This window comes from Salvelinus alpinus, chromosome 2 (genome assembly GCF_045679555.1).
Source record: "Salvelinus alpinus chromosome 2, SLU_Salpinus.1, whole genome shotgun sequence".
NCBI classification, from domain to species: Eukaryota; Metazoa; Chordata; class Actinopteri; order Salmoniformes; family Salmonidae; genus Salvelinus; species Salvelinus alpinus.
The window spans coordinates 14,442,814-14,586,992 of record NC_092087.1 but is presented as its reverse complement, the minus strand read 5'-3'; the positions used below and the strand labels follow the sequence as shown (position 1 = coordinate 14,586,992).

General features: G+C 42.5%; 5 protein-coding genes and 1 long non-coding RNA gene across 15 annotated transcripts; 3 read left to right on the top strand and 3 right to left on the bottom strand.

The window, feature by feature from the left end:
- Positions 1–2,816: 2,816 nt before the first annotated feature.
- Positions 2,817–6,835, bottom strand: LOC139554547 (adenosine receptor A3-like). Its single transcript, XM_071367436.1, has 3 exons — positions 6,618–6,835; positions 4,043–4,609; positions 2,817–3,957 (listed from the first exon to the last, which is right to left on the bottom strand). Exons 2-3 carry the CDS (start codon positions 4,369–4,371, stop codon positions 3,252–3,254), a joined length of 1,035 nt encoding a protein of 344 aa, XP_071223537.1. The 5' UTR covers positions 4,372–4,609; positions 6,618–6,835; the 3' UTR covers positions 2,817–3,251.
- Positions 6,836–15,228: 8,393 nt separating this feature from the next.
- Positions 15,229–24,274, bottom strand: LOC139554536 (adenosine receptor A3-like). 2 transcript variants are annotated; one of them, XM_071367414.1, is made up of 4 exons: positions 24,140–24,274; positions 16,952–17,018; positions 16,452–16,781; positions 15,229–16,365 (listed from the first exon to the last, which is right to left on the bottom strand). In XM_071367414.1, the coding sequence occupies exons 3-4, from the start codon at positions 16,778–16,780 to the stop codon at positions 15,660–15,662; spliced, it is 1,035 nt and encodes a 344-aa protein (XP_071223515.1). In that variant the 5' UTR covers position 16,781; positions 16,952–17,018; positions 24,140–24,274; the 3' UTR covers positions 15,229–15,659. The 2 variants fall into 2 exon arrangements, with proteins under 2 accessions (XP_071223515.1, XP_071223505.1); XM_071367404.1 differs by having other exon boundaries at positions 16,452–17,018.
- LOC139554526 (adenosine receptor A1-like) lies at positions 24,033–27,590 on the top strand. Its single transcript, XM_071367390.1, has 2 exons — positions 24,033–24,567; positions 26,506–27,590. Exons 1-2 carry the CDS (start codon positions 24,095–24,097, stop codon positions 27,131–27,133), a joined length of 1,101 nt encoding a protein of 366 aa, XP_071223491.1. The 5' UTR covers positions 24,033–24,094; the 3' UTR covers positions 27,134–27,590.
- A 795-nt stretch (positions 27,591–28,385) lies between these two features.
- On the bottom strand, positions 28,386–33,472 carry LOC139554543 (uncharacterized). Its single transcript, XR_011670857.1, has 2 exons — positions 32,733–33,472; positions 28,386–29,805 (listed from the first exon to the last, which is right to left on the bottom strand). It is a non-coding gene; the product is annotated as an uncharacterized lncRNA (long non-coding RNA).
- A 28,787-nt stretch (positions 33,473–62,259) lies between these two features.
- On the top strand, positions 62,260–73,728 carry LOC139554520 (tubby-related protein 1-like). Its single transcript, XM_071367377.1, has 13 exons — positions 62,260–62,418; positions 66,273–66,396; positions 66,671–66,808; positions 66,915–67,037; positions 67,303–67,416; positions 67,669–67,851; positions 67,960–68,033; positions 68,838–69,005; positions 69,193–69,305; positions 69,428–69,536; positions 70,909–71,007; positions 72,010–72,181; positions 72,441–73,728. The coding sequence occupies exons 1-13, from the start codon at positions 62,404–62,406 to the stop codon at positions 72,572–72,574; spliced, it is 1,566 nt and encodes a 521-aa protein (XP_071223478.1). The 5' UTR covers positions 62,260–62,403; the 3' UTR covers positions 72,575–73,728.
- Positions 73,729–75,109: 1,381 nt separating this feature from the next.
- LOC139554479 (transcriptional enhancer factor TEF-5-like) lies at positions 75,110–142,436 on the top strand. Of its 9 annotated transcripts, none has more exons than XM_071367304.1 (15): positions 75,110–75,280; positions 75,592–75,736; positions 105,277–105,526; positions 122,085–122,149; positions 125,388–125,450; positions 130,542–130,553; positions 132,546–132,674; positions 132,901–132,944; positions 133,099–133,155; positions 133,904–133,968; positions 134,361–134,497; positions 134,722–134,895; positions 139,170–139,313; positions 139,504–139,656; positions 139,892–142,436. In XM_071367304.1, the coding sequence occupies exons 3-15, from the start codon at positions 105,403–105,405 to the stop codon at positions 140,003–140,005; spliced, it is 1,281 nt and encodes a 426-aa protein (XP_071223405.1). In that variant the 5' UTR covers positions 75,110–75,280; positions 75,592–75,736; positions 105,277–105,402; the 3' UTR covers positions 140,006–142,436. The 9 variants fall into 9 exon arrangements, with proteins under 9 accessions (XP_071223405.1, XP_071223398.1, XP_071223423.1 ...); XM_071367297.1 differs by lacking the exon at positions 125,388–125,450 and adding an exon at positions 125,181–125,243; XM_071367322.1 differs by lacking the exon at positions 130,542–130,553.
- Positions 142,437–144,179: the final 1,743 nt, after the last annotated feature.

Below are 144,179 nucleotides of genomic sequence, written 5' to 3'. Positions count from 1 at the left end.
GCCCTAGCCCCCCGACACAAACTACTGCAGCATAAATACTGGAGGCTGAGACAGGAGGGGTCAGGAGACACTGTGGCCCCATCCGATGATACCCCCGGACAGGGCCAAACAGGAAGGATATAACCCCACCCACTTTGCCAAAGCACAGCCCCCGCACCACTAGAGGGATACCTTCAACCACCAATTTACAATCCTGAGACAAGGCCGAGTATAGCCCACAAAGATCTCCACCACAGCACAAACCAAGGGGGGGCGCCAACCCAGACAGGAAGATCACGTCAGTAACTCAACCCACTCAAGTGACGCACCCCTCCTAGGGACGGCATGAAAGAGCACCAGTAAGCCAGTGACTCAGCCCCTGTAATAGGGTTAGAGGTAGAGAATCCCAGTGGAGGGGAACCGGCCAGGCAGAGACAGCAAGGGCGGTTCGTTGCTCCAGAGCGTTTCCGTTCACCTTCACACTCCTGGGCCAGACTACACTCAATCATATGACCTACTGAGGAGATAAGTCTTCAGTAAAGACTTAAAGGTTGAGACCGAGTCTGCGTCTCTCACATGGGTAGGCAGACCATTCCATAAAAATGGAGATCTATAGGAGAAAGCCTCTTTCTCCAGCTGTTTGCTTAGAAATTCTAGGGACAATTAGGAGGCCTGCGTCTTGTGACCGTAGCGTACGTGTCGGTATGTACGGCAGGACCAACTCGGAAAGATAGGTAGGAGCAAGCCCATGTAACGCTTTATAGGTTAACAGTAAAACCTTGAAATCAGCCCTTGCCTTAACAGGAAGCCAGTGTAGGGAAGCTAGCACTGGAGTAATATGATCAAATTTCTTGGTTCTAGTCAGGATTCTAGCAGCCGTATTTAGCACTAACTGAAGTTTATTTAGTGCTTTATCCGGGTAGCCGGAAAGTAGAGCATTGCAGTAGTCTAACCTAGAAGTAACAAATGCATGGATTAATTTCGCCCCTCCAGCTAGGATGGAGTCCGTCACTCCTCAGCAGGTCAGGCTTGGTCCTGTTTGTGGGTGAGTCCCAGAAAGAGGGCCAATTATCTACAAATTCTATCTTTTGGGAGGGGCAGAAAACAGTTTTCAACCAGCGATTGAGTTGTGAGACTCTGCTGTAGAGCTCGTCACTCCCCCTAACTGGGAGGGGGCCAGAGACAATTACTCGATGCCGACACATCTTTCTAGCTGATTTACACGCTGAAGCTATGTTGCGCTTGGTGACCTCTGACTGTTTCATCCTAACATCGTTGGTGCCGACGTGGATAACAATATCTCTATACTCTCTACACTCGCCAGTTTTAGCTTTAGCCAGCACCATCTTCAGATTAGCCTTAACGTCGGTAGCCCTGCCCCCTGGTAAACAGTGTATGATCGCTGGGTGATTCGTTTTAAGTCTAATACTGCGGGTAATGGAGTCGCCAATGACTAGGGTTTTCAATTTGTCAGAGCTAATGGTGGGAGCCTTCGGGCGTCTCAGACCCCGTAACGGGAGGAGTAGAGACAAGAGAAAACTCGGCCTCAGACTCCGACTCGCTACTTAATGGGGAAAACCGGTTGAAAGTTTCTGTCGGCTGAATGAGCGACACCAGTTGAGCATTCCTACAGCATTTCCCTCCAGAAGCCATGAGAAAGTTGTCCGGCTGCGGGGACTGTGCGGGGGGATTTATACTAACGTTAGTATCTGTACTTACTGGTGGCACAGACGCTGTTTCTTCCTTTCCTACACTGAAATTACCCTTGCCTAACGATTGCGTCTGAAGCTGGGCTTGTAGCAAGGCGATCGTTCTCCTGTATATTATGAGTACAGCGACTGCAATTAAAAGACATCATGTTAATGTGAGGATGTTGAGGATGGTGAGGTGAGGATGTTCTCCACATCCTCACCAAACTTCCTATTGGAGATGAAGGATGCCTCCAACAACCATTAGCACTTAATACAGCTCTAAAGCTACATTACACAATGCTAGCTATCCTATTATGACTGCTGTAATGCACATCGATACAGAGAAGAGGGTCGTAGACTGGGTGAATGTGTTCCAATGGTAAAATGTAAAAACAGTGAGTTAACATATATAATATTGTATTTTTGTTCTGAGGGAGTCAGCAATAAAACAATGGCATTGAAAACGTAATACCAGTAGGATTTCAGAAGACTAGAAGCAGCACGAACTCTACTGCATTATCATCCACACAACTTCTGTGGAAGATTCTATTGTTTTCGCGTCATAGCTTTATAAGGGGCCTATGTTTTGACACAACGATCCCTTTAACTTAACATCTACTGTATGTCACGCCCTGACCTTAGTTCCTTTTTTATGTCTCTATTTTGGTTTGGTCAGGGCGTGAGTTGGGGTGGGCATTCTATGTTTTTGTTCTATGTTTTGTATTTCTATGTGTTTGGCCTGGTATGGTTCCCAATCAGAGGCAGCAGTCTATCGTTGTTTCTGATTGAGAACCATACTTAGGTAGCCTTTTCCCACCTGTGGTTTGTGGGTAGTTGTTTTCTGTTGTGTGTCTGCACCAGCCAGAACTGTTTCGGTTGTTCTCTTTGTTATTTCAGTTATTTTAGTGTTCATTAAATAAATATGGACACGTACCACGCTGCACCGTGGTGCTCTCCTTCCAACAGCCGTTACAATCTATTTTTTTTGCTTCTTCTCTTTTTAAAGAATGAAAAATCCTGCTTTAGTCACAATGAAAAAACCTGCTTTAGTCCCATTTAGTCCCATGGGGTTTACAGATTATTTTATTATATTTTTGACTAATTTAGCAGACACTCTTATCATTTATTGCTGAAGCAGACAAATCATTGAATGAGATTGCAATTTTTATTTCCTTGTTTCATATGCCCAATCCACATTCACATTTACGTTTTCAGATTAGACATCTACATATTTATTGGAAACTGCCAAATAAATCATGTTATTACCATTTCAGGCCAACTTGATCATACAGAAAAAAACATTTAAAATTCAGTACATTCAAGAAACGAGAGTCTTTATTAAACAGGAAATCGATAAGAGTAAAAAGAAACCTGCAAGAGCCCACCTACTTGACTTCCTTGCAACTTCCTCTGTCTATTTTTATCCCTCAGTTTTTTTCAACAAATGCCAAATATTAAAATCTGCCAATGTATAACACCCTGGCAGTAGTTTTCCCTTTTTATACAGGTTCTAAGGTCTTGATGCACTTTGCCAAAGAAAAAAAGCTAAGCGACTATCACTTATATTGTCTTTCTACACTATTAACATGCTATACCTTCAACTGTGTCAATTTTCATAACACTGATAGCATTTCCATCAATATTTCTATCCGCACTGTTAGGGTTGCTGCTGATAATGTTTTCAGTGGTCTGGTTGGTCTGAGAGCCCTGACTGTCACCTCGACACACAAAGACCTTCCTCCAGATCTTCGGGTACGCTTCCTGGATCTTGCGGATCTTGAAGGCATAAACGATCGGGTTGACAGCTGAATTGCCATGGGAGAGGAGGATGCCCACATAGAAGGCCTGTTGGGGTATGTTTGATGTGTTACCAAAGTAGGCAACACAGTTCATGATGTCCAGAGGGAGCCAGCAAAAGGCGAAGAGCACCAGGACCAGAGTCAGGGATCGGGCCAGGCTCCTCTCCTTCCTGAAGTAGGTGTGGGACTTGGTACTGCTCCCTACCCTCTCTCTCAGGTTCTTTTGTATGATACAGAATATGTAGCAGTACAGGACAGCCATGACAAGCAATGGAGTGAAGGTGCAGAGGAAGAAGAAAAAGTAAACCAAGTATGACATGGGAATCACAGCCAGGAAATGGCAGATGATGGTGGTTGAGTTCCCTGAGTGAGACAAGGTGTCATGGTTGTACCACCCAAACGTGGGTGGGAAGCTCAACATGAAGGCAACAAACCAACATATTGCTACCACCACCCAAGATCTCCTCTTTGTCACTGTCCTCTTGTACCTGTTGAAGCAGAGAATCTGTTCATATGACACGACAACCATTTTTTTAAACTGTGTGTATGTACTGTATATGCATGCACGCTCACCTGAGAGGGATGAAGACGCGTAGGAATCTGTCCACAGAGATGGCTAGCAGAGACATGACCGAAGTCATTGCCAACATGATGACCACACAGCTAATGAAGAGACATACATTGAACGAGGTGCACACTCGTCCATCCACCAGCACAGCCAGCGGCACAGCTACAGAACCTACAAGGAAGTCAGCTGTAGCCAGAGAGACCACAAAGCAGAAGGTGGGCTGCCGGAGGTTGCTGCTTGACCACACTGCCCAGATCACCAGCACATTTCCCAGACAGCAGGCAACAGCGATCAGCACCTCCAGCACTGTGTAGACAACATCTCCTCCAGACATCCTGTCAACCGTCCAATGGAAGTTTAATATTGGCAATTGCTGTACTTAACACTAAGTGTGCTCTATTCTATACCGCTGGAGATTTGCCAGCACGTTTCTTGTTCCTGTAGGATCGAGGATGTTCACTTGGTTATTGAAAAGGTTTATTGAAATGTCAAAGCCCCCACTTGCCTGCTATAGGTTGGTGATAGGTGGAGTTGTGGTATCTCACTTCACATACACTGCTAGTAGGAGGAGACTGTGAATAAAAGAGTTTCAATATACCATAAATAGACTTGTAGTAAATCTGAAAATGCTACCACAGCTAAAACATTTATGTTCCTCTCAGATGAAACCTTATCTTGCATAAGCATTTGGTAATACGAGGCAAGGTTTTTCCATCTTCAAATCTGAGAGATGGTACAGGACTTTTTTATGTTGGCTGCAGAAACATGTTCAGATGTGGTCGTGTTAAGGTGTGGTCGTGTTAGCTGTGGTCGTGATGTACACATTTCCTGTAGCTTTAAAGGAAGGATGCTCAAAAATACACTTGCTTCTGTGAATGGTATACATGTCACAATGTGGAAAGTGACAGGTGTTATGTCTGGGATGAGCAGGCACAGTGACGGCAGAGGCAGACAACAAAAAGGTCAGTTTCAACATGTATTTTAAGGCATGGTTTTCAATCCTCATCGTTCTCCATAAAGTACAATCTTTATCCCCATGTGCAGTTGCAAACCATAGCCTGGCTTTTTTATGGCGGTTTTGGAGCAGTGGCTACTTCCTTGCTGAGCGGCCTTTCAGGTTATGTCGATACAGGACTCGTTTTACTGTGGATATAGATACTTTTGTTTCCTCCAGCATCTTCGCAAGGTCCTTTGCTGTTGTTCAGGGATTGATTTGCACTTTTCTCACCAAAGTACATTCATCTCCAGGAGACAGTTCGCGTCTCCTTCCTGAGCGGTGTGACGGCTGCGTGGTCCCATGGTGTTTATACTTGCGAACTACTGTTTGTACAGATGAACATGGTACCTTCAGGCATTTGGAAATTGCTCCCAAGGATGATCCAGACTTGTGGAGGTCTACATTTTTCTTCTGAGGTCTTGGCTGATTTCTTTTGATTGTCCCATGATATCAAGCAAAGACGCACTGAGTTTGAAGGTAGGCCTTGAAATACATCCACAGGTACACCTCCAATTGACTCAAATGATGTCAATTAGCCTATCAGAAGCTTCTAAAGCCATGACATACTTTTCTGGAATTTTCCAAGCTGTTTAAAGGCACAGTCAACTTAGTGTATGTAAACTTCTGACCCACTTGAATTGTTAAACAGTGAATTGTAAGTGAAATAATCAGTCTGTAAACAATTGTTGGAATAATTACTTGTGTCATGCACAAAGTAGATGTCCTACCCGACTTGCCAAACAAGAAATTTGTTAACAAGACATTTGTGGAGTGGTTGAAAAACAACTTTTAATGATTCCAACCTAAGTGTATTGTCACGATCGTGTGGAGGATTGACGGACCAAAACGCAGCATTAGGAAAATAAGCCATCTTCCTTTTTATTATGAAGAAGGAGAACCAAAAACAAAACACTATTACAAAACAAACAAACGTGAAGCTATGAACGTAATGCACATACAGGCTACAAACGTATAACATAGACAATTACCCACATCAAACGAAAGCCTATGGCTACCCTAAATATGGCTCCCAATCAGAGACAACAGAAATCAGCTGTCTCTAATTGGGAACCCATTCAGGCAACCATAGACTCTCCTAGACAACTACACCAACATAGACACAGCTAGACACATACACTCAACACAAACCCATACACTACACCCAACACCCCCTTTACCATATAACCACCCAAAACCGATAAAACACAAACATTCCCCATGTCACACCCTGACCTAACTAAAATAATAAAGAAAACAAAGAATACTAAGGCCAGGGTGTGACATGTATGTAAACTTCCGACTTCAACTGTATATGTATAGAAATAAAGGATACACAAAGATGCCATTTGTTTTAATAAAAATTACAGAAAAGTATTACATTTTAGATTTGTTTATATTTACATGATTTTATTAGAATTTTTCAAAGTAGATTATTTTAGGATGCAGGACAATTTAAAATGTGGTTTATATTAATGATTTGTCAATGTGCATATCGTTTAAACCTTTTGCATTTGTTGAAAAGGAAACGGAAGCTAAGCATGAAGTTGCAGGGGGTAACATTTTCAGTGAGCAAATGTACTTACTCGACAGTCTGGTCCAAGAAACATTGCTGTAAAATCCTCAGGATTATAGTTCAGTGGAATACAGTAGAATATTACACTTCCATCGGAATGGCTGACAGGATGTCTGGAGGAGAGGTGGCCTACACAGTGCTGGAGGTGCTGATCGCTGTTGCCTGCTGTCTGGGCAATGTGCTAGTGATCTCGGCAGTGTGGTTGAGCAGCTCTCTACGGCAGCCCACCTTCTGCTTTATGGTTTCTCTGGCTGTGGCAGACTTCCATGTAGGTTCTGTGGCTGTGCCAGCGGCTATACTGGTAGATGGAAGAGTGCAGATCTCATTCAATGTCTGTCTCTTCATAAGCTGTGTGGAAATGTTGTTGACATTGGCCTCTGTACTGTTTCTACTAGCCATCTCTGTGGACCGATATCTACGAGTCTTCATCCCTCTCAGGTGAGCTGTCTTCTGACCTAAATACTGTAAATAGTCTGTAATTATTGGGACAGTGAAGCATTTTTTCTTCTTTTGTTTGAAATCAAACAATAACTACGAGGTCAAAGTGCAGACTGTCAGCATTCATTTGAGGGTAGTTTCATGAACAGTCTAGAAATTACATCCCTTTTGTACATAGTCCCCCATTTTAGGGAACCAAAAGTATTGGGACAAATTCACTTATAAAGTGGGGAGAACAAGTATTTGATACACTGCCGATTTTGCAGGTTTTCCTACATACAAAGCATGTTGAGGTCTGTAATTTTTATCATAGGCACACATCAACTGTGAGAGACGGAATCTAAAACAAAAATTCCAGAAAATCACATTGTATGATTTTTAAGTAATTCATTTGCATTTTATTGCATGACATAAGTATTTGATCACCTACCAACCAGTAAGAATTCCGGCTCTCACAGACCTGTTAGTTTTTCTTTAAGAAGCCCCCCTGTTCTCCACTCATTACCTGTATTAACTGCACCTGTTTGAACTCGTTACCTGTATAAAAGACACCTGTCCACACACTCAATCAAACAGACTCCAACCTCTCCACAATGGCAAAGACCAGAGAGCTGTGTAAGGACATCAGGGATAAAATTGTAGACCTGCACAAGGCTGGGATGGGCTACAGGACAATAGGCAAGCAGCTTGGTGAGAAGGCAACAACTGTTGGCGCAATTATTAGAAAATGGAAAAAGTTCAAGATGATGGTCAATCACCCTCGGTCTGGGGCTCCATGCAAGATCTCACCTCGTGGGGCATCAATGATCATGAGGAAGGTGAGGGATCAGCCCAGAACTACACGGTAGGACCTGGTCAATGACCTGAAGAGAGCTGGGACCACAGTCTCAAAGAAAACCATTAGTAACACACTACGCCGTCATGGATTAAAATCCTGCAGCGCACGCAAGGTCCCCCTGCTCAAGCCAGCGCATGTCCAGGCCCATCTGAAGTTTGCCAATGACCATCTGGATGATCCAGAGGAGGAATGGGAGAAGGTCATGTGGTCTGATGAGACAAAAATAGAGCTTTTTGGTCTAAACTCCACTCGCCATGTTTGGAGTAAGAAGAAGGATGAGTACAACCCCAAGAACACCATCCCAACCGTGAAGCATGGAGGTGGAAACATCATTCTTTGGGGATGCTTTTCTGCAAAAGGGACAGGACGACTGCACCATATTGAGGGGAGGATGGATGGGGCCATGTATCGCGAGATCTTGGCCAACAACCTCCTTCCCTCAGTAAGAGCATTGAAGATGGGTCGTGGCTGGGTCTTCCAGCATGACAACGACCTGAAACACATAGCCAGGGCAACTAAGGAGTGGCTCCGTAAGAAGCATCTCAAGGTCCTGGAGTGGCCTAGCCAGTCTCCAAACCTGAACCCAATAGAAAATCTTTGGAGGGAGCTGAAAGTCCGTATTGCCCAGCGACAGCCCCGAAACCTGAAGGATCTGGAGAAGGTCTGTATGGAGGAGTGGGCCAAAATCCCTGCTGTAGTGTGTGCAAACCTGGTCAAGAACTACAGGAAACGTATGATCTCTGTAATTCCAAACAAAGGTTTCTGTACCAAATATTAAGTTCTGCTTTTCTGATGTATCAAATACTTATGTCATGCAATAAAATGCTAATTAATTACTTAAAAATCATACAATGTGATTTTCTGGATTTTTGTTTTAGATTCCATCTCTCAAAGTTGAAGTGTACCTATGATAAAACAGACCTCTACATGCTTTGTAAGTAGGAAAACCTGCAAAATTGGCAGTGTATTAAATACTTGTTCTCCCCACTGTATGTGTAAAAAAGTAGTACAAATTTGTTGGATGCATTTTCTGTTTTGGTTGTGGTTGTGTTTCAGATTATTTTGTGCCCAATAGAAATGAATGGTAGATAATGTATTGTGTCATTTTCGAGTCACTTTTATTGTAAATAAGAATAGAATATGTTTCTAAGTACTTTTACATTAATGTGGACACTACCATGATTACAATAAACCTGAATAAATCGTGAATAATGTTGAGTGAGAAAGTTACAGAAGCACAAATATCATACACCCAGGGTATTCTAACCTCTCACACAGTTGCAATTTTAGCAGGTAAATCTTGGTGGGGGAAAACATTTATAAAAGTGGGATGCATGCCAGCAAAGCCACGACACAACACTAAACAACAAATTAATTGTACGTTAACAGTGACAAACTGTGCCCACAAACTGTTAGGGCCTATATAAAGCTGTCCCAACAGCAGTCCCAATATTTTACCACTGCTTCACCTGGCTATCAGCAGAGCCTTGTCTGTCAGTGAAACAGTTCATTCGGCCTCATTTTGCATTCTTTAAAAAAAACATAGCTGATATGGCTGACAAATGTGGTTTCTAATGACTATTGAGATGTGCAGACTATGGCATAAGGGGACAACAAGCGGATAAGCGGCAATCCATAATTTTGGATTAATGCTCTGTAACTTTCTCGAATATCATTATTCACAATTCATTCAGGATTATCTGTGATCATGGTTGCATTCACACCCTAACCCCTAGCCAAACAAAACAAGGGGCATAGGAAGTGGCAGGCGTTCATTTGCTCTAAATCTCCATTGTAACAGAACTGTATAGAATGACGAGGTGCTCATGTCTCAACCCTAACAATTGGAGTCTTTGTCCTAAAGCCGGGAAGGCAGACGACAAGGTCCAAAATAAGCCCATAGAAACGCATTGGGCTTATTTTGGACAGATAAAAGCTCTCGCTTCGCCTCTTCCTCTCTGATTGTTACTCAAACAAATCTCCATCAGCCATGTGGGCTCACCAATGCCATTACATGCTCTGGCAAACTTGGGATCCACCATGATTCCGGATTGCATTCGCTTCCTGTGGGCTGTCAGCATAGCCGCGAGAAGTAGGGGTGCTGAGGGTGCTGCTGCACCCCCTGAAAAATCAGGATAAAAAAATATAAATATAAATATATATATACCTATACTAGTCCTATATTAGAGGACCGTTATAGCCATCTGTAGATTTACCCTGTAAGCAGTCTATAGACAAGGTATGCCAGCAATCCATGTTTTGCTTTCGTTTACCTGGGGTGTGTTCATTTTGCTTGACAATTTGTTCTGAACAACACTTTTCTCCAAAATGGTCCACACTGTCCTTCGATAGCCTTTGAGGTACGTTTGCTCCGATTTGGTGGGTGTGGCCTGACCAATATGGGTGTAACCATTTGAAATCGCAAAACTCGTGCAGCACATCATACGGTAATCGCCCTCTGGGCAATCATAATCACAGCATTTTTCAACTGGAAGTTCATTACAGTACAATTTCTGTTGAATTGAACATTGCACACCGTTCTGTCACACTGACCACACCCCAGGCCACTGTTTCCAAATGCTAACTTTGGCACCGATAGTATAATTTTTTGAGCTTCATGTCCAAATCATACTAAAGTATCTAAAATGTATTGTGTACCTCAATAAAATTACTTATAGATCATTTGGACATGAAGCACCAAAAATGCTAATATTGGAATTTTGGTGAACTATCCCTATAACCTAACACTTGTTCCAAAACCTAATCTCACACAAATGGACCGGTCCATCGTATTCTAGCCTACAGCTCTCTGGATATAAGATTGTAGTCCTCTATTCTTCATTACCCTCTCTAGATTGACCTGGCATAGCCAATACAGGGACTAAATCATTCTAATGTGGTAGAAAGTTTTATTGTAATATACTGTATAAAGAAGAGCTATTGCCATTGTATTTCAGCAAAGGTTTTCTTAACCACATTGGCATTATTGTAGCATTTTGCATGTTGAGAATGAAGCTGAAAGTGAACATGATGAGGAGTAGGACAATGATGCAGGAAAGAAGAGTATTTAAAGGAATAGTTAACCTAAATTGGTTTCCTTACCCTGTAAGCAATCTATGGACAAGGTAAGACAGCAATCCATGCTTTGGTATTGTCTAGCTGTCCACTGTCTTCAAACGCTACGTTTTTATCATTTGTGTCCAAAAACCACTGCAAGTCAATATCCCCGAAATTAACATTTTGTGGATTTATATCCAGATCATCCTAAAGTGTCTAAAAGTTACTTTAACATGATTTTGACATGAAATGTGAAAAATGCTAACTATCCAATTCTATGGAATATTACCAAAGTAAATCATAAAATTAAAAACATCTACTGAGCTGCGAGTTCCTATTTTAATAGGAGGGCAAAAGGACAGGTGCTCGGGCGATGGTTGAGCCCTATCTGTCCGCCAGAGTTTTGACTTCTGGGTACGTTTTGCAACAGAAACCCACTGGCCAGTGAATACACCTCTGAGACTGTAACCAACCCTATGAATAGCAGTAATGAATTAGTACAGTACCATGCAGAGGTTCGCCAGGTCATGTTCCTCAGGGGATTATGTGGCTGTGGTGAAGAGATCCCATTACCGGTAACCAACTGAGTGTAATGTTTATTTTTTTATTTTTTTATTTATTTAATATTTTATATAGCCCTTCGTACATCAGCTAATATCTCGAAGTGCTGTACAGAAACCCAGCCTAAAACCCCAAACAGCAAGCAATGCAGGTGTAGAAGCACGGTGGCTAGGAAAAACTCCCTAGAAAGGCCAAAACCTAGGAAGAAACCTAAAGAGGAACCAGGCTATGAGGGGTGGCCAGTCCTCTTCTGGCTGTGCCGGGTGGAGATTATAACAGAGCATGGCCAAGATGTTCAAAATGTTCATAAATGACAAGCATGGTCAAATAATAATCAGGAATAAATGTCAGTTGGCTTTTCATAGCCGATAATTAAGAGTTGAAAACAGCAGGTCTGGGACAGGTAGGGGTTCCATAACCGCAGGCAGAACAGTTGAAACTGGGACAGCAGCAAGGCCAGGTGGACTGGGGACAGCAAGGAGTCATCATGCCCGGTAGTCCTGACGTATGGTCCTAGGGCTCAGTTCCTCCGAGAGAGAGAAAGAAAGAGAGAAGGAGAGAATTAGAGAGAGCCAAGATGTTCAAAATGTTCATAAATGACAAGCATGGTCAAATAATAATCAGGAATAAATGTCAGTTGGCTTTTCATAGCCGATCATTAAGAGTTGAAAACAGCAGGTCTGGGACAGGTAGGGGTTCCATAACTGCAGGCAGAACAGTTGAAACTGGAACAGCAGCAAGGCCAGGTGGACTGGGGACAGCAAGGAGTCATCATGCCCAGTAGTCCTGACGTATGGTCCTAGGGCTCAGGTCCTCCGAGAGAGAGAAAGAAGGAGAGAATTAGAGAGAGCATACTTAAATTCACACAGGACACTGGATAAGACAGGAGAAGTACTCCAGATATAACCAACTGGCCCTAGCCCCCCGACACAAACTACTGCAGCATAAATACTGGAGGCTGAGACAGGAGGGGTCAGGAGACACTGTGGCCCCATCCGATGATACCCCCGGACAGTGCCAAACAGGAAGGATATAACCCCACCCACTTTGCCAAAGCACAGCCCCCGCACCACTAGAGGGATACCTTCAACCACCAACTTACAATCCTGAGACAAGGCCGAGTATAGCCCACAAAGATCTCCACCACAGCACAAACCAAGGGGGGGCACCAACCCAGACAGGAAGATCACGTCAGTAACTCAACCCACTCAAGTGACGCACCCCTCCTAGGGACGGCATGAAAGAGCACCAGTAAGCCAGTGACTCAGCCCCTGTAATAGGGTTAGAGGTAGAGAATCCCAGTGGAGGGGAACCGGCCAGGCAGAGACAGCAAGGGCGGTTCGTTGCTCCAGAGCCTTTCCGTTCACCTTCACACTCCTGGGCCAGACTACACTCAATCATATGACCTACTGAAGAGATAAGTCTTCAGTAAAGACTTAAAGGTTGAGACCGAGTCTGCGTCTCTCACATGGGTAGGCAGACCATTCCATAAAAATGGAGATCTATAGGAGAAAGCCCTGCCTCCAGCTGTTTGCTTAGAAATTCTAGGGACAATTAGGAGGCCTGCGTCTTGTGACCGTAGCGTACGTGTCGGTATGTACGGCAGGACCAACTCGGAAAGATAGGTAGGAGCAAGCCCATGTAACGCTTTATAGGTTAACAGTAAAACCTTGAAATCAGCCCTTGCCTTAACAGGAAGCCAGTGTAGGGAAGCTAGCACTGGAGTAATATGATCAAATTTCTTGGTTCTAGTCAGGATTCTAGCAGCCGTATTTAGCACTAACTGAAGTTTATTTAGTGCTTTATCCGGGTAGCCGGAAAGTAGAGCATTGCAGTAGTCTAACCTAGAAGTAACAAATGCATGGATTAATTTCGCCCCTCCAGCCAGGATGGAGTCCGTCACTCCTCAGCAGGTCAGGCTTGGTCCTGTTTGTGGGTGAGTCCCAGAAAGAGGGCCAATTATCTACAAATTCTATCTTTTGGGAGGGGCAGAAAACAGTTTTCAACCAGCGATTGAGTTGTGAGACTCTGCTGTAGAGCTCGTCACTCCCCCTAACTGGGAGGGGGCCAGAGACAATTACTCGATGCCGACACATCTTTCTAGCTGATTTACACGCTGAAGCTATGTTGCGCTTGGTGACCTCTGACTGTTTCATCCTAACATCGTTGGTGCCGACGTGGATAACAATATCTCTATACTCTCTACACTCGCCAGTTTTAGCTTTAGCCAGCACCATCTTCAGATTAGCCTTAACGTCGGTAGCCCTGCCCCCTGGTAAACAGTGTATGATCGCTGGGTGATTTGTTTTAAGTCTAATACTGCGGGTAATGGAGTCGCCAATGACTAGGGTTTTCAATTTGTCAGAGCTAATGGTGGGAGCCTTCGGCGTCTCAGACCCCGTAACGGGAGGAGTAGAGACAAGAGAAAACTCGGCCTCAGACTCCGACTCGCTACTTAATGGGGAAAACCGGTTGAAAGTTTCTGTCGGCTGAATGAGCGACACCAGTTGAGCATTCCTACAGCATTTCCCTCCAGAAGCCATGAGAAAGTTGTCCGGCTGCGGGGACTGTGCGGGGGGATTTATACTAACGTTAGTATCTGTACTTACTGGTGGCACAGACGCTGTTTCTTCCTTTCCTACACTGAAATTACCCTTGCCTAACGATTGCGTCTGAAGCTGGGCTTGTAGCAAGGCGATCGTTCTCCTGTATATTATGAGTACAGCGACTGCAATTAAAAGACATCATATTAATGTGAGGATGTTGAGGATGGTGAGGTGAGGATGTTCTCCACATCCTCACCAAACTTCCTATTGGAGATGAAGGATGCCTCCAACAACCATTAGCACTTAATACAGCTCTAAAGCTACAGTACACAATGCTAGCTATCCTATTATGACTGCTGTAATGCACATCGATACAGAGAAGAGGGTCGTAGACTGGGTGAATGTGTTCCAATGGTAAAATGTAAAAACAGTGAGTTAACATATATAATATTGTATTTTTGTTCTGAGGGAGTCAGCAATAAAACAATGGCATTGAAAACGTAATACCAGTAGGATTTCAGAAGACTAGAAGCAGCACGAACTCTACTGCATTATCATCCACACAACTTCTGTGGAAGATTCTATTGTTTTCGCATCATATCTTTATAAGGGGCCTATGTTTTGACACAACGATCCCTTTAACTTAACATCTACTGTATGTCACGCCCTGACCTTAGTTCCTTTTTTATGTCTCTATTTTGGTTTGGTCAGGGCGTGAGTTGGGGTGGGCATTCTATGTTTTTGTTCTATGTTTTGTATTTCTATGTGTTTGGCCTGGTATGGTTCCCAATCAGAGGCAGCAGTCTATCGTTGTTTCTGATTGAGAACCATACTTAGGTAGCCTTTTCCCACCTGTGGTTTGTGGGTAGTTGTTTTCTGTTGTGTGTCTGCACTAGCCAGAACTGTTTCGGTTGTTCTCTTTGTTATTTCAGTTATTTTAGTGTTCATTAAATAAATATGGACACGTACCACGCTGCACCGTGGTGCTCTCCTTCCAACAGCCGTTACAATCTATTTTTTTTGCTTCTTCTCTTTTTAAAGAATGAAAAATCCTGCTTTAGTCACAATGAAAAAACCTGCTTTAGTCCCATTTAGTCCCATGGGGTTTACAGATTATTTTATTATATTTTTGACTAATTTAGCAGACACTCTTATCATTTATTGCTGAAGCAGACAAATCATTGAATGAGATTGCAATTTTTATTTCCTTGTTTCATATGCCCAATCCACATTCACATTTACGTTTTCAGATTAGACATCTACATATTTATTGGAAACTGCCAAATAAATCATGTTATTACCATTTCAGGCCAACTTGATCATACAGAAAAAACATTTAAAATTCAGTACATTCAAGAAACGAGAGTCTTTAAACAGGAAATCGATAAGAGTAAAAAGAAACCTGCAAGAGCCCACTTACTTGACTTCCTTGCAACTTCCCCTGTCTATTTTTATCCCTCAGTTTTTTTCAACAAATGCCAAATATTAAAATATGCCAATGTATAACACCCTGGCAGTAGTTTTCCCTTTTTATACAGGTTCTAAGGTCTTGATGCACTTTGCCAAAGAAAAAAAGCTAAGCGACTATCACTTATATTGTCTTTCTACACTATTAACATGCTGTACCTTCAACTGTGTCAATTTTCATAACACTGATAGCATTTCCATCAATATTTCTATCCGCACTGTTAGGGTTGCTGCTGATAATGTTTTCAGTGGTCTGGTTGGTCTGAGAGCCCTGACTGTCACCTCGACACACAAAGACCTTCCTCCAGATCCTCAGGTACGCTTCCTGGATCTTGCGGATCTTGAAGGTATAAACGATCGGGTTGACAGCTGAATTGCCATGGGAGAGGAGGATGCCCACATAGAAGGCCTGTTGGGGTATGTTTGATGTGTTACCAAAGTAGGCAACACAGTTCATGATGTCCAGAGGGAGCCAGCAAAAGGCGAAGAGCACCAGGACCAGAGTCAGGGATCGGGCCAGGCTCCTCTCCTTCCTGAAGTAGGTGTGGGACTTGGTACTGCTCCCCACCCTCCCTCTCAGGTTCTTTTGTATGATACAGAAGATGTAGCAGTACAGGACAGCCTTGACAAGCAACGGAGTGAGGGTGCAGAGGAAGAATGCAAAGTAAACCAAGTATGACATGGGAATCACAGCCAGGAAATGGCAGATGATGGTGGTTGAGTTCCCTGAGTGAGACAAGGTGTCATGGTTGTACCACCCAAACGTGGGTGGGAAGCTCAACATGAAGGCAACAAACCAACATATTGCTACCACCACCCAAGATCTGCTCTTTGTCACTGTCCTCTTGTACCTGTTGAAGCAGAGAATCTGTTCATATGACACGACAACCATTTTTTTTAAACTGTGTGTATGTACTGTATATGCATGCACGCTCACCTGAGAGGGATGAAGACGCGTAGGAATCTGTCCACAGAGATGGCTAGCAGAGACATGACCGAAGTCATTGCCAACATGATGACCACACAGCTTATGAAGAGACATACATTGAACGAGGTGCACACCCGTCCATCCACCAGCACAGCCAGCGGCACAGCTACAGAACCTACAAGGAAGTCAGCTGTAGCCAGAGAGACCAAAAAACAGAAGGTGGGCTGCCGGAGGTTGCTGCTCGACCACACTGCCCAGATCACCAGCACATTTCCCAGACAGCAGGCAACAGCGATCAGCACCTCCAGCACTGTGTAGACAACATCTCCTCCAGACATCCTGTCAACCATTCAATGGAAGTTTAATATTGGCAATTGCTGTACTTAACACTAAGGGTGCTCTATTCTATACCGCTGGAGATTTGCCAGCACGTTTCTTGTTCCTGTAGGATCGAGGATGTTCACTTGGTTATTGAAAAGGTTTATTGAAATGTCAAAGCCCCCACTTGCCTGCTATAGGTTGGTGATAGGTGGAGTTGTGGTATCTCACTTCACCTACACTGCTAGTAGGAGGAGACTGTGAATAAAAGAGTTTCAATATACCATAAATAGACTTATAGTAAATCTGAAAATGCTACCACAGCTAAAACATTTATGTTCCTCTCAGATGAAACATTGTCTTACATAAGCATTTGGTAATACGAGGCAAGGTTTTTCCATCTTCAAATCTGAGAGATGGTACAGGACTTTTTTATGTTGGCTGCAGAAACATGTTCAGATGTGGTCGTGTTTAGCTGTGGTCGTGTTGTACACATTTCCTGTAGCTTTAGAGGAAGGATGCTCAAAAATACACTTGCTTCTGTGAATGGTATACATGTCACAATGTGGAAAGTGACAGGTGTTATGTCTGGGATGAGCAGGCACAGTAAAGGCAGAGGCAGACAACAAAAAGGCCAGTTTCAACATGTATTTTAAGGCATGGTTTTCAATCATCATCGTTTCAGTAATCAAGTTCAATCACCATTTTTAACACTGTCCCACAATTCAGTTCAAATGTTTCACTTCCATAATATTTTCTTTTTGCTTTTAACTTAGAAAACCATGCTACTTCAAAATCCAGCCTGGTCTCATAGACTAGACGTAACATAGTAAATGTAAATCCGGGACACCCAAATTACTATGATATATTAGGTTTGGTATGGTTACATAAGACAGAAGGTTACTTAAGGCTAAAACTAAATGAGGGTGGTTGGTCGGGTTGGGCGTGTAACGCGAACATCTAGCAAGCCAAAAGTTGCTTGTTTGAATCTCATCACAGACAACTTTAGCATTTTAGCTAACCCTTACCCTAAACCTTTTAACTAACCCTTCCCCTAACCTTAACCCTTTAATCTAACTCCTAACCTTAACCAGTGGCGACCCGTCATTCAGGGCAGGTTTTGCCTCTATTTTTTTTCTGTTTTGCATGATATTTTGGCATTAATATGTGTCACATATCCGTTTGCAAACAATGTAAAACATTTTTTTGACTTAATTAAGCTGCATACAAACATGGTCTCTTTTTTGCTGTCTTTTATAAGGCAGCTCCAAAATGTAGGTGTTTCAGTCTAGCTGTGCTTTCTATGGTTGTGGGGCAGCCAGCAGAAAATACGGAGCTTAGGGGTTAGTAATGTTCTCTGGTTGTGCCGTGATTGGCTCAGTGTTCTGTCACTCATGGGGACACTACGTCACCACAAAAATGACAGGTAGAGCTCGAAAATTCAAGCCCCTTGGGTGCAGCCATAGATTTACATTAGAAGTGCCCATCCAAGAAGCCTCAAGGTTATTGGCCACAGATAAAATGACGTCAAATCACATTATATTAACTGGAGATTTGATTGGACAGAGCATGTCAACATCATACTTTCAAAATCTTAGCTAGCAAGCAGTCATCATCATGAATCAAGTTGACAATCTACTGGCAAATCCTTTTCAATCCTTGTCATATGAAGAGAAATTATAGATAAAATGTATCGGTGCTCTTCGGCCATTGGACATAAACATTACACAACAAGTTGGATATCGCAAATTCAACAATGAGTGGTTTGGAAGGAATCAGTGGCTAACTGCAAGTTTTGCAAAGCAATCACTAGCCTGCTGGTCAGTGGAGTGGGTGTGTGGTCCAAGTCTGGGTTTAAGGGTCTCTTTTCCAAGCTTAAAAGGATAAACATTCACTCGCAACCCACCATGGGCCAGAAAAGGTTGAATACATTGGCCCTGATATCAATCCAGCATGACTTCAGTGAGTTCAAGACAACTGGCAACTCGGGATAAAACTAGCTCAGCCTGGGAAAATACGTTTTGAACGGTCATCCAACATGGAATTCTAAGTCGGGAACTCTGGCCTCTTTCTAGACCTGAAGATCACTGACGTCATGAATCTACCTTGTTTTTTTTTACTTGTTCCCAGTTGTCATGAAAGCACCATAAATCCAGAGAATGCCAGACTTTGATGACAAAGTTTGATGACAAAATGTTCCCAGGAGAAACGCTGCGCCACCTTACTGTTCAAGTGAGCACAGTACAACAAGGTGAGTCCAAAAATGTATTTTATGCTGCTGCATAAATTCTGTAATATAACAGGAAGATAGGTATACTGTAGCTAAGAAAGAAATACTAAGTGTATGTTGTGTAGTAAGCCGTTAGTAGCCCATGTGCCTTCATAACTTAGCCTACTGTTCTGACTTGGTGGTGCACATGTAGCCTATCGTTTTAGAGAAATTTAATGATCAAATATTGTAAGCGCTTTCATTGGCTGCTTATGTGCCCCCTTTATTTATCCTACGGTTCTGACTTGGTGTACAGGGAGAATACTGTAAGAACGGCCCATGTTCTGAATTCCGTCGCTGTATATTTCAAAAGTGCTGAACAAATAGTTATATTGACAACGTCCGTCCTAGCTCGCTCATTAATGTCTTAAGCGAAATTAGTGATTGCCTCTCATGCGCTCGTCGTCCCCTTATGCCATTGTTTGTACATCTCAATTGTCAGTAGAAACCACAATTGTTTAAGCAAGTCAGCCACATCAGCTATATTTAAAAAAAAAAAAAGGCAGTATATGAGGCTGAATGAACTGTTTCGCTGCCAGACAGTGTAGGAGTAAATGAGACACATAGATAACACATATACGTATAGGACAGCTGAACATTAAAAACAGACCACACGAAGAGAAGGCGACACATAGGCGCCTAGGACAACTGGACACACTAAGGATAGAGGAGACACATAGTCTGCTGATCCTAATAAGGGCACATATACCAGAGAACACACTGAGACACTGAGCTAAATACAGGGCCAAGACATAGGCCTATAGGATAGATGGACATATATTATTTTTAGGACAAGCAAGGGTCTTGCCACCATTATAATCTAAACTGAAAGCAGATATGGGCGTTATTGGGCGTGAACAAGCAGGAAGCCTGAACTAAAAGATAATGGTGGCAGGAGAACTAGGGGAATAATGGTTATTTGCATATGGGTTGGACCCATATGCTATATGTGGATAAATACGGGAACCAGGCTCTGGAAAGCGGTGTGTGTTCCGAGGACCATTCCAGGCTGCGCAATACTCTGTATTAAAAGCCTAATTGATTTCACAAGTTCTTGTAAGCGTTATATTTGAACCGATTTGCCACGACAACAGCCAAACTGCTTCGCTGATAGCCAGGTGTAGAGGTGGAAAGGATTCACTCCATGGTGCTGAAAAGAAAGCTATTGGGACAGCTTTATGTAGACCCTAACAGTTTATGGGCAATGTTTGTCACCGTTATAGTACAATTAATGTATTGTTTAGTGTTGTGTTGTGTAGTGGTTTTGCTGGCATGCATTAAACCAAAAAAATGTGGAGTTTGCCCCACCAAGATTTACATGCTAAAATCGCCACTGACCTTAACCCCTAAACCTAACCCCTAGCCAAACAAAACAGGGGGCATAGGAAGTGGCATGTGTCCATTTTCTCTAAATCTCCATTGTAACCGTTCTGTATATAATGACGAGGTGCTCATGTCTCAACCCTAACAATTGGAGTCTTTGTCCTAAAGCCAGGAAGGCAGGCTACAAGCTTAGGTCCAAAATAAGCCCATAGAAACACATTGGGCTTATTTTGGACAGATAAAAGCTCTCGCTTCGCCTCTTCCTCTCTGATTGTAACTTAAACAAATCTCCATCAGCCATGTGGGCTCACCAATGCCATTACATCATATGCTTGAGCAAACTTGGGCTCAACCATAATTACGGATTGCATTCGCTTCCTGTGGGCGGCCAGCAAAGCCACAAGAAGTAGGGGTGCTGCAGGTGCTCCAGCATCCCTGAAAAATCGGAATAAATGTTTTTAATAAAACAAATATATACAGTTGAAGTCGGAAGTTTATTTACACCTTAGGCAAAAACATTTAAACTCAGTTTTTCACAATTCCTGACATTTAATCCAAGTAAAAATTCCCTGTTTTAGTTCAGTTGGGATCACCATTTTATTTTAAGAATGTTAAATGTCAGAATAATAGTAGAGAGAATGATTTATTTCATCACATTCCCAGTGGATCAGAAGTTTACATACACCCAATTAGTATTTGGCAGCATTGCCTTTAAATTGTTTAACTTGGGTCAAACGTGATGGGTAGCCTTCCACAAGCCACAACAAGTTGGGTGAATTTTGTCCCATTCCTCCTTACAAAGCTGGTGTAAATGAGTGAGGTTTGTAGGCCTCCTTGTCCGCACACGCTTTTTCAGTTCTGCCCACACATTTTCTATGCGATTGAGGTCAAGGCTTTGTGATGGCCACTCCAATACCTTGACTTTGTTGTCCTTAAGCCGTTTTGCAACAACTTTGTAAGTATACTTGGGGTCATTGTTCATTTGGAAGACCCATTTGCAACCAAGCTTTAACTTCCTGACTGATGTCTTGAACAGGGCTCCGGGCTCCGGGCAGCCGAGCGGAAATGGAGGAAAACTCACCTCCCTGCGGACCTGGCATCCTTTCACTCCCTCCTCTCTACATTCTCCTCTTCTGTCTCTGCTGCTAAAGCCACTTTCTACCACTCTAAATTCCAAGCATCTGCCTCTAACCCTAGGAAGCTCTTTGCCAGCTTCTCCTCCCTTCTGAATCCTTCTCCCCCTCCCCTCCCCCCTCCCTCTCTGCGGATGACTTCGTCAACCATTTTGGAAAGAAGGTCGACGACATCCGATCCTCGTTTGCTAAGTCAAACGACACTGCTGGTTCTGCTCACACTGCCCTACCCTGTGCTTTGACCTCTTTCTCCCCTCTCTCTCCAGATGAAATCTCGCGTTTTGTCACGGCCGGCCGCCCAACAACCTGCCCGCTTGACCCTATCCCCTCCTCTCTTCTCCAGACCATTTCCGGAGACCTTCTCCCTTACCTCACCTCGCTCATCAACTCATCCTTGACCGCTGGCTACGTCCCTTCCGTCTTCAAGAGAGCGAGAGTTGCACCCCTTCTGAAAAAACCTACACTCGATCCCTCCGATGTCAACAACTACAGACCAGTATCCCTTCTTTCTTTTCTCTCCAAAACTCTTGAACGTGCCGTCCTTGGCCAGGTCTCCTGCAATCTCTCTCAGAATGACCTTCTTGATCCAAATCAGTCAGGTTTCAAGACTAGTCATTCAACTGAGACTGCTCTTCTCTGTGTCACGGAGGCGCTCCGCGCTGCTAAAGCTAACTCTCTCTCCTCTGCTCTCATCCTTCTAGACCTATCGGCTGCCTTTGATACTGTGAACCATCCGATCCTCCTCTCCACCCTCTCCGAGTTGGGCATCTCCGGCGCGGCCCACGCTTGGATTGCGTCCTACCTGACAGGTCGCTCCTACCAGGTGGCGTGGCGAGAATCTGTCTCCGCACCACGTGCTCTCACCACTGGTGTCCCCCAGGGCTCTGTTCTAGGCCCTCTCCTATTCTCGCTATACACCAAGTCACTTGGCTCTGTCATATCCTCACATGGTCTCTCCTATCATTGCTATGCAGACGACACACAATTATTCTTCTCCTTTCCCCCTTCTGATAACCAGGTGGCGAATCGCATCTCTGCATGTCTGGCAGACATATCAGTGTGGATGACGGATCACCACCTCAAGCTGAACCTCGGCAAGACGGAGCTGCTCTTCCTCCCGGGGAAGGACTGCCCGTTCCATGATCTCGCCATCACGGTTGACAACTCCATTGTGTACTCCTCCCAGAGTGCTAAGAACCTTGGCGTGATCCTGGACAACACCCTGTCGTTCTCAACTAACATCAAGGCGGTGACCCGTTCCTGTAGGTTCATGCTCTACAACATTCGCAGAGTACGACCCTGCCTCACACAGGAAGCAGCACAGGTCCTAATCCAGGCACTTGTCATCTCCCGTCTGGATTACTGCAACTCGCTGTTGGCTGGGCTCCCTGCCTGTGCCATTAAACCCCTACAACTCATCCAGAACGCCGCAGCCCGTCTGGTGTTCAACCTTCCCAAGTTCTCTCACGTCACCCCGCTCCTCCGCTCTCTCCACTGGCTTCCAGTTGAAGCTCGCATCCGCTACAAGACCATGGTGCTTGCCTACGGAGCTGTGAGGGGAACGGCACCTCCTCCGACATTTCTCCAATAAGTACGATCTTTGTCCCCATGTGCAGTTGCAAACCATAGTCTGGCTTTTTTATGGCGGTTTTGGAGCTTCCTTGATGAGCGGCCTTTCAGGTTATGTCGATATAGGACTCGTTTTACTGTGGATATAGATACTTTTGTACCTGTTTCTTCCAGCAGCTTCGCAAGGTCCTTTGCCGTTGTTCTGGGATTGATTTGCACTTTTCGCACCAAAGTACATTCATCTCCAGGAGACAGTTCGCGTCTCCTTCCTGAGCGGTATGATGGCTGCGTGGTCCCATGGTGTTTATACTTGCGAACTATTGTTTGTACAGATGAATGTGGTACCTTCAGGCGTTTGGAAATTGCTCCCAAGGATGAACCAGACTTATGGAGGTCTTGGCTGATTTCTTTTGATTGTCCCATGATGTCAAGCAAAGACGCACTGAATTTGAAGGTAGGCCTTGAAATACATCCACAGGTACACCTCCAGTTGACTCAAATTATGTCAATTAGCCTATCAGAAGCTTCTAAAGCCATGACATACTTTTCTGGAATTTTCCAAGCGGTTTAAAGGCACAGTCAACTTAGTGTATGTAAACTTCTGACCCACTTGAATTGTTAAACAGTGAATTGTAAGTGAAATAATCAGTCTGTAAACAATTGTTGGAATAATTACTTGTGTCATGCACAAAGTAGATGTCCTACCCGACTTGCCAAACAAGAAATATGTTAACAAGAAATTTGTGGAGTGGTTGAAAAACAACTTTTAATGATTCCAACCTAAGTGTATGTAAACTTCCGACTTCAACTGTATATGTATAGAAATAAAGGATACACAAAGATGCCATTTGTTTTAATAAAAATTACAGAAAAGTATTACATTTTAGATTTGTTTATATTTACATGATTTTATTAGAATTTTTCAAAGTAGATTATTTTAGGATGCAGGACAATTTAAAATGTGGTTTATATTAATGATTTGTCAATGTGCATATCGTTTAAACCTTTTGCATTTGTTGAAAAGGAAACGGAAGCTAAGCATGAAGTTGCAGGGGGTAACATTTTCAGTGAGCAAATGTACTTACTCGACAGTCTGGTCCAAGAAACATTGCTGTAAAATCCTCAGGATTATAGTTCAGTGGAATACAGTAGAATATTACACTTCCATCGGAATGGCTGACAGGATGTCTGGAGGAGAGGTGGCCTACACAGTGCTGGAGGTGCTGATCGCTGTTGCCTGCTGTCTGGGCAATGTGCTAGTGATCTCGGCAGTGTGGTTGAGCAGCTCTCTACGGCAGCCCACCTTCTGCTTTATGGTTTCTCTGGCTGTGGCAGACTTCCTTGTAGGTTCTGTGGCTGTGCCAGCGGCTATACTGGTAGATGGAAGAGTGCAGATTTCATTCAATGTCTGTCTCTTCATAAGCTGTGTGGAAATTTTGTTGACATTGGCCTCTGTACTGTTTCTACTAGCCATCTCTGTGGACCGATATCTACGAGTCTTCATCCCTCTCAGGTGAGCTGTCTTCTGACCTAAATATTGTAAATAGTCTGTAATTATTGGGACAGTGAAGCATTTTTTCTTCTTTTGTTTGAAATCAAACAATAACTACGAGGTCAAAGTGCAGACTGTCAGCATTCATTTGAGGGTAGTTTCATGAACAGTCTAGAAATTACATCCCTTTTGTACATAGTCCCCCATTTTAGGGAACCAAAAGTATTGGGACAAATTCACTTATATGTGTAATAAAGTAGTACAAATTTGTTGGATGCATTTGCTGTTTTGGTTGTGGTTGTGTTTCAGATTATTTTGTGCCCAATAGAAATGAATGGTAGATAATGTATTGTGTCATTTTCGAGTTACTTTTATTGTAAATAAGAATAGAATATGTTTCTAAGTACTTTTACATTAATGTGGACACTACCATGATTACAATAATCCTAAATAAATTGTGAATAATGTTGAGTGAGAAAGTTACAGACGCACAAATATCATACACCCAGGGTATTCTAACCTCTCACACAGTTGCAATTTTAGCAGGTAAATCTTGGTGGGGGAAAACTTTTATAAAAGTGGGATGCATGCCAGCAAAGCCACTACACAACACAACACTAAACAACAAATGAATTGCACGTTAACAGTGACAAACTGTGCCCACAAACTGTGCCCACAAACTGTTAGGGCCTACATAAAGCTGTCCCAACAGCAGTCCCAATATTTTACCACTGCTTCACCTGGCTATCAGCAGAGCCTTGTCTGTCAGTGAAACAGTTCATTCGGCCTCATTTTGCATTCTTTAAAAAAAAACATAGCTGATATGGCTGACAAATGTGGTTTCTAATGACTATTGAGATGTGCAGACTATGGCATAAGGGGACAACAAGCGGATAAGCTGCAATCCATAATTTCGATTAATAATTTCGATTCTCGCTCATCATTATTCACAATTCATTCAGGATTATCTGTGATCATGGTTGCATTCACATTAACATAGAACTGTTTAGAAACATATTCTATTCTTAATTACAATGAAAGTGACTCCAAAATGACACAATACATTGTAAGGGAATTTTTATGTTTGTGCCTTTCTGATAACTAATTTCTGTGTTCTATTCATGTACTGTTCTGTGTTCATGCAAGTGACTGATTTCACGAATCCTCATCAGTATCTGCAATTTGGCAGTTCGCCCAGACCTTGTTTTGAGAACAAATTAAAGATATCTCAGTTTCAAGGTCTCAGCTTAGAGAGAAGAAGCCTCGTGAGGTATTGGTCTGTCACATGTTAGGAACCAGTATTGGTCGGTCACATGAATGAAACAAAACGGTAATGATGAATTAATTATGCTAAATCATGCAAATATAACTTGTCTGTGTATAGCCGTATATAAGACACTTGCTGGGACTGCCCCAGTAGAGCTCCTGATTGACGAGTGTACTATGGTGCATTGAGTTGGTTGAAACCTCTCCAGCGCACTGACAAATAAAGGATGATTCATTTAAGATTGACTTTGAGTGTCCTTGTGTAAAAAAATTCCACGACAACAGCATTTACCATTAATTTCTATTGGGCACAAAATAATCTGAAATACAAAACAGAACAAACAGCAAATGCATCCAACAAATGTGTAAAGTCACAAACTTGATGCAGTCACTGCGTTCTATGAATATGGATGAAAATACTTTAAAATTAAAGCTGATAATCTGCACTTTAACCGCATAGTTATTGCTTGATTTTAAATCCAAACTTTTGGAGTATAGAGCCGAAATAAGAAAATAATATTTACTGTCCCAATAATTACGGATGGCACAACATTTATCACCTAGCACATTTTCTCAAAGGATGTCCCCTTTGTAATTATTATTATGAATGTGTCACAAAATAGGTGGGTGCGTGCATACAAAGGAAAGCATCAAGGTTGTCATGTCAGATGAACAGATTCTCTGCTTCAACAGGTACAAGAGGACAGTAACAGAGAGGAGATCTTGGGTGATGGTAGCAATATGTTGGTTTGTTGCCTTCATGTTGAGCTTCCCACCCATGTTTGGGTGGTACAACCATGACACCTTGTCTCACTCAGGGAACTCAACCACCATCATTTGCCGTTTCCTGGCTGTGATTCCCATGTCATACATCGTATACTTCAATTTCTTCCTCTGCACCCTCACACCGTTGCTTATCATGGCTGTCCTGTACTGCTACATATTCTGTACGATCCGGAAGAACCTGAAGGGGAGGACGGGTAGCGGTGCCCAGTCCCACATCTACTTCAGGAAGGAGAGGAGCCTGGCCCGATCCCTGTCTCTGGTCCTGGTGCTCTTCGCATTTTGCTGGCTCCCTCTGCACTTCATGAACTGTGTTGCCTACTTTGGTAACCCATCAGACATACCCCAACAGGCCTTCTATGTGGGCATCCTCCTCTCCCATGGCAATTCAGCTGTCAACCCGATCGTGTATGCCTTCAAGATCCGCAAGATCCAGGAAGCATACCTGAGGATATGGAGGAAGTTTGTGTACCGAGGTGACAACCAGACCACTGAGAAGAACACCAGCAGTAACCCTAGGGTAGCCAGGAATGACTGATGCAGGGGAGTTCATCATTGAGTGAGTGAGGGACAGTTAGTGGCATGTATAGAGTGTGGTAAGAAGTTATAGTTCCAGGGTTTTATTCTCGGATACTTTGAAAAGGGTCATTGTAGGGATGCAAAGCAATTTAGAATGTGGTCTATATCTCAAATGTGTCTTTATGCATTGTGTTATCAGTATAATATAAGCATGTGTAGATCAGGTAGAGCTAATGTCAAAGTATTTTACTTTAGCATTGCTCAACGGAGTTGTCATATCACAGCAAATTGCATTTGTTGCGAATGAAACTGATGGTGAAAATAGAAAGCGTAGTGGGTGTTTAATTTCATTGATACATTTCCTTTGTCTAAATGCCACTTCCTCAATCCAAAAGTTTGTCGTTTTTATAATTGTTACCTTCTGTATGTATACAGTGCTTTCCCAGAATTGGAAATAAGATCTCAATGAAGAGGCACTTCTCTAATGACTTTTTTTATGATCATGGTTATTTTCAACACAACCATACACAACGTTCTAACACAACTTTTCCCACAAGATTATGTTTCATGTATTTTGTGGCGGTAATGTCTTTATACCATCAGGTGACACAGAAAGTATAGAAATAGGTCTCCATCAAATTCTTTCTTTATCAAAATATACATTTTCTGAGATGAGGAAATCCTCTCTGAAGTTAAGTTTTTATTTCAAAATGGTTTGTAAAATACATACTATTACATTTGTTGTAATATACAATTGTTGAAGCTAATGATTACATTGTGTCTATTGATTCATGTATATTAACTGGCAGTACATCTACAGTTCCCCTGGTCTTGTCTAAGTACACTAGATGGCAGTACGCAGTGGGATATGTATTACATTATTGCAATATGGCATATTGCAATAGATGAACGCATTGTGTTCCTACCAGAGTGATACAATGGCTGGCTTCACTCTATCACACCTCCACTGACCTTTGTAACCATCGTGTATTTTTCCATTAGAGTTACATACTTTCAGTGTTGTTCACATATTGTAAACTAGGTCATGCTTTAGTGTTCAAGTCATTGTGATACTAGTAGCATCGCTGCGGAAGATGTAGTTTCGTCCATGGTTGTGGTATGTCTATGCAAAACATTATAATCCACATGACATTATATACAAGAGAAAGGTAATTTATGTACAAGCTAAAGAGTAGAATCCCTAAAAATAGGAGTAATCTGAGGTCTTGAATTGAATTCCTTCAAAATTCAGAGTAAAAGATAGAGGCCAGTTTCATAGCTTTATTTAACCTTTATTCGTTCATAGAACCTTGAATAATGTTGACTTGTAACAGTACTACAAGACTGAAAAAACGTATTCAGGGCTTGATTTAGGTCTCGAGAACCAACCCTTATAGTTTAGATTATGTCAAACTCATGCATTCTCTATTAAGGTAATTTCATATTCTTTACTTCCTGCTCTGAGTCGTGAACCTATGAGCAGAGGTGTAAAGTAACTCATTACAACTACTCTCGTTACTGTAATTTAGTATCTTTTCTGAGTACTTTTTGTTGTTGTTGTATTTTCATTAAAGTAACAGTACTTCTACTTGAGTAATATATTCCAGTACTCTTTCCACCCCTGGTGTGTGAGGGAAAATATAGTTTGTGAGTGGGAGTGAGTGAGTGGGCGAGGGAAAGAGTGTGAATGGGTGAGTGAGTGAATGTCAGCCGGTCCCATGGATAAGTAAGATGTAACAGACGGGTGAATGATGGATTGAAAGGGTGAAAGAATGAGACATGTTTATTTCTGGAACATGAAGTATATTGAAGTCTGCCAACTTTATTCTTTATGTACTTTATTTTGCATTGCTTAAAGTAACAGTACTCCTACTTGAGTAAGATATTTCAATTGTCTTTCCACCCCTGCCTACGGGAACCTTCAGGTCGAATGTCTCTTGAGTCCTGCTGCTCCTTGGCCACTAGGTGACGCTAGCAAACTATAATAAACACACCATTGCTCCCTCTGTTGCTTTACCACAGTAAGATTGCATCCAATGCACAGAGGAATTCAACAAGCAGTTTTCTGTAGAGTTCCTCGTCGCTGCAGACGGTCATTGTGCCTCTCAAGGAAGGCAATAGACTGTATAGTTATCACCTGAATAGGATTCTATCCCTTCAAAAACTATACAACCTACTACCTCACCTCGCCAGGACACACTCACCCTAAAGACTGACGGATGAGGGGGGAATGTCATTCAAACACACACAGCGAGAGGCGACAACAACACACTCACCCTAAAGCACACTTTCACTCAAACACAATAGGGCCATATCACAATAGGCCCCAATCGCTGTAAACCAAATAAAGAATTGGGTGGTCTAACAGAGGAAATGTTGCACATCCTCATGTTATCCTGGAACATTCAGTGAATGGATGTGATATGCTAATTGTTAACTTCCACACAGAACACAGACAGGCTGCAGGCAGGTGTCCAGGCTGGGGAGATGGATGGGACAGCCAGGGGAAAATGGTCTGGCTTCAGGGGTATTGACGATTGGTCTGTCTCCTTAGGAAAGACAGTAGATTGTATAGTTATGTCAGAGGGAGGACATATACCCCACAACTATTCAATCTACTACCTCAGTCTCAAGGACAGGTGCTCAATTTATCATCAACCCGGAGAGGAGGTCAGGACTTCTACTGGGAATCTGGGAGAGAAAGAGAAAGAGAAAGAGAGAAGGAGAGAAGGAGAGAGAGAGAGAGTGCATTTGTATGTTTAGTGGTTGATCATTACTGTACATAATAAACACATACACACACCTTTGCACATTTGCATTCAAACAAATGGTCACACATAGAGACACACACATTCAGACACACCACAGGACAGTAGATTTAACCAACTTGAATAATCAGTCATAAACATAAACTCGGCACAGGTCCAGATTATTCAAATGACATCCCCCACTACGGACTGAAGAGTTAGTCTGGTAACAGTTTTATAGGGAATTACCTCCAAGGAGCAATTTCCTCTTTGGTTTTGGCTCTGATGTTTAAACCTGGGCCTGGTTCAACTGCTTTGCTTTGTGTGAGCTGTGGAGCTGAACCCGAGGATTCATCAGTTCATATTAAGGCAACGACAGGTGTGTGTCTGTGTCACTGTGACAGTTATAGAGAAAAGCAGGCATGTGATCTGATCGCTACGGAATCGCTAAAGGTAGCTTAGGCCAAAAGATGAACGAAATAATAACAAAAGAATGCAGTTGCTACGGAAAGTGTGTTAATTTGTGCGAGTCTAAAGCGTAACTCACTGGCATTCAGAGAAGTTGGCATGTAATAAAGGAGAGCTGTGCCAGGAATTAGTGCCCATTTTCTTTAGAAACTTGGCTCTTTCCAGCCCTACAACCTTACGGTAGCTTGCTGTTTAACAGGCAGAAGTAAAAAGCTGAATTCTAACCCCCAGTTGCCTCCTCCTAGCGTGTACAGAGCTGTGTGGATAGCCTGAACAGAGCTGTGTGGATAGCCTGAACAGAGCTGTGTGGATAGCCTGAACAGAGCTGTGTGGATAGCGTGTACAGAGCTGTGTGGATAGCATGAACAGAGCTGTGCTGATAGCCTGAACAGAGCTGTGTGGATAGCGTGAAAAGAGCTGTGTGGATATCGTGAACAGAACTGTGTGGATAGCGTGAACAGAGTTGTGTGGATAGCGTGAAAAGAGCTGTGTGGATATCGTGAACAGAACTGTGTGGATAGCCTGAACAGAGCTGTGTGGATAGCGTGAAAAGAGCTGTGTGGATATCGTGAACAGAACTGTGTGGATAGCCTGAACAGAGCTGTGTGGATAGCGTGAAAAGAGCTGTGTGGATATCGTGAACAGAACTGTGTGGATAGCCTGCAAGCAATGCAAAGGAAGGAAGGGAACAGGATGAAAACAAAATAATAGCGCTTTGGCCATTTTAGGGAGTTGCTTGGCACTCTTAAGTGACAACATCTGTGGGGCAGAAACCTGTGAAACTCTCACACCGCTTCTTTCAATTCATTGGATTGGATCTCAGCTGGGTCTGACTGTTTTACTTGTAAAAGGTGACACTATTATGCCCATCTGAGTGGATAAGCTCAATGACATTTACCACTTTGCAGCGTCCATAATTTCGAAGAGATGAAGGTGAATGAAAACTGATCAAATTCCATTGTTTTTATGCTGACATGGTATTTGATAGTGAGCTATAAAGATGTTTCTATCATTTCTACCATAACAAGAGAGTCTCAAATGTCCCCCTAAAACTATGTGGTTGTTTTTCTCAGTGTGGAAGCCATTTCCAGCTCTTTGAAAAAGAGCTCAGTGTTAGCTGTGCCAACTAGAGTTTGAAGTACCAGCTGGGTAGAGCAGCCCGCGCCCCCCAGGGCCATGCTTCGGCTGGGTGGGTTGGGCCAGCTCAGGCAGTGTTACGGTAGATGATGGTCAAACCATGAAGAGGCCCCGCCGCTTTGCATAAATTAGCATGTGAACCATAGCCTCTGAAAGGCACCAGGGCAGTTCATTAACATTCTGAATTCCTATTTGGCCTAATTAAGGCAGACAGTGATTGAAATGTTTTGGCAGGCTGTGAGGCAGTGTGTAGGAGTGCCAGGGACTGCTATGTGGGGGAGAATGAGAAGGCAGTGGGGCAGGGATGGAGTGGAGGTCTTAATTGAGATGTTGAATTAATTATACGGCAAATAAGAGCCTCTTCTGACTGGTCAGTGTACATAGACGAGACAGACCGAGGGGGACTGATTTCTATTGACAAAAATAAGTGATTAAAGGCTTAGGGCTGAATCCTAACTTGTGAATCCTAACTTGTGAATCCTAACTTGATACATGAATGTGTTATGAAGTTTACCTTAGTTTGAGGTATTTCGATCTTCAAGTTAGAGAAAAATAATTCAATTTCCAGGCTGTGAGTATACAATTATTTAGATGTCTTAATAAGGTCAAATAAGAAATGCGTTTTGAAATACGTTTTCAGTTGGATTTTGTTGGAGTAACTCCACATTTCTTCGTTGATGATTTTCTGGTTGTTTATGAATAATTAACAACACAGCCCGCAGACCGGAAGTTTAACAAAGGAAATAACTTAAATGTAAATGTAAATGTAAGATAGTGGTCAATTTCAAAATGGTAAAATATCTTAAGAAAACAAGCGTAGCACATTGGTAACACTTGATCAAAGATAAGTTTTCAGTAATCACTTGTATAGTTTTGGTAGCAAGTTTAGTACGAAGAAGCTACACAACCTTTTGCATACCATTTTTCTATATGAAACCCACCCTTCTGTTTGAAGTGCTGGTAGGCAGTAACTACCCACCGAACAGTGCTTCATGAGGATGATGGGCCTCATAGTTCTGGGAGAGGTTTTTGTCAAGCCTGAAGACTGGATACATGACAACAGATGATGGGATTGACGGTGAGAATCCATAATATGATATATTTGGTGTTTTACCTGTATGACTATATGTCCTAATTATATAAATACAGATCTGCAGGCTTGGTAGATGTCAATATCATACAAGACAGTGAGTCATATTTGTGCACATAATATATAACCTACACGAAAACAGGCACATTTAAACTTGGAGAAGAGATAATACTTACAAACATTAAAAAGTTTAAGTCAGCAAAAAGCTGGATCCTTATAATCAACTGTTCAAATCCCAGGCTTCTCACTCACTGACTTCATTGGACAAAAGAAAATGGCTGCCGTGGTAAGTAAGAGAGAGGAGCTGTCTTCCTGTCACCTCTCCTGTACACTTTTTCTGACAAAGACATCATCAGAAAATGCTGTTTCTGTGTTTCACCTTATAGAAAGATGCCCGGACAGAGTAAAACAACCGTCGCAATAACAAACTTGTTTCTAATGTTCCATACTGTGGATTAGCTGGATTACGAATCACTCGCGATTAGTATTTTGCCACGAGCACAATACGAAAAATATCTAACATGAGTTGGCGATGGTCCACGGGGATCGGTAAAACACTGGGCATGACCGAGAGGGAAAAGACTGGGGTAGAATCTTGTACGCTTCTCCCTTCAATATCCTGTGCCAAGAAATGGGCATTGTCTGTGTGCCAGGCTGAATCTCAATGAACCAAAAAGCAGTTGATGTAGTGGAGGGAGCATGGCGATGCTCGCCACTGACAGGGGAGGGGGAGGGGAATATTGGCACTGAAGCAATGGGAGTCTGCCATGTAAAAAAACAAAGATGTGCATGTAACAATATCATAACTACTATGGCATCGAACCAGACTTACACCATCGCAACATCAGCTAGATCCTGTGCTCAAGTTTTCAATTCTGAGAAATGTCCAGAGAGAGGGGTAGAGCTAATGCAGTAATAGACTGATCCTGTCTGTGTGCTCCATCCGTTGAGACTATTTGTAACACATCCTGTTTATTTTCCCTCTCTCTCTCCATTTGCCAGGAATTTACAATGATCTTCTGCCTAATTAATGTAAACAGTTTTTTCCGCTTTACAATTAGAAACACTTTGTTCGCCTGCCACTTCAGTATGGTAATGATTGAAAAGGAAGTGGCTATTATCACGTTGAGTTCGCCCGTTTGCAAGCATCTGCCTCTGTTAATGTTTTGAGCCCATTTTGTTTAGAACAATACGTTATTTAGTGTCTGTTTCAATACATATCCAATCAATTATGAACAATGTTTTCAAGCATGAAATCAATGGTGAAAAAAGCACGTTACTCATTTAGTATTCACATATATTTAACATGGATTTAGAAGAGATCAGTTGATCAATTCACCAGTAGACAAACAGTGTATGACAGAGTTGATCTGACAATACTGCTTTCAAAATATGTTTTGCTTTAAATCAGTCAGCATTATTAAGCCAGTGTACTGTTTGAGTCAATCAGCATTTACTTCCAATCTTAAGTATGCATGTACATAACCAACCTCTGCAACAACAACAAACATTCCACCATATTGTTCTGTACAGTACTATGGACGTGGTGTGCCTCTCCTTTCCCATAGCCAAGTAGTCAACGTTCAGTGTCTTCCTCGTGTGCATGTTCCAACTCTCCAGCCTACCCTTTCTGCCAGACTCAGGCTCCACATCTTTTCTTCTCACTTCAATTCTCTATTGAGCCTAGTACAGGTGAGTTGTAAAATCCTCCAGCATAGATACACTATATATCATATTGAGCCTAGTACAGGTGAGTTGTAAAATCCTCCAGCATAGATACACTATATATCATATTGAGCCTAGTATAGGAGAGTTGTAAAATCCTCCAGCATAGATACACTATATATCATATTGAGCCTAGTATAGGAGAGTTGTAAAATCCTCCAGCATAGATACACTATATATCATATTGAGCCTAGTATGGTACCTAAACACTATATGTCTAGACTAAAGCAAGTACACTTTTGTATAGTACAGTAGCCTACTTCTGTTCCCTACATTGACAACGACAGAAATTATTCATCATGTAAATCGGCTCGATCCTAGGATAATGTCCTGGTTGCAAAAATAGCGGGCCCCAAACAGGAAGTATATCTGGCGTTGACCTTGTTTGACTCCATCCTGTGGTCTCTGGAGGCCTCCGCGTAGCGTGGCATAGCAATCCCTATTTGTTGTAGCACTAATAACATGCAGCAACTAACTGCACTAAATCATGAACAGACCTAGATGATTGATTAACATTTAATGGATACATCTTTCACTTTGTTCAATATTCATCCCCATAGATTTGTTTAAAAGAAAACAAATAATTTAATTTCATACAGGCCTTATGAATATTGATACCAAATTTGACAATTACGGTCTTATACTGAATTCAAGTTTGTAAGCTGTTAGGGCTAAAAGGCTCCATAACAGCTTCTACCCCCAAGCTATAAGACTGCTGAACAATTAATCAACTGGCCACCAGACTATTTACATTGACCCCCCCCCCCCCCCCCATTTGTTTTGTACACTGCTGCTACTCGCTGTTTATTATCTATACATAGTCACTTCACCCCTACCTACATGTACAAATTACCTCTAACCTGTACCCCTGCACACTGACTCTGTACCAGTGCCCCCTGTATATAGCCTCGTTATTGTTATGTTATTGTGTTACTTTTTATATATTTTTTCTTAACTCTTCTTGAACTGCACTGTTGGTAAGCATTTCACGGTAAGGTCTACACATTTTGTATTCGGCTCATATGACAAATAAAGTTTGATTTAATTTGTTAGGATAACACCTATTGTTATTTTTCAGAGCCATGTTATATGGTCTACTACTATAAAATATGTTCACTTAAATCCAGAACTTTTCCCTCGATTTTGTAGCAGTTGGATACATCAGAGTTAAACATTACTTTCAATATTGTTATTTTTTTACTTCTCATTGGCCTTCAAGTACTTTCAAATTGGATTGTTTGAGTATGCTTATAGTTCCTGATGAAGGCAATGAGACTTTGTTCCTGGTAACCAGTGGGTCACTGTAACCGGGGGGGAGGAGACACAAATAACAGGGGATATGAATGGCCTGGCTTCCAAAAGAACACATCATCAAGTAACATGACAAGTTCATCTGAGGAGAACGCAACGAACAAGGGGAGGAGGAGCTGGTTTTCGGTCTCTTCCTCACCTTCCCTGCCCCCACCACTTTTTTATATTTCTCTCTTACTGTAGATTTGGCTTTCTGTATGACGTGCTCTCTCTCTTTCTCACACACACAAACATGCACATACACACCATCACACACACACAAACACACACATACACACCATCACACACAAACACACTCGCACACTCGCACACTAAGCAAATAATAGAGTGTAGGTAATATTCTAAAACTGGAGAAAAGAGTGTAGGCCTTGGCTACATGAGCAATTTATTAATGCTGTGCATTGTAGTAAGTGTACGTGTACTGACAAAATGTCGACTTGACGTCCCTTTGTTGAAAGTAGAGCCTCTGTTAATAATCACGAGCCACTTCAACATCAATCCAGACCTTTTCTTCTTCTTCTATTAACGTGATCGTTTCTGCACGATCTTAATTGCCGCATGCCAACAATAAATAACAATAACAACAATAACATCCAAAATTCTGAACTACCCTAGAGAAGTTAAAGCTACATTGTGAGCGCAGAAATGCTGAAATTGAGACCCTAAAATCATACTATACTCTACGAACCCCTTCATGCATAGAAAATTACTTGCATCAGAATGATCTGGTTCATACTGGTTTCTGGACAGGTCTGTAGGAACCAGCAGTAACTAACAGACCGTTAGTTACCAAAGAAGTAGTCCCCCCCATTCCTTATCAGCTCATTTAACGTTGTAATTTAGTTTGACATCTCTTTTTAACACATGTGGTAGAGAGAGCTTTTGTGTTACACAGCCACCAGGGCTTTCTAAATAGTTGTATTTTTTAGATGTGACTGTATTATGACTTGAACTGTCATAATAGTTAATGCAAAAACCTTAAGATCAGGGTCTCAATTTTTTTATATTTCAAATCATCCAAAACATCAGCACATCATAACTGTTTGTGTGTGCAGACATACAGTAAATATGTTACAGACACATTGTAAGTGACTTTGAATTTCTGAATATAATCAAAATAACAAAACTGTCCATATTCATATTGTGGCCGCTAATACTAGAGCCTACCTGTTGACTTTATTATGTTCACTATAGAGCTGCTCTATTTTTGTGAGAGTCTTCTTTTGATCATACCAATTGTATAGTGTTTGTATAGTATTGTATGGTATACCAATTAGATAGTGTTTGTATAGTATTGTATAGTATACCAATTGTATAGTGTTTGTATAGTATTGTATGGTATACCAATTGTATAGTGTTTGTATAGTATTGTATGGTATACCAATTGTATAGTGTTTGTATAGTATTGTATGGTATACCAATTGTATAGTGTTTGTATAGTATTGTATGGTATACCAATTGTATAGTGTTTGTATAGTATTGTATGGTATACCAATTGTATAGTGTTTGTATAGTATTGTATAGTATACCAATTGTATAGTGTTTGTATAGTATTGTATGGTATACCAATTGTATAGTGTTTGTATAGTATTGTATGGTATACCAATTGTATAGTGTTTGTATAGTATTGTATAGTATACCAATTGTATAGTGTTTGTATAGTATTGTATAGTATACCAATTGTATAGTGTTTGTATAGTGTTTCCTCCACAACAGACAATGCAGGAGAATGGATGCTGATTTCTCACTATGTTTTAAACCTTATGGAATTGAATTCTGCGAGAAAGGTAAACCGCACTGTAAATATGCAAAAGTCCTTTTATCTAAAAACACTTCCCTTTTAAACCTTTGAGAGGCGGCGCTGGTGCAGTTTGTTTCTTTTTAGGGCTGTAGGATTTATGGCATAGTAGTGTGATTAGGCTTTCTTTGCCTCATAGCGATGCATTAAATGTTATTGTTCACTAAAAGCCTGAAAGGCCAGAGCCAGCCATGAGACCACTAAGAGGCATGTGTCTTTATCCTCGGGTGACTGTTCTACCTAAAACGTCCTACACAAACAAAGCTGTCCATCACATTCAATATAAAAGAATGCATCTCGTCCTGAGCGGCTGCCTCATGCGCTAAACGTTTGACCCTGAAGTGAATAGCTATCACTGTAGCAAGCTTCACTGGGTTAACAAAGTGCATAATATGCTCGTCGTCTAATTCTCTTTACCTCTTCATACAAAAATCTGCTTAATTTATACCGTTCAGTAATGGCAGAGACTAGGCGGCGGGGGCGAGGCAGACACGTGTACAGGAGGAAGATGATGGTGGAAAAGAGGAAAAGATAAAAGATAGAAGTAAAGAAGAGGTAAATGGAAAAAATAGAGTCGCAGGGCGCTGGCTAAGAAGCAGTATTAAACATGGAAATACCTGGAGGTAGATTTTGTAAAGGACAGAGCAGGGATCTCGGCAGACATGACCCGAGGGGAACAGGCCATGTTGGTGGAGAAAAAAGGGTGAGAAGAAAAGAGAGGAGAGCGCGTTTCCACATCCCTCTCTTCCCCCTGCAGAATGAGGGAAAGGCTGAGCGGCGTGCTGGCGAGCAACCCCACTGAGCAGTCCATGCCATGCCCTCCTCTCTCCCTGCCCTCCTCTCTCCCTGCTCTCCTCTCTCCCTGCCCTTCTCTCTCCCCGCCCTTCTCTCTCCCCGCCCTTCTCTCTCCCCGCCCTCTTCTCTCGCTGCCTGTCTGCCCTCCTAAATTGAGCTCTTGAACTTTGAAATCCTCTCTAAAATAGTGGCTGTAAGGAACAATGAAACAAAGTCACCCCACAAGGCCCTTAAACCCAGAGACTGACAGTATATCATCATCAACACACCTCACAGTAACACACTGAGGCAGAGGGAGCAGGAAAAAAACACGAACGCGGAGATAGGTATCAGAATTAAATACTCACATCGGTTCTTGCACCCCAAAAAGCTTTGCCGGACTTATTATATCAAAACAAGTCAATGCTGGAGATCTCCGCTGCATTTGGGGAGAAGAAGAGGAGGAGTTAAAGACTGCAGAGCGTGCAGTGAAGCCTTTTGTCAGCAGTTGGCATCAGTCCCAGGTAGTACATGCCTCACAATTCCCATTTTCGGTAGTCATTACAGACGTCTGTAGCTGTTCTGCACCTGCCTGTGTCTTTGTTTTGAATTGAAGCAACACTGAGGGTGAGGAAAACTTCTGGGAACAGACGGCAGTAGTAAAATAAATACAATGACAGAGTTCCATGGGACTCCATGCCAAGGAAAATTTAAGTCACCAAAATAATCCAGTGTCACTGTGCCAAAAAGTGTCTCCCCCCCTTCCTCCTCTGTATGTCCACCAGAGAGAGACATAGACACATACAGTATGTCAGATAAACAAGTGCTGCAGGCAAGAACTGTCATCATGTTCTTCTTTTCTCAGGCATTATCCCGGGCAGCTCTCTCTGTGACGTCATCATGCTCTACTTTTCTCAGGCATTATCCCGGGCTGCTCTCTGTGATGTCATCATGCTCTACTTTTCTCAAGCATGATCCCGGGCATCTCTCTCTGTGACGTCATCAAGCTCTTCTTTTCTCAGGCATTATCCCGGGCTGCTCTCTGTGATGTCATCATGCTCTTCTTTTCGCAGGCATTATCCCGGGCAGCTCTCTCTTTGACATCGTCTGCTCTTTTGTTATTTTCCCATTTATTTCTGTCCTTCAATGTATCTCAATCTTCATAGACATTCCTCCCAATGTGTTTTCTTGTATAGATTCCCCTTTTAATAAACCCTAACAATTATCTAGAAAGAAATAAGGTTGCCAAAACTTCAGGAGCGAGCGCAGAGAGGAACTGGAGAATACTCCCTTTACAAATCTTTCTCTGTGTCTCTCTCTTCCTGCTCACCAGCAGTGAGCTTGTAAAAGTTTCAGCTGCAATGGCCTGGGCCAGCCTCCGTTGGCAGCGGTTCAAAGGAGTACTGCCTGCTTCTAAGTCTCTGTTAGGCAGCTCGGGCTGGCTCCCTGCTCTCTCTCTCACTCCACCCTCAATTGGGAAAGCTTCAGGGGCAGTGGCCACACTCAGGCATCCCTCTTATGGCATTGCCAGTTCAGGCAGTGCACAGTAACCAGCCATCTTTTTCAGTTTTATTAGGGCAAGGGTCAAAATCTCTCCAAGACTCTGACGATCACATACTGAACAGTAACAATAGGACTGTGTGCTCTGGTCTCTCATGTGTATGTATGCCCAGCAGAGAGTGAGAGAGAAAATGCAGGCTGTTCTCTAATGTAGCGCTACTTCCTGGATCCCTTGTCCTCCATTTCAGATGTGTGCCAGGCAAGGCAGGCAGACAGGAAGGCAAGGCAGGCAGACAGGAAGGCAAGGCAGGCAGACAGGAAGGCAAGGCAGGTAGGAAGGCAAGGCAGGCAGACAGTAAGGCAAGGCAGGTAGGAAGGCAAGGCAGGCAGGAAGGCAAGGCAGGTAGGAAGGCAAGGCAGGCAGACAGGAAGTTGAGGCAGGTAGGAAGGCAAGGCAGGTAGGAAGGCAAGGCAAGGCAGGCAGACAGGAAGGCAAGGCAGGTAGGAAGGCAAGGCAGGCAGGCAGTAAGGCAAGGCAGGTAGGAAGGCAAGGCAGGCAGGAAGGCAAGGTAGGTAGGAAGGCAAGGCAAGGCAGGCAGACAGGAAGTCGAGGCAGGTAGGAAGGCAAGGCAGGTAGGAAGGCAAGGCAGGCAGACAGGAAGGCAAGGCAGGTAGGAAGGCAAGGCAGGCAGGCAGGCAAGCTGACAAGTAGGCAAGATGACAAGCAGGGAATCAGACAAGCAGGCAAGGTATTTAAGGCAGGTAGGACAGAGCAGGCAGACAGGCAGGCAGGACAGGCTCTCGTGAGGTTCATGGCTGTTTGCTCTAGAGTTCACAGCAGGTTCTGAATGCCTCACCCGAATTACTGTATACAACTCTGGACTTGGCTAGTCCTGGGAGCCTCTGTCTGTCACGCCCTGACCATAGTTCGCTTTGTATGTTTATATGTTTTGTTTGGTCAGGGTGTGATCTGAGTGGGCATTCTATGTTGTATGTCTAGTTTGTCTGTTTCTGTGTTTGGTCTGATATGGTTCTCAATCAGAGGCAGGTGTTAGTCATTGTCTCTGATTGGGAACCATATTTAGGTAGCCTGTTTTGTCATTGTGGGTTGTGGGTGATTGTCTATGTAAGTTGATGTTGCATGTCTGCACTCGGTTTCATTAGCGTCACGGTCGTTTGTTATTTTGTTTAGTTTGTATAGTTTGTTTAAGTGTTCTTCGTTTAATAAATAGAAGAATGGATTCACATCACGCTGCGTTTTGGTCCTCCTCTCTTTCTCCCAAAGAAGATTGTGACACTGTCAAATATGTTCTTTCCTTTCATGTGAAGGATTTTAGTTATGATACTTCTGTTGATTTGAATATAATTAATAGATTATATTTGTCAATACAATCTTTTTAGAAATGTGTACAGCAATGTAAATGTTATTTTCAAAGGTTGAATAAAAATACAATAAAAAAATCTCCACTTGATATCGAGAATCTTTCATTGGTATAAAATGGGTAGTATAAGTTGATGGTTTATGATCAGAAAACAGTAACCCAACCACCCACCAACTACTGCACATAGGTCTCCTGTTCCACCGAGACACTCAGGTGCTATGACGGCCTGACCATTACAGTCTGTTTGCACAACTGTGCCTCTCCCACAGCCAGAGTCAGAGCAGGACACTGTCCTCAAGGCAAGATGTCACCCCAGGGCAGGGAAAGGCTGTGTTGTATCATGGTTAAATTGAGAGTGACTGACTGATCTACAGATAATAATAAGTAGTTATTTATGATGCAAGGTGATTTGTAGATCGGTCAGTCTTGACTCGCCTTTAAAGCCGGCTGCAATCTGGAACACGCCGAAAGTCTCTCTGTGCCAGGCCCAGTACGGCCTGCTCTTCATTTCAGGAAGGTGTTTCCTCCACTACCCTTAAAAGATCTGATCGGACTGGATTTGTTAAAGCAACATGGCAGAAACTGGGTGGTGAAGCTATTGCTTAAACCTACCAAGTTGTCTCAGATTTATAAAAGGGGAGTAAAGGAGGACATAGGAGATTGAACTTCTTGGAATGAAATGCAGCCTGGTGGCTCTGCAAACAGCCTCAACCCTAGCCCAGTTATCAGGAAACACGTTGACCCTTAACACAGCTAGCTGTCTGGCAAATGGAAGGTCAGATGTATTTCACATCTCTATGTAGGCTAGTGTTGTTACAAGAGGAAGGGGCAGCAGTAACATACTGTACCCTGTTTGTGTACATTTGAAGGAGTGTGCTGGGGAAGAGAGAGATATGAGTCAACCCAGGGATTAAAACAAATGTGTCTGGATACGTAAAATCAGTCAAATCTAAAATGTCATCTATTCACCTACTGTCACTGAACAGAACTTTGTAAGTCTACAAAAATTCATGGCAACTCTGAAAACTTCTTGTGATCCAATAAAAACCCATGTGTGCTGTGACTACTAAATGTATAGCTGTTAATAAAACATTTTTTTGCATACAATGTACTTTGCAAATTGGTCCTAATCATTTGATAATCCCTTGCAAACCACACTGTTTTCTAATCATAGGTGGTCCATATGCCTTAATGATGCTAAACCACTGTACACGTGAATATACAGTACAGTGCTGTGTGTGTGTGTGTGTGTGTAGAAGTTGATGTGGAATCTATGAACTTAATGGTCTCTGTAGCCCCAGAACACACACTCTCCACTGGGACCCTCCATTAGCTGCAGGTTTACCCACGCACGCACGCACACACACGCACAGACACACAACCCTTGCTGGTGGTGAAATCCTCCTCTGGCATACGTTAGAGTTGCCCTCCCTCTTCGGGGAATCCTGGCTTTCCTCTCTCTTTTACTTGTACCAAGTATTTTTCAGACAAGGGTTTAGCAGTTTAAGGCAAAAGCAAAGTGTAACATTATCCAGTTTTTCTTATTTGGATATTTTTAGTGTGTGGATTGGAAATACTTGAGAGGCTGATGAGAAATGTAAAAAGGCCCTTGATTTTTTTCTTTATTAGATTTCACACAACACTGGATCGGCATCGGCCTGCTCTAGTAAACTTTTCCTAATGTCACCATTTGACTGTTGTGCCTTGTCTTTTTGCTGTGTGGAGTTTCCATGGTAACACCTGAGGGAGAACACTGGGGTTCCAACGAAGACAGATGCGAGGCCGCTGTTAAGGAGAACTATTGAAATGTGATTCTCAGGAAAATGTGACGTCCTGGAGTTAAGTCTAACCGTTTTGTATCGTATCTACAATTAGATGTCTCGACTGATAAACACGTGGTTGTTTATTTCAAACAAATAAAACAATTCTGAAAAGGGGGGGACCAAACCCACGCTACCGGATATTTCACTCAACAATCAAGAATACGGTTACTAGCAGTGGAGGCTGCTGATAATGGCTGGAAAGGAGCTAATGGAATGGCATCAAACACATGAACACCATGTATTTGATGTATTTGATACCATTCCACTAATTCCGCTCCAGTCATTACCACGAGTGAGTCCAAGGGCTTCCGAGTGGCGCAGCGGTCTAAGGCACTACATCTCAGTGCTAGAGGCTTTACTGGATCGATTCCAGGCTGTATCACAACTAGCCGTGATAGGATGGCCCACAATTGGCCCAGCATTGTCTTGGTTAGGGTTTGGCCAGGGTAGGCCGTCCTTGTAAATAAGAATTTGTTTTTAACTGACTTATGAAGTTAAATGAAGATAAAAAAAATAAAACAAAAAATTAGCCTGTCCTCGCCAACTAAGGTGCCACCAACCTCCTGTAGTTTCTACATTTCTTTCCCTCTCATTGGTTGTGCTTTGCGGAGCACTCTGTCTGTAAATAGAGTTCAGAGAGAAGGGCTTATCAGGTGATAGCAACCACACCTCTCCTCATAAACAGGATCATGTTGGCCGGGATCTCTCTCTTGGACTCACACAGCCATGGCCTCAACTGGCTGAGTATACTGCTCTACAAAGGTATACTGGCCTATACCCTATATACAGATCAATTTTTTTCTCACCAAATTCATAGTTACCGTGCTTTGCCTTTGTAGGGCAGTATATACTAACTATGTTTTATGCTAGTATACACTACCATTCAAAAGTTTGGGGTCACTTAGAAATGTCCTTGTTTTTAAAAGAAAAGCACATTTTTAGTCCATTAAAATAACATCAAATTGATCAGAAATAAGGTGCAGACATTGTTAATGTTGTAAAGAACTATTGTAGCTGGAAACGGCTGATTTTTTATGGAATATCTACATATGCGTACAGAGGCCCATTATCAGCAACCCTCACTCCTGTGTTCCAATGTCACACTGTGTTTGCTAATCCAAGTTTATCATTTTAAAAGGCGAATTGATCATTAGAAAACCCTTTTGCAATTATGTTAGCACAGCTGAAAACTGTTGTTCGGATTAAAGAAGCAATAAAACTGGCCTTCTTTAGACTATTTGAGTATCTGGAGCATCAGCATTTGTGGGTTCGATTACAGGCTAAAAATGGCCAGAAACAAATAACTTTATTCTGAAAGTTGTCAGTCTATTCTTGTTCTGAGGGGTCTCGTGGTTGATTTGGAATCCAGTGTACGAGAAACGCTCCATGCACAACGATCATAGATCAGAGATTCCTGTTGTGTATTATTATTCTACTATATTGCCCTGAGAGCCTGGTGCTGGTGGTTCTAGAACATGATGTTGTTTATAATGAATAGTAAAGAGACCTCCTGCCATTGTCCCTGTCTTCAACTCTCCTCTGAACAGCAGTTCCTTCAGGCCCTGATTCATTTAGCCCACATCTTCCTGTTTCATCTTCATTGTTTGCCCTTCCTGAGATACAATATCTCTCTCTTTCTTTCTCTCTCTCTTTCTCTCTCTCTTTCTCTCTAGCTCTCTCTAGCGCTCTCTCTTTCTTTCTCTCTCTCTTTCTCTCTCTCTTTCTCTCTAGCTCTCTCTAGCGCTCTCTCTCTCTAGCTCTCTCTAGCGCTCTCTCTCTCTAGCTCTCTCTAGCGCTCTCTCTCTCTAGCTCTCTCTAGCGCTCTCTCTCTCTAGCTCTCTCTAGCTCTCTCTCTCTCTCTCTCTCTCTCTCTCTCTCTCTCTCTCTCTCTCTCTCTCTCTCTCTCTGTGTGTGTATGACTCACCAGGCTTTACAGTGAACAGGGTTCATGTCCTCAACCCAAAGATTGTATATAAATGGACAAAGTCATGGATCATGTGACACCATTCATACCAATGTGAAGACTCAATAGCACATTTGAACCCAAGGAAGTCAGTTAAGATGGTGTCTCATGGAGACATAAAATGCGCAGTTTGAGCTACTCCAGGAAGTGACGTTTCAGGCTAGCTCAGTGCTGCCCCCTCTCATTAAATAACTCAAGTTGAAGGCCGACCTGGGTACGGCAGGCTGCCATTAGTGACTAAATTATCGATATAACGTCTTCTGTGTGTGATTTTAAAATAATCGGTTCAAGGATATATATCTGGTAGATAGTGGTAAATAGTGGTACCATGAATGTCTTGTAATTTTTATTTATTTACACAAATATTTAGCACAAATATTTGCATCCTGTTTCTTTAATAAAACAATGCCTGCAGTAACGTGGTTGGCCTTGAACTCCGTGGCTTCAATGAGAGGGGGCAGTCATTCTCCCCTTCCTCAACCACACTGCCTGCTGGGTCGGCAATAACTGGCAAACTGAAATATCATAATTTCCTCTGGAGCAGTACCTGGCTTTGTGTACTTAATAACATCGTTTCCTGCCAGGTCACTGTTTGCGCAACCTTAAGAATGAGTCTCCTGTCCTGCCCTTTTATTTTTGAGCAGTGTATTTTGTGTTTTGATTTTGTTCTAATTTGTTGTTACAGTTGTTGATGTGTCAGAATGTTGCTTTAAATAGGTTTTCTTGGTATGTCTTGCCTACTTATCATTATGGATGCAATGTTAACCCCCATCCTGTCATGAGTAACACATTCAGCACAAATAACAACAGTAGGCCTACAATACATGTCAAATTGCTGTGAACACACACACTATCCCTCCCATTCCCCCAGTTACAGTCAGCTAGGAGTACTGTCTCTTTAAGATCTTGACGCCCTCTCCCCAACACCCCTGAGGTCATTGGCCTTCCTTAGGCTGTCTGCCAAGTGCTGTGTTACTGTCAAGGGTTTACAGAAATGGCAGCAAAGCTATTAGTCTAGACTCTTTTCAACAGGCAACAGGCTGGCCAGTGTGAGGGGCCAAACAGAGAGGAGAGAGGAGGGGATGGGAGGAGGGGGATTTCATTGAATAGCCTGAATACTGATTTACTGTTGAAACACAGACAGGTGCAGTCTGTAGATGTACATGTGACCTACAGCCCTGTATACTGTAAAGGCTGTATAGTGTAAAGGCTGTATACTGTAAAGGCTGTATATGGTACAAGTGATACTATCATTACTACAGTACGACTGATGTTACTGGTTATGCCTACTGATACAACAAACGATTACTACTACTAATTCTACTAATACAACTAATAATACTGCTACTACAAATACTACTACTACTACAACTAATACTAGTACTACTACTACTACTACGAATACTACTAATGCTGCTGCTACTACTACTACTACTACTACACCTACTACTATTAAAACTACTACTGTTACTACTAGCATATGCCCTACTAATACAACTAATACTACTACCAATACTACTAACACTAGCTACTACTACCACTACTACTACTACTATTAATACTAGCATATGACCTACTAATACTACTAATTCTACTAATATAACTAATAATACTGCTACTACAAATACTACAACTAATACTAGTACTACTACTACTACTACTACTACTACTAATGCTGCTGCTACTACTACTACTACTACTACTACTACTACACCTACTACTATTAAAACTACTACTGTTACTACTAGCATATGCCCTACTAATACAACTAATACTACTACCAATACTACTAACACTAGCTACTACTACCACTACTACTACTACTATTAATACTAGCATATGACCTACTACTACTACTGCTACTACTACTAGCATATGTCCTACTACTACAACTAATACTACTACCAACACTACCAGTGCTACTGCTACTACTACTACTAGTACTACTACTACCAATACTACTACTAATACTACTAGCATATAACCTACTACTACTACTACTACTCCTACTAATATTACTACTACTATGTCTAATACTACTACTACTTCTACTACTACTTCTACTAATACTAATACTACTATGACTACTACTACTACTACTACTACTAATACTAGTATATGACCTACTACTACTACTACTAGCATATGACCTACTACTACTACTCCTACTAATATTACTACTACTATGTCTAACTACTACTACTTCTACTACTACTCCTACTAATACTAATACTACTATGACTACTACTACTACTACTACTACTACTACTAGCATATGACCTACTACTACTACCTGTTGATTTGACTAACAATACATTACTACCACACCTCTGATTCAGAGGGGTTGGGTTAAATGTGGAAGACACATTTCAGTTGAAAGCATTCAGTTGTACAATTGACTAGGTATCCCCCTTTCCCTTTCCCGTTTACTACTTCACCACCAGTATTATATTGACTAATAATATAGTACAATTCATGAACATTGTGAAAATGTATTTACAGTTAGAAGTTAGAGTGAAGCCTAAATGCAACGTAAGTACATATTCATAATGAATAACACATGATCATCACACATTTTGCTTATAGAAACATATAGCTGCAAAGTAAATATTGTAGGGGCCTGTGATTGACTACCCCTTTGGTTAAATGATCTGTGCTGTCTGGGTTCCTTGGGCCGTCCATACCCCAATGAAGTTGACCTTTTAAATGGTTATGTTAAGGGTTAGGTCTGGGTTATGGTTTTTAACTAGGCAAGTCAGAACAAATTCTTATTTTCAATGACAGCCTACCAGGGAACAGTGAGTTAACTGCCTTGTTCAGGAGTAGAACAACAGATTTTTACCTTGTTAGTTCAAGGATTCGATCTTGCAACCTTTCGGTTACTAGCACAGCATCTGGGTTAAGGTTAGTGTTTAGGGTACAGACGTCCCAAGGATCCCGTATAGAGGTGACTCTTATTCAATTTGCCTCTAATTAAAATGGCTGTATACTGTGTAATGGCTGTATAGAATCTCTCAAATGTCTGATTTGCGCCCCCATGTGGTGGTGGTGGTGCTGGCTCCTGCAACGCTTGTGGTATACTGACATTCAGCAGCATCTGGTGGTAGAAAGTGGAAACTACAACTATGCATCATATGACGAGCAATATGCCAAAACACCATTCTCCACCATTGGTAAACGCACACAGGTTTACATTCATATACTAGGATGAATGTTGAATCTTTTTTTTCTTATTGTGGCCAGGTCAGAGCACACTTTGGATAGAAGTTGACACTCCTAACCTATCAGAACTCACTATTTCTTCTAAAAAGGATTGAAAAGTCCCCAGATGGAGCAGAGCTGATTAGTGTAAGCTGTAATGGGGGGAGAGGGTAGGGTGGCGTGTCAGGATGTCTTGTCCTGGTGGGGTGGGTGGTAGTGGCGGAGACCTGTTGCCTGCTAGAAATCTGATTAACAGGTAGTAGCCCAGTTGAGGGGACCAGATCCTTTGTGGGAAATCCTCTTGGTGAAGTGGTCCTATGACCAGCCAACATGGCCAGGATCAGTATGGACCCCTGTGGGCAGTCATCGTGGAGGGCTGTGTGTGGGGAGACCACCTGACCATAACCCAGAGTACATCCAATGATCAGCACCCACTTAGAGCCAGTCAAAGGTATATATATGTAATTCAAGATGGTGTAGCAGTCAGGCGTCTTTGTCTTAATCTTGTCGTGTCCCGTGTATATATATTTTTTCTTCGCAGTTTCTTCGCATATATTTCGTATATATATATAAAAAAAAAAAATTATCCTCAACTCCAACATACTCTCCTGCAACCCGCCTCACCCAATGTGGTATGGATCTGCTATTTTCTTTACTATAGAACCGGAACCCCCAACAGAAGCTAGCCACCTAACTAGCTACCAGCTAGTAGTCAGCTAGCCACTGCTAGCGGTCATCAGCTAACCTTTAGCCCGGACAGCTCCTGCCAGTCTGCACAGTGCGATTCAACCCAGAGCATACCGGACTCTTTTTCCCCACATCTCCGGATTCCTACCGCAAACTCTGAACCTTTTCACCTGGATCATCGTAGCTAGCTAGCAGCTACCCGAGTGGCTACTCCTGGCTAACATCTCTGTCCCGAAGCAAGCACAAATTAGCCTGGAGCTAGCCTATGTTAGGCCCATCTCCCGGCTAGCTGAAGAGGTCCACTTCCTTGGGCTACGTTACCTATTTTGCCAATTGGACTGGACCCCTTTTACTGCCGACACAGAGCTCCGCCGATCCTTCACGACTGGTCTACCGACGTAATCCGCCCGAGGGGGTTTTCACAGGTTCCTCCGTCGCGACGTCCCCTGAATGCCCATTTGCTAGCCTGCTAGCCGCGGCCCGCTAGCTGTCTAGAGCATATCGGAATGTTAGCTGAAGAGGTCCATCAGCCTATTTTCTTGGGCTCCAATACCTATTTTGCCAATTGGCCTGGACCCTGTTACTACACGGAGCCCTGCCAATCCATCACTAGTCTGCCGACGTAAATGCCCGAGGGGGCTACAACTGACTCTTCCGTCATGATGTCCCCCTAAGGTTCTTCTGCTAGCCTGCTAGCCCCAGCCCGCTAGCTGTCTGAATCGCCGTGTCTCCAGCCCGCCTAGCTACTCATTAGACCCCATGATCACTCGGCTACGCATACCTCTCCCTAATGTCAAAATGCCTTGTCCATTGCTGTTTTGGTTAGTGATTATTGTCTTATTTCACTGTAGAGCCTCCAGCCCTGCTCAATATGCCCTTTTGTTCCACCTCCCACACATGCAGTGACCTCACCTGGTTTAAATGGTGTCTCTAGAGACAATACCTCTCTCAACGTCACTCAATGCCTTGGTTTACCTCCACTGTATTCAAATCCTACCATACCCTTGTCTGTACATTATGCTTTGAATCTATTCTTCCATGGCCAGAAACCTGCTCATTTTACTCTCTATTCTGAATGCACTAGACGACCAGTTGTTATAGCCTTTGGCCTGTTGATGTAGAGGTTAATCCAGGCCCTGCAGTGCCTAGCTCCACTCCCATTCCCCAGGTGCTCTCATTTGTTGACTTCTGTAACCGTAAAAGCCTTAGTTTCATGCATGTTAACATTAGAAGCCTCCTCCCTAAGTTTGTTTTAGTCACTGCTTTAGCACACTCTGCCAACCCGGATGTCCTAGCCGTGTCAGAATCCTGGTTTAGGAAGACCACCAAAAACCCTGAAATTTACATCCCTAACTATAACATTTTCCGACAAGACAGAACTGCCAAAGGATGCGGAGTTGCAATCTACTGCAGAGATAGCCTGCAGAGTTCTGTCATACTATCCAGGTCTGTGCAAAAACATTTTGAGTTTCTACTTCTAAAAATCCAGCTTTCCAGAAACAAGTCTCCCACTGTTGCTGCTTGCTAAAGACCACCTTCTGCCCCCAGCTGTGCCCTGGACATCATATGTGAATTCATTGACCCCATCTATCGTCAGAGCTCGTACTGCTAGGTGACCTAAACTGGGACATGCTTAACACCCCGGCCGTCCTACAATCTAAACTAGATGCCCTCAATCTCACACAAATTATCAATGAACCTACCAGGTACAACCCCAAAACAGTAAACATGGGCACCTTCATAGATATCATCCTAACCAACCTGCCCTCCAAATACACCTCTGCTGTCTTCAACCAGGATCTCAGCGATCACTGCTTCATTGCCTGCGTCTGTAATGGGTCTGCGGTCAAACGACCACCCCTCATCACTGTCAAACGCTCCCTAAAACACTTCAGCGAGCAGGCCTTTCTAATCAACCTTGCCCGGATATCCTGGAAGGATATTGACCTCATTCCGTCAGTAGAGGATGCCTGGTTATTCTTTAAAAGTGCTTTCCTTACCATCTTAAATAATCATGCCCCATTCAAAAAATGTAGAACCAGGAACAGATATAGCCCTTGGTTCACTCCAGACCTGACTGCCCTTGACCAGCACAAAAACATCCTGTGGCGTACAGCATTAGCATCGAACAGCCCCCGCAACTTTTCAGTGAACTTAGGAACCAATATACACAGGCAGTTAGGAAAGCAAAGGCTAGCTTTTTCAAACAAAAATTTGCATCCTGTAGCACAAACTCCCAAAAGTTCTGGGACACTGTAAAGTCCATGGAGAATAAGAGCACCTCCTCCCAGTTACCCACTGCACTGCAGCTAGGAAACACTGTCACCACCGATAAATCCACGATAATTGAGAATTTCAATACGCATTTTTCTACGGCTGGCCATGCTTTCCACCTGGCTACCCCTACCCTGGTCAACAGCCCTGCACCCCCCACAGCAACTTGCCCAAGCCTCCCCCATTTCCCCTTCACCCAAATCCAGATAGCCGATGTTCTGAAAGAGCTGCAAAATCTTGACCCCTACAAATCAGCCGGGCTAGACAATCTGGACCCTATCTTTCTAAAATTATCAGCTGCAATTGTTGCAACCCCTATTAATAGCCTGTTCAAACTCTCTTCCGTATCGCCTGAGATCCCCAAAGATTGGAAAGCTGCCGCGGTCATCCCCCTCTTCAAAGGGGGAGACATTCTAGACCCAAACTGTTAGAGACTTATATCTATCCTCCCCTGCCTTTCTAAGGTCTTCGAAAGCCAAGTTAACAAACAGATCACCGACCATTTCGAATCCCACCGTACGTTCTTCGCTGTGCAATCTGTTTTCAGAGCTGGTCATGGGGGCACCTCAGCCATGCTCAAGTTCCTAAATGATATCATAACCGCAATCGATAAGAGACAATACTGTGCAGCTGTATTCATCGACCTGGCCAAGGCTTTCGACTCTGTCAATCACCACATTCTTATCGGCAGACTCAACAGCCTTGGTTTCTCAAATGACTGCCTCGCCTGGTTCACCAACTACGTCTCAGACAGAGTTCAGTGTGTCAAATCGGAGGGCCTGTTGTCCGGACCTCTGGCAGTCTCTATAGGAGTGCCACAGGGTTCGATTCTCGGGCCGACTCTTTTCTCTGTATACATCAATGATGTTGCTCTTGCTGCTGGTGATTCTCTGATTCACCTCTATGCAGACGACACCATTCTGTATACTTCTGGCCCTTCTTTGGACACTGTGTTAACTAACCTCCAGATGAGCTTCAATGCCATACAACTCTCCTTCCGTGGCCTCCAACTGCTCGTGAATGCAAGTAAAACTAAATGCATGCTCTTCAACCGATCGCTGCCTGCACCTGCCCGCCCGTCCAGCATCACTACTCTGGACGGTTCTGACTTAGAATATGTGGAAAACTAAAAATACCTAAGTGTCTGGTTATATTGTGAACTCTTTTTCCAGACTCACCTTAAGCATCTACAATCCAAAATTAAATCTAGAATATTTCGCAACAAAGCATTCTTCACTCATGCTGCCAAACATACCCTCGTAAAACTGACTATCCTACCGATCCTTGACTTTGGCGATGTCATTTATAAAATAACCTCTAACACTCTACTCAGCAAATTGGATGCAGTCTATCCCAGTGCCATCCGTTTTGTCACCAAAGCCCCATATACTACCCACCACTGCGACCTGCATGCTCTCGTTGGCTGGCCCTCGCTTCATATTCGTCGCCAAACCCACTGGCTCCAGGTCATCTATAAGTCTTTGCTAGGTAAAGCCCCGCCTTATCTCAGCTCACTGGTCACCATAGCAGCACCCACCCGCAGCACGTGCTCCAGCAGGTATATTTCACTGGTCACCCCCAAAACCAAATCCTCTTTTGGCCGCCTTTCCTTCATGTTCTCTGCTACCAATGACTGGAACGAATTGCAAAATCACTGAAGCTGCAGACTCATATCTCCCTCTCTAAATTTAAGCACCAGCTGTCAGAGCAGCTCACAGATCACTGTACCTGTACATAGTCCATCTGTAAATAGTCCATCAAACTACCACATCCCCATACCGTATTTTTTTTTTTTGCTCCTTTGCACCCCAGTATCTCTACTTGCACATTCATCTTCTGCACATCTATCACTCCAGTGTTTAATTGTAATTATTTCACCACTATGGCCTATTTATTGCCTTACCTCCCTTATCTTACCTCATTTGCACACACATATAGACTTTTCTATTGTGGTATTGACTGTATGTTTGTTTATTCCATTTGTAACTGTGTTGTTGTTTGTGTCGCACTGCTTTGCTTTATCTTGGCCAGGGCACAGTTGTAAATGAGAACTTGTTCTCAATTAACATACCTGGTTAAATAAAGGTGAAATAAAATTTAAAAAATAACGAAATTACATTTAAAAAAAATTGAAGTTGGAATTTACATTCACCTTAGGCAAATACATTTAAACGCAGTTTTTCACAATTCCTGACATTTAATCAGAGTAAAAATTCCTTGTCTTAGGTCAGTTAGGAGCACCACTTTATTTTAAGAATGCGAAATGTCAGGATAATAGTAGAGAGAATGATTTATTTCAGCTTTTATTTCTTTCATCACATTCCCAGTGGGTCAGCAGTTTACATACACACAATTAGTATTTGGTAGCATTGCCTTTAAATTGTTTAACTTGGGTCAAACGTTTTGGGTAGCCTTCCACAAGCTTCCCACAATAAGTTGGGTGAGTTTTGGCCCATTCCTCCTGACAGAGCTGGTGTAACTGAGTCAGGTTTGTAGGCCTCCTTGCTCGCACACACTTTTTCAGTTCTGCCCACAAATGTTCAATAGGATTGAGGTCAAAGCTTTGTGATGGCCAATCCAATACCTTGACTTTGTTGTCCTTAAGCCATTTTGCCACAACTTTGGAAGTATGCTTGGGGTCATTGTCCGTTTGGAAGACCCATTTGCGACCAAGCTTTAACTTCCTGACTGATGTCCTGAGATGTTGCTTCAATATATCCACATAATTTTACATGATGCCATGTATTTTGTGAAGTGCACCAGTCCCTCCTGCAGCAAAGCACCCCACAACATGATGTAGCCACCCCCGTGCTTCACGTTTGGGATGGTGTTCTTCGGCTTGCAAGCCTCCCCCTTTTTCCTCCAAACATGGCGATGGTCATTATGGCCAAACAGTTCTATTTTTGTTTCATCAGACCAGAGGACATTTCTCCAAAAAGTACGATCTTTGTCCCCATGTGCAGTTGCAAACCGTAGTCTGGCTTTTTTATGGCGGTTTTGGAGCAGTGGCTTCTTCCTTGCTGAGTGGCCTTTCAGGTTATGTCGATATAAGACTTGTTTTACTGTGGAAATATATACTTTTGTACCTGTTTCCTCCAGCATCTTCACAAGGTCCTTTTTGCTGTTGTTCTGGGATTGATTTGCACTTTTCGCACCATAGTACGTTCATTTCTAGGAGACAGAACGCATCTCCTTCCTGAGCGGTATGACGGCTGCATTGTCCCATGGTGTTAATACTTGCGTACTATTGTTTGTACAGATGAACGTGGTACCTTCAGGCATTTGGAAATGGCTCCCACGGATGAACCAGACTTTTGGAGGTCTACAATTCTTTTCTGAAGTCTTGGCTGATTTCTTTTGATTTTCCCATGATGTCAAGCAAAGAGGCACTGAGTTTGAAGGTAGGCCTTTAAATACATCCACAGGTACACCTCCAATTGACTCATATTTTGTCAATTCGCCTATCATAAGCTTCTAAAGCCATGACATAATTTTCTGGAATTTTCCAAGCTGTTTTAAAGCACAGTCAACTTAGTGTATGTAGACTTCTGACCCACTGGAATTGCGGTACAGTGAATAATAACTGAAATAATCAGTCTGTAAACAATTTATGGAAAAATTACTTTGTGTCATGCACAAAGTAGATGTCCTAACCGACTTTCCAAAACTACAGTTTGTTAACAAGAAATTTGTGGAGTGTTTGAAAAACCTAAGTGTATGTAAACTTCTGACTTCAACTGTATTGATTTATATATATATACAGTGGGGAGAACAAGTATTTGATACACTGCCGATTTTGCAGGTTTTCCTACTTACAAAGCATGTAGAGGTCTGTAATTTTTATCATAGGTACACTTCAACTGTGAGAGACGGAATTTAAAACAAAAATCCAGAAAATCACATTGTATGATTTTTAAGTAATTAATTTGCATTTTATTGCATGACATAAGTATTTGATCACCTACCAACCAGTAAGAATTCCGGCTCTCACAGACCTGTTAGTTTTTCTTTAAGAAGCCCTCCTGTTCTCCACTCATTACCTGTATTAACTGCACCTGTTTGAACTCGTTACCTGTATAAAAGACACCTGTCCACCCACTCAATCAAACAGACTCCAACCTCTCCACAATGGCCAAGACCAGAGAGCTGTGTAAGGACATCAGGGATAAAATTGTAGACCTGCACAAGGCTGGGATGGGCTACAGGACAATAGGTAAGCAGCTTGGTGAGAAGGCAACAACTGTTGGCGCAATTATTAGAAAATGGAAGAAGTTCAAGATGACGGTCAATCACCCTCGGTCTGGGGCTCCATGCAAGATCTCACCTCGTGGGGCATCAATGATCATGAGGAAGGTGAGGGAACAGCCCAGAACTACACGGCAGGACCTGGTTAATGACCTGAAGAGAGCTGGGACCACAGTCTCAAAGAAAACCATTAGTAACACACTACGCCGTCATGGATTAAAATCCTGCAGCGCACGCAAGGTCCCCCTGCTCAAGCCAGCGCATGTCCAGGCCCGTCTGAAGTTTGCCAATGACCATCTGGATGATCCAGAGGAGGAATTGGAGAAGGTCATGTGGTCTGATGAGACAAAAATAGAGCTTTTTGGTCTAAACTCCACTCGCCGTGTTTGGAGGAAGAAGAAGGATTAGTACAACCCCAAGAACACCATCCCAACCGTGAAGCTTGGAGGTGGAAACATCATTCTTTGGGGATGCTTTTCTGCAAAGGGGACAGGATGACTGCACCGTATTGAGGGGAGGATGGATGGGGCCATGCATCGCGAGATCTTGGCCAACAACCTCCTTCCCTCAGTAAGAGCATTGAAGATAGGTCGTGGCTGGGTCTTCCAGCATGACAACGACCCGAAACACACAGCCAGGGCAACTAAGGAGTGGCTCCGTAAGAAGCATCTCAAGGTCCTGGAGTGGCCTAGCCAGTCTCCAGACCTGAACCCAATAGAAAATCTTTGGAGGGAGCTGAAAGTCCGTATTGCCCAGCGACAGCCCCGAAACCTGAAGGATCTGGAGAAGGTCTGTATGGAGGAGTGGGCCAAAATCCCTGCTGCAGTGTGTGCAAACCTGGTCAAGAACTACAGGAAACGTATGATCTCTGTAATTGCAAACAAAGGTTTCTGTACCAAATATTAAGTTCTGCTTTTCTGATGTATCAAATACTTATGTCATGCAATAAAATGCAAATTAATTACTTAAAAATCATACAATGTGATTTTCTGGATTTTTGTTTTAGATTCCGTCTCTCACAGTTGAAGTGTACCTGTGATAAAAATTACAGACCTCTACATGCTTTGTAAGTAGGAAAACCTGCAAAATCGGCAGTGTATCAAATACTTGTTCTCCCCACTGTATATATATATATATTTATATTTATTTATACAGTACCAGTCAAAAGTTGGGACACTGTCACACCCTGATCTGTTTTACCTGTCTTGTGCTTGTCTCCACCCCCCACCAGGTGTCTCTGATTTGTTTAATTATTCCCTATGTATTCATTCTTGTGTTTTCTGTTTGTCTGTGGCCAGTTCGTCTTGTCTTGTTAAGCCTGCCAGTGTGTTTTTCCGTCCTCCTGTTTTTCTAGTCCCTGTTTTGTAGTCCTCCCGGTTCCAACCTTTTCTGCCTGCCCTGACCCTGAGCCCGCCTGCCATACCATTCTGTCTGCCCTGACCTCGAGCCTGCACCTATCTGACTCTGACCTGGTTTACGAACTTCTGCCTTTCCTCGACCTGCCTCTTGCCTGCCCCTTGTCTATTAATAAATATCAGAGACTCAAATCATCTGCCTCCTGTGTCTGCATTTGGGTCTCATCCTGTGTCGTTATAGTATGAACTGTCCATGACTGACCCAGCAGACTCGGACCAGCTCCGCAACACTGTCTCCCTGCATGGAGACACAATTGGAAGAAATGAGGAGCTACTCCAGAACCTTTTGGAAGGACTCCATACTTTGGCAGAACGCCATGACCAGGATTTCAACTCATTACTAGAGCAATTCTGTGCACTATCTATCAGGCAGCATGCCACAACTGCAGACCTCCCGGACGCTCACCACTACCAGTGGTGATTTTGTCCAGCCTACCCCGGCTTCCCGAGAACCCCGCTTACCTCCTCCGGAGTGCTATGCTGGGGATCCTGGAACCTGCCGGGCGTTTCTTTCCCAGTGCTCCCTCATCTTTGAGCTGCAGCCCTCTTTGTTTCCTTCGGATCGTTCGAAGATATCATATCTCATAACGCTTATGTCTAGATGGGCGCTCACCTGGGCTACGGCGGTTTGGGAGCAACAATCTGCCATTTGCCTTTGTCTCGAGGATTTAGTGATGGAGGTGAGGAAGGTGTTCGCTTCTCCGGTGTCCGGGAGAGAGGCGGCCCGAAAGCCACTTCTACTATGTCAAGACTCACATACTGTGGTAGACTATATGGTAGACTTTCGCATATTGGCCGCCAAGAGTGTCTGGAATCCGGAGTCCCTGTTCGACACCTTCCTTCATGGATTATTAGAGGAGATTTAAGACGAGCTCACAGCTTAGGAGTTACCCTTGGACCTTGGCTCCCTCATAGCCTTAACCATAAGGATCGATGGGCTCCTACGGATACGCAGGAGGGAGAGGTCAGTTCTCGGCCACACTCGCTTGTCCACGGCTGCTTTTTCCCCTTGGAAGAACCCCGGAAGTCCCCGACGACGGCATTCCCAAGAGGATCCGAAGTTACGCGAGCCCCATCGGGAATCATCGGAGACTCGTTTACTCCAGAGCCTATGCAACTGGGCAGAGCTAGATTGTCGCCTAAGGATCGTTTACGCAGGCAGAGCTCCAACAGTTTCCTGTATTGTGGTACTACAGGACATCATATATTCACCTGTCCAGTAAAAGACCAGGCTCATCTGTAGGTATGTGTATGCTGGTGGGCCATACAGGGAGTCTCCAAACTCCTATTACTCATACTCCTCCCCATGTTATCCTGCTGTGGGGTGACTGGTCTAAATCTCTCCGGGTGCTCATTGACTCTGGGGCTGACTAAAGCTTTGTGGACGCTACTCTAGTATCTGAGCTGGGTATCTGCACACAACTCCTCTCCCTTCCCATGGACGCTAGAGCACTGGACGCACGCTCCAATGGCAGGGTCACTCACAATAAATCAAATCAAATGTATTTATAAAGCCCTTCTTACATCAGCTGATATCTCAAAGTGCTGTACAGAAACCCAGCCTAAAACCCCAAACAGCAAGCAATGCAGGTGTAGAAGCAATACGGTTCCCATTAACCTGTGAGTGTCGGGAAATCACGGTCCATACAGCTTCTACTTATTGAATCTCCCCATGTTCCTGTATTGGGATTTTCATGGCTCCAGAGGCGCAACCCCCTGATTGACTGGACCACTGGATCTATCCTGGGTTGGAGCCCGTTCTGCTACTCACATTGCCTTAAGGCGGCACAGCCTGCCCCGGGACGTCCTCCTGTGGGCTCTGGAAAAGCCTTGGATTTCTCCACCGTTCCCGCAGAGTACCAGGACCTCCTGGAGGTGTTCAGCAAGGTTCGCGCAACCTCCCTTCCTCCGCATTGTCCCTTCGATTGTGCCATTGATCTCCTCCCGGGCACCACACCACCGCATGTGCGGCTATATTCCCTGTCTGGCCCTGAGACCAAGACCACGGAGGAGTACATTGAGTACTCTCTGGCTGCTGGGAGCATTCGTCCTTCTGCCTCTACTGCCGGCGCAGGTTTCCTCTTTGTAGAAAAGAAGGACAAGACCCTGCGTCCATTTATCGACTGACGGGGTCTCAATGACATCACTGTAAAGAATTGTTACCCTCTACCACTCCTCTCCTCGGTATTTGAACCTCTCCAGGGGGCAACCATCTTTTCTAAGTTGGACCTTAGGAACGCCTACCACCCAGTTCGGATACGGGAAGGAGACGAGTGGAAGACAGCCTTCAAAACGGCTAACGGACACTACGAGTACCTGGTCATGCCGTTTGGACTCAACAATGCTCCCACAGTGTTCCAGGCCCTGGTCAACGATGTGCTCCATGACATGATGAGTCGGTTTGTGTTTGTCTACCTCGATGACATCCTTGTTTTCTCCCGTTCTGCTCAAAAGCATGTCCTCCATGTCCAACAAGTCCTCCGGAGCCTCCTGGAGAACCAATTGTTTGGGAAAGCAGAGAAGTGTGAATTCCATCGCTCCACTATCTCTTTTCTGGGATACGTCATCGCTAGAGGGAACGTTCAGATGGATCCTGACAAGGTGAGAGTGGTGGTGGATTTGCCCCAACGCACCTCTAGAGTGTAGCTGAATCGTATTCTGGAATTTGCACATTTCTACCGCCGCTTAGTTCGGTGTTACAGCACCCTGGCTTCTCCCCTCTCTGCACTCACTTCTTCTAAGGTGCCTTTCACATGGTCCCCAGCTGCCGATAGGGTGTTTTTGGATCTCAAGCATCAATTTTGCAAATGTATAAAAAATAAAAAAGCGGAAATATCACATTTACATTTACATTACCCTTCACTCAGTACTTTGTTGAAGCATCTTTGGCAGCGATTACAGCCTCGGCTCTTCTTGGGTATGACTCTACAAGCTTGGCACACCTGTATTTGGGGAGTTGATCCCATTCTTCTCTGCAGATCCTCTAAAGCTCTGTCAGCTTGGATGGGAAGCATTGCTGCACAGATATTTTCAGGTCTCTCCAGAGATGTTTGATCGGGTTCAAGTCCAGGCTCAGGCTGGGCCAATCAAGGACATTCAGAGACTCCTGCATTGTCTTGGCTGTGTGCTTAGGATCATTGTCCTGTTCGAAGGTGAATCTTTGCCCCAGTCTGAGGTCCTGAGGACTCTGGAGCAGGTTTTCATCAAGAATCTCTCTGTACTTTGCTCTGCTCATCTTTCCGTTGATCCTGACTAGTCCCCCAGTCCCTGCCGCTGAAAAACATCCCCACAACATGATGCTGCCACCACCATGCTTCACCGTAGGGATGGTGCCAGGTTTCTTCCAGACATGTCGCTTGGCATTCAGGCCAAATCTTGGTTTCATCAGACCAGAGAATCCTGTTTTTCATGGTCCGAGAGTCTTTCGGTGCCATTTGGCAAATTCCAAGTGGGCTGTCATGTGCACTTTGCTGAGGAGTGGCTTCTGTCTGGCCACTGTACCATAAAGGGCTGATTGGTGGAGTGCTGCAGAGATGGTTGTCCTTCTGGAAGGTTCAGAGTGACGATTGTGTTCTTGGTCACCTCCCTGACCAAGACCCTTCTCCCCCTATTGCTCAGTTTGGCCAGACGGCCAGCTCTAGGATGAGTCTTGGTGGTTCCAAACTTCTTCCATTTAAGAACGATGGAGGCCACTGTGTTCTTGAGGATCTTCAATGATGCAGAAATGTTTTGGTAACCTTTCCTAGATCTGTGCCTCGACACAATCCTGCCTTCCCAAATCATGTCCAATCAATTGAATTTACCACAGGTGGACTCCAATGAAGTTGTAGAAACATCTCAATGATGATCAATGGAAACAGGATGCACCTGAGCTCAATTTTCGAGTCTCATAGCAAAGGGTCTGAATACGTATGTAAATAATGTGGCAGACTAGGGGGTTTGGTCAAAACGTTTACACAGACCAGACACGGACAGAGTAGGATTACCTCGGTTTCAAGGGTGTTTATTTGAATAACAAACCAGAATAAAAGAATAGGTGTCCCCGATGAGACCCTCACAAGATACAGGTCTTGCTGTATCCTGTGGGGAACAAAAACTGAACTCCCTCCTTTTACCTCTGGAACCGTCCCCAACTATACGGTAGTAACCTTTCTTCCCCCAGTCCCTTCTCCCGTGTGCTGCCCTTCTGGCAGCTTTATGGGACCCGTCCAGAAGGTGAGCAATCAGCCCTTGATTACTCACCAACCACAATCAGCCCCAATTAGTCCTGGCCGGAGAGCCCGTCGAGACCTGGCACGTCCAGCAGAGGAAGTCATCGCCTCGTGATGAATACTCCGTCTGTCACCAGGCCTCGACGAGTCTCCCCCTGGTGGCTGACCTGCTGTACGTTACAATAAGGTATTTCTGTTTTTTATTTTTAATACTCAAAAAATTCAAGAAACCTGTTTTCGCTCTGTCATTATGGGATATTGTGTGTAGATTGATGAGGATTTTTTATATTTTATTTACTCCGTTTTAGAACAAGGCTGTAACGTAACAAAATGTAGAAAAAGTAAAGGGATCTGAATACTCTCTGAATGCACTACATGTATTAGGACGAGCAATGTCGAAGTGACATTGACTAAAATAGAGTAGAAAAGAATACAGCATATACATTTGAAATGAGTACAGCTAAATGTAAACATTATTAAAGTGACAAGTGTTCCATTATTAAAGTGGCCAGTGATTCCATGTCTATGTATATAGGGCATCAGCCTCTAAGGTGCAGGGTTGAGTAACCGGGTGGTAGCCGGCTAGTGATGGCCTTGAGATAGAAGCTGTTTTTCAGTCTCTCTGTCCCGGCTTTGATGCACCTGTTCTGACCTCACCTTCTGGATGAAAGTGGGGTGAACAGGCCGTGGCTCGGGTGGTTGATGTCCTTGATGAACTTGTTGGCCTTCCTGTGACACCGGGTGCTGTAGGTGTCATGGAGGGCAGGCAGTGTGCCCCTGGTGATGCAGACCAATAATAATAATGGCACAAACCAACCTCTGCTGGGATGTGTTCTGGAGAGTGCAATTCTATAGATATACATTTTGTAGAACAGACATCACACTCTATCATGAAGAATAATGAATACTGTCAGCTCTATTCAACACAATGTCATTTCTGTCGTGCCAGAACGAGTGTCTGAGTAAAATAACTATTAAAAAGTGTCATGCTATTTCATAATGTATTCCACTGGTCTCAAGATGAGTCCACTCCACAGAAGGTGAAAGTCCACCATAACAAAAACCACATCTAGGTAGCTGGGCGTGTCTTTTTTGTCCATAGTTAAGACACTAGCTGTTCATCTACATGTCTATTTGCGCCACTTTTTTTGGTCATGTGAGAATAAATTGTTGTGTCCGAGACAAAGTTGGTTGGTTATGAGTCACATCGACCATTACATCCAGGAGGGGGGTGTCAAGATGTATATAGTGGACCTGTGCTTGTCCTCTGTGTACTCGTAACACACTCCTCACCCCTAGTCCCACGCCATGTTGGTTCGTCCTGTTGACGTGTCTCTGTCTCTGAAGAACAGATGGTTTTACACGCAAATCCTATTATCAACTTTCTGCTGATGATGAACCATTCAGTTCAAGGCTCCTCACTCTCTTAATTAACCTCCATTGTGTTGAATTGCCTCATTTTGTCTTTCTTTTTACTAAGAACGTTTTCGGTAAAGAGGAGTTTGTAGTTTATTAGAGCCGAAGTCACTGGCCACACCATGTCTGCAGAGAAGGTAACGTTATAGAAACTGTGTTTTGAAGAGCTTTTGTTGTTGAAAGGATGTGAGAGAGGGAATAATGGTGATGAACTTAGAGCATTTCTTTATGTAGCATTTTCATTCAGACATACCGTCATGGCGTTTAGATGAATACAGATGAATGACTTAAAGTTATTCCCTCTAGATCGTTAGACAATTCACTGGATAGAAGACCAGTTGCAGTTGTACAGTTGTAGTTGATTTCCCCCAGCCTGGCCTGTTGTCCATAGTAGTGCTGGTTATGTAGAATTAGCCACTGAGTTGTGTGGAGGTTCTGGGATAAATGTGCTGTAGTGTGGGAAAGACTTGGGAGGGGGTTCTATGTTGTCTGTCATTCATGAAACAACCAATCATGTCTCTCCTCCTATTTTATGGACATACTACCCAGATTTATTTCAGAGAGAGTGTTGTTAATGGACTGTGGTTGTCATTGGCTATCACGTCATGGTGAAAAACCCACAGGTGGTAAGATGAGAGTGGATCATTTGCCTCTTCCTTCTCTGCCCCACTGTCAGAGGCCTCATGTCCATTAAAACTGAGGGGGAAGGATTTACCTATCTGAAGGATACAAAAATATGAAAAATATTGTTTCCTTAAACATATTGATGCAATGATTTTGAATTCGGTCATCGGTTTCCCCCCTCACAATTGCCTGACGGCTTTGCCTGTAGGCTGCGCCTGTAGGCTGCCATTACTCAAGTGACAGCTTGTCTAAGGTGAGGACAGAAATAGAGCCACATCTTAATCGGATTACCGTGGACATCCATCGCTGCACCCCGTCAGTCAGTGTTCAAATGACCAGCAGGATCACAGTGGCTGACATCCTTATCCTCGGTGTCTTGGGATGCTGGGTTGTGGTGTGTTGTGTTGAAAGGGATTTCTGGGAGGTTGGTTGACATAATACCAGATCAAGGCTCATATAGTGGACAACTTTCTGGTTACTGTGGGACATGGGACTAATTGGGAGAGAAGCTGTATGTGCTTGTGTTTGAATAGAGTTGGGTTGTCCTGTGCACTTCCAACTGCACACGAGTGTTTTTGAGGATGCAAGTAAAACATCTGCCCAATTTCAGTTACATTTGGATTGATTTAAAAGACCAGAGCCATTACTTTCTATACTTGTTTTCCGGAGCAGCCTTGTGCAGTTGATATGTAAATCTCTAAAACACTATTACTACAACTAATATACAACTACAAAACCTCTGTAACACTGGATGTGACGCAACATGTTCACGTGACTGAGGCAGCTGACTGTGATTTTCTCAGTCCTGACCAGTTTGTTAGGTCACTGTGTCATTAGGACAGGTTACATAAAATAGATTAACTAGAATATTCTAATGATTATTATCTGTTCCAAATGAAGATATTAATGGATTGATTATTATTTCCTTTTTGAAAGCAAATCAGTTATAGGAAAATGTCTTGAAACTCTGTACTAAGAAAATATGCATTTTTGGATAATCAAGTGTACTGTATTTATAGTAGTGTGATTTGAAATGTACAGTGTTTGACTTGTTTCTGTCTCCATACCTTTCTGCTTGCACATTCCACTGTCTTTTGAATGGTAAGTCACTAAAATCCTCATGCTCCTAAGCACACATTTCCAGTGGTGGGAAAAAGTACATGCATATGCAATAAGTAAAAACACATTATCTAACTGGGGACAGCTAGCTAACATAATGTCAGAAAGCACGATGCGCTTGCCAGTTAACTTTCATCATATTTCTGAGTTAGTCAGATATTAGTTTAGAAAGACTTGAAATTGGCATGGGACTAACTAGCTAGCAAGCCACCAGCTAGATGCTTATCAAAGGTAGATAGCTTGTTGGTTAATTTTACAAAAGAAATCGACCAATATACAGTACCAGTCAAAAGTTTGGACACACCTACCCATTCCAGTTTTAAAAAAAAGTTTACTATTTCTACATTGTAGAATGATAGTGAAGACATCAAAACTATGAAATAAAACATATGAAATCATGTAGTAACCAAACAAATCAAAATATAAACAAATCAAAATATTTTTTATATTTGAGTTTCTTCAAAGTAGCCACCCTTTGCCTTGATGACAGCTTTGCACACTCTTGACATTCTCTCAACCAGCTTCACCTGGAATGCTTTTCCAACAGTTTTGAAGTAGTTCCCACACATGCTGAGCACTTGTTGACTGCTTTTCCTTCACTCTGCGGTCCAACTCATCCCAAACCATCTCAATTGGGTTGAAGTCGGGTGATTGTGGAGGCCAGGTCTTCTGATGCAGCACTCCATCACTCTCCTTCTTGGTCAACTAGCCCCTACACAGCCTGGAGGTGTGTTGGGTGATTATCCTGTTGAAAAACAAATAATAGTCCCACTAAGCGCAAACCAGATGGGATGGCGTATCGCTGCAGAATGCTGTGGTAGCCATGCTGGTTAAGTGTGCCTTGAATTCAAAATAAATCACGGACACCATTTTTTATTTTACAGATAGCCAGGGGCACACTCCAACAGTCAGACATAATTTACAAACAAAGCATGTGTGTTTAGTGAGTCTGACAGATCAGAGGTAGTAGGGATGACCAGGGATGTCCTCTTGAATTGGACCATTTTCCTGTCCTGCTCAGCATTCAAAATGTACCAATAACTTTTGGATGTCAGGGAAAATGTATGGAGTAAAATTATTTACATTATTTTCTTGAGGAATGTAGTGAAGTAAAATTACAGATAAAGTACAGATACCCCCAAAACTACTTAAGCAGTACTTTAAAGTACTTTTACATAAGTACTTTACACCAGTGCACATTGACATACATGCATGCTTCATGCAAAAGGTAGAGTTACAGAGTTTATTGGTTGTGATAGGATGATTAAAAATATTGTAGTTATTCCACAATACTAACCTAATTGACAGAGTGATAAGAAGGAAGCCTGTACAGAATACAAATATTCCAAAACATGCAGCCTGTTTGCAACAAGGCACTAATGTAATACTGCAAAAAATGTGACAAAGCAATTCACTTTTTGTCCTGAATACAATGCGTTATGTTGGGGGCAAATCCAATACAGCACATTACTGAGTACCACTCTCCATATTTTCAAGCATAGTGGTGGCTGCATCATGTTATGGGTATGCTTGTAATCGTGAAGGACTGGGGAGTTTTTCAGGATAAAAAATAACCTGGAATGGAGCTAAGCACAGGCAAAATCCTAGAGGAAAACCTGTTCAGTCTGCTTTCCACTAGACACTGGGAGATGAATTCACCGTTTAGTTGGACAATAACCTAAAACACATGGCTAAATCTATACTGAAGTTGCTTATCAAGAAGGCGAGGAATGTTCCTGAGTGGCCGAGTTACAGATTTGACTTAAATCAACTTGAAAATCTATGGCAAGACCTGAAAATGGTTGTTTAGCAATTATCAATAACCAATTTGACAGCGCTTGAAGAATTTTGATAATTATCATGTGCAAATGTTGGAAAATCAAGGGACTAACCCAGAAAGATTCACAGCTGTAATCGCTGCCAAAGGTTCTTCTACAAAGTATTGACTCATGGGTGTGAATATTTATGTAAATGAGATATTACTGTTTTTCCTTTTCAATAAATGTGCTTCAATTTCTAAAATCATGTTTTCACTATTTCATTATGGGGTATTGTGTATAGATGGTTGTGAAAAAACATATATTTAATCAATTTTGAATTCAGTCTGTAACACAACAAAATGTGGAATAAGTCAAGGGGTAAGTCAACACTTTCTGAAGTGATCTGTGTCATCTGTCTCTGGTGTCTGACCCTCTCTCCTCTCCTCATCTCATACCTGACTCTTCTTCCTATAGATAATGCTTTCTAGAAGCCAAAGAAGAAGAAGGCAGAGACAGCGAGCTCAGCCACCAATGGTGCCGACGCAAAGCCCAAAAAGCCCAAGAGCAAGAAGAGCGATGACCTGTCTGGAGAGGAGAGTCCTGCAGTTCAAAGTACGGACAGTTCCGATGAGATATCTTCCAAAGAGATATATGGAAATTATTGTGTGAAAGATCACCATTTTGCCAGCAAACAGACTGTCTGAGAACCCAGGCGAAGTCAACTTGCTGCCAAAATGTTGATTCTTAAAAAAATATTTTTAATCTGAGATAGAGTGAGCGGCTTAAAAATGTAATGAATAAATTTATCAAAACATTACATTTCTTTGGAGGTCATCCCTCAATCTTCTTAACGATGTTGTTTATTTTCATTACGTTTGTCAAATAGATGGAAAAAAGGTAAAGAAAAAGAAAGCAGATGAAGAAAAAACTGAAACAGAAAAAGTGAAAGAGAAGGGGAAAGGGATAGAAAAAGAGAAAGACGAGCCAAAGAAGAAAACAAAAAGTGTGCCAAAGAAAAAGAAAGGTGAGCAGTCAGAAACATAACTGGTATTATGCTCAAGATGAACTGCATGTTATAGCATCAAACTTCTGTAAAACCCAATAAAATGTACTCTTCTTTTCTGCCCAAGGTTCAGATACAGAAGATGACGACGATGATGATGAGGAAGAGACTCCACAAAAGAAGACAAAGAAAAAGACCACAAAGGAAGGTTCTGAAAAAGATGGCAAAGAGAAGAAATCCAAAGCTAAAGGTGGGCAGATGTATAGGAAAGCAATTTTCTTAAAGGAGTTCGTAGACAACAAGAATAAGACCTGTTTTAAGAGGATTAGGTAGGAGATTGAATTGTAATGTTGAGTGAAAGGAAACACGAGTCCTGCACACGAGGCGGAAGGCCACAGCCTTATGCTGTCATCACCTAACAAGCTGTTGCAGATTACACAACAAGACAGTGTGCAAAACATATAAACGAAATAGCATCACTGATAGAAGTATTTTCGTCTCACGTTTTTTTACAGATGACAAAGAGTCTGACAAAAAATCAAAGAAAGACACCAAGAAAAAGGAACCAGCTTCTCTCTTCTCTGTAAATGGAGATAAGGATAAGTCAGACTCCAAGAGCAAGAAGAAAGGTACAGTAAGCCTTAACACTACAGCTTTAAGTACTCATTTTAAACTGCTGCAACTTTAGGGATAATGATTGACTTTGTGGTTGAGAATCAATAACCAATCGTCATGTATGATTTGTGTCTAAACATCTCCAACATCGGAAGTCTCACACCCCTTCTGCAAGAGCACATACTGCAGTGTCACAGTACCATTGGTAAAGCACTGTAGGTACACTGTGATACGATCATAACCTGAAGTGTATTCGCTTAAACCAGCAGCCAAATCAGATAGTGAAGACAGCGAACCAGAAACCAAGTCCAGCAAGTCAAAATCAAAGAAGAAGGAGAACGCCAACCCAGCATCCATGTTCTCAGCAGGGGGGGAAAAGGACAAGGACAAAGACAAGGACAAAGACAAGGACAAAGACAAGGACAAGAAGAAGAAGAAGAAAAGCAAGTGTTTTCTGTTATAATTAAATCAGCTCCGGTGTTTGACCATATTCCTGCTGGTCAGTAAAATAAAGTTGTCTGATATTTCCCTAACGTTCTATTTCCTACCAGCCAAAGCATCAGACAGTGATGATTCTGACTCCGAGGCAGAAAAAGGAAAAAAGAAAAAGGGAAAAGGGAAGAAGAAAAAGGTTTGTGTCAGTTTAGTTAGCTAGGTCATAGTCTGTTTAGTTAGCTAGGTCATAGACTGTTTAGTTAGCTAGGTCATAGACTGTTTAGCTAGCTAGGTCATAGTCTGTTTAGTTAGCTAGGTCATAGTCTGTTTAGTTAGCTAGGTTATAGTCAGTTTAGTTAGCTAGGTCATAGTCTGTTTAGTTAGCTAGGTCATAGTCAGTTTAGTTAGCTAGGTCATAGACTTTTCAGTTAGCTAGGTCACAGTCTGTTTAGTTAGCTAGGTCATAGTCTGTTTAGTTAGCTAGGTCATAGACTGTTTAGTTAGCTAGGTCATAGTCTGTTTAGTTAGCTAGGTCATAGTCTGTTTAGTTAGCTAGGTCATAGTCTGTTTAGTTAGCTAGGTCATAGTCTGTTTAGTTAGCTAGGTCATAGTCTGTTTAGTTAGCTAGGTCATAGTCTATTTAGTTAGCTAGGTCATAGACTTTTCAGTTAGCTAGGTCACAGTCTGTTTAGTTAGCTAGGTCATAGTCTGTTTAGTTAGCTAGGTCATAGACTGTTTAGTTAGCTAGGTCATAGTCTGTTTAGTTAGCTAGGTCATAGTCTGTTTAGTTAGCTAGGTCATAGTCTGTTTAGTTAGCTAGGTCATAGACTGTTTAGTTAGCTAGGTCACAGTCTTGCCACAGTGATGGCGGGTGGGGTATACAATTCTGCAATCCTTTGATAAAGTATTACGTATAAATTAACCTAAAAGGTCCCCAAATGAACATTGGTTAGAGATGCTGATAAGCTTATAACCATATTTTTTCCTGTCCCACATCCAGGAGGAGAGGCCTCCGTCCCCGGACATTGAGTTTGACAGCCTGGAGGAGTTTGTTCTGCAGCCAGCCCAGCAGGGGGTGACTGTCAAATGCAAGGTGACCCGGGACCAGAGGGGCTTGGACAAAGGCCTATACCCCACATACTATCTCCACCTGGACAATGAAAAGAAGGTGAGGCACTCTCAGAGGACAGGTTTAGGGGGTTTACTGTCACACACAGCTTTAGAGATTTGAGATTCATTTTGAAACCAATCCGAGATGGAGCCAACGAGCATAAAACCACGTTGTGGACTTGTGATACAGTATGATATGCATTTCAGGAATCATTGTCCAGGGGATTAATTATGTGTTTTTACAGGTCTTTCTACTGGCTGGGAGAAAACGAAAGAAAAGCACAACCTCCAATTACCTTATCTCCATAGACCCCACAGACTTGTCTCGGGGTGGAGAAAATTTCATTGGAAAGTTGAGGTATGCTGTAACCTACATTTATAGATCAAACTGTAACATTTCCATAAAACATATTTTATTGCAACTGTAATCAGGCATTTCATAAACTTGTGTAATTCACGGAGTGATTCTTTACACCATAGGTCCAACTACTTGGGCACGAAGTTCACAGTGTTTGATAATGCACTGCACCCAGACAGAGCTCTACCAGACATGTCCAACGCTCGCCAAGAATTAGCAGCCATTATTTACGTAAGGCTTTGAAATGTACATTAATGAACCATTTATAAAGGTTTTTCCAAAGGGTTCATAAGTATTTTATAAACTGCTAATTATTATGGTATAGAAAAAGGGGTTATAAAGGGTTTGTAAAGGGGCTATAAGTATACTGAACAAAAATATAAATGCAATATGCAACAATTTCAAAGATTTTACTGAGTTACAGTTCATATTAGGAAATCAGTCAATTGAAATCAATTCATGAGGCCCTAATCTATGGATTTCACATGACTGGGAATACAGATACGCATCTGTTGGTCACAGATACCTTAAAAAAAGGTAGGGGCCTGGATCAGAAAACCAGTGTGACCCCCATTTGCCTCATGCAGCGTGACACATCTCCTTCACATAGAGTTGATCAGGCTGTGGATTGTGGCCTGTGGAATGTTGTCTCACTCCTCTTCAATGGCTGTGTGAAGTTGCTGGATATTGGCGTGAACTGAAACACGCCGTTGTACACATTGATCCAGAGCATCCCAAACATGCTCAGTTGGTGACATGTCTGGTAAGTATGCAGGCCATGGAAGACATGGGACATTTTCAGCTTCCAGGAATTGTGTACAGATCCTTGCGAAGTGGACCGTGCATTATCATGCTGAAACATCAGCTGATGGCGGCAGATGAATGGCACGACAATGGGCCTCTGGATTTCGTCACGGTATCTCTGTGCCATCGATAAAATGCAATTGTGTTTGTTGTCTGTAGCTTATGCCTGCCCATACCATAACCCCACCGACCACCATGGGGCACACTGTTCACAACGTTGATGTCAGCAAACCATTCGCCCACACAACGCCATACACGTGGTCGGCGGTTGGACATACTCCCAAATTTTCTAAAACGATGTTGGAGGCAGCTTATGGTAGAGGAATGAACATTAAATTATCTGGCAACACCTCTGGTGAATATTCCATGAGCCAGCATGCCAATTGCACGCTCCCTCAAAACTGTGTTGTGTGACAAACCTGCACATTTTAGAGTGACCATTTATTGTCCCCATCACAAGGTGCACCTGTGTAATGATCATGCTGTTTAATCAGCTTCTTGGAATGGCACACCTGTCAGGTGGATGGATTATCTTGGTAAATGAAAAATTAACAGGGATGTAAACAAATTTGTTCACAAAATCTGAGAGAAATAAGCTTTTTGTGCGTTTCAGCTCATGAAACATGGGACCAACACTTTACATGTTGCATTTATATTTTTGTTCAATGTAGTTCATAGACTGTTAATTATTAGATTGTTATTACAAAATCTTAGTTTAAATTGATCTATGATGGAATCCAACTTCCCTAAAAATGTCATTCCTAATTCCGCTTCTTATCTCTCTGACCTTTGGGTATAGGAAACAAATGTCTTGGGAATGAAGGGTCCCAGAAGGCTGACCGTTATCATCCCAGGGATGGGAAAGGACAGTGAACGAGTACCCATCCGACCTCGCAGTGTAAGCAAACCGTTGTTATACAGATGTCATTCTGTCAGAGTTATGGATGAGGACGGAACAACGGTGCTGTTCATCATGATTTCATCTTTGTAGGACGTTACATGCTGTGTAAGCTACATACAGTATGGTACAGTATATCTGATGATTTTAGCACATTATTCCTCATTATCCATATTGTTATTGTGACCAGCTGGGTCGTTCCACCAATTTGGTGCCTTTAGAGATGTGTAACTTGGTAAAACAATTACTTGATGTCACCTAATTTTAACAGTCTGTCATAAAGACCACATGTTCAACTTCATAAAATAAATATTTTCCTATTTCAAGATGTTAAATAAAAATGTGACTATAGTAAGTGCTTAGTAATAAGTGCTAAATAAAGTAAAAGGGTTGACCGAAACAGGGTTGACTGTATCAGGGTTGACCGTAACAGTGTTGATTATATCATCTTAAATCATCCTTAAATCCCCGTGTGCCATGGAGAATGAAAGCTTTTTGTGTACAAAAGGAAGTGGTAATTGAATGTAAGCTTCACAATTCTGATTTATTTTTACATTCTAGCCTGTCTATCTATGGGTAACAGTGTTGACGTGTTATGCTCGACCCGCTCAGTTTTCCACCAGAAAATGGCCAAAAAGAGTACAACCAGCTCACCTGCTTTTACAAAAAAAAAATTCAAAAGGAAGTTTCACCATATTAAAATGAGAGCTCAGTTCACGTAACAGGGTTGACCTTAAAATGAGGGACAGACGTAAATAAATCACTAATCACATGAAATAAATAATCTTCAGAAATGACTGTGTCAAAGCAACAAAATAACTCGGGCTTAAATTTTTTTTTTGTGGTCTATATTAAAGGACATTTAATTGAATATAACAGGCTTTTAAAATTCTATATTTGTGCAAAATTTCTACTTAAAATATAAATGGGAGGCAAAAGGCACTAATTTCATGGAACGACCTAGCTAATGTTGCTGCGTATCTTCCACCCCCATTTCTTCAGGACAACGATGGTTTACTGATGAAGTTCCAGAATAGAAAGTTGGACAATCTAATCGAACTCCACAACAAGACCCCCACGTGGAACGAGGAGACGGCGTCCCATGTGCTGAACTTCAACGGCAGGGTCACACAGGCCTCCATCAAGAACTTTCAGATTGTTCACAGCAAGGATTGTGAGAAAAGACTCAAACCACAAATTCTCATCCGCAATCATTACATTATTTACATATTGTTTATTTCTAGTACATATCATAAATAATACAGGTGAACAAAAGTCTAAGAATAAAAACAAGTTGAATAAGGTTGAATAGAGTCACAAAACTCCCAATATTTTCTGGGAGTTTTTAGCTAAAATGTAATTTGCCATTTTCCTGTTAAGAATAAATGTTTTTTTTGTGTGTTTAAAATATTTTATTTATTTTCTTATTCTAGTGGACTATATTGTGATGCAGTTTGGACGAGTAGCAGACGATGCCTTCACTCTGGACTATAGCTACCCTATGTGTGCAGTGCAGGCCTTTGCCATCGCTCTATCAAGCTTCGATGGCAAAATAACCTGTGAATAAGAGGGAACCATTTAGGCTCTGGTGCCTCCTCAAGCTGCTGCAACTCGTTATTGGCATACAGATGCCAACTACCAGAAAGAAGAATCTCCTTCACCATTTCTCAACATCAGTGCAAGGTACATAGAAGGACGGAAGTCCTAGATGAGATGGGGGTCCAAGTGCATTTCATATCACATGGACTGCCTCGGGATTGTTTTGTATGTTTGTGTCTCATTGCAATGATAATCATGAGCTTTTCTGGGAACCAGATTATTTTTACCAATTGGAGATCCTTGAGTGCAGTGACGGACGAGAGGGGATGCTGATGCACCATGCAAGTCTGAGCACTGGAGCTTTGGTGCTTTGGAATTGGCATTACACCATTTCAGTGTAGGGGGATGTGGACCAATTGGGGGATGAAAGTGACATCGGAAGAGTGAAAGCCTATTTTCCACCCACGTCAAGGCTTTTATAGCATAGTACATGTCCAATATTAATTCAGTCTGTTGCGTTTAATTTGGAATACAAATCCAGTAATGTGTCGGTAAAAAATTAATCTATTGGTAAAAAAATGTATATATTGGTAAAACAAAACTGTGTCTACGTGGACTTATAGAAAATTAATTTCAAAATATGTCAAAGTATATTTATTTAGGCCTACTTGTTCTTATTATTTTTAGGGTTATGTATGTTTCCATGCATTATTTGTGGTATTTCCAGATTATGAAATTGACTTAATTTTACAAATTAGAGGTTTAATTGTGAACAGTTATGAGGCAAAGGTATAAGGCACTATGCTTGTACCATGTGACTGTGGGCAGTCACAAGTGTTTCTCTAATCATCTAATTTGCTGTTCTCATTCCACTCAAGTGACAATTTTGTTGTTGTTCTGATACCTGCCTTTTTTAAGTTATATGTTCTCTCTTAGGCTAGATTCTGTCTTTGTATGTATCATGTGGACAAGAGCCTTATATTGACAGATATTGACAAATATAAGGCACTGATGTGGACCATTGTTGTTTTGATAAGGATAGTTAATATATGTTCCAAAGGTAAACAATACATTTCAGTCTCTTGTGAACTTCTCTTGATAGAAAGTCAAAGTGCAGGCTTGAAGATAACATGCTCAATAATGAATTAATCTGCAAATAAAGTATGACATGTTTAAAATGAATTCTTACAGGATAAATGTATTTTGCATACAGGAAACACCCAACATTATGCTGTATAGTTTACTGTGCATTTGACACAGTATTATATTAGTGTTAACTTGATAGATAATTGGCAACTCAATGCTCCCTGGGAACCTACATTGATTCGACCTCTTGCTTTTGAATGACACTTCTTTATGACACAATGTCAGCAGTTATGATGAGAACATTGGTTTCAAAATAATCAGTTGTTTGTTTTCTAGTTTTCTGAGACAGTCGTACTGTTCTGCAGAAGTTGTTGCCATACAAAATGTGGGGTGAGAGAAGAAACTTGAATTTAGGAGGAAAAACCTGTTTGGGCTGACAGCTGAGGATCCTGAGAGCAAGTGGAAGGTGTGCTCTCTGCCCGAACCTGCTCCGGCAGTTGTCCAAACTCGCAGAGGCAATGAAGCTAATCGCATACAAGGTTTTTTGGACAGATGCAGTGCAATTATGTGTACACTTCCTCAGAGTTGACTTCACAGAAAGTTGTCTTCTTGAAGTGTCCATGTTTAGTTAACAGAGCGAGTTATGACTATGACGCTGTTATTTTACCCACACGTTTTCTTTGTCGTCTACATTTCTCTAGAGGAACGCAACTTTTTTTAAACATATTTTTAGCAGCAACCAATCCTATTAGCCCCGTAGGCCTACTTCCAATACCAACAATCGAAATAATTATTTTTACCAACAGAGGGAGCTATTCTATTGTCAGATGTGAATAGGCCTACATGTTCAAATGAAAGCTTCTAAAACATTTAATGAATTCGAACCTGAAAGGGTTACATCATGGAGTTTGACACTCTTGACATGCATAATGACATTTTCGACCTATATTCGACCTTACTTCAGTGGAATGTGTAAATTCCTCGGCAGGAAACATACAGTAATATAATAATAATAAGGATAGAGTTTAATGTTTGTGTAGACTAAATGTTAACAATGATATTATTTTATGTTGTTGTGTTATTATTAATATTGTTGTTGTAATTATTATTACTTTATTAATTGTGGCCTACAGGTCTCATATAACACACTTCATTTTGTATGCATTATCTATTCCACCGGCTTTGTAGCAAAGTCGTCTAATAATAGACATAGAAAGTTTCACACTGAGCAAAACAAGTCATGTGATATTTACTGATACTATAAACATGTTACTGCATAGCTCATGTTGTAATTTTATGTGGCACGGCCAGAGAACAAAAGGCAACTTCAAAGAATAATTATATATTGATAAAGACTTCTCTGGAATATCCTGCAGTAAAAGTCATGGAGGGTGGAGATTTGAGTGGAGACACTGCCCCCAAGTATTTTGATTGACGGTACCCAATGGCTCCTCCTTGGAAGTTTTTTCTTCGTTTTCCAGTGTAGTGCGTTCATTGATTTCATACCAAAGTCATACTTAACATTCCACTTACACTGTCAAACAAGGAGAAATATTACTGAAAACTATAAGGCGCCAAAAAAATATATAGTATAAAAATAAGTAAGTTATCTTCGCTTTTGTCAGGAGGGGTGACTTCTAAAAAAAAGGTGAGTAAGCATGAATTTGTTCCCTTTGTTTAAGAGCTTTCGGTGAAGTTTTCATGCTCTCATGGTGAAGTTTTTAGATCATTGTCATTTTTTGCATTTTTCCATGGAACTCCTTGCCTTTGGGAGGGAGGAAAATGACGGATTGATCGGCTATATAAATTGTGTGTGACTTTTTGTTGTGTGCAGGACATCTTTGCTAAGATTTAACTTCATTGACTCTACTCATTGACAATCATAAGACGTTAGTAGGCTATTGCTTTCTTTGTCATAACTATGGGACAACAAGCATGTTTCCTTTCTTTTTCATACAGCTGCTTGGATCCTGATCACTTTCCTCCTAACTTGTTCTCCAGAAGAATCAAGTCTTTACATACCCGAGGATTGACAGACAGAAAAAGGCAAATTGGAGGAATACATAACTCGATATTTTACGCGCTGTTTTACTGCACCCCATAGGTAAGTGAATCACCCAATTTGGTAACATTGTGTCGAAGAGAAGAGGCCATATACGAGCCCCCCAACCAATGCATATTGCTAGCTGCTGTTGCATCTTTAGAAGTTGACATTTCAGTAACCAAAAACATATTGTGTCAATTAATCAAAAACATATACGCGCTACAAGGCCTAGGTCAAGAATACACATTTATTTAATCGTATTCTTCATCTTATTACAGAAATTTATTATGTTATGTTTTCAATACAGGTTTACAGTTTTTTTCTCTTCAGAAAATGGAAACACTGACAAAACGAATCTCAGTTTCACGCAACACATATATACTGCTGATCTTGCTACATTTTGACATGGTTATTTATGCATGTTAATAATATATGTAAATATACAACAGAGACTAAATATAGCAATCATATCATAACGTATCATAACTTTAGGACACACACCAGAACACTCTACACGCACTGTTGTCTACAAACTTTCAGATTTACTTAGGACACATGGAAAGTATTTCCTATTCATGTGCAAAACACATTAAATGTCTGTTTTTATTTTTATTTAGTATTCATTTGTATTTGGATGTGCCTTAATGAATTATGTATTATTAATTTATGTGTATCCCTTACTGACTTTGATGAGAAGGATTCTAGTATGTTACATGTTGTTTCAAGACACTACTCCACAGTCTAAACAGTCTGACAAATAGACAGTAGTATTTTTATTAATACTTGTGAAATGATATCATCCAATAGTTTAGAGTCTCAGGTAACAACCCTATTACAGCTGTGTCAATGTTCAATACATGTATGCTACATGACAATTAGATGCAGCATCATCTCACTTGTAAAAACAGTTTGGGCAGCCAAATTAGTGCAGATTTCTAATCAAAACATTTCGCGGTAGCCTACTGGCGGTATTTGAAGAAAACCAGATTCTTTCCAACAGTTTCTTTCAACCATCCTTTCTGTTGTATGAGTAAATAATGTTTAAGTAAGGGGTTTGTATTTTAGAGTTGTGGATCTTTCTTGATCTCTTCCACAGGGACCAGTGATGTTTCACTGGAAATCCTTATATTAGTATTTTCAATGCATGGAAATGGTTTATAATTCTAATTCTAATTGTATGACTGTATAAATACCTCTTCAAGCATCACACGTTCATGGTGTACTATTGGTTAAGATTGGGTAGACAGACTTTTCCTGTTTCGCTTATTAGAAATACAAAAATCTGTGCGATGCTTTACTTAGGATTTATTATTGTTGTTCTTTCTTAACAATCGTGTAAACAGGTGTACACGACAGTGCTCCAGTACAATCAGTGTCATTCAACAGGTTTGGCCAAAAAATACAATGTTGTCTTTCAGGTTTCTCGCTCCGTAATTTTAATAGCTTGTTTACATTTACGGTTGACATTATAGGCACGTTCTGTGTCTTTGTTATATCTCAGACTGTCAAACTTTCCTTTGTTACATTCAAATGGTAAATAAGCCATTCACTCTGAAACGAGAACAGATTATTACAAAATATTTGACACGACTCGAAAGATGCAGCCAGTCAGTCACCATTTGGTCAAACGATACGAAGCAATCACGGGGCGGCTGGGTAGCCTAGTGGTTAGAGCGTTGGGCTAGTAACCGAAAGGTTCCCCGAGCTGACAAGGTACAAATCTGTCATTCAAGGCAGTTAACCCAGTTCACCCATTGTTCCTAGGCCGTCATGGAAAATAAGAATTTGTTCTTAACTGACTTGCCTAGTTAAATAAAGGTAAAATAAAAAAAATAAAAAAATCACACCAAATCACAATTTAGGGCTTGTTTATAATTGACATACGAACACAGTTGACATAATGGATCCATACAAAGTTACAAACACTAGTCCCAGGTCATCTGCATCCTGTATGCCCAACTGTAAATCTTTAGCTAGCTAAGTTGCTGAAGCACTGCAGGCACTCCCAGTCACAGTTGCACGTTCTCTGACTCTCGAGGAGATAGACCAGTGTGTGCCTATACCGTCTCCAGTACAGATTGAAGTTGACATACAGTATTTGGTTGAGATTGTGATAAAAGTGTTGCCTAATAGAACTAGTACTCCAGCTACAATATAGTAAGTGTAGTGTGTGATGTCTGTTGGAGCATTGTGGCAATATGAGTTTCAGTATTGGGAAACGGTATTTATTCTGACAGAGGGACATAGAGTCAACAGGTTGAAGGGACATTTTTGGAATTGTTTTTATAAAAAATATATGTATATTTAACTAGGCAAGTCAGTTAATGACAGCCTACACCCGCCAAACCCAGCCGACGCTGTGCCAATTGTGCGCCGACCTATGGGACTCTCAATCACAGCCGGTTGTGATTCAGCCTGGATTCGAACCAGGGTGTCTGTAGTGACACCTCTAGCACTGAGATGCAGTGCCTTAGACCGCTGTCCCACTCTGGAGTTTATACCCTAAAACAGGGAAGTATGTCTTCCTCTGGTGAATCACACTGAACAAAAATATAAATGCAACATGTAAAGTGTTGGTCTCATGTTTCATGAGCTGAAATAAAAGATACCAGAAATGTTACATACGCAAAAAAAACGTATTTCTCTCAAATTTTGTGCACAAATTTGTTTATGTCTCTGTTAGAGAGCATTTCTCCTTTGCCAAGATAATCTATCCAACTGAGAGGTGTGGGATATCAAGAAGCTGATTAAACAGCATCATTACACAGGTGCACCTTGTGCCGGGGACAATAAAAAGCCACACTAAAATGTGTAGTTTTGTCACACAACACAATGCCACAGATGTCTCAAGTTTTGATGGGGCGTGCAATTGGCACGCTGACTGCAGGAATGTCCACCAGAGCTGTTGCCAAATAATTAAATGTTAATTTCTCTACCATACGCTGCCTCCCAACGTCATTTTAGAGAATTTGGCAGTACGTTCAACCGGCCTCACAACAACAACACGTGAATGGCGTCGTGTGGATGAGTCGTTTGCTGATGTCAATGTTGTGAACAGAGTGCTCCGTGGCAATGGCGGGGTTATGGTATGGGCAGGCATAAGCTATGGACAAAGAACACAATCGATGACAATTTGAATGCACAGAGATACTGTGACGCTATCCTGAGGTCCATTGTCGTGCCATTTATCCACTGCCATCACCTCATGTTTCAGCATTATAATGCACGGCCCCATGTCGCAAGGATCTGTACACAATTCCTGGATGCTGAAAATGTCCCAGTTCTTCCATGGCCTGCATTCTCACCAGACATGTCACCCATTGAGCATGGGGATTGGGATGCTCTGGATCGACGTGTACGACAGCGTGTTCCAGTTCTCGCCAATATCCAGCAACTTCTCACAGCCATTAAAGAGGAGTGGGACAACATTCCACAGGCCACAATAAACAGCCTGATCAACTCTATGCGAAGGAGATGTGTTGCTTTGCACGAGGCAAATGGTGGTCACACCAGATACTGACTGGTTTTCTGATCCACACCCCTACTTTCTTTTACGGTATCTGTGACTAACAGATGCATATCTGTATTTCCTTATATAAACTGTTGGATGTTGTGTTCATACTTTTGTTCAGTATACTTCCATATATTACAGGTGATGCCTTACATGCTGACTATACCGCTCACGTCGCGTGTTCGAGCGATACATACATTTACACACACATGTTATTCAGTCATTGCATCCACACTGCTCGCGCACGTCAACGAGCATCTGCGTAGCCAGTCGCTAAAATAGAACTTGGTTTGATTTGTGAGGCTTGACACGCTGCGAATCACGCCTCTGCCATCTCCTCATTGGTTTTTAGGAGCATATACCCACATGGGTGATTGAAAGATGAACTGAGGTCCACACTCCAGTCCAGTTGGTAGTGGTAATGCACCTTAAAGTTGGTTGCCAACCGCCATATAAAGTCCAAAGAAGAAGAAGAAGAAGCCTGCAGGAGGAGAGATGACGAGAAACTAACTATGTTTACCCTTTTATCTGTGGATTAATTGTCAGAGTAGAGGACCTTGTGCATTTCAGGTAAAATAACAACCCAATGTTTATATCCCAGGACAAATTAGCGAGCAACAGCAAGTTAGCTAGCTAATATAGTTGGCATTTCAACCTGGTTGTCCTGATCGCGTCTGGTGTTTGTGGATAAAATCAACATGTGCTGGATGGCAGACGCCAGGGCGCGAGCTGTCTGGCCCACATATTATAGGGCAGCCTGCTTTGTATCATAGTAGTGCAACCAATAGTGCAATCAAACAAAAAAACTAACAGGCATATTTTACCCTACACTCTTAGAAAAAAAGGTGCTATCTAGAACTAAAAGGGTTATTCGGCAGTCCCCATAGGAGAACCCTTTGAAGAACCCTTTTGAGTTCCAGTAGAACCCTTTTGGTTCCAGGCAGAACCCTTTTTGGTTCCATGTACAACACTTTCAATATAGTGTTCTATATGGAACCCAAAAGGGTTATACCTAGAACCAGAAAGGGTTATACTTGCAACCAAAAAGCGTTACCCTATGGGGACAGCCGAATAACCCTTTTGGAACCCTTTTTTTCTAAGAGAGTAGATAGTATTTGGGATTTTTTGAGGCTTGACAGTGAAGTAATTGGAGCTACATGCACAAACAAGTAAAATACAGTTTTGTGGCCGTTATTAATAATTTATACACTTTACTGGCAAAACATGGTGAAATGAAACCAGGGGAATAAAGTATTGTCTTTACCTATTTTGGGTGGTCCGTTATAAAACAGAACCCATCAGACCATAATTTGAAGTTACATGTTGTTGATTTCAGTTTCCTGTGTTAGAATTGTTTACTGCACTGTTGGAACTAGGAACACAAGCACTTTGCTACACCCGCAATAACATCTGCTAAATATGTGTATGTGACCAATACAATTTGATTTGAAGTGTAATCCAACGTGAACACTTGGGTGAAAGTTGAGATTGATCACACTTAATACCCTTTAATATCTACAAAGCTGGACCAAAATACTTTCTCTCTGAACATGTGGAAATAGAAGAAAGTAATGGAAGCATCCTTTGTGAATGAAGGTGTGATATTTTAGATGGGGATGGAGAAGAGGAGGGTAAATCTGCTGCTCTAACAGATCCTCTGTTCTCAGTGTGTTTATGCAACATGCATGTAGTGGGCTAGTGCTCTTGCTCTGCTCTCAGTCCCAATCAGCTCTTCTCAAACAAACTGCAACACTGCAACTCACTCTGAATCTAGTCCATGGGCTAACTATATATATTTTTTTACATCTTGCAGCTTTTAAGGCTAAAGGCCATAGCTGCCTTGTCTGCTTTAAGGCTCCTGGTCAATTATTAGATTATTTGAACAATATCCTGTTAAAGTGTCTCGTTTCTTTGTTGGTCTTCCTTGCTGTAGTTCCTCAGGCCATCGGTTGAAGCAATAATTTCATTAACCTGTTCCATCCCAGGTTAGTGAACAAGCACTGAGCAGGGGCTTTTGTTTCAGAACAGAATGGTGGTAAGACTGTTAAGTGCAGATATTAAAAATATAGTTAGATCTCGAAGATATTATTTTTGACGAGATATCGTATCATTTTGTCAATATCGCTATATTATTTTTGCTCGAGTCGGCTGTACCTGCATCATACTGCAGTATTATTCCTTCGTAGCTTGCTCTCCATGTTATTTTTAAATAGGGAGCCAATTTGTCTTTAGCATTTTTATTTCCATGACTGATCAAAACTTGTTTTCTCATGCTTCCCTCTTGGCCTTCTGCAGCAGACATATTTGGAACATCGAATCGCAATAAAACCACAGTATCGAATTGCAATACATATAGAATTGTAAGAATTGTGAGAATCGCAATACATATCATATTGGTACATAAGTATCGTCATAATATCGTATCGTGATGTCCGTGATAATTCCCAGCCCTACTTACAACATGTCATTTTCTAATGCAAAAGCTGATAATATACAGTACCAGTCAAAAGGTTGCACACACCTACTCATTTAAGGGTTTTTCTTTATTTTTACTATTTTCTACATTGTAGAATATATACTATTTTCTACATTGTAGAATAATAGTCAAGAGATCAAAACTATGAAATAACACATGGAATCATGTACTAACCAAAAAAGTGTTAAACAAATCAAAATATTTTTTATATTTGAGATTCTTCAAAGTAGCCACCCTTTGCCTTTTTTTATTTTTTATTTTTTTATTTAACCTTTATTTAACCAGGTAGGCTAGTTGAGAACAAGTTCTCATTTGCAACTGCGACCTGGCCAAGATAAAGCATAGCAGTGTGAACAGACAACACAGAGTTACACATGGAGTAAACAATAAACAAGTCAATAACATGGTAGAAAAAAAAAGAGAATCTATATACAATGTGTGCAAAAGGCATGAGGTAGGCAATAAATCGAATAATTACAATTTAGCAGATTAACACTGGAGTGATAAATCATCAGATGATCATGTGCAAGAAGAGATACTGGTGTGCAAAAGAGCAGAAAAGTAAATAAATAAAAGCAGTATGGGGGGTGAGGTAGGTAAGTTGGGTGGGTAGTTTACAGATGGACTATGTACAGCTGCAGCGATCGGTTAGCTGCTCGGATAGCAGATTTTTAAAGTTGTTGAGGGAGATAAAAGTCTCCAACTTCAGAGATTTTTGCAATTCGTTCCAGTCGCAGGCAGCAGAGAACTGGAAGGAAAGGCGTCCAAATGAGGTTTTGGCTTTAGGGATGATCAGTGAGATACACCTGCTGGAGCGCGTGCCTTGATGACAGCTTTGCACACTCTTGGCATTCTCTAAACCAGCTTCACCTGGAATGCTTTTCCAACAGTCTTGAAGGAGGTCCCACTTATGCTGAGCACTTGTTGGCTGCTTTTCATTCACTCTGCGGTCCAACTCATCCCAAACCATCTCAATTGGGTTGAGGTCGGGTGATTGTAGAGGCCAGGTCATCTGATGCAGCACTCCATCACTCTCCTTCTTGGTCAAATAGCCCTTTGGGGGGTGATGATGTGGCTATTTCATATTAAATTAGAACACAGCTACTGTCCAGGCATTCACTCAGATCTTCATGCATTTTGCATTGGCATGGGTATGTTATGTGTCACTCTCTTGGGTAATTTAACAATGTAATCAGGGAAATCCTTTTTATGTTGCCACAACTGTGGTTTTAATGGTCATGAATAAAATGGGATCTTTTCTGTACTGCAATATAAACAGAGTCTATAATATTTGTGTTTTTTAAATCAACTTGCTCAGACAGCATATCATTTGAACATTTTATATTTTGTGTACTACTATTCATCTCCTATATTCATCTACTATTTTGAAATGTACCTTCCTTGAAAATACAGTAGGTAGTTGTTTGTTACAGAGATTCTGGGCTGTTTCTAGGTCTATCTTTGCTGGCTATTCACTGTAGGGCTGACCCCATTTAGTCGACTGGTCGATTGTTTGGTCAATAGGCTGTTGGTCGACCAAGATATTTTTAGTCGAGCAGTCACAAATATATATATATATTTTTTTATGGCACCAGAGACACCTGTCTGATTCATGCATGTCAGAGGGGACTAATCCATTGTGGAGGCCATGGAGATGGCCCACCAGTATCACCAGTAGTACATTTACCATTAATTACCATCATTTATCATCTACAATGTTTGTTTGGTTAAGGTAATTTATGTTAATGCATTCAATATATTACTATTACAGTCTTTTACCGTTCTCATTGTCGGAGTGGACAGGTTATTTGCGGACTGCACAACCTAGGCTTGTGAGGAACACGTTTTGGTTTATTTCATTCCATTTACGAGTTGTCAATTTAGTCATTGTCTTTTGTTTGTAGTGCTCCTGTCAATGTTGAGTAAGGACGCGCACCTGAATTATACATAGAAGTAGGCCTAGGCTACCTGGCAAATGTAGGCCTATAAATCTGCCCGTTTGTCAGTGGTGGAAAAAGTACTCAATTGTCATTCATGAGTAAAAGTAAAGATACCTTAATAGAAAATAAAAGTAAAAGTGAATGTCACCCAGTAAAATAGATACCCCCAAAAACGACATAAGTAGTACTTTAAAGCATTTGAGGATCTGATAGTATTTCTGATTGTCTTAACTCACCACTACTGTGGAGCTTCTTTTCTTCACCCCAAACAGCAAGTAAACAAAGTCTGTTTTTACATACATTGAGAATGACAATAGTTCCTCAAGTTCCTTGCAGACAGGCCATGCATAGCCAATGTGATTTATAGTCTATTTATTTTTATCAGGATATTTTCTACTTACAGGCAGCAATGTTTTTATTTGTTAGCTTTATGTAGGCTATTTTTACATAGTTGGTAATGGCAATATAAGTTACTTTTAGAATTTTGATTAACCACATGATAAGGATTTTGAGATATAAAGACTTTATTGTAAATTAAATGAAGCTGTTCCACGAAAATTTGCATACTGTTGCAAAATCATAACTGGCACGCAGATCGGTAGAAATGGCAAGATAAAGTGGCCTATTATCTACCGGCAACTTCAGGAGCGTAACAGCAGAATCTGCGAAGGCCAGCAGCAGCGGGAGGAGGAGGGTCGGGAACTGTTTTTATCTTCTTTCTGGTTAGGCTATCTTGATTTCTGGTTCCATCTTGAGTCATTTCTGTGTCTTAATTATTTAATCACTGTATGCTTAAAGCATCAGACAAGCTCAGTAGCATACATATAGTTGATTTCATTAAAACACAGGGTGTGTCGAAAGAACAGATGACTCTAGGTCGACCAAGTTTTTTTGCGGGGGGGAACATCCTACTTCACTGGTTTGTGTTGAAGCCACAGAAGAATGACTAATGAGCTCTGCCCATTTGTGCAGACGTTGGTTGCCTTTTAGCACCATCCCCAGAAGTGGTCTTCCAAATGGTGGCACTTACCTTTCTGTCAACAGAGGTCTGAACAAATACCACTTGTGACTGTTGCAAACACACAGAGAGATCCTCAGAGCGAACTGGCCTTTACAACATAGTATAACATCTCACTCAGGCCTCAAGAGTGCATATTAGTTGTATCATTAAGAATATTAATTTGGGAAACTTAATTTAACCTTTTACTGCAATGGGCTAAATCAGGATCACACAGTGTTTCTTGGTCGTCTTAAACAAATCTACTTTGAAACAAAAGTATACACCTCACACACATGGTTATGGGCTTAAAAGAAGACACCTGTACCATGTCAGGTATAGAGTTGAAATGTATCCAATTCTAAGTTTGCATCCCAATATTACAACGTATATACAGTTGAAGTCGGTAGATTACATACACTTAGGTTGGAGTCATTAAAACTTGTTTTTCAACCACTCCACAAATTTCTTGTTAACAAACTATAGTTTTGGCAAGTCGGTTAGGACATCTACTTTGTGCATGACACAAGTAATTGTTTACAGACAGATTATTTCACTTATAATTAATTCACTGTATCACAATTCCAGTGGGTCAGAAGTTTACATACACTAAGTTGACTGTGCCTTTAAACAGCTTGGAAAATTCCAGAAAATTATGTCATGGCTTTAGAAGCTTCTGATAGACTAATTGACATCATTTGGGTCAATTGGAGGTGTACCTGTGGATGTATTTCAAGGACTACCTTCAAACTCAGTGCCTCTTTGCTTGATATCATGGGAAAATCAAAAGCAATCAGCCAAGACCGCAGAAAAACATTGTAGACCTCCACAAGTCTGGTTCATCCTTGGGAGCAATTTCCAAACGCCTGAAAGTACCATGTTCATCTGTACAAACAATAGTGTGCATGTATAAACACCATGGGACCACGCAGCCGTCATACCGCTCAGGAAGGAGACGCGTTCTGTCTCCTAGAGATGAACGTACTTTGGTGCGAAAAGTGCAAATCAATCCCAGAACATCAGCAAAGACTTTGTGAAGATGCTGGAAGAAACCGGTACAAAAGTATCTATATCCACAGTAAAACGAGTCCTATATTGACAAATCCTGAAAGGCCGCTCATCAAGGAAGAAGCCACTGCTCCAAAACCGCCATAAAAAAGCCAGACTACTGTTTGCAACTGCACATGGGGACAAAGATCATACTTTTTGGAGAAATGTCCTCTGGTCTGATGAAACAAAAATAGAACTGTTTGGCCATAATGACCATTGTTATGCTTGGAGGAAAAAGGGGGAGGCTTGCAAGCCAAAGAACACCATCCCAACCGTGAAGCACGGGGGTGGCAGCATCATGTTGTGGGGGTGCTTTGCTGCAGGAGGGACTGGTGCACTTCACAAAATAGATGGCATCATGAGGCTGGAAAATTATGTGGATGTATTGAAGCAACATCTCAAGACATCAATCAGGAAGTTAAAGCTTGGTCGCAAATGGGTCTTCCAAATGGACAATGACCCCAAGCATACTTTCAAAGTTGTGGCAAAATGGCTTAAGGACAAAAAAGTCAAGGTATTGGAGTGGCCATCACAAAGCCCTGACCTCAATCCTATAGAAAAATGTGTCGGCAGAACTGAAAAAGCGTGTGCATCCAAGGAGGCCAACAAACCTGACTCAGTTACACCAGCTCTATCAGGAGGAATGGGCCAAAATTCACCCAACTTATTGTGGGAAGCTTGTGGAAGGCTACCCGAAACGTTTGACCCAAGTTGAACAATTTAAAGGCAATTCTACCAAATACTAATTGGGTGTATGTAAACTTCTGACCCAATGGGTGTCACGATCGTTATAATGAGTTGACCAAGATGCAGCGTGGTATGGTTCCATCCTCTTTAATTAGGTAGTGAAACTCAAAGAAAACAATAAAGCGCAAAACGAAACGTGAAGCTCATCTAGTGTTTGCAGGCAACTATACCTAGACAAGATCCCACAAAGCACAATGGGGAAATGGCTGCCTAAATATGATCCACAATCAGAGACAACGATAAACAGCTGCCTCTGATTGGGAACCATACCAGGCCAACATAGATATATATATTCACCTAGATAACCCATCCTAGTCACACCCCGACCTAACCAACATAGAGCATAAAAAGCTCTCTATGGTCAGGGCGTGACAATGGGAATGTGATGAAAGAAATAAAAGCTGAAATAAATCATTCTCTCTACTATTATTCTGACATTTCACATTCTTAAAATAAAGTGGTGATCCTAACTGACCTAAAATAGGGAATATTTACTAGGATTAAATGTCAGGAATTGTGAAAAACTGAGTTTAAATGTATTTGGCTAAGGTGTATGTAAACTTCTGACTTCAACTGTATACTATATATGCAAAAGTATGTGGACACCCCTTCAAATTAGTTGATTTAATGTCATTTTGTACACCTGTCAGCAACAGGTATGGCTAAAATAGATGAATCCATACATTTGAAGGGGTGTCCACATACTTTTGTATAAATAGTGTATAACAAAACTGTTTCACATAGAAACACAGGATTTTTGTCGGGTTGAATAAAAAAAAAAAATCATTATGAAATTATGAAAAATATTAATAATATTCCACCCATGAGGCCACGAGGTCATTTGCCTGCAGGAATGGGCTACAGCCCAGTTCAATCCTCTATGATTGGGTTATAAACATACCGTATATGATGCTATCCTTTTTTCCAGGGTCCAATTCAATGTACCCCTCAGCAATTACTGTGTCTTAGTAGCCTAATTAAAATACCATTAATCAACATTTGGTTAAAATGAATGCATTGAGTGCATGGGCTTGTTTACATATTCTCCAAATTCAGCAAGGTCCTATCTAACAGATAAAACTTCTGGCCTCCCCGACTACTCAATGGAGGCGCTTGGGAGTGACCTAGAACAGGAAAGTCTTTGTGTCCGTTTGTCCCAAATGGCTAAAAATGTCAGTTGCTCTTGTTGCGACCAGCTCCAAATCTCTAATGTACATATCCAGAAAATGACAACAGAACTCTGTGGGCCCAATGACCCATGCTTCATACAGCAGTAAACAGGAGAGTATGCATCTGTTTGTTAGTTTGGGTTTCTAGCTGGTGTTCATTATAAATGACGGGAGCAACAAACTGGGCCTGGCTATCTGGGATCTAGTCCTATGCCTGATATGTGTGGCCATTGTGTTGGAGTGGTTCTCCATTGACTTTAAGGGGCACTCACTCATACGAAGCCTTGCTCTTAATCCCTACCTTCAGAGTGTGGATTTGGAGGACGACCCCTTTAAAACCAAACCACACACTTACTGAACAATTTAGACCATACTAAGCATCATACTTGTCCAGAAATGTTGTTTAAAGGATCAACATGATTTGTCTGTTAAAAGAGTTCTAGGCTACACAAAGGCTGTGAAGTCATTTTAAAATGATGATCACCTCTGGGTTTGAAAGTTTGTTCCTTTATTTATTAAAAACCCCTCTCTCTTCTCAACCTCCTTATTGTTCTTACGATGCAAATACCACATCTTAGCTATGTAGCCGGACTCCATAATTGATATGGGTAGATGAGTGGCTTTATTAGCGTGTATACTTGTGCATAAATTACACATGTAGTAAAAGTTTCACAGATTAGGGCACCAAACCGCTGGTCTCACCACAGAATGACCAACTCAGGCTAGGAGGAGAGGATGACTGCTCTGCAACGCTCCCTGGAAAATGTCAGATTAAACTGCTGAATCAGGCTGTAAAAGAAGCAGTCTGGCGCTCTCTCTGCTTTGTCAGTCTTTCCTCTGTTTGTGGGCCAGATTAAGGCTTTACTCCATGGGGCCCGTAGGTAGCCTAGCGGTTAAGAGGGGGCAGTAACCGAAAGGTCGCTGGTTTGAATCCCCGTGCCGACTAGGTGAAAAATCTGCAAATGTGCCCTTGAGCAAGGCACTTAACCCTAATTTCACTTTTAAGTTGCTCTGGATATGTGTGTCTGCTAAATGACTAAAATAAAAAGACACTGAGGTAGACCTTAGTCTGTGTTGTACTAGGAAAGGGGTATACCTAGTCTGTGTTGTACTAGGAAAGAGGTATAACTAGTCAGTTACACATCTGAATACATTCAACCAACCTCTGAATCAGAGAGGTGCCTTAATTTTTATACCTTGCTGGCTTGGGGATTCAAACCAGCGACTTTTCGCTCTCAATGCTCTTAACCGCTAGGCTACCCGCTGCTATTAGTCAATTACTGCCCCATTCAGGCCCTGGGTTGATGTTTTGTACTTCAAGGAATACTTTTTTTATGTGTCAAGGCAGATTGTGAAAGATAGAAATGTTATATCTCCTTCTGTCAGACTTGGAAATATGTTGTTTGATTTCAGACTTTCCCAACTCAAACATGCCTTTTTGGGGGAATTCGAAATGGTATCAAACTGTGAACTGCCTTACTGACTGTAAATATAAGTCTCTCTCCCTCTCTCTCTCTCTCTCTCTCTCTCTCTCTCTCTCTCTCTCTCTCTCTCTCTCTCTCTCTCTCTCTCTCTCTCTCTCTCTCTCTCTCTCTCTCTCTCTCTCTCTCTCTCTCTCTCTCTCTCTCTCTCTCTCTCTCTCTCTCTCTCTCTCTCTCTCTCTCTCTCTCTCTCTCTCTCTCTCTCTCTCTCTCTCTCTCTCTCTCTCTCTCTCTCTCTCTCTCTCTCTCTCTCTCTCTCTCTCCCTCCCTCCCTCCCTCCCTCTCCCTCTCCCTCTCCCTCTCCCTCTCCCTCTCCCTGCCTCTTGCCGTGTGAGCTGTTGGTCGTCCAGCCCTCCTCTCACCCTCAGCTCTGATTGTTTCCTGAGAGCTTTGCCAAAGAGGAAGTAGGAGGAAGTTATTGGAGGAGCTGGAGAGAATTTATTAGGGCCAAACACAGACAGGGGAGGGAAGAGGAGGGGGAGGGGGAGCTCCTCTAGTGCTCTGAGATGGGGCTCTCATACTCTTGGGAGTCTAGGAGGGGAGGGAGTTAGGGAGGGAGGGTTGGCAGTGTCTTGGCCCTCTCTCCGTCTCTTTCCTCTCAGAGGCAAGACTCGACTAGGCTACTCAATAGGCAGCTCACTTTCCTTTTCAACTGTTGAAATGGAACATTTTTTAATGGATTTAAACCTGTGTGTGTACTGTAACCTAGTGGTAAAATAAACTGCCTTTGAGTAGAGAGGAAGAGCAAGAGTGTGTCTGTGTGTGTCTGTGTGTGTGGGCTGGTCAAGGGTAAGGCAGTGTCTCCAGCCCTGTCAAGAGAGTCAAAAATGTTTACTGTAACTGTAATCTGACCTAAGAGAGCAGCTGCTCCTTCAATCGCCAAGTCCTGTTGTTCTCTTCGTCAAGTGTGTGTTTGTGAGGCCCGGAGTGTGTGGGTGTCTCCGAGAAAGAGAGAGAATGCGCATCTGTGTGTAATTGTGTTTGAGAATATGCCCTTCAGCCATGAGAATGGGATTTATTTTCTGAGATTGTGTGCAGAAAGAGAGAAAAATCTGGTCTGTCTGTCTGTCTGTCTGTCTGTCTGTCTGTCTGTCTGTCTGTCTGTCTGTCTGTCTGTCTGTCTGTGTGTGTGTGTGTGTGTGTGTGTGTGTGTGTGTGTGTGTGTGTGTGTGTGTGTGTGTGTGTGTGTGTGTGTGTGTGTGTGTGTGTGTGTGTGTGTCCAGTATTGGTGAAAGATGGGTGTGTGCAGCGCTTGGGGTCTGACCTCAGGGGTCATCTCTCCCTCACCAGCAAGTGTCCCAGCTGCAACAGCAGTCCTAACAAAGCCTGCATTCTGACAGACACGAACAATCTGACTAAAAGCATTATGAATAAATGGGAGGGAAGACCATGCAGTCCACCAACATGTACCATTTTTAAGTTGTTTAGTAGACACTCTTATCCAGAGCAACTAGGGTTAAGTGCCTTGGGGCACAGCCACATATTGTCCACTTTGTCAGCTCCAGATTCAAACCAGCAACCATACAGTTACTGGCCCAACATTTTAAACCACTAGACTACCTGCCGCCCTTTTTCCCTGCAAACAACAATGTGTCGTTAGGACGTCCCCGGGACATCACGAAATGGTCACCTAAAGCCATCAGGATGTGTCAGGGTCCCCTGGAGGTTTTAGTCCAGTTCCCGGTTTGTCCCAGAGACATCACCAGATGGTCACAAAGACTCCCCCACCCCCCAAAAAAAATGTTTTACCCAGTGCATGCGCACCCTAGTTTCATTACACATCACACCATGCGAAGCTTGTCATCCAAGATGGCGAAGCAGTTCAGACGTCTTCGTCTTGTCGTGTCCCGTGTATATATGTTTTTTTCCCCTTCGTATATATTTCGTATATATTTTTTTATAATTTTAACCTCAGTTTCAACATACTCTCCTGCAACCCGCCTCACCCAATGTGGTATGGATCTGCTATTTTCTTTACTATAGAACCAGAACCCCCAACAGAAGCTAGCCAGCTAACTAGCTACCAGCTAATAGTCAGTTAGCCACTGCTAGCGGTCATTAGCTAACCTTAGCCCGGTCAACTCCTGCCAGTCTGCTCAGCGTGATTCAATCCAGAGCATACCGGACTGCTTTTTCTCCACATCTCCGGATTCCTACCACAAGCACTGAACCTTTTCACCTGGATCATCGTAGCTAGCTAGCTGCTATCCAAGTGGCTACCTCCTGGCTAAAGTCTCTGTCCCGTGCTAGGCCCATCTCCCGGCTAGCTGAAGAGGTCCAAAATGAATAAATGAAATCAATGAGTGAATAGTCAGATTAACTGATATCTAAAATTGCTTTTTCCAAACACCCCGGTATACAGTATTTGTGGTATACCGCCCAAACCTAGCAGGTTGCACTCTTTCGCTAAATGCAGAGAGGTATTATAGGCAATTGAGACGTTAGTACTAAGTGATCATTTCAAATATTGTCATTGATTAAAGATTTGTACACTATTTTAGCTGAACAGTGTACCACTTACTTTAAAAACCCACACCATTTCATTACTTTACTTATAATGGTTTGGGACACTTGGCACCATCACGTGACAAAAACCTCCAGGGAACCATGACACAACGTCCCAAGAATGTTCAAGGGACCTTCAGGGGACCATGACACAACGTCCCAAGAACGTCCACAGGACAAACCAGGAACTATAAAAAGGTCCACCATCACACGACGTCCTAAGGACTAGTAAAATTAAAGTCCTGAGTACGTCTTGATATGGTCCTCAGTGACGTCCTAGTAACTTACAGGGAACTTCACAAAGGTCCCCTGAGAATGTTCCCCTGGGACCATCACGAAACCTTTAAGGGGCCTATTGCGAACGTCGTAAAATGTCCTCAGGACGTTCCCTGTTAGCTGCGTTGTTACTGTGTTTTAAATGTCACTGTTGACTACATGAGCTACAATTTCATGGCCTTTGTATCTATCTCTAAAACTACAATTATTTTATTGTTTATGGGCATGACGTTGAGCAAATGCATATCAATTCAGTATTATTATCTTATTCAACTTCAATTTGTAGTGTCACAGTTGAGCGTTGTGTGTTTGTCGAGAGCATTTTACACATTAACTTGAAGAGACTTCAGGGTAAGATGACTTCATTTGATTGACAGCGTTGGTTGGCTGTCCAGTCCTTATCTACCTTGTGAGGATGGTGTCTGTCTGACGCTGGTTTCCTCGTCAGTTACACTATTGTCCCAGCTCAAAAGGCAGACTTCTACCTCTCAGGGTATGTTTTGTCTCTGTAAAACTATGATTTATTTCTGAAATAAATCATGTTTGTTTCAAAGTGCAGCGTATGAATGAAACGTGACTTTTACACCACTTTTGGAATGGAGCAAGGACAGTCCCCATGTCATAATGTTACAGCCAGCTACTGTCTCTTTAGAGTCGGGGTTGTCTGTTCCTTTTCATCCCCCTTTCTCCCAACAAAAAACCCCAACAACAAACGGATCATATTTTGAATGTATCAGCATGATCTCATCTACATGCACTGTGTGAGTGAATAAATCACTGGTTATCCATTTACAATCCTCCACCCACAGCCAAAACACACACAACCTCTATTTGTTTTACTGTCTGTGGCTGACTGTGGGGGTTTTCCCACGTTGACTGTGGACAGTAATACACATGTTATAACACACATACTCTCAGGACTCTCATGGAATCACTTCCTGTGTTTATACCTACAACTTTCCATAGAAGAAAGACATATCAATAACATATCAAGCATTACATGGGATGTATGAGTGGAATTATGCAGTTTAGGAAGAAAATGATACCAAACTTGCAGAGGCTTTGTAGAAGAGGCCTGTGCAAAGATATACCAGATTGCTGAGGCTTTGTAGAAGAGGCCTGTGCAAAGATATACCAGATTGCTGAGGCTTTGTAGAAGAGGCCTGTGCAAAGATATACCAGATTGCTGAAGCTTTGTAGAAGAGGCGTGTGCAAAGATATACCAGATTGCTGAAGCTTTGTAGAAGAGGCCTGTGCAAAGATATACCAGATTGCTGAAAAAGAAGTGCAACGTGATAGTTCTATGAAGCCTGGGAAAACAGGATTTCTGGGCTGTGAATGGTGGAGTTTGAATGAATGTGCGAGGTGCATAGCTTTCCACTGGTATTTACATTCCTGCTGCACATTGGAATTCTGTAGCATGATGGTCTCAGTCAGGTCTGTGGCTGGACACACTCCCAGAGAGTGTAGGAGGGGAAGTGTGTGCGTGCATGCTTGTGTGTGTCTCATCTGACTTTGTGCTCAATCTGAGCGTACCATGTCATTCAATCAAGACGCCTAATATCCCATCTGGCAACAGGCGAAAGACTCCATTCATGGAAAGTATTCTAGAAGAGTTTGTGTGTGATGTTTGTAAGTGTGTGCTCATATTTCTGTCCGGATCAGTGTGCCTCCCATCACAGGAGTGTTGTGTGTCACCCATAAGGAGTCAAAGGGCCTTTCATCTGTGTGAGGAACAGCCGATTTGATATACAGCCTGTGTCTTCTAAAGGGTTTTGAGGGTTTTACATTTTCAAAGGCCCACATGGTCATGGAGTGCCGAGGCACTGATTTACAGTGTTCTCCCAATACTGTTGCTATGTTGGCATTCCAGGTCAAAGTCATATTGTAGTCTCCTTCTGCCTAATGTAACCTTATGTTACTCAACTCCTTATAATCCCTATGAATGATTGGGTGTTTTAATAACGGTAACACTGTCTAATAACGGTAACATTGTCTAATAATGTTAACACTGTCTAATAACGTTAACACTGTTTCATAACGGTAACATTGTCTAATAATGTTAACACTGTCTAATAACGGTAACACTGTCTAATAACAGTAACATTGTCTAATAATGTTAACACTGTCTCATAATGTTAAGACTGTCTAATAACGTTAACACTGTCTAATAATGTTAACACTATCTAATAATGTTAACACTGTCTAATAATGTTAACACTGTCTAATACCGTTAACACTGTCTAATAATGTTAACACTGTCTAATACCGTTAACACTGTCTAATACCGTTAACACTGTCTAACAACGTTAACACTGTCTAATAACGTTAACACTGTCTAATAACGTTAACACTGTCTAATAATGTTAACACTGTCTAATAACGTTAACACTGTCTAATAATGTTAACACTGTCTAATACCGCTAACACTGTCTAACAACGTTAACACTGTCTAATAATGTTAACACTGTCTCATAATGTCACTGTCTAATAATGTCACTGTCTAATAATGTTAACACTGTCTAATAATGTTAACACTGTCTAATAATGTTAACACTGTCTAACAACGTTAACACTGTCTAATAATGTTAACACTGTCTAATAATGTTAACACTGTCTAATACCGTTAACACTGTCTAATAATGTTAACACTGTCTAATAATGTCACTGTCTAATAATGTTAACACTGTCTAATACCGTTAACACTGTCTAATAATGTCACTGTCTAATAATGTTAACACTGTCTAATACCGTTAACACTGTCTAATAATGTCACTGTCTAATAATGTTAACACGGTCTAATACCATTAACACTGTCTAATAATGTTAACACTGTCTAATACCGTTAACACTGTCTAATAACGTTAACACGGTCTAATAATGTCACTGTCTAATAATGTTAACATTGTCTAATAATGTTAACACTGTCTAATAACGTTAACACGGTCTAATACCATTAACACTGTCTAATAATGTCACTGTCTAATAATGTTAACACTGTCTAATACCGTTAACACTGTCTAATAATGTCACTGTCTAATAATGTTAACACTGTCTAATACCGTTAACACTGTCTAATACCGTTAACACTGTCTAATAATGTTAAAACTGTCTAATAATGTTAACACTGTATAATTCCGTTAACACTGTCTAATAATGTCACTGTCTAATAATGTTAACACTGTCTAATACCGTTAACACTGTCTAATACCGTTAACACTGTCTAATAATGTCACTGTCTAATAATGTTAACACTGTCTAATACCGTTAACACTGTCTAATACCGTTAACACTGTCTAATAATGTTAAAACTGTCTAATAATGTTAAAACTGTCTAATAACGTTAACACTGTCTAATAACGTTAACACTGTCTCATAATGTCACTGTCTAATAATGTTAACACTGTCTAATAATGTTAACACTGTCTAATACCGTTAACACTGTCTAATAATGTTAACACTGTCTAATAATGTTAACACTGTCTAATAATGTTAACACTGTCTAATACCGTTAACACTGTCTAATAACGTTAACACTGTCTCATAATGTTAACACTGTCTAATACCGTTAACACTGTCTAATAACGTTAACACTGTCTAATAATGTCACTGTCTAATAATGTTAACACTGTCTAATAATGTTAACACTGTCTAACAATGTTAACACTGTCTAATAATGTTAACACTGTCTAATACCGTTAACACTGTCTAATAACGTTAACACTGTCTAATAATGTCACTGTCTAATAATGTTAACACTGTCTAATAATGTTAACACTGTCTAATACCGTTAACACTGTCTCATAATGTCACTGTCTAATAATGTCACTGTCTAATAATGTTTACACTGTGTAATACCGTTAACACTGTCTCATAATGTCACTGTCTAATAATGTCACTGTCTAGTAATGTTAACACTGTCTAATACCGTTAACACTGTCTCATAATGTCACTGTCTAATAATGTCACTGTCTAGTAATGTTAACACTGTCTAATACCGTTAACACTGTCTCATAATGTCACTGTCTAATAATGTCACTGTCTAATAATGTTAACACTGTCTCATAATGTCACTGTCTAATAATGTTAACACTGTCTAATAATGTTAACACTGTCTAGTAATGTTAACACTGTCTAATAATGTTAACACTGCCTAGTAATGTTAACACTGTCTAATAATGTTAACACTGTCTAATAATGTTAACACTGTCTAGTAATGTTAACACTGTCTAATAATGTTAACACTGTCTAGTAATGTTAACACTGTCTAATAATGTTAACACTGTCTAGTATTGTTAATACTGTCTAATACTGTTAACACTGTCTAATAATGTCACTGTCTAATAATGTCACAGTCTAATAACATTAACGCTGTCTAATTCTGTCACTGTCTAATAATGTTAACACTGTCTAGTAATGTTAACACTGTCTAATAATGTTTACACTGTCTAGTAATGTTAACACTGTCTAATATGGTTAACACTGTCTGATAATGCCACTGTCTATTAATGTTAACACTGTCTAATAATGTTAACACTGTCTAATGATGTTAACACTACCTAATAATGTTAACACTGAAATTGTTGATTGCCTTGGTCCCAGGAGTTCCCAATTATCGTAGTAGGCTAATTGAAATAGGTATATTGTAGCATTTGATCTGATTTGTACAACCTTTGTTGATATTTAAATACACAATCAAACAGTTAAATGCAGCTCTCTCGGTTTCCTTTGTTGTGTCTATTCTTCACTGTTCTACTGCATCAAATTGAATTACCCAGTAATATAGTGAAACCGTCTATATGGGCATAGCGTTGACAATGCCTTCTCTCTCTCTCTGCTAGTTAACGTCAGGCAGCGTCACGGAGAGCCTGTGAGTGTGGTTGTGTCTCTCTCTGCTGATGTTGCATTCCAGCAGAAACAATCCTACTGTTTTCCAGACCCCGAAGTGGACGCCTAAATTGGACAATCCGCCCCCTCCCCTCTTTCCCTTCCTCTCCCTCCCCCTTACATGTATCCCCTGGTCTCCCGTCCTTATTTGGGCAGAGACGTTCTGAGCGCTGGGCGGAGGGGTGGAGTGGGGGAGGGGATGGAGGGCGTCGGGTTGACACAAGGGAGGCAGAAGGAGAAACAGTGAACGCTCACAGCCCTTTCTTAATAAGGACATGTCTGGAATTTAAGCCTCGCTCTCCATGAGAGCTCTTTCACACACAGCACAGCAGCACCCCACTAAACTCATGTACTACTATAGCCCACTACCCAGGGATTCTGATCAGTATTGTCAAATCCCCATGACAAATCCCTCTCACTATTCCACAAGTTAGTCCCTGTTAGCTGGGAGACTCTTACTCCATACCTATACGTCTATGATCCTACACCTCACGCGTATCGGAGAGAAACAGCTTAGTTAATATCTTAATATCTAATATCTTTACACATTCTAAATGTGTCTTAACACATAGTGTTCTTGCTGACCACCCGGACAGTGTTAAAGAAGGGTGGGTTTGTGTGTCTTCACTACCAGGATAAACACTGGGACTGCCTCCAAAAAAGAACACATCAATTGGACACATTTGACACAACATTTCTGGTCTTAATAGACCCGACATGCAATGGATTCTTCTAGACCAGTGCATGTGCATTATGCTATATGCACCCACACTTTTCTACCACAGTGGATGTTTACTGTAGTGATTGTGGATGTTTCTGGTAATTGGATCTGCTCATCTTGAGTTGTGTTGGGGTAGATGTATAGCTGCAGCCTGATCTCTGTGGACTTTTAGCTTTGAATACTTGAGCTGCTGACCTACCTGCTGACTGCTGTGCGAGAGCTTCTCGAATTTTGCCGTGATCTCCACATTCAGTCATTGGGTTTAAGACCAACACTGGTCCTGGGGGGCCCAAAGCTCTCAGCTTTACCTCAAAATCTTATACTGTCCCTCAACCAGACTTTCCCTCAACCAGACTTAGGCACTAGACTTAGTGGTGGTGCTCGGTTTGTGTCTAGCCTACTGCGTTACATTCAGGCCTAGTCAGACTGGAGGGTTTTCCTTCAGGAGGTAGAGCTGGTTTTCCTGCCTTTGATCTGATGTAATTTGAAGTGCTAGACTGTCATATACACTGAGTGTACAAAACATTAGCAACGTTCCATGACATAGACTGACCAGGTGAATCCAGGTGAAAGCTAGGATCCCTTATTGATGTCACTTGTTAAATCCACTTCACTCAGTGTAGATAAAGTGGAGGAGACAGGTTAAAGAAGGATTTTTAAGCCTTGAGATAATTGAGATGTAGATTGTGTGTGTCATTCAGAGGATGAATGGGCGAAATAAAACATTTAAGTGCCTTTGAACGAGGTATGGTAGTAGGTGCCGGGTGCACCGGTTTCTGTCAAGAACTGCAATGCTCCTGGATTTTTCACACCAACAGTTTCCCGTGTGTATCAAGAATGGTCCACCACCCAAAGGACATCCAGCCAACTTGACACAGCTGAAGCATTGGAGTCAACATGGGCCAGAATCCCTGTAGAACGCTTTCGACACCTTGTAGTGTCCATGCCCAGATGAAAAAGCATATAAATATGTCTGGATTGGATTAGAGCTTTGATTACTGAAATACTGAAACAAGCTCCAGTAGGCTAATCTTTTTGAGTGTAGACTGTATTACTGTACTGTACTGTATTGTATTAGCATATACTGTATTATATGTACTGGAATTACACACCACGTTCAAACCATGAAGCTGGTAGACAACATACAATGCTGGTGCAGGACATGCAGCCTACAACGTTACAATTATAGGCTAAAATCAAATTCACTAGCCTATAATGAATTTGATTTTAATTTTGAAATGTAATAGTGCCTATTTAAAATGTTCATAATTAGTAGGCTGACACATTAATACCTTTCATAATATTTCCCCTAATGTTGTGTGACGGATGTATTAGCCTACCTCCTCTTTCTCTCTCTATTGTTGCTTCATTCCTTCCTTGCTTTCAACAGTTAAATTAAATAAGTTTTGTTATTTTCAACATTGTAATGACATGCCTGAATAATAGAAGAATAAGATACAGCAGGCTTTCACTTCTCTTCAGGAGTCTGAATGGTTTTGGGTCTGTATAAATAACTGCTATAGCCTAGCGCCATCTGAATGGTTTTGGGTCTGAATAAATAACTGCTATAGCCTAGCGCCATCTGAATGGTTATGGGTCTGTATAAATAACTGCTATAGCCTAGCGCCATCTGAATGGTTATGGGTCTGAATAAATAACTGCTATAGCCTAGCGCCATCTGAATGGTTATGGGTCTGAATAAATAACTGCTATAGCCTAGCGCCATCTGAATGGTTATGGGTCTGTATAAATAACTGCTATAGCCTAGCGCCATCTGAATGGTTATGGGTCTGAATAAATAACTGCTATAGCCTAATGCCATCTGAATGGTTATGGGTCTGAATAAATAACTGCTATAGCCTAGCGCCATCTGAATGGTTATGGGTCTGAATAAATAACTGCTATAGCCTAATGCCATCTGAATGGTTTTGGGTCTGAATAAATAACTGCTATAGCCTAATGCCAACTGAATGGTTATGGGTCTGAATAAATAACTGCTATAGCCTAGCGCCGTCTGAATGGTTATGGGTCTGAATAAATAACTGCTATAGCCTAATGCCATCTGAATGGTTATGGGTCTGAATAAATAACTGCTATAGCCTAATGCCATCTGAATGGTTATGGGTCTGAATGAATAACTGCTATAGCCTAGCGCCATCTGAATGGTTATGGGTCTGAATAAATAACTGCTATAGCCTAATGCCATCTGAATGGTTTTGGTTCTGAATAAATAACTGCTATAGCCTAATGCCAACTGAATGGTTATGGGTCTGAATAAATAACTGCTATAGCCTAGCGCCATCTGAATGGTTATGGGTCTGAATAAATAACTGCTATAGCCTAATGCCATCTGAATGGTTATGGGTCTGAATAAATAACTGCTATAGCCTAGCGCCATCTGAATGGTTATGGGTCTGAATAAATAACTGCTATAGCCTAGCACCATCTGAATGGTTATGGGTCTGAATAAATAACTGCTATTGCCTACCGCCATCTGAATGGTTATGGGTCTGAATAAATAACTGCTATTGCCTACTGACAACTCGCCTACCAACATCCCACCTTCTATTGACTGCTGTATTTAACATTCAGCAAACAAGAGCTTGCGTCCCTCTTCCAATAATAATAAGTATTAGAAATGCATTTAGTCTAGCTTTTCCTGGGACTCCAACTCCAAGAGCTAAGGAGCGTTTTTTAAGGAGACAGGCCAGTTGAGCGCCGGTGTGTAATGCGCAAGCGACAGAGGCTATAAATTATAAGCTTATGAGTAACCCATCATTCATTAGCTATATATAAGGCTGCATTGAATTTATTACCTGAAAGAGGTAGGTTAGAACATCTATCTATACACTGAACAAAAATATAAACTCAACATGTAAAGTGTTAGCCCCATGTTTCATGAGCTGAAATAAAAGATCCCAGAAATGTTCCATATACACAAAAATGTGTTTACATCCCTGTTAGTGAGTATGTATCCTTTGCCAATATAATCCATCCACCTGACAGATGTGGGATATCAAGAAGCTGATTAAACAGCATGCTCATTACACAGGTGCACCTCGTGCTGGGGACAATAAAAGCCACTCTAAAATGTGCAGTTTTGTCAAACAACACAATGGCACAGAAGACTCAAGTTTTAAGGGAGTGTGCAATAAGCATGCTGGCTCATGGAATGTTCACCAGAGCTGTTGCCAGATAATTTTATCTTCATTTCTCTACCATAAGCCACCTCCAACGTCATTTTAGAGAATTTAGTAGTACGTCCAACCGGCCTCACAACCGCCGACCACGTGTAACAACGCCAGCCCAGGACCTCCACATCCGGCATCTTCACCTGCGGGATCATCTGAGACCAGACACCCAGAAATCTGATGAAACTGAGGAGTATTTCTGTCTGTAATAAAGCGCTTTTGTGGGGGAAAACTATTTCCCAGGCCCACCCATGGCTGAGCCCCTGCCCAGTCATGTGAAATCCATAGATTAGGGTGTAATTAATTTCCTTATATGAACTGTAACTCAGTAAAATCATTGAAATTATTGCATGATGCATTTATATTTTTGTTCAGTAATATATACTGCATATTAATTGAACAGGATAAGGCCTATCTATTTTGGATGCAATTTTTATGGAATTGATGGAGAGAGAAATACTGTGAGAGAGTGCTTGAGTGCACACTGATTCAAAGCAACGATATCCGAGTGATAGGATGTTTAAAACTCTGCAGATTCAAAAAAAATCTTTACAATAAAATAAAAAAACAGATGGAGATGTGTTAATTAGACGTGCATTCAGTCCTTATATTACTGTAGCATAGGCTAGAATAGGCTATAGTCTTAACTTTCACAAGAAAAAAGTTACCATAATGAGGTGATACATGCATTGAGAACTGTGCTCAATACTGAGATGTGCTGTCTGTCCCCACCCTGGGCGTTGATGATTGATCATGCAGATAAAAAAAAATCTAAAATCAAATTCAACCTTTATTTGCAACATGTGCCGAATACAACAAGTGTAGACTTTACAGTGAAATGCTTACTTACAAGCCCTTAACCAACAGTGCAGTTCAAGAAGAAAATATTTACCAAGTAGGCTAAAATAAAAAGTAATAATAAAAAGTAACACAATAAGAATAACAATAACGAGGCTATATACAGGGGGCACCGGTACCGAGTCAGTGTGCAGGGGTACAGGCTAGTTGAGGTAATCTGTACATGTAGGTGGGGGGGTGAAGTGACTATGCATAGATAACAAATAAAACTGAGTGGCAGCAGTGTACAAAAGGAGATTTTTATGAATTGTTCAGCGGTCTAATCGCTTGGGTGTAGAAGCTGTTAAGGAGCCTTTTGGTCCTAGACTTGGCGCTCCGGTACCGCTTGCCGTGCGGTAGCAGAGAAAACAGTCTATAACTTGGGTGCCTGGAGTCTCTGACAATTTTATGAGCTTTCCTCTGACACTGCCTATTATATAGGTCCTGGATGGCAGGAAGCTTGGCCCCAGTGATGTATTGGGCCGTTCGCACTACCTTCTGTAGCGCCTTACGGTCAGATGCAGAGCAGTTGCCATACTAGGCGGTGATGGAACCGGTAAGGATGCTCTCGATGATGCAGCTGTAATAACCTTTGAGGATCTGGGGACCCATGCCAAATCTTTTCAGTCTCCCGAGGGGGAAAAGGTTTCGTCGTGCCTGCTTCATGACTGTCTTGGTATGTTTGGACCATAATAGTTCGTTGGTGATGTGGACACCAAGGAACTTGAAACTCTTGACCCGCTCCACTATAGCCCCGTCGATGTTAATGGGGGCCTGTTCGGGCCTCCTTTTCATATAGTCCATGATCAGCTCCTTTGTCTTACTCACATCGAGGGAGAGGTTGTTGTCCTGGAACCACACTGCCAGTTCTCTGACCTCCTCCCTATAGGCCATCTCATCGATGTCAGTGATCAGGCCTTCCACTGTTGTGTCGTCAGCAAATGTAATGATAGTGTTGGAGTTGTTTTTGGCCACGCAGTTGTGGGTGAACAGGGAATACAGGAGGGGACTAAGTACACACCCCTGAGGGGCCCCAGTGTTGGCCCATCAGGAAGTCCAGGATCCAGTTGCAGAGGGAGGTGTTTAGTCCCAGAGTCCTTAGCTTAGTGATGAGCTTCGTGGGCACTATGGTGTTGAATGCTGAGCTGTAGTCAATGAACAGCATTCTCACATAGGTGTTCCTTTTGTCCAGGTGAGAAGGGGCAGTGTGGAGTGTGATTGAGATTGCGTCATCTGTGGATCTGTTGGGGGGTTATGCAAATTAGAGTGGGTCTAGGGTGTCCGGGAGGATGCAGTTGATGTGAGCCATGACCAGCCTTTCAACGCACTTCATGGCTACCGACGTGAGTGCCACAGGGCGGTAATCATTTAGGCAGATTACCTTCACAACGTGAGGCACAGGGACTATGGTGGTCTGCTTGAAACATGTAGGTATTACAGACTCGGTCAGGGAGAGGTTGAAAATGGCATTGAAGACACTTGACAGTTGGTCCGCGCATGCTTTGAGTACACATCCTTGTAATCCGTCTGGCCCAGTGGCTTTGTGAATGTTGACCTGCTTAAAGGTTTTGTTCACATCGGCTACCGAGAGCATTATCACACAGTCATCTAGAACAGCTGGTGCTCTCATGCATGCTTCAGTGTTGCTTGCCTCAAAGCGAGCATAAAAGGCATTTAGCTCGTCTGGTAGGCTCGCGTCACTGGGCAGCTCGCATCTGGGTTTCCATTGGATGAATCCCGGAACATATTCTAGTCTGTGCTAGCAAAACAGTCCTGTAGTGTAGCATCTGCGTCATCTGACCACTTCCTTATTGAGTGAGTCACTGGTACTTCCTGCTTTAGTTTTTGCTTGAAAGCAGGAATCAGGAGGATTGAATTATGGTCAGATTTGCCAAATGGTGGGCGTGGGGAGATTTGCATGCATCTCTGTGTGTAGATTAAAGGTGGTCGAGGATTTTTTTCCCCCTGGTTGCACATGTGGCATGCTGGTAAAAATTTGGTAAAACTGATTTAAGTTTGCCTGCATTAAAGTCCCCGGCCACTAGGAGCGTCGCTTCTGGGTGAGCATTTCTTCTTTGCTTATGGCCTTATAGAGTTGGTTGAGAGCGGTCTTAATGCCAGCCTTGTTTTGTGGTGGTAAATAGACGGCTACGAATAATACAGATGAGAACTCTCTTGGTTGATAATATGGTCTGCAGCTTATCATAAGGTACTCTACCTCAGGCGAGCAATACCTCGAGACTTCTTTAATATTAGACATCGCGCACCAGCTGTTATTGACAAAAAGACACACACCCCCACCCTTCGTCTTACGAGAGGTAGCGTCTCTGTTCTGCCGGTGCATGGAAAATCCCGCCAGCTCTATATTATCCGTATCTTCGTTCAGCCACGTCTCGGTGAAACATAAGATGTTACAGTTTTTAATGTCCCTTTGGTAGGATAATCTTAATAGTAGGTCATCAATTTTATTTTTCAATGATTGCACGTTAGCAAGAAGAATGGAAGGCATTGGGAGTTTACTCGCTCGCCTCTGGATTCTCAGAAGGATCCCTGATCTGCGTCCCCTTTTCCGCCGTCTTTTCTTCACGCAAAAGGCGTGGATCTGGGCCTGTTCCAGTGAAAGCAGTATATCCTTCTCGTCGGACACGTTAAAGGAAAAAGCTACTTCCTGTCCGCGGTGAGTAATTGCTTTTCTGATGTCCAGAAGTTATTTTCGGTAATCAGAGACGGTAGCAGCAACATTATGTACACAATAAGTAAAAAAATAAGTTACATAAAACACTTTTTTTGTTGACAAAATAGCACAATTGGTTGGGAGAATGTAAAACGTCAGCCATGTTCTTCGGCGCCATCTTCAAACAGAGATAGCTGAATCGCCTTAGAAATTTAGACATTGCATATCATTTAACAGTTACATTTCACATCATGCTGTTCATATAAATAATGTATTTTTCGCAGTTATTTATCCCTGGAAAAGGGAGGTGGTTTGGGAAGGAAATCTTGCTAAATCTCGGTAACCCGGTTCCCTCTATTTAACACTTGTGTGCATCTTTTGTCTTTTAGTGAACAGACATGTTCATGTGGTAGTTGTGATTTTTAGTAAACAATTCAATAGCTTTACTTTTCACAGCTCTTTTAATCCTCCACTTCATATTTTTTAAGTTGCATTATGGAAGTTTTCAACACCGCAACTTTAAAATGTTTCAATGATGCCCTCATGAATATGTTTTTCAGCGGAACCTGAAAATGTTCTTGTAACGTGAGGAGTTGAGTTAACCCATAGGACCATCCCAAATGGCCTTCCCCATATTTGTCCAATATGTGTATTTTTTTCAACATCGGCCATATTTCAAATATAAAAACACAAGCATCATGGGATGATGGATACTTAGGGGACTCTACAATACAATGAAGAAGAGGCAGCTTGAAAAATACTTAAGATCTCGGCCTGCTCTCAGCCATAAAGCGACCACATTGGGAAGCATTCCCCTAACAACAATAATTATTTGAGGTCACTGCTGATTAGTTTGCCATTAAAACAAGGTTTTATAGAATAGCTTGAATTTATTTGGCAGTTTTAGACACATAAAAATGTGTCAATGATAACAATAATCAAGGGCTGTATTGTTTGTTCATACATATTTAAAGATTTCAAAATGGACAACCAAAGCAGCCTTCTTTATACGACTGCATTTTAAATGTACTCGCCTGCTAATGGTGACAATGATGATGAAGTTGTTGACAGCAGTTACAACGATGATGATGATGATAATGACTGTGTATTCTTCTCTTTCTCTCTCTCTCTCCCCCAGATCCTCTGACTGTGGGGCTCGTCGTCGGGCCCAGGGGGAGCCGCCACCATTGCTTCCAACGAGTGGAGTGCCAACGGTAGCCCGGAGGATGGGCTGGAAGAGGGGAACGATGAGCTGGACAAGGCCATGGACGGGGATGCCGAGGGGGTATGGAGCCCAGACATAGAGCAGAGCTTCCAGGAGGCCCTGGCCATCTACCCTCCCTGTGGACGGAGGAAGATCATCCTCTCAGACGAAGGCAAGATGTATGGTGAGTAAGACACAAGCAAGCAATCCCACACTCACACACAATAATTTTTTTATGGTACTGTTTTTCATCATGGGCCATTTATGGTCTTAAAAACATCAAATATAATTTTTGAAATTACTTGATGTGTCAGGCAGTCAATGTAATGATGCCAAAACAGGGTGCAATGGTTTGATTGCCACATCATTGATGTTTGACCTTGAAAGACACGTTCTTTGTCATCAACCAACCCAGTCTAGACAGTAGTTTATTTGTGTAGTTATAGCTAACAAACTTTTTCTAATTCTTATTTAACTAGATATAGAACTGGTACGTACACACACACAACACACAACACACAACACACAACACACACACACACACACACACACACACACACATAAACAAAAATCCAACTGTATCACTTTCTGGCTCATGTATTGAAACACCTGTGGCTTAATGTGTTTGGATCCCATTCCCTTCTGTAGTGAGGAAGAAAAATAAAATCTCTGCAGTTTGTAGTCTATTGGTTATTATCAATAAATGTCACAATAAGGTGCATCTCCAGCTCTGTTAAAACCTGAACTGTGTGTGATTTTCAAATAAATGTTACAATTGTTTGGTTGTAATACTAATTTCCAATTATTCCATGCAAAACAATTGTGCACATTAAGCTCTTGGTCAGGGTTAGGCAACACCCTGGTCCTATGTTTTTGATTTAACCGACCTGGAAAGACCAGGTGTGTTCAATTCAACTGATCAGTTGGTCAGGTGTGGTGTTGAGTTGAAACAAAATCGTTTAGTACCTGTGGCACTCCAGGGACAGGGTTGCTTAGCCCCTGCTAGGTTTTATATCATAGTTATAAAGCAAGAAACTGCATGCTTTTTATGATCAGTAAACATTCGGGGTGTAACGGTACACATATTCGTACCGTTCGGTATGGGGACCTCGGTTCGGTATGGGGACCTCGGTTCGATATGGGGACCTCGGTTCGATATGGGGACCTCGGTTCGGTATGGGGACCTCGGTTCGGTATGGGGACCTCGGTTCGGTATGGGGACCTCGGTTCGGTATGGGGACCTCGGTTCGGTATGGGGACCTCGGTTCGGTATGGGGACCTCGGTTCGGTATGGGGACCTCGGTTCGGTATGGGGACCTCGGTTCGGTATGGGGACCTCGGTTCGATATGGGGACCTCGGTTCGGTATGGGGACCTCGGTTCGGTATGGGGACCTCGGTTCGGTATGGGGACCTCGGTTCGATATGGGGACCTCGGTTCGGTATGGGGACCTCGGTTCGGTATGGGGACCTCGGTTCGGTATGGGGACCTCGGTTTGGTATGGGGACCTCGGTTCGGTATGGGGACCTCGGTTCGGTATGGGGACCTCGGGTCGGTCCACACTGTGAATGAATACATAAAAAAATGATAAAATAAAAACACTAAGCCTATAGCAGTGTATGCCAACCATGGTCCTGGGGACCCCAAGGGCTGCACATTTAGTTTTTGCCTTAGCACTATACAACTGATTCAAATGATACAATCTTGATAATGAGTTCATCATTTGAATAAGCTGTGTAGTGCTAGGGCAAAAACCAAAACGTTCACCCCTTGGGATCCCCAGGACCGAGTTTGGGAAACGCTGGCCTATAGGCTATGCCTACTCTGCGTTGTAGGCCTATGCCTCTTGAGTAAATCTGAGCTGAAAAAACATTTCAGGCTATTCCGTTAAAACAACTAGAGCCTATGCATACGTTGTAATCAAAATTCAAATCTTAATTGCCGCATTTCAAACAGTCCTTGTGTGAGGCGCAGCTAGGAACTAGTTCTGTACGATTGTGGTGAGTGGTGGGGTCGATAAACCAGAATTGGAGGATCCTCCAGTTTGGGAACATTTTGGCTTTCCCGTGAAAATGCTAAGTTACGAACATCCCTCTTGCACCCATTTCAGAAAACAGGTATTACCCTTTCTTGCAAACTGATAGAGCTTGCAAGAAAGGCAGTCAGAGCTTGCAAGAAAGGCATTTCATTGTACTTGTGCATGTGCCATTAAAACTTGAAGCTTGAAACTATTTAAGGAAGCCAAAGCTGAAGTTTTCAATGAATTGTTCAATGCACCCTGTGTTGTGCTTACATACCAGTGACAGCCCATCACATTACCCCGGAGTGGGAGATGTACCGTACTACAGACATGCCCCGTGTATGAGTCACACGTGCGTATCTGGCAGTGAAGGAGGCAGTGTCATGGTGTGTTCGTAACCAAGATGGAAGTGGAAATTTACCCATAGAGATAGATAAAGGACTGATCTTTGTATCTGTGCCATTGTGGCGCCCGTGACAGCAGTAGCAGCGCCATTCAGGCAATCTTCATTTTGAAGTAGTGAGTTTTCTTCTTCACGATTGGCTGATCCCTCCTGATGACCCGGTTGGACATGACTCCAACAGGGTCACCAGGAGGGATCAGCCAATTAAGTTGTAAGTTCCATCCCAACGGACACACACTGGTTGATTCAATGTTGTTTCCACATAATTTCAATGAAATTACTTTGAACCAATGTTGAATAGACGTTGAATTGACGTCTGTGCCTAGTGGGACCCAGTTTCCCATTTTAACACAGCATTTTGCCCACTAGAGGCCTCTATCATTCTCTATGGAGTTTACCACATATGACTGGGAAAACTCCACTTGAACATCCCTGCAACTGGTATTTACTTGTGCAAATCTCATTTATCATCTTGAGGGCCCACTTCTCCGACATGGTGACCTCTGACGTTACCTACTAAGGAAATGGCCTCTATAACACTATTTCCGTTAAATGCAACAACAACACCTTATTTATAAAAAGCGACGTATGAATGTGTTTTTTTTAACTCTATAATTTGTTTATAAGCATGATAGCTGTACTTTTAGTTTATGGTTGACGCAGCTTGTTGGCCATTAGCCAATCTGCATTTCTCAACTAGTTCAAATCAGATGAATGCATCCAACTGGTATTTAGGACTTCACAACTGGTAAATTCCCACCTCCCACACGGAGAGGAAACTTGAGAGGCCCAACATCACAACAGACAATGCCAGGAACATTGTGAATGCTCAACATTGTGAATGCTCAACATTGTGGATAGCATGTAGTACTTTCCTGCAATCAAATTAATATTTTTCCTAATTTCCTAATTAATAAACATAATAAAATAATATAAAACACTGAAAATATGGTGTTACTAAGTCAAAGTGTTTGTTATATTTCAGTCTTGTGATAATATTGGGATGCTAACTCAAAATGTAACACATTTCAACTTTATATCTGACATGGTACAGGTGTCTTCCTTTTTTTAAGCCCATAACCATGTGTGTGAGGTGTATGCTTTTGTTAAGATGACCAATTGTTTAAGACTACCGATTGTTTAAGACTACCAATTGTTTAAGAGAGGCTACGTGAGGGTAGCATATCCATTCGGCATATAGCTAAGCTCGTGTCATTTAGCTTGCTTCATCAGAGAAGGCTTTTGTAAAGAGCTTGACATCGGCAAGCAGCCTATATTTTGAGTCTAAACTTGTCCTGGTAAAGTTGTCTGTCTTGACTACTGTCATTAGTACTATAGGCGATAGGTATAGCTGGTCCAATATCTTTATAAGTTGGTTTTCAGCAGCAATCGTGGTTAAACAGCCTTAAAATCAATGCTGAAAGAGGTATAATATTAGCTAGCTAAGGTATGTTGGTTGGAGATAAAAAGTATAGAGCTTAACATAATGTTGAGGCGACTTTACAAAGTTGCTAGCTGGCAAACATTATTTCTAGCTAGCGTTACATGGGCATGTGCGCCCTTCTGCTGCTTTACAGGCAGAGGCCACTATGGACGGAAAATGTACCTAAACCACACATAATTGTCAGGTAAAGTACAGTTTAATATTATGTCACTCAAATTTCCAATTAAATGGGGGCCAATATATTGAGAGATGTAGGGTGTATTCCAGCTGTGTTCTGCTGTAATGCGTTGGAGCGTGCTGCGGCTTGCCCCCTAGCTGGGAATGTTTCAATATAATGTTATTGATAACAACCTATAGAAAGAAACATCCTGTTTCTTTTATGTTGAATATTACTCTATATTTTTTTCATCATTCTTATCACAACATCATGGTGAGGCTCTAGCTGTCCTTGCTCAATGCATATATGCTCTCCCATACGATGTGTCACAGCAATTTTTTCTGATAGTACTCAGAAACCGAACAGGTCTGAGCCTGTCGTCCCCTGACCCAGGGGCTGGTTGTTCCAGTCTCACTAGAAACATAGCATCAGAGCTGGAGCTTAGTTACCCAGAAGACACCACAGGCAGCTCCCCTTAGCTTGGTTTTCACCTGGCTTTCCTTAGTGCTTCAAACCGGTTCTGTCAGTGTCCTCACCTGTCAGTGCTGTCTCCAGCTATTTGCCACCTGCCATTTATTGCTCTTCTCTTCCTCATCTGCAGTCCTTAGACCTACTGTGAATTAGGAAAGTGGCAAAACCAAGTGTCCTTTATAACTTCATGTCAGTCTAACACACTAAGGTGCTTCTTGCAATAACCAGTTATGCACTGTCTCTCACCTGGTCTCCAGAATAGCGTTTGCTGCTTCTTGAACCAGTTGGACCGACTTTGCAATTGGTATCTCAACGTCATAAATCGAACCATGGAGACAAAAACATTGCAAAGAGTGCTATAAAACCTTCACAAGGTCCTATAGGGATCTAAGCTATTTCCTCCACCAGCATGTTACTTGCTGAAATCCACTGCATCCAGATGGAGAAATTGGCAAGTTGCTGATTAGAATCATAAAACATTCAGGTGTTAGAAACTGGCTGCATTTGTCTGAAGTTACTCTTTATCCCTATGATGGGTGAGAACACAGGGGATTGGCTGGCTGGGCTGCTGATGGGTGAGAAAACAGGGGATTGGCTGGCTGGGCTGCTGATGGGTGAGAAAACAGGGGATTGGCTGGCTGGGCTGCTGATGGGTGACAAAACAGGGGATTGGCTGGCTGGGCTGCTGATGGGTGAGAAAACAGGGGATTGGCTGGCTGGGCTGCTGATGAGTGAGAACACAGGGGAATGGCTGGCTGGGCTGCTGGTTTTGAATAAGACAGCCAAGTTGGAGAACATAAAACATATTGAAATGTGAATAGTCAGGAAATGCATGGAGCATGGGTTGAGATGTGGGCTTATTCAGGGGGTTTGACTTCACAATGTCCTCACAAAACCTCTTGGTTTTGGGGAACCTCTTTTGGGGAACAATGTTATGTTAACCAGCATGATATAGGCTGAGTCTCCTCAAGTCCTGTTGTGTAACCATCAAGTCCTTTAATTATTGTTCATGTCTCATAAACTTAAATTGAAACCATTTTAAATCCAACATCAGCTTCTATCAGAACGTTTTTCAAGACTATATATATTTAAGGGATTTTTTTTGTTTTATTTTCATGGCTGTCTGCATTGTTGTTCTGTCCTTGCTGCTGTAAAATGGAATGTTTAGCATGCGTCTATCAGGAATGTCATTCTTTGGGTTCTGAGACAGATTTGATTGTTAGTGGACAAACATATGACTAAGCTGCTAGCTAACACAGCGGCAAGCGGCCTCTGTGCTAGCTGTCGTTGTGCTAACTGCCGCTGTGCTAGCTGCCATTGTGTTAACTACCGCTGTGCTAGCTGCCTCTGTGCTAGCTGTCGTTGTGCTAACTGCCGGTGTGCTAGGTGCCATTGTGTTAACTGCCGCTGTGTTAGCTGTCGTTGCGCTAACTGCCGCTGTGCTAGCTGCCATTGTGTTAACTGCCGCTATGCTAGCTGCCTCTGTGCTAGCTGTCGTTGTGTTAACTGCCGCTGTGCTAGCTGCCTCTGTGCTAGCTGTCGTTGCACTAACTGTCGCTGTGCTAGCTGCCATTGTGTTAACTGCCGCTGTGCTAGCTATCGCTGTGTTAGCTGCCGCTGTGTTAGCTGCCGCTGTGCTAGCTGCGATTCTGGCTAGGCTGGCTGCGGTCTAAACAAGGCCGGAACTCTGACTAGTTCTCCTCTCCTGGGGGATGTGGTGTTGAGACTGCCTCCGGTTACAGTTACGCCATTTTAACTGTATCTGATCTGACTGGATGGCTAGCTAGCTAGCTAGAGCGTATTCATTGACATGGCTATATGTCAGAGGGACCTGTTGCTAAATGCTATTTCATAGTTGGTTTGCTGGGTGTTACAGGTAACCTACTATGAATGAGAATGGACCAGATTAACACCTTTCATTTGTCTGTGAATTTAATAATGTATTGCCAGTTACGCGATAATACATTAATAGCACTGCAGAAGTGCACAGTTTCCTCTGACAACATTGCCATGGTTTAACCTCTGTCTGTCTATTGACCTTCCCTCGAGTCTATTGAAGAAGAGACTTTAATGGAAAAGCAAGATGGAGGCTCCTCTCCTGGTTTAGCAGGACAGTGAAGTGTTCAGAACCTATATCTCAGTGTTGTTTCTCAGAAAAGGAGCACAACAGAAGTGGCAGGTGGAACGGCAGCGTGTTCCCTCCCTTCGCAGCACACTGTCAGGACCCCCAGTAGAGGTCAAGAAGAGCGACTGCTTTCTTTTTTCCAAACCAGTAAACACCCTATCCATTTACGTCATCTGAGGCCCTCCTGGCAGCGAGGCATGCCCCCAACCCAGAAGAAGCATTCTCACAAGGCGATGACCTCAGACATCTAAATTCTGCCCTGACGTGAGGCCGGGGGAATTTTAACGATTGCACTGTGTGTAATACTGTCTACTCCACAGTCTCTGACTGGGGAAGCGCTGCAAGTCCAATGCCGTGGCCTCCAAAACCAGGCAAGTCATCATCATCCCTCCTGTTGGGAATTCCATCTGGATTTTTCCACAAGGAATGTTCTTGTGGGAAATCGGTAGTGTCCCTGATGACTACTGACCACAGATATCATGTGGCACTCAGAATTGCCCAGGTTTCCCCCTATGGTCAGAATGTCAGATGACCTTAAGATGAAAAATATAATTTGGAATGAAAAATCAATAAGTAGAACACCCCCAAAATGGTTGGAACATGGAAGCCATGGTTCGTCTGTGTGTATTGGGCCACCACCCAGCAGAGGTCAGGGGTCAGGAGGAAGAGAGGATGAAGGGAGGAGGGTGTGTCTTGTTTTGTGGTGGTGCACGGCTGAAATATTGTTCACCTGTGTTATCTTGCTGGAGGAAGACATGCTGCCAAGCCCTGAGCACACCTCCTCCTCCTGCAATGCACTCTGGGTAAGAAGGAAAAAACAGCAAAATAGGGCACTGGAGGGAAACACATGTCTCCTAGTGACCTTTGCACGCTGTGCTAGGAATGAGCGATGGGTTCATTGCATGCAGTAGAAGTCAGTAGAAGGACAGAGTAATATATGCAGCAGTTGGTAGATGAGTATGCTAGTTAGGCTGAACTTGAGTTTCATAGACAAGAGAGGAGTGGAAAGGAAAGCAGCGTGTGATGACTAAGAGGGCCTGGTGTTTCCCTGTCATTCTCTAGCTGAGATGTCAGGAATGTTGTCTGTCATGGCCAAACAGTATGTTAGCAATTTAGGATTACCTCAATGTGAAAGGTGGGAGAGAACGAGAGAGGGAGGGAGATAGACAGGGAGCGAGATAGAGATGGAGGGAGAGGGGGAGACAGAGGGAGAGAGATAGATAGATAGATAGGCAGAGGGAGGGAGATAGATAGACAAAGAGAGAGTGAGGGAGATAGAAAGACAAAGAGAGAGTGAGGGAGATAGAAAGACGAGAGGGAGATAGATAGACAGAGGGAGAAAGGGAGGGAGAAAGAGAGATAGATAGACAGAGGGAGAGAGATAGATAAACAGAGGGAGAGAGATAGATAGACAGAGGGAGAGAGATAGATAGACAGAGGGAGAGAGATAGATAGACAGAGGGAGAGAGATAGATAGGCAGAGGGAGGGAGAGAGATAGATAGACAGAGAGAGAGTGAGGGAGATAGAAAGACACGAGGGAGGGAGAGAAAGAGGGTGGGAGATAGACAGAGGGAGAAAGGGAGGGAGGGAGAGAGAAAGAGACCGAGTAGATAGACATCGTTACAACACTGTATATATACAGTGGGGAGAACAAGTATTTGATACACTGTCAATTTTGTAGGTTTTCCTACTTACAAAGCATGTAGAGGTCTGTAATTTTTATCATAGGTACACTTCAACTGTGAGAGATGGAATCTAAAACAAAAATCCAGAAAATCACATTGTATGATTTTTAAGTAATTAATTTGCATTTTATTGCATGACATAAGTATTTGATCACCTACCAACCAGTAAGAATTCCGGCTCTCACAGACCTGTTAGTTTTTCTTTGAGAAGCCCTCCTGTTCTCCACTCATTACCTGTATTAACTCCACCTGTTTGAACTCGTTACCTGTATAAAAGACACCTGTCCACACACACAATCAAACAGACTCCAACCTCTCCACAATGGCCAAGACCAGAGAGCTGTGTAAGGACATCAGGGATAAAATTGTAGACCTGCACAAGGCTGGGATGGGCTACAGGACAATAGAAAAACAGCTTGGTGAGAAGGCAACAACTGTTGGCGCAATTATTAGAAAATGGAAGAAGTTCAAGATGACGGTCAATCACCCTCGGTCTGGGGCTCCATGCAAGATCTCACCTCGTGGGGCATCAATGATCATGAAGAAGGTGAGGGATCAGCCCAGAACTACACGGCAGGACCTGGTCAATGACCTGAAGAGAGCTGGGACCACAGTCTCAAAGAAAACCATTAGTAACACACTACGCCGTCATGGATTAAAATCCTGCAGTGCACGCAAGGTCCCCCTGCTCAAGCCAGTGCATGTCCAGGCCCGTCTGAAGTTTGCCAATGACCATCTGGATGATCCAGAGGAGGAATGGGAGAAGGTCATGTGGTCTGATGAGACAAAAATAGAGCTTTTTGGTCTAAACTCCACTCGCCGTGTTTGGAGGAAGAAGAAGGATGAGTACAACCCCAAGAACACCATCCCAACCGTGAAGCATGGAGGTGGAAACATCATTCTTTGGGGATGCTTTTCTGCAAAGGGGACAGGACGACTGCACTGTATTGAGGGGAGGATGGATGGGGCCATGTATCGCGAGATCTTGGCCAACAACCTCCTTCCCTCAGTAAGAGCATTGAAGATGGGTCGTGGCTGGGTCTTCCAGCATGACAACGACCCGAAACACACAGCCAGGGCAACTAAGGAGTGGCTCCGTAAGAAGCATTTCAAGGTCCTGGAGTGGCCTAGACAGTCTCCAGACCTGAACCCAATAGAAAATCTTTGGAGGGAGCTGAAAGTCCGTATTGCCCAGCGACAGCCCCGAAACCTGAAGGATCTGGAGAAGGTCTGTATGGAGGAGTGGGCCAAAATCCCTGCTGCAGTGTGTGCAAACCTGGTCAAGAACTACAGGAAACGTATGAACGCTGTAATTGCAAACAAAGGTTTCGGTACCAAATATTAAGTTCTGCTTTTCTGATGTATCAAATACTTATGTCATGCAATAAAATGCAAATTAAATACTTAAAAATTATACAATGTGATTTTCTGGATTTTTGTTTTAGATTCTGTCTCTCACAGTTGAAGTGTACCTATGATAAAAATTACAGACCTCTACATGCTTTGTAAGTAGGAAAACCTGCAAAATCGGCGGTGTATCAAATACTTGTTCTCCCCACTGTACATAATATGACATTTGTAATGTCTTTATTATTTTGGAACTTCTGTGAGTGTAATTTACTGTTCATTTTTATTGTTTATTTCACTTTTGTATATTATCTACCTCACTTTGCTTTGGCAATGTTAACATATGTTTCCCATGCCAATAAAGCCCCTTGAATTAAATTGAATTGAGAGAGAGAGCAAGCGAGACAGACAGACAGACAGACAGACAGACAGACAGACAGACAGACAGACAGACAGACAGACAGAGGGAGAGAGGGGAGGGAAGATAAATAGATAGACAGAGGGAGGGAGGGAGGGAGGGTGGCAGTGAGTTAACTCTGCTCCCCATCTCAGTGTGTAAGTGGAAAATTCCAGTGGACATGCAGTAAAAGAGGAGGATAGTCATGGCAGGGAAGAGGTTAATCATGGCAGTCAGCCTGCGGGGCTCTGCAAACTGAGTGTTGAGCAATCTGAGGGAGGGAGGGAGGGAGGGAGGGAGGGAGGGAGGGAGGGAGGGAGGGAGGGAGGGAGGGAGGGAGGGAGGTGGAAACACGGTGAAGTAGAGTGATTGCCGATTGATTGAGATAGAGGTAAGATGGCAAGCGAGGGAGATGTACAGAAAGTTATTGTGTGAGCATACACTTGTGTATGTGTTAGCTGTCCTTGTTCGTAACTTGGACTGTGAGTGTGTGTGTGTGTGTGTGTGTGTGTGTGTGTGTGTGTGTGTGCGCGCCAACCTGTCCACCACCTGACTTGAGGCCTTGAAGGGAGACCCCGTCTCTTCCGCCTAGCTGAACCTTCTGTCTAGTCTGAACAGGCCTAGCCAGTCTGCCTCTCTAAATCAATCTTCTACTTTGCAAAAGTCTTGTGTAAAAGACTTGGTAATTCCATGGCTCACAACCCCAGTCAGTTACTTACAACCTTTAATGAAGACACACAGAACAGTTTTCTTAAAACTGCCTTTGTAAATTAAGCTCATTTCCAGTTATTTTTATGTTGAAAATGTGTATTCGGTACAGAGGGAACAGATTCTAGAAGCCATTTGTTTGATAGTTAGTTCCACTGCTCCCTCAGTCCAGAAGATTGATAGTAGCAGTTGGGCTGAAGAGGGTAGGAGTCGGGGGCCAGGGGTGTAGAGGGGTTCTAATTGTTCTCTCCCACCTCCTGACTGCGACAGTCAGTGGCAGGTGTTACTGTCCGTTGGGTAAGGGGTCACACATGGGGTTATTTTGGGAAGGGAGGGGTGTGTGTGTGGGGGGGGGGGGCAGTCCTGATGCCAGGTGGCAGTTGTTGGTAAAGACAGTTATGGCTTTGTGTTTCCTCCAAGAGTTACAGCCTCAGCTGCCCACCTACCCCCCACCCCCAACTCCTCACCCTCCACCCCCAACTCCTCACCCTCCACCCCTCACCCCCAACCCCCCCAGCTGCCCACCTACTTCCCACCCCCAACTCCTCACCCTCCAACCCCCCCCCCCCCAGCTGCCCACCTACCCCCAACTCCTCACCCTCCACCCCAACCCCCTCCAGCTGCCCACCTACCCCCCACCCCCAACTCCTCACCTCCCCCCAAACCCTCACCCTCCACCCCAAACCCTCACCCTCCACTCCCAATCCCTCCCCCAACCACTCACCCCCCAACCCCTCCCCCCAACCCCTCACCCCCAACCCCTCAACCTCCACCCCAACCCCTCACCCTTCCCCCCACTCTACCCCTCACCCCCCTTCCTCAACCCCGGACCCTTCAACCCCTCACCCTCCACCGCTACCCCTCATTCCCTATCCTCCCTCCTCAACCCCTGACCCCGTACCTCTCACCCCCAACCCCACCCTCCACCCCAACCCCTCACCCCACCCTCAACTCCACCCCAGCCAGCTAACCCTTGCTTAGCGCTGTGTGCCTGTGTGTGTCCGCAGTCCACACCGGCTGCGCTAGTAGGGACCTGGCCAATCAGACTGGCTAGCACAGATGTGACAGGCTGGGAGGAATGCTAGGAATGTGGAGGCGCTGGTGCGGGCGTGTCCCTCCTAATCCAGGGGGAGGGGCCGGCCGGCTGGCTGACTGACTGGCTGCTTCAGTTCAGTATTGGCTGGCCAGGCAGCTCATCTCAGTAGAGAGAGAGAAAGAGACAGAGCGATAGGGGGGAGAGAGAGGGAGACCGAGAGATAGGGGAGAAAGAGAGAGAGAGATGGGGGAGAGAGAGATAGACAGAGAGAGAGGGGAGAGAGAGATAGACAGAGAGAGAGGGGAGAGAGATAGACGGGGAAGAGAGAGAATAAATAGAGAGATGGGGGAGAGAGAGATAGACAGAGAGAGAGGGGAGAGAGATAGACGGGGAAGAGAGAGAGAGATGGGGGAGAGAGATATAGACAGAGAGAGAGGGGAGAGAGATAGACGGGGAAGAGAGAGAGAGATGGGGGAGAGAGAGATAGACAGAGAGAGAGGGGAGAGAGATAGACGGGGAAGAGAGAGAGAGATGGGGGAGAGAGAGATAGACAGAGAGAGAGGGGAGAGAGATAGACGGGGAAGAGAGAGAGAGACAGAGAGAGAGGGGAGAGAGATAGACGGGGAAGAGAGAGAGAGACAGAGAGAGAGGGGAGAGAGATAGACGGGGGAAGAGAGAGAGAGACAGAGAGAGAGGGGAGAGAGATAGACGGGGAAGAGAGAGAGAGACAGAGAGAGAGGGGAGAGAGATAGACGGGGAAGAGAGAGAGAGACAGAGAGAGAGGGGAGAGAGATAGACGGGGAAGAGAGAGAGAGACAGAGAGAGAGGGGAGAGAGATAGACGGGGAAGAGAGAGAGAGACAGAGAGAGAGGGGAGAGAGATAGACGGGGAAGAGAGAGAATAAATAGAGAGAGAGGGGAGAGAGATAGACGGGGGAAGAGAGAGAATAAATAGAGAGAGAGGGCACAGAGGGCTCACTCCTCTCCTAACATGTAGTACCTTTATGTTAATTACACCAAGCAGAGCAGAGCCTAAAGCAGGCCAAGGACCAAGGAAAAAGGCATATTGTCAGCTTTTCTCCTGTCATTGTGTCTGAGGTGCTGTCTGAAGTTAGTTGGCTTGGCCTGTCACAGGGCTTTTTTCAACATGGGTTTGCAATAATGTAAAGCGTTGGCTATCCTTTGTTTGTAACTTGGACTGTGTGTGTGTGTGTGTGTGTGTGTGTGTGTGTGTGTGTGTGTGTGTGTGTGTGTGTGTGTGTGTGTGTGTGTGTGTGTGTGTGTGTGTTTTGTTTTACTATCCTTGTGGAGACCAGAAATCCAAAACAAGGAACATTCGGTGTGGACATTTCGCTGGTCCCCACAAGGAAAAAGGCCATTTCAGGCTTAGGGGATAGGTTTAGGGTTAGGGTTACAATTAGGATTAGGAGTTAGGGGTTTAGGTTAGGGGTTAGGGATACAATTATTTTGAATGGGAATAAACGTGACCTGTTGCAGGAAACTAGGCGTATGTCACGGGTCACTACTTCACACGAGAGCAGTTTGAAAGTAATATTTTTTATTTTGAGAAAAATTTGTTTTTTGGTAGAACATGTGAACTTTCATGTTCCATTCCGAGTGGCACAGGGGTTAAGGCACTGCATCACAGTGCAGGAGGTGTCACTTCTGACCCTGGTTCGATCCTGGGCTGTATCACATCTGGCTGTGATCAGGAGTCTCATCGTGTGGTGCACAATTGGCCCAGTATTGTTCAGGTTAGGGGAGGTTTTGGATGGGGTTGGCCGTCATTGTGAATAACAAACTTGTATGCCATCTGTAAATACGAATATAATTCTGTCTATTTGAGCTGGTTAGTATGTGTAGGTAATCCTGTCTAATGCTGCTTAAAAAATATATATTGCTTAGTAGAACTGCATAAGTGTTGCTCTCCACTTTCTGGAGGACCAAGTTTTGAAATCAGTGGAATTAGAGTATGATAGCTAAGGAGATGGAGAAAACACCTGTCTCCGGATTACATCTTCAAACTAAGGGCAACCATGACATCCGTGACAGGGAGAAGCGTCCAACCATGAATACGGGTAAGATAGTCTAGCTAGCTACATTTTTTAGGTATTATACATTTCTAATTTTGACAAAATGGTTTTCATTTCAAGTTAGTGTACTGTTAGCTAGCTAGCTAACGTTAGCTGGCTGGCTCGCTAGCAAACGTTACATGTATGATCTTATTATTCGTATCTCAGAGCCATTTGCTTGGTATAGCCTATTGTTAGGTAGCTAACATTGAACCTGGTTGGTTAGCTACCTGCAGATTCATGCAGGGTAGTAACGTCATGAGTTGTGATTATGGTTAACCTTTCTGGCGCAGGCGTTCCGCTAGCGACTCACCTCGACAACATCCGGTGAAATTGCAGCACGCCAAATTCGAAATACAGAAATAGTCATAAGAAACATTAATAAAAATACAAGTGTTATACATCGGCTTAAAGATGAACTTCTTGTTAATCCAGCCGCTCTGTCAGATTTCAAAAAGCCTTTACGGTGAAAGCATACCATGCGATTATCTGAGGACAGCGCCCCGCTTACAAAAGCATACAAACATTTTCCAACCAAGTAGAGTCACGAATGTCAGAAATAGCGATAAAATGAATCACTTACCTTTGAAGATCTTCATCTGGTTGCAGTCACAAGAGTCCCAGCTACACAATAAATGTTTGTTTTGTTCGATAAAGTCCCTCTTTATATCCCAAAAACGATGTTTGTTGGCACGTTTTGTTCAGTAATGCAGTCAAAACATGCAGACGAATACATCCTAATAGTACCGGTAAAGTTTGTCGAAACATGTCAGACAATGTTTATAATTAATCCTCAGGTTGTCAATTGTCTAAATAATCAATAATATTTCAACCAGACAATAGCGTATTCAATAGAAAGGAATAACAACGAAGGGCACGCACTCGGTCATGAGCGCAAACCAGCACTGCATGATTCTACAGTCCACTGACAGAAAGGTCTCATTCTTCTTCATTTTTCAGAAAACAAGCCTGAAACAATGTCTAAAGACTGTTGACATCTAGTGGAAGCCATAGGAACTGCAATCTGGGTCCTTACCCATAAGATACTCTATAGGCATTAAATTGAAAATACCCACATCAAAAAAATCCCACTTCCTGGATGGATTTTCCTCAGGTCTATGCCTGCCATATCAGTTCTGTTATACTCACAGAAATTATTTTTAACAGTTTTGGAAACATTAGAGTGTTTTCTATCTAAATCTACCAATTATATGCATATCCTAGCTTCTGGGCCTGAGTAACAGGCAGTTTACTTTGGGCACGCTTCTCATCCAGACGTCGAAATAATACCCCCAAGCCATAACAAGTTAATTGTTTAGCTAGCTAGCTACATGTCTTAACAAAAGACTCCACTAGGCAAGTGTCCATTTTAATAGAATGTCACTGCGACAACTGTTAGCCAGATAGCTTGGGTGCTTGACTGCTGTTTTTAGGATAGAACGCTCGGATCAACCCTTAAAGAGGTTGGTGGAGCTTTAAGAAGGTGTGAACTATGCTGAATGGGTGTTGACAAAGAAAAGCTCTCCAGTAGGTCTACCAAACATTCAAAGGCCATTTTCTCAAAAGTGAGGTTACAAGTTTATCAACTTTCAAAGCAGAATTACTTTCCTATTGTTCCACAAATGCAGTGTATGATATACCATTTTGTAGCTCTGTGTCTCGGCTTTTATCGAAAGTAAAAAAAATTAAAAAAAACGATTTCAAATGTTGCTACATGAGACCGAATCAAGGCGATCAGTCAGAAATTGTTTGGTCCCCACAAGGATAGTAAAACAAACGAGTGTGTGTGTGTGTTTTAGAGAGAGTGCCATGAACGGATGGCTGGTTTGTGGGGGAGTTTAGGTCATTATTCATGATACTGTTGTCTCTCTTTCTCCCGTTCTTTTGCTCTCTTTTTCTCCCTCTATTTATATATCTCCTTCTTTCACATAAACATACTGATGCACATTCACACCGATCCTCTTGGGGGAACTTCCTATCATTTCTCTTACTAGTCAGCAAATGTTAAAATGAGATGTTTTGAGATGCAGACCTCCCTACCTAGTACAAAGAAACACAAACTGTACCTGGAAAATCCAACAAACTTGACAACCCTGGAAAATACTAATCACTTTGAGCATTGATAGATTCCACTGTTCGGTTGCTCTCTCATTTGAAAAACGTTCAGATAAGTTGCATTCAGAGCAAATGAACCCCTTTAAAGCCCCTGTCATCTGTCTGAGAGAAAGCCATTAAAGCCAAGAATAGAAGGCCCTTCTCTGCCCGACCTGTTTGTGCAGAATGTCAAGTGTAGATGTTACATAATGAACAACATGTTCCTTCTATTTTTTTTTTAAGTACTGTGTCTGTAATTATGTGACGCATGAGCTAAAAGTCAGGAGGTGTCAGACGAGCTAATGAAATCAAAGCTCCTGAACTAGCCAGTTGTCGTTCTTTTATACGCCTGTTGAAAACATTTTAGAAGTGGTGTCCCAGGGTCAGTGATATAAAGAAATGTTCACCTACTGACTGAGAGGTTGAGTAATGCGTGTGTTCCTAAGAAGAAGCTTTTGGGAGGTCGACGTGTGCGGCACCTAGCATTCTGTTGAGATCCTGTAGCTATTTAGCAGCAGACCTTTAGCTCCACCTTGTGTTTGTTGTGAATAATCATGTTAATGTAGAAGTAGCCCACAGACACAGATCTAGGATCAGCCTTTTCTTTCCAAATATGAACAATCTTTTGGGTGAAAAATGCTTAACTGACCATAGTTCAGAGCCTAATCCTTTATCACCTGTGTACCAGCTATAGAAAAGCTGTATGGTTGCTAAATGTGTCAATGAGATTTGTCTTTGTTTCCAGGTTATATTCTTCATGGTGTTGTTCACCTCTCTGTTCCAGGTCGTAATGAGTTGATAGCTAGGTACATCAAGCTGAGGACAGGCAAAACCCGCACCAGAAAACAGGTAACAATACTTTTTTATTTTACAGCAATGGGTTGATAAAAAGTTTTTACCACTCAGACTTTATAAAGACTTGATTTTACATTACATTTACATTGAAGTCATTTAGCAGACACTCATATCCTGAATGATTTTACCTACATTTATTATTAGAAGTCAAATGAAATAAAATGTTATTTGTCACATACACGTGTTCATCAGATGTTATTGCGGGTGTAGCCAAATGCTTGTGCTTCTTGTTCCGACAGTGCAGTAATATCTAACAAGTTATATCTACCAATTTCACAACAAATACCTAATACACACAAATCTAAGTAAAGGAATGGAATTAAGAATATATTAATATATGGACGGGCAATGTCAGAGCGGCATAGACTGAGATACTGTAGATAGTATAGAATACAGTATATACATATGAGATGAGTAATGCAAGATATGTAAACATTATTAAAGTGACATTATTTAAAGTGACTAGTGTTCCATTTATTAAAGTGGCAAATGATTTCAAGTCTGTGTATGTAGACTGCAGCCTCTCTGTGCTAGTGATGGCTATTTAACAGTCTGATGGCATTGAGATAGAAAAGTCTACAAGACGTATTAGATATCCTGTAGCTGTAACATTTGGAACATGGGAACTACAGTTGAAGTCGGAAGTTTACATACACTTAGGTTGGAATCATTAAAACTTGTTTTTCAACCACTCCAAAAATGTAATGTTAACAAACTATAGTTTTGGCAAATCGGTTAGGACATCTACTTTGTGCATGACACAAGTAATTTTTCAAAAAAAAATTACAGACAGATTATTTCACTTATAATTCACTGTATCAGAATTCCAGTGGGTCAGAAGTTACACTAAGTTGACGGTGCCTTTAAACAGCTTAGAAAATTCCAGAAAATTATGTCATGATTTAGAAGCTTCTGATAGGCTAATTGACATCATTTGAGTCAATTGGAGGTGTACCTGTGGATGTATTTCAAGGCTTACCTTCAAACTCAGTGCCTCTTTGCTTGACATCATGGGAAAATCAAAAGAAATTGACCTCAGATTGACCAAGACCAAAATTGACCAAGACCTCAGAAAAACATTGTAGACCTCCACAAGTCTGGTTCATCCTTGGGAGCAATTTCCAAACACCTGAAGGTACCACATTCATCTGTACAAACAATAGTACGCAAGTATAAACACCATGGGACCACGCTGCCGTCATACCGCTCAGGAAGGAAACGCGTTCTGTCTCCTAGAGATGAACGTACTTTGGTGCAAAAAGTGCAAATCAATCCCAGAACAACAGCAAAGGACCTTGTGAAGATGCTGGAGGAAACAGGTACAAAAGTATCTGTATCCACAGTAAAACAAGTCCTATATCGGCATAACCTGAAAGGCCACTCAGCAAGGAAGAAGCCACTGCTCCTAAACCGCTGTGAGGCCGTTGGTAAAATTGAATAAATGCAGAGTCAGGCGCAGGACACAGTTCTGAGTAATAATCCAAGATTTACTCAATAAAAGGTAAAATTCCAACAAAGAACGTATACAATAAACAAAAGCACGAACAACGAGAACCCATATGACAAACAATAACGCACAAAACAGAGAGGGAAGCCATAGGGTTAAATAAGGAACATAATTAGTAGAATAGAAATCAGGTGTGTATAATGAAGACAAAACCAAACAAAAATGAAACATGGATCGGTGGCGACTAGAAAGCCGGTGACGTCGACAGCCGAACGCCGCCCAAACAAGGAAAGGGACCAACTTCGGCGGAAGTCGTGACAACCGCCATAAAAAAGCCAGACTACTGTTTGCAACTGCACATGGGGACAAAGATGGTACTTTTTGCGAAATGTCCTCTGGTCTGATGAAAGAAAAATAGAACTGTTTGGCCATAATGACCGTCGTTATGTTTGGAGGAAAAACACCATCCCAACCGTGAAGCATGGCGGTGGCAGCATCATGTTGTGGGGGTGCTTTGCTGCAGGAGTGACTGGTGCACTTCACAACATAGATAGCATCATGAGAGAGGAAATTATGTGGATATATTGAAGCAACATCTCAAGACATCAGTCAGGAGGTTAAACCTTGGTCGCAAATGGATCTTCCAAATGGACAATGACCTCAAGCATACTTCCAAAGTTGTGGCAAAATGGCTTAAGTACAACAAAATCCAGGTATTGGAGTGGCCATCACAAAGCCCTGACCTCAATCCTATAGAACATTTGTGGGCAGAACTGAAAAAGCATGTGCGAGCAAGGAGGCATACAAACCTGACTCAGTTACACCAGCTCTGTCAGGAGGAATGGGCCAAAATTCACCCAACTTATTGTGGGAAGCTTGTGGAAGTCTACCCGAAACGTTTGACCTAAGTTAAACAATTTAAAGGCAATTCTACCAAATACCTTTTGAGTGTATGTAAACTTCTGACCCACTGGGAATGTGATGAAAGAAATAAAAGCTGAAATAAATCATTCTCTCTACTATTATTCTGACATTTCACATTCTTAAAATAAAGTGGTGATCCTAACTGACTTAAGACAGGGAATTTTTACTAGGATTAAATTTCAGGAATTGTGAAAAACTGAGTTTAAATGTATTTGGCTAAGCTGTATGTAAACTTCTGACTTCAACTGTAGATGTATTGCAGTAACAGCTCAGTCAATTGTGTCAGTATTCTGTTAATTTGAAATTACATTTGTCTGTCTTTTCTATTTGTACTGAAGACAAGTAACACCATCCAACTCAAATCAAAGACACAAAAAATACAAATAACGTAGCGTTGTGTGAATCGCCTTCATTTAATGTTTGAGGAGCTGTATAATATTGTTTGTGTTTGGTGTGTGTGCGGGCGTGCGTGTGTGTGTGCTTGTATCCATGTGTATGTCCGTGTGTGTGTGTTTGTGTTTGGTATGTGTATGCTTGTATCCATGTGTATGTCCATGTGTGTGTTTGGTGTGTGTGTGTGTGTTTGTATCCATGTGTATGTCCATGTGTGTGTGCATACTCTATGATTTTTATAACTGTCTCGCACCCCTTTAGGTATCTAGTCACATACAGGTGTTAGCACGGAAGAAAGTTCGAGAATACCAAGCAGGTATCAAGGTAGGTGCTACTGAACAGGCCTCCTGCCAACTGTGACTGGGCTTCTCTTTCCTCCTTGGTTACGGCCTCTCTTGTCGTCTCTCTCTCGGTCTCCTTTTCTCTTCTTCTCTTGGCTCTTCTCCTCTTGGCTCTTCTTCTCTGCAGGTTTCTAGCCATTTGCAGGTTCTCGCCCGGAGAAAATCTCGCGAGATCCAGTCAAAGCTGAAGGTATGCGCTTCTCTGCGGGCTGGGCGGGGCTTGGCTTTGCGCTAACCAATTAGCACTTTAGTTCTTCTTACAGCCGTAGATGGATAGGTTCTCCGTGACTAGAAAATACCAACCCTAGTAAATAGTACTGCAGGAGACCCCCAGTCTGCATAGGGGTGTATTGGCTTGAGGTCACTGTGTGACTCATCATGTAGGCTAACGGGTCTGGGAGAGACTAGAGCAACAAGTTATAGCTAGTAGCTACCATGCATGCATGCACGGCACAGGGCGCAACGGGCTAAAAATATGGTCATCTGTTGACCACTGAAATACATCTCAATGCTTAGTACAGTACTGTACAAAGCTGTAAAGAAATGACATTATAGGAGCTGTCTTTATTATACTGCTTATCCTGTATACAGTAACTCAGCCTGTGGTGTAGCCTAGAGGAATGCTGTGAGCAGTATGATCTGTCTGTGGTGAACGGTGTTGCTGCATGATGGCCTTGTCGCTACAGCTGCACGCCTGTCCCTACTGTACCTATGCCAGCCATGCTTCTGCCTATAGGCTTTCCTCAAATCTTCCTCTGCCTTCAACCCTTCTCTCCGCTCTGACCCCAATCTCCATTGGATGTCTCTGAATGTTCTTCCTTATGAGAGTTAACTACTCCAATCGTATGCAAATACCTACATGTTAGAATTAAACCATCATACTCTATACACTACTATAGCAGTATGCTTAGAACAAGTGTCCTACTGTACCTGTATACTTCTGCTATACTTCTACTATTTCTAGATAATATTGGGTGTGCCCTATTCTTCATCATCCTCCTTCTGCTTATATTCAGCAGAATATATATACATATACAGTGCATTCTGAAACTATTCAGACCCTTTGACCTTTTCCACATCACGCTACAGCCTTATTCTAAAATTGATTAAATTAGCATTTTCCGCATCAGTCTACATACAATACCCCATAATGACAAAGCTAAAACAGGTTAAACATTTTTTTTAAACACATAAATACCTAAGTATTCAGCCCCTTTGCTATGAGACTCGAAATTGAGCTCAGGTGCATCCTGTTTCCATTGATCATCCTTGAGAAGTTTGTACAACTTGATTGGAGTCCACCTGTGGTAAATACAATTCTTTGGACATTAATTATATAGACACAGCTGTCTATAGAAAGGCCCACAGTTGACAGTGCATGTCAGAGCAAAAACCAAGCCACGAGGTCGAAGGAATTGTCCATAGAGCTCCGAAACAGGATTGTGTCAAGGCAAAAAATGTCTGCAGCATTGAAGGTCCCCAAGAACACAGTGGCCTCCATCATTCTTAAATGGAAGAAGTTTGGAACCACCAAGACTATTCCTAAAGCTGTCCGCCAGGCCAAACTGAGCAATCAGGGGAGAAAGGCCTTGGTCAGGGAGGTGACCAAGAACCCGATGGTCACTCTGACAGACCTCCAGAGTTCCTCTGTGGAGATGGGAGAAACTTAAAGGACTGTCAGACAATGAGAAACAAGATCCTCTGGTCTGATGAGACCAAGATTGAACTCTTTGGCCTGAATGCCAAGTGTCACGTCTGGAGGAAACCTGCCACCATCCCTAGAGTGAAGCATGGGGGTGGCAGCATCATGGTGTGGGATGTTTTTCCGTGGCAGGGACTGGGAGTCTAGTCAGGATAGAGGAGAAAGATGAACAGAGCAAAGTGCAGAGAGATCCTTGATGAAAACCTGCTCCAGAGCGCTCAGGACCTCAGACTGAGGCGAAGGTTCTCCTTCCAACAGGACAATGACCCTAAGCACACAGCCAAGACAACATTTTCTAAAAACCTGTTTTTGCTTTGTCATTATAGGGTACTGTGTGTAGATTGATGAGGGGAAAAAACAATTTAATACATTTTAAATTAAGACTGTAACGTAACAAAATGTTGGGAAAAATCAAGGGGTCTGAATACTTTCGCGAATGCACTATATACAGTGGGGAGAACAAGTATTTGATACACTGCCGATTTTGCAGGTTTTCCTACTTACAAAGCATGTAGAGGTCTGTACTTTTTATCATAGGTACACTTCAACTGTGAGAGACGGAATCTAAAACAAAAATCCAGAAAATCACATTGTATGATTTTTAAGTAATTAATTTGCATTTTATTGCATGACATAAGTATTTGATCACCTACCAACCAGTAAGAATTCCGGCTCTCACAGACCTGTTAGTTTTTCTTTAAGAAGCCCTCCTGTTCTCCACTCATTACCTGTATTAACTGCACCTGTTTGAACTCGTTACCTGTATAAAAGACACCTGTCCACACACTCAATCAAACAGACTCCAACCTCTCCACAATGGCCAAGACCAGAGAGCTGTGTAAGGACATCAGGGATAAAATTGTAGACCTGCACAAGGCTGGGATGGGCTACAGGACAATAGGCAAGCAGCTTGGTGAGAAGGCAACAACTGTTGGCGCAATTATTAGAAAATGGAAGAAGTTGAAGATGACGGTCAATCACCCTCGGTCTGGGGCTCCATGCAAGATCTCACCTCGTGGGGCATCAATGATCATGGGGAAGGTGAGGGATCAGCCCAGAACTACACGGCAGGACCTGGTCAATGACCTGAAGAGAGCTGGGACCACAGTCTCAAAGAAAACCATTAGTACCACACTACGCCGTCATGGATTAAAATCCTGCAGCACACGCAAGGTCCCCCTGCTCAAGCCAGCGCATGTCCAGGCCCGTCTGAAGTTTGCCAATGACCATTTGGATGATCCAGAGGAGGAATGGGAGAAGGTCATGTGGTCTGATGAGACAAAAATAGAGCTTTTTGGTCTAAACTCCACTCGCCGTGTTTGGAGGAAGAAGAAGGATGAGTACAACCCCAAGAACACCATCCCAACCGTGAAGCATGGAGGTGGAAACATCATTCTTTGGGGATGCTTTTCTGCAAAGGGGACAGGACGACTGCACCGTATTGAGGGGAGGATGGATGGGGCCATGGATCGCGAGATCTTGGCCAACAACCTCCTTCCCTCAGTAAGAGCATTGAAGATGGGTCGTGGCTGGGTCTTCCAGCATGACAAAGACCCGAAACACACAGCCAGGGCAACTAAGGAGTGGCTCCGTAAGAAGCACCTCAAGGTCCTGGAGTGGCCTAGCCAGTCTCCAGACCTGAACCCAATAGAAAATCTTTGGAGGGAGCTGAAAGTCCGTATTGCCCAGCGACAGCCCCGAAACCTGAAGGATCTGGAGAAGGTCTGTATGGAGGAGTGGGCCAAAATTCCTGCTGCAGTGTGTGCAAACCTGGTCAAGAACTACAGGAAACGTATGATCTCTGTAATTGCAAACAAAGGTTTCTGTACCAAATATTAAGTTCTGCTTTTCTGATGTATCAAATACTTATGTCATGCAATAAAATGCAAATTAATTACTTAAAAATCATACAATGTGATTTTCTGTATTTTTGTTTTAGATTCCGTCTCTCACAGTTGAAGTGTACCTATGATAAAATTTACAGACCTCTACATGCTTTGTAAGTAGGAAAACCTGCAAAATCGGCAGTGTATCAAATACTTGTTCTCCCCACTGTATATGGTCATTGCTTAGGGTCATTGTCCTATATATATATATATATATATATATATATATGAATATATAATGAATATATGCCACTTGTCTTCATTCCATCAGAGGACGGCAGGCAGAAGGGTGACAGTTACACTAATCCTCATCCAGTTTAGATCTTCATTAAATCCCTCAACCCCAAAACAATTACAAACACAAAGTGAATCAGCGTACAGTTAAAGTGTGCCTGTGTGCAGTTAAATTGTGTTCAAGTGTATATTACCGTCAGTTAGCATACTGTATAAATAATTTCCCCAAAATGTAGTTGGTAGTTCACCCTCTACCTTCATTGAAGTTTATTGGACCTTCTTTATTTAGACTTCTCTATGTATTTGCTAGTAGACTGTATCCAGTAGACTGATTATTGTAACCACCTCAGTGTTTGGACATGTATTTGAATGAGAGGGAAATACTGTATCCGTCCTTACATTATTGTCCATTGCGTTGTTCCTGTCCCAGATAAATTCAGCTCCCATTTCCTTACATCAGGACTCCTTGAGGAGTATTAAGATATAACTACATAAGAGATGTTCTAGTTAGTTTAGCATTCTGCTCTTGCTTTAGTATTCAGTTAGCTGATGTGAGATATATGCAGCCCACCTGTCATATGTTTAACACCCCTGGCTTAGAGACAGCAGATATAATGCATTATCCTTAGAACGAGTTAATAATAAAACATTATATGTCCTGCCTTTGTATGTAACAGTTTTTCAACAGGCTCAAAAGGAGATGATACTAAGTCATTATATAGTCTTGCAATACATTTATGAGTGCATCATAATGTATAATACCTTCTATCGCTATAATGAATTATTCCTGTTGTCTTTCAGTTAGTTACCTAACTCTATCGCTATAATGAATTATACCTGTTGTCTTTCAGTTAGTTACCTCTCTATCTCTATGATGAATTATACCTGTTGTCTTTCAGTTAGTTACCTAACTCTATCTCTGTAATTAATTATTCCTGTTGTCTTTCAGTTATTTACCTAACTCTATCTCTGTAATGAATTATTCCTGTTGTCTTTCAGTTAGTTACCTAACTCTATCTCTGTAATTAATTATTCCTGTTGTCTTTCAGTTAGTTACCTAACTCTATCTCTGTAATTAATTATTCCTGTTGTCTTTCAGTTATTTACCTAACTCTATCTCTGTAATTAATTATTCCTGTTGTCTTTCAGTTAGTTACCTAACTCTATCTCTGTAATTAATTATTCCTGTTGTCTTTCAGTTAGTTACCTAACTCTATCTCTGTAATGAATTATTCCTGTTGTCTTTCAGTTAGTGTTAGCTAACTTTTCTTCAGGGATAAGAACATTCATTTTATGTCAACATCCTAATGGCCTACGGTACATCTAGAACTTGTTCATTATTGATGTTTTTAGTTTGTACTGACACAGCCTATTAGCAAACCCATAGTTTATCACAATATCCCTATAATTATATGCCTTTAGATGTGTATACTAATGGTTTCTCTTTCCTTTGATTTAGGCCATGAATTTGGTAAGTGGATTTGACTTTTACGATTTGCTTCCCACCTGCTTGGCGGTGCCAGTGCATCGTCCACTCTGCTAATGCCCTCTGCTGGCATGGCAACCCAACCTCACTGCTATCCTATAATGAAGCAGATCTTAGCCATAGGAAACGTGTGTGCTTGGAACCACATTGCTGTGCATCGTACCTGATCATGATAATAATTGATTATCATGTTTTTGCAGGGTGGTTCTGCTTCTCTGAGGACACACTTCTTTGTAACACTTGTTTAGTGTATGCTACGTACAAAAATAAGTCTGCAACAGCATTAGCAAACATTCCATGTCAGTTCCAAATCAAATCAAAATGTATTGGTCATGCACACATATTTAGCAGATGTTATTGCGGGTGTAGCGAAATGCTTCCATGTCCATAGGCTATTATTGATACAAATTGTGATCTAAGAGGATGTTGAGGCATGGTGGAATTTGGATGCAAAACCAGACACTTTTTCTGATCAATACTTTGAAGGACCAATATCACGATCCAATTGAGCATCCGCAAGATAATATTGTAATTATTTTCACTGTGATATTTTGGTCCAATTATGAGGCAACACATTAATGTTCATAGGTTCAGAGATCTTCTATACTGTTCGCAGTTCTATGACCCCATCCACTACCAATATGTACGGTACTACTTAACCTAGGGCTGCACTAACACTATTTAGTGCTAGAATCGTCACATTGTGATACTGTAGAGAAACATAAACATTGCCTGTGTTCCTCTACCTGGTCAGAGTCTATAGTCAGTTGTGGCTCAGTAAATCACTGCTACCAGTTTCACACAGCGCACTCGCTGTGTTTTGGTACTTTCAGTTGACTTTGTTTACGCTAAAGATTTGGCATTTGGAGATTCTTTAGGTCAGCTTTCTGCTGCTTCTACAGGTACATGTCTTTCCTATTTCAAGACGTGAAGTAATACTACCAACAAGGCAAATGTAGGATATGTTGTTTCCTTCTACGAAATGTCACATAGTTGCACAATGATGAGAATACACCAAAAGGTGTTGGCCTTTAGAGATACTTCACTTTTCCCTCTTACTCTGCTTTGTACAATGACAATATGATTGCAATATATTGCTATGAGGGTTAAGATACTGGTTCAAGTGTGCTGAGGCACACACAAAGTGTTGTTTCTGATGTTTCAGGATTTTTTTGTTGCTGGTAGACATACAGTAATGTTGAATGCTCTCGATTGTCCAGGTACAAACATGCCAAGCTTAACCATAACCATCTACGCTTTGCTTTTCTATCTCTGACCATTACAATCAGCAGAACGTTCCAGACAAATCACATTCATACCAATTGTTATCTGACCACATACAGTGCAGTGTACTGGCCAATGCGACCATTAGTCCTACAGTATATATTCATCAAGAGTCCTGTTTCTCTGTATTGACAAGAGGAACTTTTTGTTCTATTTTACTGTCTTTTTCCATAATAGGAGTGGTTGTGTCAACCACAGTTTCTCACAGACAGTCTGTCTTTCTGCAGGAGGCATTTCCTTCAAGGTCTCTACTAATTAGAATCATGTGACTCCTGGAATGTTCTCGTTGATTATGTGGCTTAAAATCTTTTTGATCTGCTTCGTTGAATTAATCATAAACATGTTCTCTTCACGTCTTCTTTTTCATTATTGTAGCCTACTAGTACTCCACACGTAGTTGAAGTTAAGACTTAGATGTTTTATTTATTTATTAGATCGGCTGTTTGTTTACTGAAGATCCTAATGGGAGTACATAAGAAGATCAGAGAATGTTATATTTACAGTATAAATATAGTAGTGATAGCTAGTAGGAATTGTTGTAACTGTTGTTGTTTTTTAAACTACTGAACCAACTGTGTTCCTCTCGGGGCACTGTGAGTAGCCTAATAGTTACTTCAACCAGGTCAGAGTATATTAGGTGTTAGACTGCTCTCTAGTGGTGCATCTCCCTCACTTCCCCCTCCTCGTCCACAGGACCAGGCATCTAAAGACAAGGCCCTCCAGAACATGGCAGCGTTGTCGTCTGCTCAGATTGTGTCTCCGAGCCTGATCAAGAGCCAGCTACCCCCACTGCCCCACTCTCCCTACCCCCCGCAAGCCAGGGTGAGCCCTTCTACACTGGGTTTGGGGTTGCAATGATTGCTTTTTCTCTGCATTGATAGTATTTACATTATTGTTGTACTAGTAGTTGATGTAGGCTATGGGAATACAGTACAGTCCCTGAGCTACTTCATGTAAAGCTTGACCAAATGAGCCTGTGAATATATAACTTGAGGACAGAGCTTTTGTGAAACTCTGTGAAACCGACTCTGTTATCTTTGCCTTCCAGTTTTGGCCAGGCCCTATCCCAGGACAACCCGGCCCCTCTCAGGAGTGAGTATGACTGTGTTTACTATCTGTTGAGTGACAGGTTCAGGTGTTTGGACTGTTCGTTTGATTGGTTGTTTGTTTGATTGACACTTGTGACTGGAATTGGAATGGCGGGTTCTCTTTGGCATGTTTAACGGATCGCATTTGTGCACATCAGGCTGATTCTAGAGCTCAACCAGGGAAGGACTCCTGGGTTTGGCCGCGCCAGCTATGCGTAAGTTTCCTCCTGGTCCAGCTGTAGCACAAGGCAGCACTAACTCTGCTTCAGTATGTGTCCTGCTCCTGCACTAACTTCACGACCAGGGCACAACCAGCTTCACGTCTAAGAGAGAGACCAAACATGCTGTGAAGTTGTTTGCAAAGTCGTTCCGTTCTGGCCATTTGGCATGTAAAGACGTTACACGATAGGGTGATTTCATGACAAACTGGGGGCATAATGTTACATTAGTCTATGACAGCACCTAACTTGAGATCCATGTTTGTCACTCCAATATTAAAGCAAATCTTCCATTGACATCTATGCATGACTTGCACAAAAAGCGTATCTGAAGTTAGGATTTGGCCCATTGTGAACGTTCACGTGTCACACTTAAGCATCGCTCTGAAATGATGTGCCACAATCACACACAGAGAAACATCAATCAAATAATCAATCCACCAACCAATCAGTGTATGTAAAAAGCATCACTAAATGTATGGTGTAGAGTGGTGACAGAGTGAAGCAGAGGTGGACTTACGCCTAGCTGGTGCAGCCACAGACACATGCCTATGTTGAGAAACGTGTCATAATACTGTGGATCCACGTCTGTCTGACATGCCAATGAAGCCCAAAGCCACATGCCACTAGCATAACCAGGTTTCACATGGAATTTCACTTTTGGAAATATGTGGAATAAACACAGCTGGATGAAAACTGAAAAGTTTGACTCCTCAACTGTGATGTGATAATCATTCTCTTTCAGTATCAAACCTTTTGCACCGTCTCCATACACAACTCTACCAGGCCCTCCCCCTCCCCCTATATCAAGTGAGTATGGAGTCAAAGTCAGTTAGCATTCATACAGTACATCCTCATTCATGATCCCTAAAAGAGGGAACTGTCCAATGATGACAGTAATGATACACGTGATATAACATACACATCAGCACTATATCTGGTGCTTAACATTAATATAGAAATTAAACATCAGCTTTGGAGACCTCAGCCTGAGTGCTTCTCTCTGTCTCTGTCTCTGTGTGTGTGTTCTGTTCTGCCTCTCTCTCTCTCTCTCTCTCTCTCTCTCTCTCTCTCTCTCTCTCTCTCTCTCTCTCTCTCTCTCTCTCTCTCTCTCTCTCTCTCTCTCTCTCTCTCTCTCTCTCTCTCTCTCTCTCTCTCTCTCTCTCTCTCTCTCTCTCTCTCTCTCTCTCTCTCTGTGTCAGACTATGAGCCTTTGGCACCCCCCCTCCCCCCGGCTGCTACGGCGGTGCCCGTGTGGCAGGACCGGACCATCGCCTCCTCCAAGCTGCGGATGCTAGAGTACTCTGCCTTCATGGAGGTGCAGAGGGACCCTGACAATGTGAGTCACCAAACCAACTACACCACCAAACCACATTAACCAAATAAATTAACTAACCACACTAACCAAACAGTGCTAATGAAAGTTGACGATAAAGGCCTTTGTTTTACAGTCCACATAGTCACGCGAGACAGATTACATTTCTAGTGCTAACTCAGTATGGCCAAGCTAGACTTCTGTCATGGCGGCTGGTCTGACCATCTTCCTCTCTCTCCCCCCTGCAGTACAGCAAACACCTGTTTGTCCACATTGGCCAGACCAACCCGTCCTACAGCGACCCTCTGCTGGAGGCAGTGGACATCAGGCAGATCTACGACAAGTTCCCAGAGAAGAAGGGCGGACTCAAAGAGCTTTATGAGAAAGGCCCACAGAACGCCTTTTTCCTAGTCAAATTTTGGGTGGGTGACAAATCACTTTTATTATTGTGTAATCCTCACCTTTTTACTGGACAGTGTATGGATTTTAAACATGGTTGAAAGCAGAAAAATACATCTTTCACACATTTAAACTCACACTATCACACAATCAGACTATCACACTATCACACTATCACACTGTCACACTGTCACACAGCGAGTTACACTCTCACACCGTCGCACAATCAGTCACACTGTCAGTCACACAGTCACATAGTCAAATTGTCACACTGTCACAGAGTCAGTCAAACTCTCACAGTCACACTGTCAAACAGGCAGTCACACAGTCAGACACTCTAACACTGTCACAGTCAATCACACTCTGACACAGTCAGACACTCTCACACTGTCACAGTCAATCACACTCTGACACAGTCACATAGTCAAACTGTCACAGAGTCAAACAGGCAGTCACACTCTCACACAGTCAGACACTCTCACACTGTCACAGTCAATCACACACTGTCACAGAGTCACACAGTCAAACTGTCACAATGTTACACAGTCAGTCACACTCACACAGTCAGTCACACTATCACATAGTCACACACTCACACACTGTCAGTCACACTGTCAGTTACACTCTCACACCGTCACATAGTCAAACTGCAGTCAAACGCAGTCTGTCACGCAGTCAGTCACACTGTCACACAATCAGTCACACTGTCACACAGTCACAATCTCACACTGTCACACAGTTACGCTGTCACACAGTCAGTCACACTGTCAGTCACACTCACACTGAAAGTCACACTGTCACACAGTCAGTCACACTGCCACACTGTCAGTCACACTGTCACACAGTCAGTCCCACTGTCACAATGTCAGTCACACAGTCATACATGCTGTCACACAGTCAGTCACACTGTCACATAGTCAGACACACTGTCACAGGCAGTCAGTGTCACACAGTCAGTCACACTGTCACACGCTCACATAGTATGTCACACAGTCAGTCACACTCTCCCACACTGTCACACTCTCCCACACTGTCACACTCTCCCACACTGTCACACTCTCCCACACTGTCACACTCTCACACAGTATGTCACACTGACACAGGCAGTCAGTGTCACACAGTCAGTCACACTCTCCAACACTGTCACACTCTCACACAGTATGTCACACAGTCAGTCACACTCTCCCACACTGTCACACTCTCCCACACTGTCACACTCTCCCACACTGTCACACTCTCACACAGTCACACTCTCTTTAAAAAAAAATATATATATCCCTAATTTCGTGGTATCCAATTGGTAGTCGTTACAGTCTTGTCTCATCACTGCAACTCCCATACGGACTCGGGAGAGGAGAAGGTCGAGAGCCATGCGTCCTCCGAAACACAACCCAACCAAGCCGCACTGCTTCTTGACACAATGCACATCTAACCAATGTGTCGGAGCAAACACCGTACATCTGGCGACCTGGTCACCGTGCACTGCGCCCGGCCCGCCACAGGAGTCGCTAGTGTGCGATGCAGTGCCTTAGACCACTGCGCCACCCAGGAGCCCACACTGTCACAGTCACACAGTCAGTCACACTCTCACACAGTCACACTGTCACACAGTCAGTCACAGTCACACAGTCAGTCACACTCTCACACAGTCGCACTGTCACACAGTCAGTCACACTCTCACACAGTCACACAGTCAGTCATACTCTCACACTGTAACACAGTCAGTCACACTCTCACATTCTCACACAGTCAGTCATACTCTCACACTGTAACACAGTCAGTCACACTCTCACACAGTCACACTCTCACACAGTCAAACTGTCACACAGTCAAACTGTCACACTGTCAAACTGTCACACAGTCAGTCACACTCTCACACAGTCACACAGTCAGTCACACTCTCACACTGTAACACAGTCAGTCACACTCTCACACAGTCGTACTGTCACGCAGTCAGTCACACTCTCACACAGTCACACTGTCACACAGTCAGTCACACTCTCACACTGTAACACAGTCAGTCACACTCTCACACAGTCACACTGGCACAGAGTCAGGCACACTGCCATACAGTCACACTGTCACACAGTCACACTGTCAGTCACACTGTCACACAGTCAGTCACACTATCAGTCAAACAGTCAGTCACACTGTCACACTGTCAGTCACACAGGCTGTCACACAGTCAGTCACACTGTCACATAGTCAGACACACGGTCACACTCTCCCACAGTCACACGGTTACACTCTCACACAGTCTGTCACACTGACACACAGTCAGTGACACTCTCACACTGTCACACAGTCAGTGACACTCTCACACTGTCACTCTGGCACAGAGTCAGTCACACTGTCACACAGTCACACAGTCACACTGTCATACAGGCTGTCATACAGTCAGTCACACAGTCACTTAGTCAGACACACAGTCACACTGTCACATAGTCAGACACACTGTCACACTCTCACACAGTCTGTCACACAGTCACATAGTCAGTCACACAGTCACACTGTCACATAGTCAGACACACTGTCACACTCTCACACAGTCTGTCACAGAGTCACATAGTCACTCACACTGTCACACTCTTTTTTATATTTTTTCCCCCTAATTTCGTGGTATCCAATTGGTAGTCGTTACAGTCTTGTCTCATCACTGCAACTCCCATACGGACTGAGGAGAGGAGAAGGTCGAGAGCCATGCGTCCTCCGAAACACAACCCAACCAAGCCGCACTGCTTCTTGACACAATGCACATCCAACCCGAAAGCCAGCCGCACCAATGTGTCGGAGCAAACACCATACACACTCACACACTGTCAGTCACACTGTCAGTTACACTCTCACACCGTCACATAGTCAAACTGTCACACTGTCACGCAGTCTGTCACGCAGTCAGTCACACTGTCACACAATCAGTCACACTGTCACAATCTCACACTGTCACACAGTTACGCTGTCACACAGTCAGTCACACTGTCAGTCACACTCACACTGAAAGTCACACTGTCACACAGCCACACTGTCAGTCACACTGTCACACAGTCAGTCCCACTGTCACAATGTCAGTCACACAGTCATACATGCTGTCACACAGTCAGTCACACTGTCACATAGTCAGAGCCATGCGTCCTCCGAAACACAACCCAACCAAGCCGCACTGCTTCTTGACACAATGCACATCTAACCAATGTGTCGGAGCAAACACCGTACACCTGGCGACCTGGTCACCGTGCACTGCGCCTGGCCCGCCACAGGAGTCGCTAGTGTGCGATGCAGTGCCTTAGACCACTGCGCCACCCGGGAGCCCACACTGTCACAGTCACACAGTCAGTCACACTCTCACACAGTCGCACTGTCACACAGTCAGTCACAGTCACACAGTCAGTCACACTCTCACACAGTCGCACTGTCACACAGTCAGTCACACTCTCACACAGTCAGTCAAACTGTCACATAATCACACTCTCACACAGTCAGTCACACTCTCAAACAGTCAGTCACCCTCACACAGTCACACTGTCAGTCACACTCACACTGAACGTCACAGTCTCACAGTCAGTCACACTGTCAGTCACACAGTCACATAGTCAGTCACACTGTCACACAGTCAGTCACACTGTCACACAGTCACACTGTCAGTCACACTCACACTGTCAGACTGTCAATTACACTCTCACACTGTCACAGTCAGTCACACTGTCAGTCACACAGTCACACAGTCAGTCACACCGTCACACAGTCACACTGTTATACTCTCACACAGTCAGTCACACTGTCACACTCTCATACAGTCACACTGTCACACAGTCAGTCACACAGTCATGCTGTCAGTCACACAGACAGTCACACTCTGTCAGTCACACAATCACACTGTCACACTCTCACACAGTCAGACACACAGTCAGTCACACTGTCACACTCTGACATAGTCAGTCACACAGTCAGTCACACTCTCACACTTTCACGGAATCACGCTCTCACACTGTCACACTCTCAATCAGTCACACAGTTTCACTGACACACAGTCAGCCATACTGTCAGTCACACTGTCACACAGTCAGTCACACTGTCACACAGTCAGTCACACAGTCGCACAGTCAGTCACACTCTCACATTGTCAGTCACTCAGTAACACAGTCAGTCACACTGTCACACAGTCACACAGTCAGTCACACTCTCACACAGTCACACTGTCACACAGTCCCTTTTGGTAGTTTGAGTATTCTCTCATTTAGAGTAGAATAAAAAGGGGTTAGGCTTTAATCTGACTTGTCCTGTGTGTGTCCTCTCTCAGGCGGATCTCAACAGCAGTGGAATGCAGGATGGCCCAGGCTCCTTCTACGGAGTCAGCAGCCAATACAGCAGCTCTGAGAACATGACCATCACCGTCTCCACCAAAGTCTGCTCCTTCGGCAAACAGGTGGTCGAGAAAGTAGAGGTGAGCCCATTATCCACTGGGTCTGCTTTATAGTCACAAAACAGCTGACTTACCAGGTTATATAAAGCTAAAATAAAATGTACTGTCAGACACTATAATTGCATTTCATGCAGTCACAATGTTTACCTCAAGTCAGATGTTGTTTTGCTGTTTTGCTGAGTTTTAAAATCTCTCCTTTTGTGAATTTCAGACGGAGTACGCCCGGATGGAGGGAGGGAAGTGTGTCTACAGGATCCACCGCTCTCCCATGTGCGAGTACATGATCAACTTCATCCACAAGCTCAAACACCTGCCAGAAAAATACATGATGAACAGTGTTCTGGAAAACTTCACTATACTTCAGGTAACATTATGCTTTATTACAAGATAATAAGATAGTAACTAATTTACTATTTGGGAATACACTATCACTGTATTTCAACCTAGAACAATAGATTATGTTTTTGACCTCATTGTTTTGCTTCATTGTTCCTCCTTTTGTTGTGCTTTGTGAATTGATTGATATTTCACCTACTGTATAGGACTACAGTTGGATGATATGTATTTGACCTGGTGTTGACCTACTGTTCCTTCCCCAGGTGGTGACAGACCGTGACACTCAGGAGACCTTGCTGTGTATAGCGTTTGTGTTCGAGGTCTCAACGAGTGAACACGGGGCACAGTACCACGTCTACAGGCTCGTAAAAGACTGACCCACCCACCGCTCTAACACGTCTACAGGCTCGTCGAAGACTGACCCACCCACCGTTCTGCAGGGAGGTTTGGGAATCAGCTGACGAAGCACTGCGTGACAATATGTACAGTACAGACTGCTCAACTGCCAAGTAACATTCAAATCGACGTTAGAATGAACTGACATGAAAACATTTTAAACTTCCACACATTTATGTGAAATAGGAAAAAGGAGGAAGTCTCAAAAGACAAGAAAGGAAATTAGGAGAATTCATTGTTTTGTTTTAAAGGCAACTTTTTAACCCATATAGTTAAATATGCTGAGACAAGTGGGTCAAATTGGTAATGACAGTAAATGTACAGTAGGTTGAGATTCACTGAGGGCATGAGAAAGTGAACAAGGTTAAGAGCGTTGTCTCCATGGGAACACACTCTAAGCAATATAAGAAGAAGTGGATAGATTGGAATGGTACAGGTACAACAACCATGGAAGAAGAGCAAACACAAAATAATCCAATCGTAGAAGGGTCCTACCGAGGGGTGTTTATAAATTAGATAGGATGGCAACCAAGTGCCTTTCTCCAAAGACAAGTATTGATCAGTTGCCAGCCACTCTGGAATGCCTTATTTACTACCTCTTGTCTTTAAATAAACAGAAAGAAACCGGACAGATGTAAATGCATCATTGAATAGGAGAATAGGAAACTGAACATGACTATGCAGTTCATCCTTTCTCATCTAGATCCTCGAAGCGCACTTCTGATCCAGGAATATTATGGTATGGATTAAACTATTATTCATTTTTCTCGTGATGTGTTATCATGAATGGTTACAAGTTTAGCTGCAGTCCACGTGTACAGCAAGGGCATAGCATGATCAGATCACTCAGTTTCCAATCCCTGGGCTTTTACGGGTCTCTAGACAACAACACATCAATGTGCTGTGGTGCACTTAAAAGATCAAGAAGGGGTGAAGCAACAAATATTTTTATTTTCAGCCTTTAGTTATGTTATTGAAATGAACCGTTTCTGTACCGGGAGTCAGTGGATGCTACAGGAATATGTGTTACATAGGATTCTTTTGGGGACGTGTTTATATTTGTGATTAACATTAACACTGTTTTCTTAAAAATATGGCTTGAGAATCAAATCAAATTCATTTTAATTTATTTGTCACGTGCGCCGAATACAACAGGTGTAGACCTTACCGTGAAATGTTCACTAGATTAGAATTTGCCGAATTGGAACTGACCAAATTTTACAGTGAGTTTTAACTAATGTGAGAACTCATGGTATTCTAATCCAATCTCCCCATTCATGGATCCCAATTGATGGATATCACTTTCAATCTGGAAAGGCGGCAGGTAGCCTAGTGGTTAAGGGCGTTGAACCAGTAACCGAACGTTTGTTGGTTTGAATTCCTGAGCCGGCACGGTGGAAAAATCTGCTGTTCTGCCAATGATGTTGCTTAAGGCAGCCCCCCCCACACCGCTCTGATTCAGAGGGGTTGGGTTAAATGTGGAAGACACATTTCAGTTGAATGCATTCAGTTGTACAACTGACTACGTATGCCCTTTCCCTAACCCTACATGGTGTAAGATAAGTTTCTCTTTCCTAAATTGAATTAATAAAAACAAAAGCTATCTCTTATTTTATGAGTGAACCTTCAAATTAATCTTAATTTGCCAATGCGATCAGCCAATGAAAAACAGATTTTATGTTTTGAAAGAGAGCTATCCCCTGTGCTGTGGTGTGTGACCATTGATTGTTATTTATATTGAAAAGAATGGTGGGAGGGCAGGGCTGGGCTGGGATATGGGCCATATGTGTTTATCCTTTGCCATTGAAATGGTGGTGTTACAAGTATTGCTGAGCTGAACTTTATACTAAAGACACAATAACTGTCATCCCCTAGCTATGTCATCCCCTAGCTATGGTCTCTGCCTTGGACGGTTCACTGGACTTCTGTCATAAGAATTCATACATCAGACTTTGTATGGTGGATTTAGTACACCAGGATTTGAATGTCACACTTCAAGAGCTAGACTTAAAACAACTGCTTAATCTTTACTAGTGGATCTCTCAATTTTATCTTTTTTTACAGGCCCGTGTTTTTTATTATCATTATCATAATTAATTGTTTTCTGTTAGTTTTTGTGACTTTCAGCATCCGTTGAAAACGTTGTGTGTTTTTGTTGACATTGATGATGAGATACTGTATCTTATGTATCATAATCTGAATGGTATGGGCAAGTTTGTTTGGTTAAAAGGTGGTTTATTGTGGCCTTGGTTACCAATTGTGCATTGCATTTTAGTATTTTCTGTTATCTTCAAACTAAAGGGGTTGTATTATATAATCAAATCAAAATGTATAATCTAACAATAAAAGACGCATGGTGCCTTTGGGGCCATTTTCCCCTGAAAACTCATTAAAACAGGTTTGTTCATTTGATTGGTCAATACAGTTTCCTTCACAGATGAAATACATTGTAAACTACTGTAGATGGCAGTGTTATACTGTTCAAACAGTATTGCATAAACAGCAGGCCTATGTTGTACTGTATACTTTCCTTGGTCCTTTGTTACATTTCTACTGATGACCAGGAGACCACAAGAGTAGGCCTAGTAGGCCCAAGCAGGCCTATGATATGAGCACACTCTTAGAAAAAAGGGTTCCATCAGGGTTCTTCGGCTGTCCCCATAGGAGAACCCTTTTTAAAAAGGTTTCTACATGGAACCCAAAAGGGTTCTTCAAAGGGTTATCCTATGGGGACAGCTGAATAACCCTTTAAGGTTCAAGATAGCACCTTTTTTAAGAGTTTTGGCTTTATTCAGGTATATTGTCAAGATACACTATATATATATCTTTTTTTTTATTAATGTCCCCAGATTCTCAGAGGCTCAAGCCCAGACATATACAGTGCATTTGGAAAGTATTCACACCCCTTGACTTGTTCCACATTTTGTTACATTACAGTCTTATTATAAAATGGATGAATTTTTTTTCCCCCTCATCAATCTATACACAATACCCCATAATGACAAAGCAAAAACAGGTTTTCAGAAATGATTGCAAATGTATAAAATAAAAATGAAATATCACATTTACATACAATAACAGTCAAAAGTTTGGACACACCTACATAAAAACTATGAAATAACACATATGGAATCATGTAGTAACCAAAAAAATGTTAAACAAATCAAAATATATTTTAGATTCTTCAAAGTATCCACCCTTTGCCTTCATGACAGCTTTCCACACTCTTGGAATTTTCTCAACCAGCTTCACCTGGAGTGCTTTTCCAACAGTCTTGAAGGAGTTCCCACACATGCTGAGCACTTGTTGGCTGCTTTTCCTTCACTCTGCGGTCCAACTCATCCCAAACCATCTCAATTGGGTTGACGTCGGGTGATTTTGGAGGCAAGGTAATCTGATGCAGGACTCCATCACTCTCCTTCTTGGTCAAATAGCCCTTACACAGCCTGTAGGTGTGTTTGGTCATTGTCCTGTTGAAAAACAAATGATAGTCACACTAAGCGCAAACCAGATGGGAAGGCGTATTGCTGCAGAATGCTGTGGTAGCCATGCTGGTTAAGTGTGCCTTGAATTCTAAATAAATCACTGACAGTGTCACCAGCCTAGCACCCCCACACCATCACACCTCCTCCTCCATGCTTCACGGTAGGAACCACACATGCGGAGATCATCCATTCACCTACTCCGAGTCTCACAAAGACACGGCGGTTGGAAACAAAAATCAAAAATTTGGACTCATCAGACCAAAGGACAGATTTCGACCGGTCTAATGTCCACTGCTCGTGTTTCTTGGCCCAAGCAAGTCTCATCTTATTATTGATGTCCGTTGGTAGTGTTTTCTTTGCAGCAATTGTACCATGAAGGCCTGATTCACGCAGTCTCCTCTGAACAGTTGATGTTGAGATGTGTCTGATACTTGAACTCTGTGAAACATTTATTTGGGCTGCAATTTTTGAGGCTGGTAACGCAAATTAATTTATCCTCTGCAGCAGGTTAACTCTGGGTCTTCCTTTCCTGTGGTGGTCCTCATAAGAACCAGTTTCATAATAACGCTTGATGGTTTTTGTGACTGTACTTGAAGAAACTTTCAAAGTTCTTGAAATTGTCCATATTGACTGACCTTCATGTCTTAAAGTAATGATGGACTTTCGTTTC

What these genes read in the sequence shown, in the direction of transcription:
- LOC139554526 (XM_071367390.1), top strand. Translation starts at nt 24,095, where the DNA reads ATGAAGTTGCAGGGGGTAACATTTTCAGTGAGCAAATGTACTTACTCG. An exon ending in CGAGTCTTCATCCCTCTCAG is followed by an intron (nt 24,568 to 26,505) that starts GTGAGCTGTCTT and finishes CTGCTTCAACAG; the next exon opens with GTACAAGAGGACAGTAACAG.
- LOC139554547 (XM_071367436.1), bottom strand. Translation starts at nt 4,371, where the DNA reads ATGTCTGGAGGAGATGTTGTCTACACAGTGCTGGAGGTGCTGATCGCT. An exon ending in CGCGTCTTCATCCCTCTCAG is followed by an intron (nt 3,958 to 4,042) that starts GTGAGCGTGCAT and finishes CTGCTTCAACAG; the next exon opens with GTACAAGAGGACAGTGACAA.
- LOC139554479 (XM_071367304.1), top strand. Translation starts at nt 105,403, where the DNA reads ATGGACGGGGATGCCGAGGGGGTATGGAGCCCAGACATAGAGCAGAGC. An exon ending in TCCCCCTCCCCCTATATCAA is followed by an intron (nt 133,969 to 134,360) that starts GTGAGTATGGAG and finishes TCTCTGTGTCAG; the next exon opens with ACTATGAGCCTTTGGCACCC. An exon ending in TGCAGAGGGACCCTGACAAT is followed by an intron (nt 134,498 to 134,721) that starts GTGAGTCACCAA and finishes TCCCCCCTGCAG; the next exon opens with TACAGCAAACACCTGTTTGT.
- LOC139554520 (XM_071367377.1), top strand. An exon ending in GGAGAGTCCTGCAGTTCAAA is followed by an intron (nt 66,397 to 66,670) that starts GTACGGACAGTT and finishes TTTGTCAAATAG; the next exon opens with ATGGAAAAAAGGTAAAGAAA. An exon ending in CTCCAAGAGCAAGAAGAAAG is followed by an intron (nt 67,417 to 67,668) that starts GTACAGTAAGCC and finishes CGCTTAAACCAG; the next exon opens with CAGCCAAATCAGATAGTGAA.
- LOC139554536 (XM_071367404.1), bottom strand. Translation starts at nt 16,792, where the DNA reads ATGGTTGACAGGATGTCTGGAGGAGATGTTGTCTACACAGTGCTGGAG. An exon ending in CGCGTCTTCATCCCTCTCAG is followed by an intron (nt 16,366 to 16,451) that starts GTGAGCGTGCAT and finishes CTGCTTCAACAG; the next exon opens with GTACAAGAGGACAGTGACAA.